General features: G+C 40.2%; 2 protein-coding genes and 1 pseudogene across 2 annotated transcripts; all 3 read left to right on the forward strand.

The window, feature by feature from the left end:
* Window positions 1-9,845: 9,845 nt before the first annotated feature.
* On the forward strand, window positions 9,846-81,951 carry LOC112586849 (mucin-2-like). Its single transcript, XM_045166552.1, has 8 exons — window positions 9,846-9,864; window positions 58,855-58,909; window positions 61,440-61,772; window positions 65,046-67,724; window positions 68,765-68,860; window positions 72,198-72,253; window positions 75,323-75,437; window positions 81,875-81,951. The coding sequence occupies exons 2-8, from the start codon at window positions 58,867-58,869 to the stop codon at window positions 81,877-81,879; spliced, it is 3,327 nt and encodes a 1,108-aa protein (XP_045022487.1). The 5' UTR covers window positions 9,846-9,864; window positions 58,855-58,866; the 3' UTR covers window positions 81,880-81,951.
* On the forward strand, window positions 10,475-27,842 carry LOC112586847 (hepatitis A virus cellular receptor 1). Its single transcript, XM_025292345.3, has 8 exons — window positions 10,475-10,529; window positions 12,543-12,875; window positions 16,213-16,581; window positions 17,619-17,714; window positions 20,827-20,882; window positions 24,166-24,280; window positions 25,124-25,160; window positions 27,520-27,842. Exons 1-8 carry the CDS (start codon window positions 10,487-10,489, stop codon window positions 27,620-27,622), a joined length of 1,152 nt encoding a protein of 383 aa, XP_025148130.3. The 5' UTR covers window positions 10,475-10,486; the 3' UTR covers window positions 27,623-27,842.
* Window positions 81,952-124,536: 42,585 nt separating the features above from the next.
* LOC123335266 lies at window positions 124,537-126,525 on the forward strand (annotated as a pseudogene).
* The last annotated feature ends 5,103 nt before the right edge of the window (window positions 126,526-131,628 follow it).

Raw genomic sequence — 131,628 nt, forward strand, 5'->3', positions numbered from 1 at the left:
GAGCAAGTATTTTCAGTGCTATTCTCCAAATGAGGAAATCAAGTAACAGAGCTGTGATCTGAACCTGTCTAGTCCAGACTCTGCTTCCTGAAACATTCTCCTGATATCACTCAATAAGATGTGGCCTGAGACATCCTGTAGAATGAATGGGTAAGCATAATTATTTGAATTTTTGCTGAATTCTTGTGGCTTCTAAAGAATGTTGCTCCCCACTTGGCTCTACCAAGATTGAATCTGTAGCCACAGCAGTAGCTAACTTTCAACACACCCTGAAAGGAGTTCAGGGCAGAGATCAGGAATGAGGCATTCTGTGCTCTGGGAAAACTGGCAGAACAGGCCTTCAGATGATATTTTTGAGAGAAAATTTTATGAATCCAAATTTCTTTCATCTTCCCATCCTTAGAAAAGCACTAAAGTCAGTTAACTGAGATGTCTGTTCCTTGTGACTAGCAACCTTCTACTGTGTGCCCTGACTGCAGTTTCAATATCACAGACATGCCGACATCCCCTCGCTCCACCCCACCTCTTTGGAGCAGTTCCTCAGAGTTCTCTGAGAGGCCATCTCCTTGTACTCAGTCAGTCTCCAAATAAAACAGAAACTCACAGGTACATTGTGCATTATTATTTCAGTTGACTGTTTTGGGAACTGTGAAGAGACACAGACCAGACTTGCCTTTGCTTGAACTTTATAAGGATCAAGAGCCCTTGGTACTTCAAAGACCAGCTGGGTCTCTTGTGTCTGCCTTCATTCTCGACGAGTCCAGATGAATTTGAGTAGACCTTTCTTGGTTCTCACGTCTCCTAATTATTGACTGATGATCCTGAGTTTTATTTGGCAGTGTATAATTGATAACTGCTCCCTTCTCCCCCACCTCCCCAAAGTTGGAAGACACTGGGAGGTTGGTTAAAAGAGACGGGAGAAATCTGGATTGGGTGATTAGGTGGGAAGTTGGACGTGTTCCTCCTAGGAGAAGTTTGCATTTCTCTCCTGGTGCCTTGAGACGTGAAGACTTTACCAGTGCTCTCAGGAACTAGTATCTAGACCATCTCTAGATGGTCTAGAGACTAAGAAAAAAAAAGAAGAAACCTTTTTAAAATTCAAACAAGTAAACAACTTATTCCAACTGTTATTTAAAATACTAGGGTATTGTAATACCTGATTCATGACTAAGTTTTAAAAATGAAGCTATGAAATCTCTGGTTGTATCTGTCTATATGTCTGTGTGAGCCTTATAGATATGATATGTCTGCCTCTGGAGAACATTACCAAAATTAACTTGTAAATGAACTCTATTTACTTGACTTACAGAAAATTAAATACTTACATAGATTCTCAAAAATATAAAAGAAATTAACCCAAATGAATTTTACATTCATGTGAACTAAGGAATATTCAGTATTAAATTAGTATTTGAAGTAAAAGTAAAAATTTGTTGGTTTAATTAATATAGACATGTTTTTAGGGCCATCAATATTAAATGTAATACTTTTATTATACCTAGATTTACTACAATAAGATCCTGTCAGCATGAAAAATAACTTGGTATCATGAAATTTTTTATAAAATATCAAGCTGTTAAATGTAAACGAGATAAGAGGTTTTAGGTAAATTCTTTAGATATAATCATGTTTTAGCAATGTCTACTTATAACTAGTCTCTCTAAATATTTGGTAACTTGAAACTTTAGGATTTTCCTACATTAAGTTGAATGATGAAAGTTTATTAAATATCAAGTTCCCTTCCAAATAAAACAAGGTAGCTGAAACATTAATTACTGAATGTAGATATCATTTTGCAGAGAACCTAAAGATTCAGGACTATTAATAAATACATTTGGTGCCACATTGCAACATTTTCTCTATGAAAGCACACGCATTTTAGAAATTATGTTGTTTAATCTCTAAGTCTAGTCCAACTCTTTGCGACCCCATGACTTCAGGACACCATGCTTCCCTGTCCTTCACTATCTCCCGGAGTTTGCTAAAATTCATGTCCATTGACTTGGTGATGCTATCTAACCATCTCATCCTCTGCTGCCTTCTTCTTTTGTCTTCAATCTTTCCCAGCATCAGGATCTTTCCAATGAGTCAGCTCTTCACAAACAGGTGGCCAAAGTATTGGAGATTCAGCTTCAGCATCAGTCCTTCAATGAATATTCAAGGTCAATTTCCTTTAGGTTTGACTGGTTTGATCTTCCTGCAGTCCAGGGGACTCTCCAGAGTCTTCTCCAGCACCACAATTTGAAAGCATCAGTTCTTCAGTGTTCAGCCTTCTTTATGGTCCAACTCTCACAGGACTACTGGGGAAACCACAGCTTTGACTATATGGACCTTTGGCAGCAAAGGGATGTCTCTACTTTTTAATACACTGTCTAGTTTGGTCATAGCTTTTCTTCCAAAGAGCAAGTGTCTTAATATCATGGCTGCAGTCACTGTCCACAATGATTTTGATACTCAAGAAAAGAAAATCTACCACTGCTTCCACTTTGCCCCCTTCTATTTGCCATAAAGTGATGGGACTGGATGCCACAATCTTTGATTCAGTCTCTCAGTTGTATCTGACTCTTTGTAACCCCACAGACTGCAGCACACCAGGCTTCGCTGTCCATCAGCAATTCCCAAAGTTTGCTCAAATGTGTGTCCATCGATTCTATGATGCCATCCAAACATCTCATCCTCTGTTGTCCCCTTCTCCTCCAGTCCTCAATCTTTCCCATCATCAGTCTTTTCTATTGAGTCAGTTCTTTACACCAGGTGGTCAAAGTATTGGAGCTTCAGCTTCAGCATGTGTCCTTCGATTGAATATTTAGGACTGAATATTCATTTCCTTAGGATGGACTGGTTGGACCTCCTTGAAGTTCAAGGGACTCTCAAGTGTCTTCTCCAACACTACAGTTCAAAAGCATCAATTCTTCGGCGCTCAACTTTCTTTATGGCCTAAGTCTCACATTCATACGTGACTACTGGAAAAACCATCCATAGCTTTGACTAGATGGACCTTTGTTGGCAAAGTAATGTCTCTGTTTTTTAATATGCTGTCTAGGTTGGTTATAGCTTTTCCTCCAAGGAACAAGTGTCTTATAATTTCATGGCTGCAGTCACCATCTGCAGTGATTTTGGAGCCTAAGAAAATAAAGTCTGTCACTGTTTCCATTGTTTCCCCAACTATTTGCCATGAAGTGGTTGGACTGGATGCCATAATCTTCATTTTTTGAACACTGAGTTTTAAGCCAGCTTTTTCACTCTCCTCTTTCACTTTCATCAAGAGACTCATTAGTTTCTCTTCACTTTCTGCCATAAGGGTAGTGTTGTCTGCATTTCTGAGGTTATTGATATTTTTCCCGGCAATCTTGATTCCAGCTAGTGCTTCATCCAGACCAGCATTTCACATGATGTACTCTGCATATAAGTTAAATAAGCAGGGTGACAATATACAGCCTTGATGTTCTCCTTTCCCAATTTTGAATGGTCTTAGTTTTTTCATGTTGAGTTTTTATAAATAGTATTTCAAGTTTGCCAATCTATGGGATGCTAATGTAAAAGGCAGTATGTAATTGCTTGCTTCTCAGTTTTCACTAGAAATTAAGTTTTTTGAAATTTGATAATTCAGGACTTCTCTGGCGGTTCAGTGATTAAGACTGTGGTTTCAATGCAGGGGCCTGGGTTTGATCCCTGGTCTGGGGACTAGACCCCATACGCCTAAATTAAGAGTTTGCATGTTGCAACTAAAGATCCTGCATGCCCCAATGAAGACCCAATGCAGTCAAATAAATATTTTTTAAAAATTGATAATTCTAAGTAATTAGCCTATAAAGCTAATATGAAAAACATCTTTGTATGCATGTAAGAAGAAGAGGGGCTTCCCTGGTGGCTCAGATAGTAAAGCATCTGCCTGTAATACAGGAGACCTGGGTTCAATCCCTGGGTTGGGAAGATCCCCTGGAGAAGGAAATGGCAACGCACTCCAGTACTCTTGCCTGGAAAATTCCATGGACGGAGGAGCCTGGTAGGCTACAGTCCATGGGGTTGCAGAGAGTCGGACACAACTGAGTGACTTCACAAGAAGAAGATATAAGAAATAAAAATGCATTTTATTAAGGAAAAAGAAAATAATTTTGTTCTGATGCTAGTTATTTCTAATTAGGAAAGAAGAGACAGATTATTGTAAGTATAGAAAACTGCAGGTTTGAGAGGAAAAAAGAAACTTTAGAAAGGATTCTATGTTTGGGCAGAACTAAGGTTAGAATTAATTTAATTGGGCAAATGAATTTCAATATTAAAGATAAAATAGTACAAAACCTGAATTTTGTTTCTCTGTATTAAGAGGGGAGAGTTTTCTTAAGAATATTGATCTGATTTTTGTAACAGATTGTGAATTTTCTTTGTATTTTAAGTAATTTTTTATAACTTTCTGTATTTGCCTTTGAAATATTTTATTGTTTCTTAGGTAAGTATAAGTATTGTTTCACAGTGACTTGTAATGCCACCTGACCAAGTGTTTTTTTAAAGCCTTTTGATATTTCTGGCAAACTTGCCAGGGATCAAATTCTACTTGAAGTTCATTTGACCTTTAGCTTACTTTGAGATTTTCCAAAAGGTCCTGAAACATCTAAGGGAGTTGTTTTCTCTCTTTATCAAAGATAAAAATTTTAAACTAACTAGGCTTATAAAGTATGTTAAACTGCATGGGAAGCATTTCAAAGGGATGGTGATAAACATCCTTACGATATATTGTTAGGGGAGATATTTTAGATACTCTAGAAATTATTGGAATTCCTAAGACTCTGATATGTCATAGTAAAATGTTATCAGACTTTATTCTGATTATTATCTTAAAATGTTCTGTCACAGCAGTAGTTTCTTTGTCAATTGCATCACAATCGGATCTTTAACCATGTCTTTAAAAATATTTGTTGTTCATAGACAGTTATTGTTTGATACTGAAGCCTTTGCAAAAATGCTTCATTTTCAAGAAAATTCACCGAAAGAATTTTTGACAAGTGGGACTGGAGTCGGACACGACTGAGCGACTTCACTTTTACTTTTCACTCTTATGCATTGGAGAAGGAAATGGCAACCCACTCCAGTGTTCTTGCCTGGAGAATCCCAGGGACGGTGGAGTCTGGTGGGCTGCCGTCTATGGGGTCGCAGAGTCGGACACGACTGAAGTGACTTAGCAGCAGCAGCAGCAGGCTTTTAAAAGCTTTATAAAACTGTTAACAAAAGATCAAGAATTAGTTATGTAGGACTGAGTGAACTGATGAACATGGTTATAGATTTTATGGTTTTTCTGGTCTGAAATATTACTGCTTTTTAATCTGTTTTCCAGATGTAAGGAAACCTTTCCCCTTAAACTAATTATAACTTATAGCAATTTGGTTGTGATACTTTGTAAGCAAAACTGAAACATGTATCTTTTCTTTCTACCTGATCCCTCCAAAATTGTAAACCCTTACTCCTTGGAAGGAAAGTTATGACCAACCTAGATAGCATATTCAAAAGCAGAGACATTACTTTGTCAACAAAAGTTCGTCTAGTCAAGGCTATGGTTTTTCCTGTGGTCACGTATGGTGTGAGAGTTGGACTATGAAGAAGGCTGAGCACCGAAGAATTGATGCTTTTGAACTGTGGTGTTGGAGAAGACTCTTGAGAGTCCCTTGGACTGCAAAGAGATACAACCAGTCCGTTCAGAAGGAGATCAGCCCTGGGATTTCTTTGGAAGGAATGATGCTAAAGCTGAAATTCCAGTACTTTGGCCACCTCATGCAAAGAGTTGACTCACTGGAAAAGACTCTGATGCTGGGAGGGATTGGGGTCAAGAGGAGAAGGGGACGACAGAGGATGAGATGGCTGGATGGCATCACTGACTCGATGGACGTGAGTCTGAGTGAACTCTGGGAGTTGGTGATGGACAGGGAGGCCTGGCGTGCTGCGATTCATGGAGGCGCAAAGAGTCAGACATGACTGAGAGGCTGATCTGATCTGATCTGATCTGAGGCTGCTAGCAGACTTATCAAGTAAATAAGAAAGTCCACCTCCTGACAGTTGCAGGAATCTGAAGACACTTTGGAACTCTGAGAAGAGAGAAATTAATTCAGATCTTTAGGTATCACACGTGGGATCTGATGGCATTCCCTTGGGATGACTTTTCTCACCTTGAGAAAGAAGCCTTTTAAAAATTCAATCTGAGATTCTTTATAAAAAGTTCCACCTAAACCAATTTTTAAAAGGATTGTATGTTCAGTTATATAAGTAATCAGGCCAAGTTTACTGAAAGCAGACTTATTTTTGCAAACAAATTACTCTTTATTTGATTATATTTGATAGAAGTCACATAATTTTAGAGAGAAAAATTACATATACAGATATTAAATTCTAGTATTGTTCATTTAGGTCTGTATTTACTGCCTAAGACTCACTTCTGAGATAGACCCCTGTTGTTAGGTTACATTATTGTAAAGTTTAATTGAATTATTAAAAGGACACTCTAAGTTTGTCTCTGAAGCCTATCACTGTAATCTATCTTTGGATGAATATCAGGTGCCCCATGGCCTATTACCAGAAGACTATGCATTTTGGAAAGGCATCATTTAAGGACTGTCTCCAACCTACATGAAAGGACACTTGTCAGACTTGCTTGATTAGCTCTTGCACAAAACAAACGAAAGAAATTGACTTTTGGATTTGTATTTTCCACTTAGAAAGAGTTCTTGCAATGGAGCCCTTCAGTTCAGTTCAGTTCAGTTGCTCAGTCGTGTCTGACTCTTTGCGACCCCATGAATTGCAGCACGCCAGGCCTCCCTGTCCATCACCAACTCCCAGAGTTCACTCAGACTCACGTCCATCGAGTCAGTGATGCCATCCAGCCATCTCATCCTCTGTCGTCCCCTTCTCCTCCTGCCCTCTCTTCCTCTCCGCATCAGAGTCTTTTCCAATGAGTCAACTCTTTGCATGAGGTGGCCAAAGTACTGGAGTTTCAGCTTTAGCATCATTCCTTCCAAAGAACACCCAGGACTGATCTCCTTTAGAATGAACTGGTTGGATCTCCTTGCAGTCCAAGGGACTCTCAAGAGTATTCTCGAACACCACAGTTCAAGAGCATAAATTCTTCAGTGCTCAGCCTTCTTCACAGTCCAACTCTCACATCCATACATGACTACTGGAAAAACCATAGCCTTGACTAGATGAACCTTTGTTGGCAAAGTAATATCTCTGCTTTTGAATATGCTATCTAGCTTGGTCATAACTTTCCTTCCAAGGAGTAAGCGTCTTTTAATTTCTTGGTGGCAATCACTTAAACTCACCTTAAAACAAAGTTTAAACAGAGGAGAAACTACACTCCCATCAAGACAATGAGAAGACAACATCAGATTCCCAATCTGACCTGTATGATTAGTTATAGTACTTTCAGCATAATAGTTTCATTAGATAATAATATCATATTATATAATTATAGAAATATGGATGTAATTATATATTATAATTATTTTTGATACTTTCTTGGACTTTTTCATAAGTCCATGTTTTTTTTTTTTTATCATGGTGTAAGTCTTACACAGAGTTTAAAAATTAATCTAATTGTTAGGCTTATGATCAGTTACCTACATCTAGTACTTCTGGGTTACCTTGGTGGATTTCTCCTCTCCACTCGTCTAATTGGATGACTCTTAGGAAATTTATTCCAGAAGAAAGCTATAATTCTGTTTGAGCAGATATTGATATTACTAGATTAGACTCCCTCACTTGGCCAGTCAATAGTGCTTTCTCTATAATATGAATTTTCTTTTAATTGTACTTAAGCTCAAAAATAACAAACTAAATTCCAGTCAGCAAATATAACTTCCTGATTATTAGGAGGGATCCTTCTTCAGCTACAGGGTGGATTTATATGACTCCACCAGATTATTTAAATCATTTAAGTTTAAAAGTTCCCTTACATTGGGAACAGTTAAATTAAGGATTATCAGCTTAATAACACTAAGGAATTAGGCCGGATGCCTTGTGAACAATACAAGTATTTCATTGCCTTTAAGATAGGGATTGTACAGGACAGATTAAGTCAGATGAGCTGGTAATGTACTGGATCACACTTAACTGAAACTCTTGGCTTAAATATTTACTTATGACCCTATTAATGCTACTAGCTATGTTACTCAGAGAAGGCAATGGCACCCCAATCCAGTACTCTTGCCTGGAAAATCCCATGGATGGAGGAGCCTGGTGGGCTGCAGTCCATGGGGTCGCTAAGAGTTGGACACGACTGAGCGACTTCACTTTCACTTTTTCACTTTCATACATTGGAGAAGGAAATGGCAACCCACTCCAGTGTTCTTGCCTGGAGAATCCCAGGGGCAGGAGAGCCTGGTGGACTGACGTCTATAGGGTCATACAGAGTTGGACACCACTGAAGCGACTTAGCAGCAGTAGCAACAGCAGCTATGTTACTTGTATTTGGCCTATTTTACAAGATTGTGATTTCTTGCATTACTAAATGTGTGACTAAACCTCTGATAAAAATGATGACTAGGCAACTTGAACATATATATTTATTTAAGAGGTATACATGTATATATTTATTTATGAACTCAAGACTCTAATAGTGTAGCTCTAAATATGGGAAGAAGCAACACAGGGTATTTTGCTCAGACCAAAACAGATTTGAAAGACATGTGGTCCAAAGACTTTTGGCTACTATTAAGCATTGCCTAGTCCAGTAAGAGCACACTGAAGATCATCAAAATACTGGCCTCACTGAGAAAAAGGTATAAGTTATGACCAACCTAGATAGCATATTCAAAAGCAGAGATATTACTTTGCCAAAAAAGGTCCATCTAGTCAAGGTTATGGTTTTTCCAGTGGTCATGTATGGGTGTGAGAGTTGGATTGTGAAGAAAGCTGAGCGCCAAAGAATTGATGCTTTTGAACTGTGGTGTTGGAGAAGACTCTTGAGAGTCCCTTGGACTGCAAGGAGATCCAACCAGTCCATTCTAAGGAAATCAGCCCGGGAGGTTGTTTGGAAGGAATGATGCTAAAGCTGAAACTCCAGTACTTTGGCCACTTCATGGGAAGAGTTGACTCATTGGAAAAGACTCTGATGCTGGGAGGGATTGGGGGCAGGAAGAGAAGTGGACGAAAGAGGATGACATGGCTGGATGGCATCACTGACTCGATGGATGTGAGTTTGAGTGAACTCCGGGAGTTGGTGATGGACAGGGAGGCCTGGCGGGCTGCAATTCATGGGGTCGCAAAGAGTCAGACATGACTGAGTGACTGAACTGAACTGAACTGCACTATGAGATAAAGTGGTCATGAATTGCCTCCTAAATCATGATTGAATTTATAACCATGAGGGGGCACTGCCAGTTAAGGAGTGTCCATAGCCATCTGGTTCTGTAAGAATTAAGTCACTAGCCATTGTAGTCACTGATACTCAATATACCCTGAAAGGAATTTAGTGCAGTGATCCAAAATGAAGTACTCTGTGCTCTGGGAAAACTGGTAAAACAGCCTTCAGATAGTTAGATGTTTACAGGAGAAAATTTTATGAATCCAAGTTTCATCTTCTGTACTTAGAAAATGCTAAAGGCATTAATTGAGGTATTTGTTTCTTTTACCTAGTGGTGACCTTCTACTGAGATGTTTGATTATACTTCTCCAAAATCACATATAAGCTTATCTCTCCACCCTTCTTGGGCGTGGTCCCTCAGAGCTATCTGAGAGGCAGTCTCCTGAGCCAGTCTCACTTATGTGAAACTCACAACTCTCAGTTCTTAGCTCAGTGGACATTTGATAATTTGACTAAGGCTGGGGACTAGCCATTGTGACCACAAAGGAAGAAGTACCCTCTTCTCACCAGAAAGCCAGGTGACTCATCTTCAAGGCTAAGGGTAAGTGTATATTTGCCATGGGAAATCTGGTCTTTGCTCTGGCTTTCCCTGCTAAGCCTTCCTCTCATTTCCTTCGTGTTTGCTCTCTTATCTCCTCTGTCAGCACCTAGACTCCTATTTGACTCTAGGTGTAGGAAAGGAGCTGGGTAAGTAGGCACTGTTTCAGAGGACAGCTTTGCCTGTCTGTTGTAAGGGGCAGAGCTCTCAGTCACCTGGAGCAGACAGACAGCGGAAGCATTTTCAAGTGTGCTCCTGCTTCCTGGGTAAAGCATCTGCCTGCAATGCAGGAGACCCAAGTTCGATCCCTGGGTTGGGAAAATCCCCTGGAGAAGGAAATGGCAGCCCACTCCAGTATTCTTGCCTGGAAAATCGCATGGACGGCAGAGTCTGGTAGGCTATTGTCCATGGGGTCGCAAAGAGTCAGACATGACTGATCGACTTCACTTCAGTTCCTACTTCCTGCAGGCAGGCTTATGTGATTCACCCTGTAAGGGTGAAAGGAGAAGTTGCAATCTGAGAATTAAGACTTGTTCTGATACCATCTGATTGAGGGCCACACCAAGCAGTCTGCTTTCTCTTTCCTTCAGGCCAATAGCGTCATGCATCCTTGGGTAGCCATCCTGGGCCTCCTACTCCTGCCAGGTAAGTGAATAGGTGGATTGTGCTTTGGAACCCCAAGGATGTAGGGGGTGTGTAGGCATGATGGAGGGGGATTTTGTTGAAGGTAATGGGATCAAGCTTAAGTTCTAAGAATTAAAAAATCTATGGGTAGGTGAATAAGGCATGCTGCAGTACAGTACAGCTTATGCTGCTTTTTGTGTTTAAATTAAAAAAAAAAAAAGTAGTAGGTAGATGGTTGTGTATACATGAACTACTCAAGTATATGAGTAAGAAAGAGTAACCGTGGACGAGGGTGGGAAGAAGCAATGGTGATGGGTGGGAAGGAGACGAGTCCTTTATTGTACTATTTTGTACTTTTTGATTTTTTTTAACCATGGGTAACTGTTTCTTTTAAAAAGAAAGTATTTTAACTTCCCTGGTTTTCCAGTGGTTAAAACTTTGTGTTTCCAATGTAGGAAGCATGAGTTCTATCCCTGGTTGGGGAACTAAGATCCCACATGTGGTGCCAAGTGGCCAAGATTTTTTTTTAATCAATAATCAAAACATTTAATTTTTAATAAACAAAATAATTTATCTCATATTTTAACATTCTATGAGTTAGGGGAAATTTTTAGGAATAGACATAATCCTAAATTAAAAAAATCTCTAGAGGTAGGAATATGAGGAAAAGTATATTTTTAAATTGTATTCTGTAATAAACTTCTATAATCAGCATAAATTACCTTTATAATTCAAAAATGATATTAAGAAAAATTAAATATAATCAGAATTTTGGTAATAAAAACTAGACTTATTTTATATAACAATGAGTGTTTTATTCCCACAGCATTTCCCAGATTTACAGCCCAGTTCTAATTATGACTGGTTGTTGAATCTCAGATTCTTTTAAGGACTACTCAGACTCATTTGGCAATAACAGTTTTTTAAACCACTGCTGCAGGAGAGAGTTTTCCTGCCTGTTTGTTTTTAAGAGGTAAAGTTTAATATTTGATTGAATATTGTCCAATTTTTTGGTTTCACCTGGCCAACTGGACAGTGCTCCATTGCAGGACAGTCATCAACTCACAAGAAGGGATCCCTGCTTGAAGTTTTTTTAATCGATCCTAAATCCCATGATGGGCTTCCCAGGTGGCTCAGTGGTAAAGAATCCACCTACCAACGCAGGAGACATGGGTTTGATCCCAGAGTCAGGAAGATCCCCTGGAGAAGGAAATGGCAACTCACTCCAGAATTCTTGCCTGGGAAATTCCATGAACAGAGGAGTCTGGTGGGCTACAGTCCATGGGGTGGAAAGAGTCCAATACAACTAAGCAACTAAACAAAACAACAAAGCCCATTATAAGCCTCAGTTCCTTCTGAGAGTATTATAAACCCTTTTTTCCAAAAACTGATTTCTAAAGAGTTTATTAGCCTCTGCCTTCTTGCCAATGATGCTGTAAGTAGGCTATTAGCTGTTTTTTCTTTAACTTAGATTTGTGAGGTGAAGTTTTTTGCATAGCTATTTAAAAAATTGCAATAAAATTGAAAATCAAAAATTTTAAATGCAACTCTGTTTTAAAATCAGATTTCAACTGAGACAGTGACTGAATCCAGGGGAGAGGAAAAGCCACCTGTATGTATTAACATTTAGTAAGCAGATACCTGTCAAACACAGGATAAAATGCACACCACACTGATGCATTACTGGAGTGATGTTTGTTTCAAACCTTTTGGAGAGGGATTTGAATCATATTCACCAAAAGACTGAACATATTTCTACCCTTTGTCCTGATACTTTCTCTCATAAACCTGTCCTATTAGGAAGTAATCCTGAATACAGAAAGACATTTATATGATGTTTCATCCTCAAATATATCTGGTTAATAATAATACTGCTAAAGAATATGTTTACCAGAAAAATGCATATATTAAATTTACAAACTCAAGATACAGTTAGATAATTTCAAACAGCACAAACTATATAAAGAACAAAATGAAAATAAAATTAAAGTTAAAATTTTGAGACCTCATGCTCTGGTTTCTCTTTATTTACAGATGGTGTAACCTCTTACCATCGAGTGACTGGAGTGGCGGGTCAGAGTGTCACTCTACCCTGCTACTATAATGGAGAAGTCACAAGCATGTGTTGGGGCCGAGGGGCATGTCCTTGGGTGAACTGTGGAACTAACATCATCTGGACTGATGGATACAGAGTCACCTATTGGAGGGATGGACGTTATCAGCTAAATGGCAATATTCGTGGAAGGGATGTGTCTTTGACCATAAACAATGCTGCCGTGTCTGACAGTGGCTTGTATTGTTGCCGAATTGAGGTGAGAGGGTGGTTCAATGACATAAAAACCACCCTAGAGTTGAGGATCAATCCAGGTGAGCTTACCTTCCTACTTCTTTGATCACTTCCTGTGGGTTCTCAGAGATGAGTTTTCTGTTTGATATTAACTTTGTTTTCCTTTAGTAGGGAGAGAAAAGTTTCCTATGATTTTGTTTTCTAATAACTCTTCAACTGAATATCTTGTATTTGTGTAGACGGAAGTGTTAAGACTAACCTTGATTCAAGACCATAGGCTAGAGGATCTTCCTAGTCAGCAAACTGTCTCCTGAAGCAGTGCTTCAGGAACACTAGTTGGTTCATGAAAAAGCATTCACTGTTCCACACTGAAATATAATGAGTATTTTTTTGGAGCTGAATTTCTTCTTCTTGAAAATATGACCTTTCCTCTGAGGTCATTTCTTTGGAGAATTTTCAAATGTTCTTTCTTAACATTTTAAGACTCATAGAAAGTTTCACACAAATAAAACAGGTAACATAAGGTCCTGTCAAATAGATGTATTATTTGGTTTTGACAACTGTCAACTCAATTTTGTAGCATATACATTGAAAGAGTCTAGATAGTTTCATCCCCTCCCTCTACCCTTGGATTTTTTGAAGCACAATTCACACCATATCATGGCTCAGCTGGTAAAGAATCAGCCTGCAATGTGGGAGACCTGGGTTCTATCCCTGAATTGCGAAGATTCCCTAGAGAAGGGAATGGCTACCCAGTCCAGTATTATGGCCTGGAGAATCCCATGAACTCTATAGTCCATGGCGTCTCAAAGAGTTGCACACAACTGAGTGACTTTCACTTTCACTCACATCATATCACTAAATTGCTTGTTTAAAAGTTAAAATGGCTTTCTTATCCATTCGACTGCTGGTGGACATCTAGGTTGCTTCCATGTCCTGGCTATTATAAACAGTGCTGCAATGAATATTGGGGTACACGTGTCTCTTTCAATTCTGGTTTCCTCAGTGTGTATGCCCAGCAGTGGGATTGCTGGGTCATATGGTAGTTCTATTTGTAGTTTTTTAAGGAATCTCCACACTGTCCTCCATAGTGACTGTACTAGTTTGCATTCCCTCCAACAGTGGAAGAGGGTTCCCTTTTCTCCACACCCTCTCCAGCATTTATTGCTTTGTAGACTTTTGGATAGCAGCCATTCTGACTGGTGTGAAATGGTACCTCATTGTGGTTTTGATTTGCATTTCTCTGATAATGAGTGATGTTGAGCATCTTTTCATGTGTTTGTTAGCCATCTGTATGTCTTCTTTGGAGAAATGTCTGTTTAGTTCTTCGGCCCATTTTTTGGTTGGGTCGTTTATTTTCCTGGAATTGAGCTGCAGGAGTTGCTTGCATATTTTTGAGATTCATTCTTTGTCAGTTGTTTCGTTTGCTATTATTTTCTCCCATTCTGAAGGCTGTCTTTTCACCTTGCTTATAGTTTCCTTTGTAGTGCAGAAGCTTTTGATTTTAATTAGGTCCCATTTGTTTATTTTTGCTTTTATTTCCATGGGGGTTGATTCCAAGAATGTCTCCTCCAGTGGATAGCTGAAACTGCACAGAGTACCAAACCTTGTGCATGTTTTTTCCTGTGCTTGTCAGTTCAGTCGCTCAGTCATATATGACTCGTTGCTAATATACCAACGATAAATTTTAACTTAGAAATTAGGCACAGTAAGAGATTAAGGAAAGCTAATAATAAAATAGAACAATTATAACAACAAAAAAGAAAAAATAATTAAAATCACCTTATTGCAATATGAGAACATTTTCGTCTCAATAACTGTTCACTTTTGGCTTTTAAGAATTTCGTGAAATCCAAAGGACTGGGAAGTTTATGTTTTTCTATCTTGATGTAGACATTTTAATTTTTCTTACCACTTGGTGAAAGGAGCAGGTTCTAAAGGATTTCCTGGTTTCTGGTGCTCTTTCATAGTAAGTATTTTCCCACTAAAGTTTCTAATGAAAACAGAGCCCAATATTCAGAGCCTTTATAAGCTAGGTCTCTTTTAGTTTAAATGAACTTGATATTTCAATTTCATAACTTTTCCTAACTTCATCAAAGACACTTAGCTTATTTGATGAAGGCAAGTCAGATCAGGTCAATTGTGATGCAGAAAATAGCTGACTCAGGGAAAACATCTAGGAGGCAATTTAAGAAAGCCAAAAGATGCTGGTGCTATACAAATGTGGCAGGAGGCTGTGTGTGGAGAAGAGATTATTTTTGGAGTTGTGAAATTATATGATTGGTTTGGAGGAAGAAAGAAATTAATAGGGGACATTTGTAGTGCTTATAAATTCTTTAATAGATGAGTATTTGCAAAGTCACTGCTCTGTCCAGTGGGAAACGGGTTCATAACTGAGCCAAAGTGACTCTCTGCCTCCAACCCAATACTTTACTTGAGTTTTCTTGCACTTTTCACAGAAAGAGCTTACTTTCAACCTCTCTTAGGGCTCTTCCTCAGCAGCTTTTCCTAGCCTTAGTGTCCTAGCTTCTTCCTTAGGAAATATTTAGTCCTGAGCAAGACACATTAGTGGAACAAGCTGATTAAATTTCGTCCTTGTTATACTCCTTTGATCAGATGTTTTTCTACTTCCTCTTTTTCTTAAGTTTCATTTCAAACTGAAAGGTGGGGATTGAGACTGCACTGTTCTTCAAAATCTTTAACTATACTGTTAGACCCAGGCCAGCAAACTGTAGCCATAGGACCAGATCAGATTCTAAAATAAGCTCACCAACAGTTTTTTTTTTTTTTTTTTAATGAATAAAGGTATTAGAACACAGCCCCATCCATTCATGTATATACTATCTATGACTGTTGTCAGGGCTTCCCAGGTGGCATATGGCATCTGTGTTATGCAGCATATGTTAATGATGTGAATTAATCCACGTTTAGGATGCAGATATGTTGGGAGGGTACCCTTAGAACTGACAGAAGCGAATGCTATTTGTTTGGTCAATAGTCTGGTTCTTGGGAACTACTATTTGGATTCTAGTCATGTACTGCTGAGAGGACAAAGACAGCTTCAGGCTCTAGACACTTTCCCCTCCTTCACAGATGCTTATGAAGATATGTAAATCTGATATGTATGACTAGTCTGTACAAAGTGCTTCAACACAAATCCCATGTGTCATTTTTTAATGGCAACACCTCCCGAAATATCATCCTTTAAATGCCGTTGTTGCCTTGTTGTGACCATGTCTTCACTCCCTCCTCAGTCACAGATTCTAGTTGACCCATGACAAGAACTTGGAGTTCATGGGAGATAAGTGCTGAGTTCTGCCTGGGGACAGTGTGCTTGGTTGTGTTGGTGCACAGGCCCAGCACGAGTCTCTTGTTTCCTGCTGCTTGATGAATCCCTGCTTTCATGTTGATTTCTAGCTCCACCTACAACGACAACGACCACCACCACTACAACAACTACCAGCACTACTCCAACAACCACCACCACTACTCCAAGAACAACCACCACTACAAGAAAGACAACCATTACTACTACTCCAACAGCAACTACCACTATTACAACAACCACCACTACTACCCCCCAAACAACCACCACAACTCCAACAACCACCACCACCACTACTCCAACCACAATGGTCACCACTGCTCCAACAACCACCACCACTGCTGTGCCAACAACAATCAACACCACTACTCCAACCATGACAGTCACCACTGCTCCAGTGACAGTGAGGTCCTCTACTTCTGCTCCTCCAATGCCAGCACCCACAAAGGACCTCCAGCCAGGTAAGCAAAAGTACTTCTAAGTGCAGAAGTTTTTAAAGTAAGGATACACACCATCCAGGGCACTGTGTTAAGGCATATGGACAATCTAGGGTAGGGATTCTTAACAGGTTCCCAAACCTGGCTTCACAGAATCTGTGAACCATTGCACCCTCTTATATACATCTTTTGTATCTTTAAGCATTTTCAGAGTGAGAGGGACGTATGGTTTTTACTAGATTATCAAAGGAATCATTAATAGCAAGAAAAAAAAAAAAAAGCCAGACCACTGGTCATGGACATCTAAGAAGGATGGTGCATTCAGCCCTGTTTAACATAGAATTATGAGGAAAAAATAAGAGTGCCAGAAAAGGGCCAAATGAATGAGATTCTGTCTTACAAGGAGCTCTGAATAGAGATCATTTAATCCATTTTGAAGCCAAACCCAACACTTGAGGATACGATTTCGGTGAAGTTAATGCTTACTCTGTTTCCTGTTTCAGGAAACATGCTAACTACTTTATAATTTTAAGCCCCTTAATTCTTATGACAACCCCAGGACTGATGCTAAAGCTGAAACTCCAATGCTTTGGCCATCTTATGCAAACAGCTGACTCATTGGAAAAGACCCTGCTGCTGGGAAAGATTGAAGGCAAAAGGAGAAGAGGGTGGCAGCGAATGAGATGGGTAGACAGTATTGCTGACTCAATGGACATGAGTTTGAGCAAACTCCAGGAGACAGAGAAGGACAGGGAAGCATGGCATGCTGCAGTCATGGTGTTGCAAAGAGTCAGACACGACTTAGCAACTGAACAACAAAAGAAGTATAAAAAGTGAAATAATTCTATTGTTAAGCTCTCAGATCATTATCTTGATCAGATTTATTCATGAAAATGAAATGCTTACATAGCAGGTAACTACCATAAGGACATCTATTAATATATTTCTAAGAAACAGTCAAAGGGTAATTTCTGATTTAGTTTTGTTTGTTCTTTCTGCTGGGGGTGTAAATTTTCCTCCACTAATTGAACACTACTTTTCCATTCTTGTCATTCCTATAGCTTCTTTATCTTCTCCAACTCAGACAGCAGAAAGCCAGCCTACTACCCTGTATGAAAGAAACATAACCAGCTCACCATGGCACTCTTGTTCAACAGGTAACTTCAGTTTCTTTCCTGAACACCTGGGAACATTCAAATTTTGATAATATTAGCACATTGTTCAGAGCACATATTCTGAAATAAGACAAGCATGACTTGAATCCCAACAATGGCTATTCCATTTAGCTATGCAACTTGAACAAATGTCTTATTACTCTCTTTGAATCTGTGTTTATCCTTTGGAAAATGGAGGAAATATTACTTATTTTTACAAGCGTTCTTTGAGATAAAGATCTGGGGACACAGTTACAAGGTAAGCGATGGACTGGGAACTATGACCGTTACTTAGAATGTCCAGAAATACGTACATTTGAGTGACACAGGCAGCTTGTATGACTTGGGATCATCCACATACATATCCACATTTTGCTAAATAAAATGAATCAGCCTTGTCTTTAAACTTATTTCTAGGCATACTTCCCTGGGCAGAGCCTTAAAACAATTAAATCCAAACTGGTCCAGACTGAACTGGTCACCTGTTTATGCTTCCTCTAAGCCCCAGAAATTACACAGAGCCAGGAGGCTCCCCTGCTGCCTTGTCGAGCTTTCATTTCACATGGACACTTTGAGTTGGATTGAGGACATGGGCACCAGAGCCAAAGAGGCAGGTCCCACTAGGATTGTGCTATTCCATTCCAAAAGTCTCCCAGTTCTCCCTAGTTTGGGAAACTCCATATTCTTTTGAGATGTAAGATTAGTTTGTTTTTCCTATAATGGAGAAAGATGATATTGAATTGTCATCTTTCTGAGCTAACTCTGTTACCCATGGTAGTATATTTGGAGAGTGCCACGTGTGAACCCCTTTGTAATGCAGATCTGGCTTATTTGTCCATGTGCCTGTGAAGCATCCAAACAAGGTCTGATTTTGTAAGATTTTATAAGACTTGTGCATATGATTCATCATGCTCAGGAGTTGCTATTCTGTAGCAAACACCCAGGGTAGCCTACTTTGCCAATCATTCAAGGAAGCTCTTAATTGAAAACAGACATGCAGCAGGACTCAGATAGGGACCAATTTAATTGAAATTAGCTAATAGTGACATTTGGTTTTGAAACTGGAATCCTTGGTGTGAAGTGTTTCTTGGCACAGAAACAAGGAGAAAGCAGATAAAAATACAGGTAAGAGCAGTTGGGGCAACTACACCCCACACTTTTAGTCTAAGAGGAAGAACAAAGTAGAAAATGGGAAATTGTTCTCTAAAATATGTCACTAAAACCTGGTCAAGTAGACTTGGCAGCATGGAACAGGCATTGCAGCAGCTGTGTCCCCACGACTTCTGTGACTGCTGCCGTCTTGGCAGCATCTCTGAGGCCCTTAAGCCAAATCCTCACAGTGCCCGAGTCACACTTCAATGGGTTAAAGCCTCACAAAGTCAAGAATGTTAGTCCAGGAGGAATTTTGGTTTTCATAGGGCCTGCACCTATCTTTTCAGATGCACGTGCCAGCAAATTGTTGTGCAGTATCTCATTTAATTCTTTCAGGGCAGGTTTATTTCTTGCCATTGCCAGACTGAGGAGGACATTTAGTTCTACTTTGGAGACAAACAGCTTCCAATTCAACTGCCTGCCAATGGCAGTTTCAAGCTGCACACCCATGGGCAAGTTGTTTCATTCCTCACTACATGTTTGTAAGGAATGAAGGATAGGATATTTGGAAAATCCATTGCATGGTGTCCCTTCCCCTTTGCTCCTATTGTTATATAGCAACATAATTGTGACACCTGATATTTGTTTAATATGGTGTTAAGCACCTTACATGCATCATCTAATGTGATAACTTTATGAGATGGGTGCTATCAACAGCTTGTAGTTCAAGGTTACCCCAGCTAGAAATATAAATACATATATTTACATGCATATGTATGTAATGTGTATGTAAAGGACATTTGTCAAGGTCATATTGGTAAGTGACATGTCAGCACTGAAGTCAAGTTTCATATAACTCAAGTCCATGCTATTTTTTTGTAACATCACTCATTCTATAGCTTAAGGATTTAAGGTTATAACATAAATTATACAGAGACTAGACTGTAGACAGTGTCTGTCTCTTGAAGAAGTAGTGTCAGAATGTTTAAATTGTAGATAGAGTAATGTAAACTGTGAAAATTTAGGCGGATGTGGTTATTTTCACTACCATTAGAACATGATGGTTTTATAGCTCTGTCAGTAGTATGGGAATCTCTGAGACCTGCAGAATTTACATTGGATGGGAACATAGTGTGTGCGGTGGTTATGAGCTGAGGATCTTGTCCTTTAGTAGAGTTGGAAACTTCCACCATTTCAGCACCTCATCTAAAATTTCGGATTAAGAAAATGGGTATAAGGATGTAAAGTGATTGTATATAATAGATACTAAGTAAAGAGAGAATCCTGTATTTGACCTATATTTGCTTAGAAGGGCCAACAGTATATGTTCTGTGGGACAAAAGAGATTTTTCAAAACATTTAAATTTGGACATTGAAAACTTTAACACAATGTATCATTTTATATTGGGAATTTAGGTAGTATAAGGTATACTGGCCTTAGGAGTGTTGTAACATTTTTTCTAAAGCACATTTGGATCAGTGTCTGGGCACACTGGCATATAATGTAGGAGTTGGATGCCACCTGTTTGAGTATCTTAGTGCATTTCACTCACATTTTGAATGTAAAACCAATGTAATGTTCATTTTGAACAGAGTGGTTCTGCTCGTTGGATGTGTAATGACTTCTGAGCACTCATTGCAAGTTTCTGAGCTGCCATGAAAATACTGATTATTTATCTGTAAGTGGTAATTTTTAACCTAGTTCTGAGAATGGGTCACTCTGACTTGTCTAAAATTGTCAGTATATTTTCTGTGAGCATGCATTTTTTTCCCGCGCCATACGGAGAAAAAAAAGGGTCATTGTCAAAGTGTCCATGACAAAATGGTTAAGAAACACAACCTTACTACTTAAATTAATAAATTTTATTAACTTGGTGTTATTCCTGGGATGCCTACAGCATTAGGCCATATGATTATTCAACGTTCCATTCATTACCAGAATGCAGTGTGAATATATTTGGTGATTGCAGGAAAGTTCAATATCATTTTGTAATTATTATTAATTTTCTTTCTTGTTGAGCAGATGGAAATGGCACTGTGACCCAGTCTCCAGATCCTCATTGGCATAACAATCAAACTGTAAGCATATTCCTTCCTATTTTATTAGCCTGATTCACTTATATGTCTCTTCTGGAATCAAGTTACATTTAGAGATTATTATTGTCAGACTAGTCCACAGATTGATTCTTTCTAATTTAAAAAAATAAAGGAAGAAACAATTTGACTCTTAAATAGGGATAGTTTAATTAATTTTAAGTCTATATAGCTGCACTCCTTTGTTAGAAATACCTGAAAAGTGATATTTTTCTCTAGCACACATATACAGCCAAGACAGAATTTCTCCTGACTATAAGACAAGAAAAAAAGAGTGAATTAATTCAGGCATAGTAACTTAACATCATATAACAAGAAAGACTTAGATCATTGTTAGAGAAATAACATGCCTTGAATTGATGTAGTGGAATGGGGGCCATCCCCACCAAAAATATTATGTCAATGAAAGTGTGGTTCCTTAAACATAGGCCCCCTAATATCCTTTTCCAATCCAATTTTCCTCCTATAGAGAAATTCTGAGGCCACTGCTGAGTCTTTCTATATATAATCCTCCCCATATGATGACATATTAAGGTCCTAAGGTCTTCAAACTCTTTGATTCTGTAATTTGTTCTTGTATTTTCCCCACAATTAGCTTGGGAAAAATCCAAGGGACTATAGTCTTATGATGTTCATCAAAGCCTTATCTTTGTGTGTAAGTTAGAAGAATTTATCAGTGAGATTTTTACTTTTGGCTCCCTTGGGTGAAACAACTTTCCTTTCACTATGTGCAATTAACTCTTAGAAGCAAAAAACATGAACAGACTCAGGTATGAGAGCAATCTTGATTGCAAGTGGTGAGAAATTGCAGCATGGACATTGTAAGAGAAATTCAAGTTCAAGCAAAGTGGGGTTAATGTGACGTCAAATGGCCTTATGTTGCATAACTTAAGTGACAATGAGAACACTACCACGTAGGAATGATATGAAAGATTTTAATCACTCTGATGATATGGGTACTGATTGATCTGATGGATATGGGCTAAATTTGTGGTGCTTGTTAAATAGCAGAACTGCCACCATGTAAATGTCATGTCAGTCAGACTTATGCTAGTTTTAAAAGAAGAAACACTCTGAATGAGAAGATTGTTTTTGACCTCAGTTACCTGCAAGACAGGTATATTCAGTAGCAATTAATCTCTTCTATATAATGTAAGCAATACAGAAGCAAGTTCACAATAGGTGGTAGCACAATCGTGGGATTTTTGTGTCTTGACCGTGAAGATATCAAGTGTCTCCCAAGTATCTTGAAACCAAGCAGCATATATATCCACCCAGTAGGTCAACTTCTTGAGCTGCATCTTAAGAGGAGAATGAACATATACATGAAGATATATAAAACAAGATATACATTGCTGCTGTTTATAATCATGAAAATGTTATAAACAACCTAAAAGTTCAATAATAAGAGATTAATAACTTATCAATTAAACATGCCCACTTATTGCCACTAAAAATGTTGTCACTTCAGTGTACTTACTGCCATGAGAAGACAGTGTCAATTGTTAAACGAAAAAACTAACTTTTCAGATAGCATTGGGACCTCCCTGACAGTCCAATCATTAAGACTTCAAGCCTCCAATGAAGTAAGTACAGGTTCGATGGCTGATTAGGGAACTAAGATTCCACATGCCAAGTAGCATTGCCAAAAATGAAAAAATATATATATTATATATAGGTTATAGATACAAGATAAAATGATGTGTACACTGTAGTATACATTGGATAGGGTAACTGTGTCTGTTAAGAAAACTACTAGAAAGATAAAATTCTAAAAGAGTATATAATGAAAAATGGTAATAGTAACTATTTCTGGATGTTGAAATTATGGTTGATTTTTGTTTTCCTTTCTTTATCCTGAGCTGCACACTCAAAAATGAACTTCCAGTTTTTATGTAACATAATATTTTTTAAAAAGCAAACAAAGACTGCTTTCTGTAACCCTGTGTTCCATCTAACTGCTTTCCCTCCCACAAGTAAGGTGATAACACAGCTTTTCCCCCCCAAAGCACTATTTTCCATTTAGGCAAGGACACCTCAGAGGCTAGATCACCCTCCTCTGTATTCCTCAGAGTGTTTATCAGGAGGTACCTGAAGTGCCTTTCCCAAGAACCCTATTTAATCTGCATTTGACAGCAAAAGAGGTTTAGAGAGGCTAAATAACTTGCTAGGGTTACAGAGCAACTAAATAAAAGTTAGTCTGGGATTCTGACTCCAGAGATTAAACTCTTATGCAGGAGAAGACTTGAGACTTAATCTTTTTCTCTGATTTTCACTTCCTTTCTGTTAAAATACCTAGATGGTGGGACATCTTTAGAATTAGAATTAAGCTGTGTAATGGAGGCAAGCATGATGGCCTGGTATATTTTGGGTTTACTCTAGGAGGTGATGATCTGTCACACTAGGAATTTTTTTCCCAATTGCACAGCATTTTAGTTGTTAAGCAGAGCCATGAATCTGAGCAGCTACTTTCATGCCCATTTATAAAGATATAGAATCTTGAATTCTAGTTCAAAAAAGTGTTTTAATTAATGGCCAGTTTCAGGAACTGATCACATTCAAATAGCACCTCCATGGCAACTTATATAGGAACAAAATTGTTTTTGATTAGTATCATGCTGCTAAGTGACTTCAGTCGTGTCCGACTCTGTGTGACCCCATAGACAGCAGCCCACCAGGCTCCCCCGTCCCTGGGATTTTCCAGGCAAGAACACTGGAGTGGGTTGCCATTTCCTTCTCCAATGCATGAAAGTGAAAAATGAAAGTGAAGTTGCTCAGTTGTTTCCGACCCTCAGCGACCCCATGGACTGCAGCCTTCCAGGCTCCTCCGTCCATGGGATTTTCCAGGCAAGAGTACTGGAGTGGGATGCCATTGCCTTCTCTGGATTAGTATCATAAGAGGATTATTTATGAAAAGAGCTTATTATTTTAAAAATATATATAAATTATAATAATAAAGTACACTCTTTTGAAGCATACAGTTTGAGCTTTAACATATCTGTACCCTTCTCTAAATACCACTGCAAGTAAGATGTAAACATTTCCACCACCCTGAAATATATTTTGAATTTTGTGTTGTCTTAGAATTTCATCATAAAGCTATAACTTTACATCATTTGGTCTTACCCCTCATGATCCAGAACTAGCCAGGGGCCAATAAACAATAATTTGTCTGGGTATATTATTTTCTGAAATGTTTTCTGCCTATAATGCTAACAAGATCGCTTTATTTTTCTGTTTTGTGTTTGATCTGCTGATGTTTCTGTAGATTGTAGCGCTGGCACAAGAAACATGGATGAGCACCAACAAGGGAGTCTACATTGGAATCTCGGTTACTATTTTGGCATTGTTGGTCATGTTTGTGGTATTCTGGATTAGGAGAAGTAAGTTACCTCAGGACTGAAATATTCAGAAATATTCTTGAGCCCACAGGAGTATTCTTGAATCAACTGCATGTAGCTGTACATTCCATAAGATATCCATTTCATGTAACTTCTTTGGTTCTTACCTTGTTCTTTTTTTATTTTTTATTTATCTTAAATTTATTGTTCCATAAACATGAAGAAATAAGCACTGGTTGTGTAAAGTTGAGATTTGTAAGTCAAAAGCGACTGTAATATACAACATTTGTTCCCTCCCATTTTGTTCTTTTCCCGTTCCCTCTATAACAATTTTTTATCCCTATTGGGAGTAAAACTGTTGATGGTTTTATAACACCCACTTAATAGAAGAAGCACAAGAGACATTAGAAGGGTACATGATTTCAGAGCTAGGAGAAGAACAAAGTGTTTCACATAACAGTCATCCATGCCTCCTGGTCTCCTTCCACCAGTTGTGTGTGTATATGTGTGTAAAATCTGTCTTCTATGGGAGAAGCGCAATATTCAGGGTTTTTTCAGTGAAATATAATGGCATTAAAGTAAGCTAGGGCATGTAGGTCAATACACTATGAAGCACAAGATATTCTATACCAAGGGGCTTACTTGGCTCCTAGAGATTCAAGAGAAGTTACCTGGAGTTATCAGGTTAGGGTCCAGATTGATTTTTTTTCTCCTTCTTTTTAAAAATATTCTTTCTTTGAAATTAATTTTCTTTTGGACTCAGAGCTGTACTGATTTTGCTCATATTAAAGTAATAATCTTAATAATATACTGGTTTGGAAAAAAAATCTCATGAACTCTTTGGCTTGCATGTTTAATTTTCTCTTCACTTCCCCCTCAATTTAGGATATTTTTGCATGGGGAGCAAGGTGGAGCTACTACGGTAAGTTTGAAATGGTTTGTGTTAATAATGCCTTTGATGTTCTTACTCTAGTAAACCTAAGAAAAATGTCTCTGTCCCTCTCCTCTTTTCCTTCTGAGTTCTCCATTTTATACTCTGGATCCTGGAAAATCTACTATATAGAGCACCTCCATTGCTGTTCAACCTTGCAGTGATGATTTTAGCATCTCTATGCTGCTGCTTCTAAGTTGCTTCAGTCGTGTCTGACTCTGTGCAACCCCATAGATGGCAGCCCACCAGGCTCCTCCTTCCCTGGGATTCTCCAGGCAAGAATACTGGAGTGGGTTGCTATTTCCTTCTCCAAGCATCTCTATATTTCTCTGGAATTGTGTCATAACTGCTAAAGAAATAACACCTCAAACCTTATCTCTTAGAGCAAGAGAACTAAATTGCAGATATTGTTTCAGGGGTCATTTGAATGGGTTGTTTAGTTTGTTATTTGATTTCATTCAGTGCTTTGTTTATTGCATGTCTATTGAATCTCTATTATATTCCGAAAAGATGAGCAGAACAGACAGAAAACATATAAATGAATAAGCGGGGCCTTATAGAACTTCCAGAGAAATACCATGGAGAATACTGAATCAGGGCAGTAGGCTATGTGAGTGAGCCCCAAAGAAGCAGAAGGCAGCTCTGCAAAAATCTGCAGGAAGACACCTCCAGGCTGAAGACCTGCAAAGGCAGGGGATAGGGACATGCCTCCAGCTCCCCATGGTTCCCACCATCCCCTATTATTCCATACCCAGACTGCTGTGTTCATTTACATTAGTTGTCTGGCCTCACAGGCATTTCAATTTACAGTTTTTGCAAATTTACCCTTTCACCCAATAAAAAATTAAATCTTCTTTGTATGCATCCCTGCAGTCATTTTCCCAAGCATCTGTAAAGGTCAGAAACCAGTACCTACTTCCAGCAAAACAAACTGCTTCATCTAGTCCAGCTTGGGCTTTAAGCCAAGTCTTTCTTTGTTCCAAATTTGTCCCTCTTTAACTGCCATCCATTATTCTTAGTTCTCTTTCATTGGATGTTTGTACCCAATCTTTCCTACATCTGAGTTAATCACATGAGCCAGTCCACAAAATACGCCTTGAATAATCTCCAGCATATTGCAAGTGTTCCATAGATGCTGGATTTTATTATTGCAAACATGACCTTCCCAGCAATAAACCTGTGAGACAGGCAGTAGTATTATTCTCAGTTTACTAATTAGAAAACAGGTTTAGAAATGTTAAGTGACGTCCAAGGTCACACCACACAGGAGGTCTCTTTAGAGTCCATAACCAGAATTTTAGGAGTTTTTGACTGTCAGCTTCCAAGAGTGGAAAAAAAAAAAGTACTCCCTACAGACAGAAAAGCATGAATGATAACATCTTTTAGTTTATTTTTGTTCTTTCAATGTTTACTTCTTTAAAGTTTCAGTTTTCAATCACTTAATTAGAAAAGAAAATATTTGTTGTAGAAGATGCTGTATAATATAGGGAAGCAAACAAAACAAAAACAAAAAGGTGTATTTCCTCATGATGTTATTTTTGGAGGCAGCTATATCACATTGACTCATTTTGAGCTCTGATACCTAACCTGTTTCCACACATGTATGACTAATCTACTTAAAGATCAGAGCAGAGTGATGATTCATTGCATTTCATTTCATTTCTGGGCAGGCTTGGGTAACAAAAATAGTGTCTACGGACAACTTCTACAAAAGCATTGATATCAAAACCCCACAAATGACCTTTGTGTACACTTGATGTGTGAGCATTCATGTTATAAAACTCATCTAACCCATGGCTTTCTAATTTTGACTGTTAAGGCAGGGTGTGATTTTTGACTCTGTGATCTAGAACACTCTTAGGTGATGCAATTGTATTTTACTACATCTGATATGCTCTGATATTTTGTATACTTATATATATTTATCTTAAATACAGGATACATACCACTAAATAACATCGCTAAAGGGTCACAGTTCTCTGGTAGAAAAACACCAGCCAAACCATTTTCTGGCCATCTTTGAGACTGTGCATCCTGGTTTAATACTTCAATTTGATGTGTGGTATTTGTCTTCTTAGATTATAAATTTTTGTGTTCTATTGCATGAGTGTCTTGAAAGAGACCAGTGTGAGTTTTTTGAAACCAAAAGGTGTGACTTTCTACCTCCTTATCAAAAATAATTTCCTGTAACTTCATATTCACAATTCTGGAAGCTTCTATTCATTTCATAGGATGTTTGAATGGGGCTCTGAGAAATGCAAATACCCAGGCTTGAATGAATATAAACAAATATGCTGCTCATACCTGAGAATTGATCCTCTTTTTCTTACTCGTGTTATTGTTTCTACAGTGTGATTCCATTGAAAGATTCTCGCATTGGAGCTTTGAAAAATGCAGCTCTGAAGCCTATCCAAGCAGAAGACAATATCTGCATTATTGATGACTCTCACTAAGTCCTGGATCCAGATTCTAAAGTGCTATGCCTTGACTATAGCAGACAGTGACCAGACACCGTGTCAGAGTCCTCTGAATCAGCTGCAGAATTTTTCAGTCAGTTTCCCATGGCATTCCTCTGAGTAAGGGACACTGGATAGAGGGATGCTAGCTCAACTGTGTAAAGTCAACCTCTGTCACAGAGTCCTAATTTTTTATATTAAATTGGTTCAAACTTTCTGATCATTGCAAAGGTCTCTTCAAAACATGAAACATACTTCTTAGAATTGTACATTTTCTTTAGACCTCATGAATCCTGTTTTCCATCAAGAATTCTCATTGGGAAGATAGAAAAAAAACATTTCTACCTCAGTTACCAAGGCTGTCAAGAATACCTGAATACAACAGAATCAGGACATCTAATCTGGGACTTTAAGGACTTAACATACAAGCACTTCATGATTGTCCTATCAACTGACTCCAAATGTGATATTGCTTAGGGTCCCCAAGGTTTCAAATCATGGTGTGTACAGGTTTTTATTCACCCAATGGAAAAATGGCAGTGAGCAGTCAGAATGGCTGCGATCCAAAAGTCTACAAGCAATAAATGCTGGAGAGGGTGTGGAGAAAAGGGAACCCTCTTACACTGTTGGTGGGAATGCAAACTAGTACAGCCACTATGAAGAACAGTGTGGAGATTCCTTAAAAAACTGGAAATAGAACTGCTTTATGACCCAGCAATCCCACTGCTGGCCATACACACTGAGGAAACCAGAATTGAAAGAGACACGTGTACCCTAGTGTTCATCGCAGCACTGTTTATAATATCCAGGACATGGAAGCAACCTAGATGTCCATCGGCAGATGAATGGATAAGAAAGCTGTGGTACATATACACAATAGAGTATTACTCAGCCATTAAAAAGAGTACATTTGAATCAGTTCTAATGAGGTGGATGAAACTGGAGCCTATTATACAGAGTGAAGTAAGCCAGAAAGAAAAACACCAATACAGTGTACTAATGCATATATATATGGAATTTAGAAAGATTGTAACAATAACCCTGTATACGAGACAGCAAAAGAGACACTGATGTACAGAACAGTCTTTTACTCTGTAGGAGAGGGCGAGGGTGGGATGATTTGCGAGAATGGCATTGAAACATGTATAATATATATGAAATGAGTTTCCAGTCCAGGTTCGATGCACGATACTGGATGCTTGGGGCTGGTGCACTGGGACGACCCAGAGGGATGGTAAGGGGAGGGAGGAGGGAGAAGGGTTCAGGATGGGGAACAGTGTATACCTGTAGCGGATTCATGTTGATAAATGGCAAAACCAATACAATATTGTAAAGTTAAAAAAAAATGAAAAAAAAAAAAAAGAAAAATGGCAGTGAGTGTAATTTTGCCATTATAGACAAATTTGGTTTCTCAGGGTTCTGGAAATACAAGGCATTGAATGCTTTCTTTGGGAGGAGGATGGTATTGTAGCAGTTAGCAGAAGCAATGGTATTGAGTAGACCATGAAGACACCAGGAGAAGAAAATCAATTGCCATATAATTTATGATATTTTTGCTACATCAGTGCCACAGTTCTTGGTGCTTATGTTGACAACTGGAAGGCTCTGATTTTTAGAACCAGGCAGGGCAGAAATAAAAAAAATACAAGGAAAAAAGAGATGGAAGGAGTAGCAAAGAGGCTTTCTGTTTTAGAAAATAGAGTTTGCAAAAAAAAAAAAAAGAAAATAGAGTTTGCAAATATAATAGTATTGTTTGATAGTGTTACCAGTTTCTACAAAATGCTAAATTGTCCTCAAACCACTTTGATTTTTAAAATTGTTTTGGAAGGATAAAAGGTCTTTTTCATATTGAATCAATACCTGTGTTATATTTCTTTTTCACAAGTCAATTAAATTTTGGTTTTCCCAGAAGAATTAGACAAAGGCTAAATGTAAGGATAATTTTAATCATTTAGAATAATTTCTACATGAACAGCTAAAAGGCTGGAGATTAATTTCACTTTGAGTAAACCCTGAAATAACTCATGCTTGAGTAATTTGGGGGAAATTCAGAGGTACTCACACCAAAGTGGTCCATGAGGGCTGGATGCTTGTTTTTTTTTTTTTTAATATAAATTTATTTATTTTAATTGGAGGCTTATTACTTCACAATATTGTAGTGGTTTTGCCATACATTGGCATGAATCTGCCATGGGTGTACATGTGCTCCCCATCTTGACCCCCCTCCCACCTTCCTCCCCATCCCATCCCTCTGGGTCATCCCAGCACCAGCCCCGAGCATCCTGTATCATGCATCGAATCTGCACTGGCGATTCATTTCACATAAGATAATATACATAGTTCATTGCCATTCTCCCAAATCATCCCACCCTCACCCTCTCCCACAGAGTCCAAAAGACTGTTCTATACATCTGTGCCTCTTTTGCTGTCTTGCATATAGGGTTATTGTTACCATCTTTCTAAATTCCATATATATATGCATTAGTATACTGTATTGGTGTTTCCTGCATCTTCTCAATCCTTGTCTCCAGGCTATTTATCTGTGATTCCATTTTGTTTTCAAGATTTTGGATCATTTTCATTATCATTATTTGGAATTCTTTATCAGGTAGATTCCCTATCTCTTCCTCTTTTGTTTAGTTTGATGGGGATTTATCCTGTTCCTTTACCTGCTGAGTATTTCTCTGCCTTTCATCTTGTTTATATTGGTGTGTTTGGGGTGGCCTTTCCATGTTCTGGCAGTTTGTGGTTCCTCTTTATTGTGGAGGTTCCTCACTGTGGGTGGGGTTTGATGGGTGGCTTGTCAAGGTTTCCTGGTTAGGGAAGCTTGTGTCAGTGTTCTGGTGGGTGGAGCTGGATTTCTTCTCTCTGGAGTGCAATAAAGTGTCCAGTAGTGAGTTATGCGATGTCAGTGGGTTTGGAGTGACTTTGGGCAGCCTGTATATTGAAGCTCAGGGCTATGTTCCTGTGTTGCTGGAGAATTTGTGTGGTATGTCTTTCTCTGGAGCTTCTTGGCCCTTGGGTGGTGCTTGGTTTCTGTGTAGTATGGAGGCTTTTGATGAGCTCTTATTTATTAATGCTCCCTGGAGTCAGAATGTCTTTGGTGTTTTCAGGATTTTGACTTAAGCCTCCTGCCTCTGGTTTTCAGTCTTATTCTTACAGTAGCCTGAAGACTTCTCCATCTATACAGCACCAATGATAAAACATCTAGGTTAATGATGAAAAGTTTCTCCATAGTGAGGGTCACCCAGAGAGGTTCACAGAGTTACATGGAGAAGAGAAGAGGGAGGAGGGGGATAGAGGTGACCAGGAGGAGAAGAGGTGGAATCAAAAGGGGAGAGAGCAAGCTAGCCGGTAATCACTTCCTATGTGCTCTCCACAGTCTGGATCCCTCAGAGATGTTCATGGAGTTACACAGAGAAGAGAAGAGGGAGGTAGGAGACAGAGGTGGCCAGGAGGATAATAGGGGGAATCAAAAGGAGAGAGACAGATCCAGTCAGTAATCAGTTCCCTAATTAAGTGTTCTCCACAGGCCAGAACACACAAAGAGATTCACAGAGTTGGGTAGAGAAGAGAAGGGGAAGGGAGGAGATAGAGGTAACCTGGTGGAAAAAAAGGAGAGCCTAAAGTGGCGAGAGAGCAATGAGGCCAATAATCTCACTCCGAAGTAAAAATGGGTACTGAAGATTGGGTTCTTAAAGGTACAAAATTGATAACAAATACCAAAAAGCAAAGATTAAAAATCTAGTGTAGAGGTTAGATTCTCAAAAATACAATATTAAAAAAAAAACAAAGTCACAAAATTATAAAATATATATATATGAAGTTTGCTTTAAAAATAGGGTCTTTTTTTTTTTTTGCAAGGTAATAGTAGGTAATAAAAATGAAAATTAAATGAGTAATAGAGGAGTTAAAAATTTTTAAAAGTTTAAGAAAATTTATAAAATTATAATAGTAAAAAACATATCTAGGACTTTCTCTGGAGCTGTTGCATACAGTTTGGGGCAGTTCATTTTCAGATAGTTCCTTGGTCTGGCTTATACTTCTTCAAGATCTATAGGCCCCTTCTTATGTAGTTGGTGCTAACTACAGGGTTTTAATCTATTGCACCTCTCACTTCCAAAGCAGTTCCCTCTGTTTATTTTAGCTTCTTCTGTTTGCTGGTCTCTTCAGTGTCTAATTTCCACCCTGACACAAGGGGCAGGTGGAGGTCACTTTTCTTAGGCTCACTTGTTCAGTCGTGCTGTGGGGAGGGAGGAACACTGCAAACAAATATTACTGGCATGTGTGGGGAGTGCTTGCAGTGTCTCGGCCACACTGGGTTTGCCCCTGCTCACAGCACGTGTGCTTTCCCAGTCTACGCTGCTCAGGCTCTAGGTTGCTCTGCCGGGAACTGTCTGTGGCAGGCCCTGGGTTGCAAGCACTTTCCAGGTCTAAGCCGCTCAGGTTCAGGTTCTCGGGTAGTCCACCAAGGCCCAGACTAGGTTGGGCCTGCGTTTTGTGCCCTTCCCAGGTCCAAGCAGCTCAGGTGACCAGGTGTTTGGTGAGCGCAGTCCCTGCCCCCCGACCGTTGGAGGCTGCGTCTTATCGCCTCCCCGTCCTCCGCTCAGTTTTCTGGGTGTACAGCGGCCGCACCTTCTCAGGTGAGCCGTGTGTCTCTTCTGGGAAGCTGATCTCTGGTTGTGATCCTCCCAGTGGATTGACCATCCAAAATCCCAAGAAGTCTTGGTTAGCAGTGAAGCCTTCTTGCAGTTTGGTAGAGGATGCCTCTCTGGGGTCGCAATTGCCCCCTTCCGGCTCTGGCTGCCCTCCCCTGCTTGTCTCCGGTGGGGGATGGGCCGGTCCGCAGCTGGCTAATTCTGCTCAGTCCTTTGTTCTGTGAGCGGGCCTGGTGATGTCTTAGGTTAAGGCTTTTTGCAGGATAGCTATCCCACAGAATGGGAAGCTATCTCAAGTTAGTTCCCTCAGATTGCCCTCGGGGCATTCAGGCCCAGTCCTTACCCGAAGCAATGCAGCCTGCGCCTCCCTGTCCAGCCCCTGCTTGCTCATGGCTTATAGAGCATCTGGGTTGCTTCTCTGCTGGGACTTGCAGTTAGGCACATAATCTCCTTTTGAAGAAAATGGGCTGCCTTTCTGGGTGCCTGATGTCCTATGCCAGGATTTAGAAGTTTTGTGGAATTTGCTCAGCATTCAAATGTTCTTTTGATGAATTTGTGGGGAAGAAAGTGGTTTCCCCATCCTATTCTTCTGACATCTTAGACCAAATAGAACATCTAATCATCATGGCTCTATATGATCTATAACCAGTATTTATTAGAGCTAAAACCTGAAATGTTGTAATATCAATAGGTAATATTTACATTTACGTGTACTACTAGTTCATTCTTTATGAAATTTTGGGTTAATGTTTTATCTCTACCTATAAATGTAAATTCCATAGAAAATCAGGAACTTATCAGCGCATTAACAACTGTATCCCCTAGTGCACACCTGATTCTTCGTACACACTTCATAAATATTTGAGGATTGAATGGATAAATGTTCCTTACAGCAGCCCTGTGAGAGAAGAGTACTTATTCCTATTGTATAGATGAGGACCCTAACACCCTAAGTTTACTAATATACAGCTTCCAGGAGCTTTTTGTGTTTTGTTCACTGTTGTACCTCTTGATGCATGGGCTCAGTGTGTAACACACTAAATAGTTCTTGAATAAATAAATGGAAAAGGCCCCAACTTAGCCTAGATCATATGGATGGTAAGCAACAGAGGTAGAATTCAAACTCAAGTCTCATTGGATCCATAACACATTCCTTTTACTTTTTGGAATTGTTTAAAACCCACATAATAATGGAAATAACAGTGCAGTTAGAGCATGTTATTTGATATTTTGTCACATATACTTTGTTTCTCTCTTTACGTATACAATTTTTTTTTTTTTCTGAACCATTTGTACAGGTGTTTCAGACATCTTGACACTACACATAAACACTTTAGTCTGCACTTCCTCAGAATAAGTATATTCTCTTAGATAACACAATTCCACTTTTATACCTAAGAAATTTCAGATTAATTTGAATTTGTACAGAATATTCCCCAGATTATTTCATTGTTATTTTATGTTTTCCCTTCCTATTCAGAACCTGATCAAGTATCATATACTGCCTTGGTTGCTAACTCTTCAGCAAAGCCCGTTCTCTCAATTCTATTACATGTTGTCCAGAAAGTGCTTAACTCAACTACAATACTTTATTTCCACAGTCTCATCACTTTGGCCAACCTTTCTCCTTCAGGGTTGGCAAATACAGCAACAGAGGGGATGCACCCAGAGGAAAACATCTGTATCATTGAGGAAAATGTATATGAAGTGGAGGATCCATAAGAGTGTGACTGCTCCGTCAACAGTGGGCAGCAATCCTAACAACCTCTGGGCTGCTGTCACCTTTCAACGCCACCAGATTCAACCACTTCATTTAGGGGCTTGGTGTTGTCTTCTTTGAAGACATGAGATGGCTCAGCTGACTGATTTGAGACATTCTGCCCTTGGCCACTGAGCAGAGTTTTTCCATATTTTAAAGATAACTAGCTCACTTGAGGATTGAACTGGGACCTGTGTGGTAATACACAGGCACTACATTGCCTCTGTGTTCCATCCACCCAACTCAGAGACTGCTAATTGGGACATTAGAGCTCCAGTGGGCTTTTACAGAGAGTAAGAATCCTTAATATGGGATCTCTGGAATTCTAGATATTCAATTACCTGGTGTGTCCATGAAACTCCTGAAAATACAGGGGAAATTACATGCTGAGATATATGTGTGTCTTTTTCAATACAGGAAGTCTAAAGCGACCACTGATTCTCAAAGACCTCTGCGATCCATAGAAGGGGTTAGGAAACTACTGGAGTAGGACTAGGTGGTCTTGATGCCCTCAAAGCCTCAAGGTTTATACTTCTTTGAATGTTGACTCTGCAACAGTAAGTGCCAATGCACAGCTCTTCTTGGCCTCAGTTAAGAAGATGGCCCAGCAAGGCCTGCGATGTGGCAGATGCTCCTGGAGAAAAAGGAAGTACACTCAGGGTGTATTGACCAGTTTTGCTTGGGTTGTACTCAAAGGGAAAGATCTCTAACCGACTTCTCCATTCATGGAGAGAAATGGAGCAGTGTTTTTCATAAAAGAAGGAGCAGGAGTGGGACACAAATTCTGTTCCCTGGTGGAAAGTAGGTGAAGGTGTCTAGCTGTCTTTATTTGTCAGAGTCAGATCCCTTCGTGCTTTGACAATGGTCCTTAAGCTTCAGTGCCAAGATGGTGGAGAGTAGGTTCATCTTGCCTGTTCTTTTCCTCCCCAGTTATGGCACAACTCTGACACATAATAGAGATTTACTTAATATCTTTGGAGTGAAAAAATTAAATAAGTAGAAAGGTAAATTTCTGGAAAAACTTTTCCATTGGAGAGTTCAGATAGAGCTCTGTACCTTCACTTGTGGGGAACTCAAAAATACTCTTAAGCTCCTGTTTCTGGTCTTGTCCAGCTCTTAGTTTCTCAGCATCATCTTCCAGCTCAGGCCCTGGAAGTCTATTACTCTCCTGTTTTCTTTCTCTTTTCTGCTGGATGAATCAACAGTAGAGGCCTGCCTGAAAATGGCCTTCTCAGGGTGATGACTAAATGCTACTGTGTTGCATGCAGGAGCTGTTGGTCACCAAGGATGCAGGCTTCCTGTTTGTTACAGTGTTCAGGCTGCATCTAGATAGGTTTCGGAAGCATTCGTTTTCTACTGGAGATTTGAAAGGGAAATCATTTTGCAAAGTTCCAGGCAGTGGCTTTTAAACAAGCTGAATAATTAATCTTAAGTGTTTTTAGTTTATGAAATTCTAGAGGGAAGAGGTTTCAGAACACATTTAAACCAGGTCAATGATTGCCCCACAAAAGAGATTCTTATCCTAAAAAAATCTTTAAACAAGGATATATATATATATAAGAACAACTATTGCAACAGTGTTTGTGAGAGACTTTTTCCATGAATTGGGAAATAGCTGGTTATTGTGGTATTGTCAACACACTGGAACAGTTAAAACAAAAATTAGGTGGTTTCATCATTGAGTTGTTTCGCTAGTTCAACAGCTACTAAGTGCTTACCTTGTGCCAGGTACTCTGGTGCTGGGGTCACAGAGACCGAATAGACACATCCCTGACCCCATGGAACTTCTGACTGATCTGACAGGAAGGAAGATCTCATTCATTCACTCAGTGAACATTTTTTAGCATCTACTTTGTGCCAGACAGTGATTTAGTTCCTAGAAATATAGCAGTGAAGGAAACAGACAAAATCCCTAGTTTCACAGAGCTTGTGTTACTTCTCAAAGGAGAAATCTATATTGCTAATAAAAAGAAAAAGGTTCTAGAATAGTATAATTTTATTCTTTTACTGTAAAGTATTCCAGAATCATATTCTAAATATGTTTATTTCAGAGGGACAAATAGTCAAAAGAGTTTCACTTTTTCCTTTTATGTGTTTCTATAACTGTTTGAATCATTTTCTCCATTTTTTTGTAATAAAAAAATTTGATTTAAGTATGATGGCAATGTTTTACTGTCCACTCTCCTCCTCATAGAAAGAAATGAGGACTTTGGATAAGCTCAGGTCACAGCCAGCGGTAGTGTGTAGCATCACTCTAGACATGTCAAGAGTGGTTCCAGCAGGGATTGGGAGACTGGTTTTCAGGGTAGGATCAACTCTGTATCAGTGATTTATAATGAGGAAGATGGCAGAAAGATAACAAACTATCAAGGAACCCCAAAATGGTCTGGGTGATGACAAGTGTTAACTTGATTAACAACAACATAAAAAGACTAAATGTGTAGTTTTTCTCTTAGGAGTGCCTTAGAAATTTTTCTCCTAGATCTCTGCCATAGACACCCACAGGGCCCGAAGAGGCTCCCTGATCTTTTAATATCTTGCCATGTTTTATCTGCCAATCACTTTTAGTGTTATAATTCCCAAGGCAGAAATTCCAAGTGGTTTGACTTGTCATTCATTTATTTGGGAACATCCCCTCATGTTTATTTCTATTTAAATTTAATTTTCACATAAGTTTGAATTTTTTTTTAACTGAATAAAAATTAATTTTGTCTCCAGATTTCTACTGAGAAAGTCTTTCCAGAGGTAAGTAGAGATGCCCTAGTATTAGTCGCTCAGTCGTGTCCGACTTTTTGTGACCCCATGGACTGTAGCCTGCCAGGCTCCTCTGTCCATGGGATTCTCTAGGCAAAAATACTGGAATGGGTCGCCATTTTCTCCTGCAGGGGACCTTCCCAACTGTACATAAAGGAGACTTCATTAATGTGCATTAGAGGATATGAGAAGGAAATGGCAACCCACTCCAGTGGTCTTGTCTGGAGAATCCCAGGGACGGGGGAGCCTGTTGGGCTGCTGTCTATGGGGTCGCACAGAGTTGGACACGACTGAAGCAACTTAGCAGCAGCAGCAGATGATACCCCAGGTTAACCTATTATAGAAAACTGTCTCTTGAGCCTTTAAATTCTATACCAATTTTAAACCTCTGGTTGGCCGATTGCTTCTTTCTTTATTTAGGTTTTAAGGTGAATGACCTGGGGCTATTTGCTTCCATCAACCTGATTGCGAATCTAAAGGCACAATTGAAATGTCTATTTTTCATGCTATCCTCAGAAGAGATTGCTGCAGATCTATTCTATGATTCTCATTCTTTTCAGCTTACAATACATATAGCTTATTTTTTGCAACCTATGTCTTATAGTAAAGCAGTGCTGAAAAATTAAATAAAGTTCAGTTGCCATATAGGTTCGATGCCCTAGATCTGTAATTTTAAAGATTTTCATCATTCTTTTCTGGAACTCAGCTGGAAAGAGGGGAAAAGGAGAGAGGCAGCTGGGACACTTGGTTGGAGAGTTCTCAACCTTAAGGAGAGCTCAGATTTTAACCAGTTTTCAGTGGAAAAGCTATGCAGTAGAGAATGCATCAGAAATGTGACTTTCAAGATTCTAGATCCTCTACATCTTTTTTTCAGTTGTATTGCCTGTAATTATAAAGGTCACTCATTTACATAGTAGCAATTTTCTTTTTTTTTTTAATCACTTCACTGCATTTTTTTTTTCTTTACAATATTGTATTGGTTCTGCCACACATCAACATGAATCTGCCACAGGTGTATGTGTGTTCCCCATCCTGAACCCCCCTCCCATCTCCCTCCCCATACCATCCCTCCAGGTCATCCCAGTGCACCAGCCCCAAGCCTCCTGTATCAAACCTGGACTGGCAATTCATTTCTTAAATGATATTATACATATTTCAGTGTCATTCCCCCAAATCGTCCCACCATCTCCCTCTTAAAAATTGCAACATATGGAGGCTGAACAACACGCTGCTGAATAACCAACAAATCACAGAAGAAATTAAAAAAAGAAATCAAAATATGCATAGAAACGAATGAAAATGAAAACACAACAACCCAAAACCTGTGAGATACTGTAAAACTGTGCTAAGGGGAAGGTTCATAGCAATACAGGCATACCTCAAGAAACAAGAAAAAAGTCAAATTAATAACCTAACTCTACACCTAAAACAACTAGAAAAGAAAGAAATGAATAACCCCAGGGTTAGTAGAAGGAAAGAAATCTTAAAAATTAGGGCAGAAATAAATGCAAAAGAAACAAAAGAGACCATAGCAAAAATCAACAAAGTCAAAAGCTGGTTCTTTGAAAGGATACATAAACTTGACAAACCATTAGCCAGACGCATCAAGAAACAAAGGGAGAAAAATCAACTCAATAAAATTAGAAATGGAAATGGAGAGATCACAACAGACAACACAGAAATACAAAGGATCATAAGAGACTACTATCAGCAACTACATGCCAATAAAATGGACAGCTTGGAAGAAATGGACAAATTCTTAGAAAAGTACAACTTTCCAAAACTGAGCCGGGAAGAAATAGAAAATCTTAACAGATCCATCACAAGCACGGAAATTGAAACTGTAATCAGAAATCTTCCAGCAAACAAATGTCCAGGGCCAGATGGCTTCACAGCTGAATTCTACCAAAAATTTAGAGAAGAGCTAACACCTATCCTACTCAAACTCTTCCAGAAAATTGCACAGGAAGGTAAACTTCCAAACTCATTCTATGAGGCCACCATCACCCTAATATCAAAACCTGACAAAGATGCAAAAACAAAAACAAAAACACTCTACAGGCCAATATCACCGATGAACATAGATGCAAAACTCCTTAACAAAATTCTAGTAATCAGAATCCAACAACACATTAAAAAGATCATACACCATGACCAAGTGGGCTTTATCCCTGGGATGCAAAGATGCTTCAATAGTAGCAGTTTTCTTTCGTAAATTCTTAGTCAAGCTCCTTCTTCTTATGGTGTAACTCTTTTTCCAGAGAAAGTAGTGATCTTTAAAAAACAATTATTTAAACTATGAGGGTGTGGTTATGGTGGTAGAATGTCTGTTTAAATACCCACGTTATTTTTAATATACTTGTTTTGTGGTTGGGTCACCTTTGGAAAATATTTTGTTACAGCTTTATAGTCTATACTTAACAACATGCCTTATGACAATCTGACATGTCGTCCTTTGTAATTTCTACATTTCATGCCTTTTAAACCTACTTCATGTAAAATAAAAGTATTTTACACTCCAGTGCAGTGTTTAAATTTATCTTCATTTGGCCAGTTCTGAAATAACCATGTATCTATGTATCTATATCAAATCTGTTTTTAATTTTGTTATCCAGTTTTACCTGTCATTCCTACTCATTTGTATGCTGAGTTCTTTTTGTGTGTGTGTGCATAAGAAGGCTTAATATATTTAAGAAAACTGAAATGATACAGAATTTAGTCTTTGATCAGTAGTGAAATTGACTTAGAAAATCAATAGCAAAAAGAGAGTTTAGTTCTTGTTCTGAATACTTTTAAGTAAAAAGTAACACCTGTATAAATATAGGTGAAGGTTGTTATACTAATAATATTAATTTTTGATTCATTTTTTTAATCTCAAAGTTCACGATGAGATCTTAGCAAAAACCTCTTGACCTTTATGTTGGTTTAGTCTGAGGGATGAAGCAAGGAGCTGATGAGGGAGCAAGGAGCAAGTGAAGGGGCTTTGAAAACTTCTAGCTGCCCAGGCCTCAGTGAAGTCCTTGGAGAGGTGGCAGCTTTCCTCTTCTCGGAGCAAGCCTCCTACTCCAGCAAAAATTCCTGGTACCTAAGCAGCAGCCAGGCAGCTTCTAATCACCAAGGGAGAAGGGAGTTTTCTGAATTGATGGAATTTCAGGTGGGAGCTAAGGAATATGATATTTAGTAATCTTAGCTGCCTTGTTTCAAGCAAATGTGTTTACAAGGAGCTGTGGGTAGGTGAGTTACTTTACAGTAAGTACTTTGAGACTCCAAGTAAGAATCTCTAAGCAGAAGATACATCTTGTTAGAGTGCTTGTTTCCCTCATTGTTGTTTTTTTTAGGTTTTTATTTTGAAATAATTTGAGATTTGCAGAAAAATTGCAATGATAGTGTAGAGTTCCTGTGTTCAGCAGATTTTTGTTTTTTTGGTTAACAGCTTACATAGCCATGGTAGCATTTGTCAAAACTAAGAAATTAAGACAGATGCATAATATTAACTAAACGATGAATTTTGCTTGGATTCCTACTCTGATTTTTAAAATTTTAAATTAAGTACTTTCTGAAAAATAATTAAAAGTGGAAATCCCTATTCCCTGTCCTCTTCATCAAAAATTTCCCCAGTCCCACTCCCCAGGGACAGTCCTAGGTCAGCACTGTCTAGTAGAAATGCAGTGTTTTTGTTTTTCTTTATATTGTTTTTCTTCACTGTAAGTCTTCACAGTTCAGTGAGTATTTTCCATTTAGAGGACATCTCCATTCTGACTAGTCACTTTTTAATTGCTCAATAGCCACATGTGGCTAGTGGCTCTAGAGTTAGCAAAGTTCTGGGCTATTCTCTTATTTTCTCTCTCTCTCTTTCACTCATACACACACACGGTAACCTAATTTTTTCCACTACATACAGTAGCTCATCATTCCCTGTGAGAATGGGACTACCACCTTTACTTAGACAGCTATGTAGTATTAACTATAACAAATGTACTTAATCTATTAAATCACTTCCCCACACATAGATATTTAGTTGTTTTTTTTTTCCCATTTCAAATATACAAAAACCTATGTGCATTTGGATACTTCCAATATTTATGATTGTGGACATGGAATTGTTGTGTCAAAGGATATGATTGTATTTGAAGTATCGTGACAGTAAAACAATAGTATATTTTTAAAGAAATATACCATTCAGTGTATTACTAAATGTATATTTTTTCTCAAGGCAGTCATTTTAGAAAGCAATTTATTTCAATAGTGTTCCTTTCACTTGATATAATTCATTTTTGATTTTTGATGTTTGGAGTTTTAAAATTTTAAAATGTGGACATTCTTTAGCAACATAGCAGGTTAATAAACAGGGTTCTGATGTCAGTGTGGTAAGTCCCAATGCTCACTACAAATGCAGTGCCTTGACAAAACTTTTGACAAAGCTCAGCATACATTTTGAATAACTTCTACTAGCACAGGAATTCAACTGGTGCCCAAGTCTTGCAGTTCACTTAGTTTGGAAGAGTACTGAGTCCTTCAGAAGATTCCCTTAACCTTATCTGATGAAAGCCAAGTGCTATCATGTTTTTTTTTTTTTTTTTTTTTTTTCTGATCCAGTCATCTTCCCTCAAATGGATGCAGAGGAAATGACTTACAATCATGTGACAATGCAGCAAGGCACATAGCTAGAAGTGAAAGTTTTCATCCCCAAACAAATCTCTGATGTCAGTGTTTTTAAGTAGAAAACATTGTTTTGGTTTTGGGGACGAAGGAAAAGGATCCATCATCTCATAATTTGGGGAGATGTTCTGTTTTACACTAAGCAGTGCCCTCTAGCTGTGTGAACAGGAGCTCACTTAGCTCACATTCCATTTTCTGACATCCTCTCACTCACAGCTTCAAAACCTGGGACATCAATGGACATGGTATTATATGTGAGAGAGGTATATAAATTATATTGGGGCACAGTATAAGTCAACTCCTTTATTTTAAATTGAAGTACAGTTGATTTACAGTATTATGTTAGTTTTAGGTTTATAGCAAAGTGATTCACATGTGTGTGTATGTGGATGTATTTCAGATTATTTTCCATTATAGTTTATTGCAAGATAATGAATATAGTTCCCTATAGTGTGAAATGTAAGTCATTGAGTCTTGTCTGTCTCTTTGCAGCTCCATGGACTGTGGCCTAACAGGCTCTGCTGTCCATGTGAAGAATACTGAAAGTGGGTAGCCATTCCCTTCTCCAGGGAATCTTCCCAAAGCAGGGATCTGCCCTGGCTCTCTTGCTTGCAGGCAAATTCTTTACCATCTGAGTCACCAGTTTCCTACACTATACAGTAAATCTTTGTTGCTTGTCTATTTTATGTATAGTAGTGTGTATCTGTTAACTGTTTACTCCTACTTTATCTCCCACCTTCCCCTTTGGTAACCATAAGCTTGTTTCCTATGATGACTTCATTCATACTGAAAGTGGTGGCTTGTTTTCCTAAACTTTCAAAGGTGGAGATTGTGGGTTTGCTTTATCTACTTAAAATGTTGCATTGCTTAGTATGGGATGCTTGATGAATATTTCGTGAAATAAATGGGAATTCGCTGGCAGTCCACTGGTTAAGACTCTGAACTTTGATTGCAGAGGCTGTGGGTTTATATCCCTGGTTGAGGAACTAAGATCCCACAAGCTGAGTGTTGTGAACAATAACAACAAAAAACATTGGTGAAATAATATTTGTTGAGGAAGAGGAACAGTGGAATAGGGGTAGGTGAACCTGGCTTTCACTTCTGCATTGGTCCCGAGTGACTTCTGTGGGTCCTCTTGTCTATTTCTTTCTGGTCCTCAGTTTATTCACATACAAATCAAGAGGTTTGGCCCCAGGTAGTTAAAGTTCCTTTTTGTATAAAGAGTCTCAAAATTCATATGACTCTTCAGGCCCAAAATCTGACCCTAAATCAAGACCTATCCTGAATCTTTTTAAAACAGCCTACCTCAAAAAGAATACAATTCCTGGAATAAAACTGCCTAAGGAGGTGAGAGACCTGTACTTGGAAAACTACGGAAGATAATACAGATGGAAAGTTATACCATGTTTTTGGATTGGAACAATTAATATTGTTAAAATGATCATACTACCCAAGGCAATTTATAGACTCAATACAATCCCTACAAAAATACCAATGGTATCTTTCAAAGAACTAGGAACAATTTTAAATTTATGTGGAAATACAAAAGACCCCAGAAGGCCAAAACAATATTGAGAAAGAGAACAGAGGTGGAGAAATCCCACTTCCCAACTTCAGACTATATTACAAAGCTACGGTAATCAAAACATTACAGTACTGGCTCAATAGACACACAGATCAATGGAAGAGGATGGAGAATTCAGAATCATATACTTTTGGTCAATTAATCAATGACAAAGAGGCAAGAATAGACAATGGAGAAAAGACAGTCTTCAAAAGGCGGTGCTGGGAAAACTGGACAGCTACAGGTAGAAGAGTGAAATTAGAACATCTTTAATATAAAATACAAAAATAAAATGGGTTAAAGACATATATAGACCAGAAACCATAGAACTCCCAGAGGAAAACATGGGCAGAGCACTTTTTGGTATAAAAAGTAGCAGTGTTCCTGGTCAAGAACCATGACCACCTGGACCAGCTCAGTGGCAACTGAGGCAGCAAGACAGTCTTCGAGAACTTCCTGATGTGGCTTCTGGCTGTCAATGGCATGCTACAGAAGTTCGTGGATGCCCTCTTCCAAACCATCTTCAGCATGCACTGGGGCTCAGCCCTGCTGCTGGCCATCGAGTACATGTTTGATTTCCTGGACGAGCAGGCCAATTGGTACCAGGTACATGATGCAGATATGCATCACACCTGGAAGAAAAACTGTCTGCTCCTGTGCTCCTGGTTGAACATGATCAAGAACCAATAGGTCCTATTCAACATCTACAAGAGCAGCAGCACTGACGCCTGGCTTTCAGTGGTGGCCTAGGCCTTCATGGACTCCTGCTCCACATCTGAGCACAAGCTGGGCAAGGACTTGCCCTCCAAGAAACTGCTCTACATCAAGGATATCCTTAACTACAAGAGCTAGGTGGAGATTTACTACGCCTACATCACCAAGATGGCCTGCCATCAGCTACCAGGACACAAGTGCATATTTCATGTTGGACCTGAATCAATTCAATAGCATGAGTGTCCTGCATGAGATCTACTCTTACATCACCAAGTACAAGGGCAAGACCCCAACACAGCCCTGGAGAAGGATAAGCAGACCTGGTGGCAGCTGCTTTGGAGCAAGCTAGAGCGAGTAGTACACACCAAACCCCTAAGTAGCTGAGTCATTGACCTATGACCATCTGACCAGGGGGACTTGAGTGAATTTGGGGCTGGCCCTTATCTAGCAGCCAGAGCTGAGAGATCTGTAGAAGAGGCCTGGTCCCAACTGTGCCAGGCGCCCTGTGCTGGGGGCCATGTGTCCAGTCCTGGTCCCCTTGACACTAACCTTCTCCTTGGAGCCTGCCAGGGTCCCAGTTCTTAATTGGTGTGGATGAGATGATGCCTGAGCCCTCCATGCCCAGAATTGCTTGCCATGGGGTTGGGGAACCCAGGTGTGACCAGGGTTCTTCTTGGGACAATAAGGTGACTGCTAAGGCCCTGGAGGTGAGGCTGGACCCTCTGGAAGGGAGAGACCAGGTTGCCAAGGACTATGCCCAGGGGCTGGGAGGGTTCAGCTGTGCCTGGCTTCCTGGGCAGAGTCTGAGGATGGGGCCTGGCTGGTGGCCCAGGTGGGGAGAGTGAATGCCCAGGGCTTGGTCATGATGAGCTAAAGTCTGTCTGGGCCATCACCCTCCACCTACAATGTTTCAGCACCCCTATGCTCACCACTACACACCCACAACCACCATCCTCTTGATTCACCACATGCTGTCCATGGCTGAGGTTGGAGTGACACATCGACCTCACCCAGAGAGAGGCCCTGGGTCCATCCTGTGGAGGGGTTGCAGGATGGCTCCACCCAGGGCCCAAGTGACTTCCTGCTCTGTCCTCTGGGCTGTGCCTCTGGGAGCTATTGGGGCCTGGGGCTCCTGGTCATGAGTGTAAGTTTATCTCATTTATTCTCCCTCACCATGCCCACCATCCCCCACACCCTGCCTCAGGCTGAGCTCTCAGCTGTAGAGGTCTAGGAGTAGTCATGACCACACACCTCCCCACTCCCTGACCCACCACCAACCTTTCAGAGGCTTCAGTCTGGCTCCCCAACAGCATGCTGGCCCCTTGCAGCAAGGGGACATCTGGGGGCCATTGTTCATTTTTTAGGAACAATGGACTCCTGCTTACTTTGTTCAGGCACCTGGCAGCGTCGAGGTCTCAGGTCACACCCAATGGCCTGGTTGGTAGCAGGATGTAGTGACCAGAGGGTTGGAAGTTGGGTTTTCCCATGTTGCAGTCAGCCAGCAAGAGAATACATGTTGAGTTATAAAACCTGTACATTAAAAAAAAAAAAAAAAAGTAGCTATGTTTTCTGGCATCTGCTCCTTTTAAAGCAAGAGAAATAAAAACAAAAATAAATGGGAACTAATTAAACTTAAAAGCTTTTGCACAACAAAGGAAAACATCACAAAACAAAAAGGCAACATAATGAAAGGTAGAAGTTATTTGCAAATGATATTACTAATAAAAGGCTAATATCCAAAATATACAAATAGTTCATACAACTCAATGTCAAAAAAACAACCATGTTACAAGATGGACAGAAGACCTGGGTAGACATTTTTCCAAAGGGGTCATGCGGATGGCCAACAGGCACATGTTTGGCATTGTTTCTCTTCAGGGAAATGCAAATGAAAACGTCAAAACCACGATGAGGTATCACCTCACAGCTGTCAGAATGGCCTTCATAAAAAAAAACACAAAACCAAATGTTGGCAAGGGTATGGAGAAAAGAGAACCCTTGTACACTGTTGGTGGGAATTTGATTTAGTGCAGCCTTAGTGGAAAACAGTATGGAGGTTCATAAGAAAACTAAGAATGGGACTATGGTATGACTCAGCAATTCACCTCGTGGTTATATATAGCCTCCGAAAAAAAGCAATAATTCAAAAAGATATATGCACCCCAATATTCATAGAAGCCTTATTTACAGTTGCCAAGATAGGAAAGCAACCTAATTGTCCATAAACAGGAATGGATAAAGAAGTTACAGTGTGTATATATACATACACAATATTGCCATTTGCAATAGCTTGGGTGGATCTGGAGGGTATTATGCTTAGTGAAATAAGTCGGAGAAAGCCAAATACTGTATTACTGAAATCACTTAAATGGAATCTAAAAGATAAAACAGACTAGTCAATATAATTGATGAGGAAATAGACTCACAAATATAGAGAAAAAGCTAGTGATTACCAGTGGGAGAGGGAATGGGGGAAAGGAAACAATGGTAGGGGGTTAAAAGGTATTAACCACTAGGTATAAAATAAGCTACAAGGATATACTGCACAACACATATTGTACAACAGCCAAACTTTATAATAGCTGTAAATGGAGCATAACCTTAAAAATTGTGAATCACTACATTATACACCTGTAACTTCTATAATATTGTACATCCACTCTACTTCAATTAAAAAATAAAAGCAGCCTAACAGAGAGCAAATTCTATTCCAGCTCACTAAAATCTCCCGGTAATCTATTTAGGTACTGGATCAAATCCAGCAAAAAGACTGGCAGACTAGAGAACTTTAAAGAGACACAGATGTATAGAACAGTCTTTTGGACTCTGTGGGAGAGGGAGAGGGTGGGATGATTTGGGAGAATGTCATTGAAACATGTATAATATCATATAAGAAATGAATCACCAGTCCAGGTTTGATGCAGGATACAAAATGCTTGGGGCTGGTGCACTGGGATGACCCAGAGGGATGGTACGGGGAGGGAGATTGGAGGGGGGTTCAGGATGGGGAACACGTGTACACCGTGGCGGATTCATGTTGATGTATGGCAAAACCAATATTGTAAAGTAATTAGCCTTCAATTAAAATAAATAAATTTAAATTAAAAAAATAATAAAAATACTTCCCAACATTCTCTGGAAAGGTGTGGCAAAGAGATAAGGACTAGAATTCCATCTTTATCCATAAAGAGAAAAGAGAATCAGTGACAGACCACCAGAGAAGCTGGAAAACTACCTCCTAACTCACCTGTAAGTACAATCCTCTGGAAAGCACTGTACTTCTCTTCAGCTCAGCAAAGGGATGTACTGACTCTAAGTCACACAGCTTTTGTTTGTTTTTTTGGTCCCCCTGCATGGCTTGTGGGATTTCCCAATCACTGATTGAATCGAAGTACATCAATGGATGTACTTACATCCACCTGTAAGTACAATCTTGTCTTATGTTGAAGAGAAAACTGGAACTTTGCTGCTTGAACTTTCTCAGTAAAATATGGAATCTTAATACAATGATGAATGAACCAATAGAAATTGGGTCATTTATATAAAATGGATTTGTATCTCTTGAGAGAGGAATCTTCATTTAAATAGAATCATGGACTTACACATTGGAATTGTTTAAGCTTTTCCTGGGTAACCTCAGTGAGGGAAAGAGGGGAAAAGAAACCTGAGCAGAATTGTGTGGTACCTACTTCCCTGGTGGCTCAGATGATAAAGCATCTGTCTATACTGCGGGAGACCTGGGTTCAGTCCCTGGGTTGGAATATCCCCCGGAGAAGGAAATGGTAATCTACTCCAGTACTATTCTGGGAAATCCCATGGACAGAGGAGCCTGGTAGGCTACAGTTCATGGGGTTGCAAAGAGTCAGACAGGACTGAGAGACTTCACTTTCACTTTTGTAGGAATACTCATTGAGGCTCACTTGAAAGCTGTGTGGGAAATTCAGTGGTAGGAGTCAGAGCTTCCACTGCAGAGGGCATGGATTCTATCTGTGATTGGGAAATGAAAATCCCACAAGGCATGCAAGGGGAACAAACAAACAAAAGCTGTGTGACTTAGAGTCAATACATCCCTTTGCTGAGTCTCTCCTTATCTGTCAGATGGGTGTTATATAGTATCAAGGAAATGAGAATAGGAGTATGTGTATCTCTGTGAACAATTTTGTTCATCAATGTCTGTGGTTTGTAAAGTTAAAATATTTGTAAAATGTAAAGGAGGAGCCTGATATTTGCTTCTGACTTTTGCAGGTTTGATAGTTTTCTTGTATGTGTTAGAAAGTTGATCTTGTAAAGATTAGCAAGTACAAGTTTTGGCTTGGACTTCTGTTAGGCTTGGGATAGAAGGAAGGGTGTGGCTAGCTTGGGAAGTCTCTTCTGGGCAGCTTTTATAGTTTCAACTTTGGTCTTAGGAAATGCCTGAATGCTTTAAGATGGGGAATATAATTGATGGGATTATTTAAATACTGGAGAAGATTTAAGAAATAGCTATCCTCTGACCACCTGATCTGCCTCTTGAGAAATTTGTATGCAGGTCAGGAAGCAACAGTTAGAACTGGACATGGAACAACACACGGGTTCCAAATACGAAAAGGAGTACATCAAGGCTGTATATTGTCACCCTGTTTATTTAACTTATATGCAGAGTACATCATGAGAAACGCTGGACTGGAAGAAACACAAGCTGAAATCAAGGTTGCTGGGAGAAATATCAATAACCTCAGATATGCAGATGACACCACCTTTATGGCAGAAAGTGAAGAGGAACTAAAAAGCTTCTTGATGAAGGTGAAAGTGGAGAGTGAAAAAGTTGGCTTAAAGCTCGACATTCAGAAAATGAAGATCATGGCATCCGGTCCCATCACTTCATGGGAAATAGATGGGGAAACTGTGGAAACAGTGTCAGACTTTATTTTTCTGGGCTCCAAAATCACTGCAGATGGTGACTGCAGCCATGGAATTAAAAGACACTTACTCCTTGGAAGGAAAGTTATGACCAAGCTAGATAGCATATTCAAAAGCAGAGACATTACCTTGCCATCAAAAGTTCGTCTAGTCAAGGCTATGGTTTTTCCTGTGGTCATGTATGGATGTGAGAGTTGGACTGTGAAGAAGGCTGAGCGCCGAAGAATTGATGCTTTTGAACTGTGGTGTTGGAGAAGACTCTTGAGAGTCCCTTGGACTGCAAGGAGATCCAAGCAGTCCATTCTGAAGGAGATCAGCCCTGGGATTTCTTTGGAAGGAATGATGCTAAAGCTGAAACTCCAGTACTTTGGCCACCTCATGCGAAGAGTTGACTCATTGGAAAAGACTCTGATGCTGGGAGGGATTGGGGGCAAGAGGAGAAGGGGACAACAGAGGATGAGATGGCTGGATGGCATCACTGACTCGATGGACATGAGTCTGTGTGAACTCCGGGAGTTGATGATGGACAGGGAGGCCTGGCATGCTGAGATTCATGGGGTCGCAAACGACTGAGCGACTGATCTGATCTGATCTATCTGATGTGGATTCTTCCTCATAGTTGGCAATCGCAGATAGCTGGAGAGCATTGGCCTCCTGGGCTTTGCTTTCATGACCCCTTGCTTTCCAGAGGCACCTCCTGGGCTGATCTTGCTTTCATGACCCCTTGGTTTCCAGTGGCTCCTCAGCATTTCCAAGTGGTCATGTTTGAATCCCTTGTCCATTTGCTCTTGAAGATGTGCTATCCCCAGTCATGTCTCAGTAGCATCCCCTAATTGGACAGTGGATTCTGTCCCTCTATTGCTCCATGCATTTTTTCCTTGCCCAAATCAATTCTTCTACTCAGGCATCTCCAGATCATACAAACATGCTGTTATTTTTATCATCTTTCTCTTAACCCTACTTCCAAACTCCCCCTTCTTTTTATTTTTTGTCACAAAATTCCTTGAAAGAGTTCCCTGACTTCAATTTTTAATTCTCTTTTGATTTTCCCTTTCCTTGTAAACCCTTTTCTTGAGATGTAACATAGATTAGGAAAGTGAACAGTCATTCAACTATTCTTTACTGAAACTGCTTTTATTAAGGTCATTAATGATCTGCAGGTTGCTCTGTCCTATAGGCAAATCTCATTCCTTGCCTTTGCAGCATTTGATTCATGATCATTGCCTCTTTGTTAATGCATTTGTTTTACTTGGCTGCAGTAGGATCCCATTTACTTTTACCTTTCCTCCTGCTTCATTGGCTTGTTTCCATGTATGATGATGTGTCTTCCACCTCCTACTTTTGCACAAGGCCTCAAGACCTACTCTCTAAGCCAAGGACATCCCCTGAGCATCAACTCTGGTTCATGGCTTTAAAATCCCATTTCTAGGCTGATGTCTCTCAGATAAGTATTTTCAGTCCAAATCCCCTCTCCTGAACAGTTTTTACTTGGGTGTCTGAGAAATCTGAAACTCAACATGTCTGAAGTCCACAATATTTCCTCCCAAACTGTTACACACAGCTACCACTGTCTCAGTTGGTGGCACCTCCAGTCTTTCCAGTTCCTCAGGCCACATTTCTTGCAGTCATCTTTAGGCTGTTACTCCACACTCTGCAAGAAGTCCTGCTGGTCCTGTGTTAAAACAACCAGGGCCTGAGCTGCTCTCCCTCCTCTCTTCTGTTAAAGACATATAATCATACCTCTTGGTTTTATGGACGGGTTGATTTTTAGAAAATAGTTCAGGGCACAGCATGTGTGAAGGCCCAGCAACAGGAGGGAGCTTGTGTTCAAGTAGGTTGAGGAAGCTTTAAGACTTGGGCCTCCTCCAACCAAGGCCTTCTTCAGACTGAAGCACCTCCAGATAGAAATATTGCAGTAGCTTCCTGACAGGTCCTCATGCTTCTCACCATAGTGGCCCCTGCATTCCTTCTCAAAGGTGAGTCTGATCCTCTCATTCTCTGTGCCTGCACTGGGGCTTCATTTCCTGTGGAGTAAGCAGCTGGAAAGTCATGTTTGCTGCCTGAACTTTATCCCTCAACTGGGATGTATCTTCAAGGGGTCACAAAGTTGATTCTAGAGTAGCAGCTGTCGAATAGCTCAAATTGAAAGAATCCATTGTTCTGTTTGGGAGCCTTGAGGACATAGTGAGGGCTCCCGTGGGAGACAGCTTGTCCGAAAATTCAGTCCTATGGAATCGTACACTTACTGCACATCACAGAGCCTTGGTTCTATGTCCCTGTTTTGGCTTTTACTCATCATTTCTCCCACTTAAACCACCCTTTGCCTATTTCCCATTCTCCAGTTGTGAAGCTCATATGTCACATTTTGAAGAGACTTCCCCCCATCCAAAATCCCAGCCCCTCAGTCAATGAACAGTCTCTCTCTGTGCCTTTGTGCTTTCATACTTTATTCAGTCAATACCTATCAGATCCCTAACAAGTTTTCAGGGATAGAGAATGAAAGGGGGAGGCCTACCTTGAAGGTGTTTATTTATAGTCTATGTCGAGTGCCATCCAACACAGTAGCCATGTTTGGCTATTTAAACTTATATATCAGTCAGTTCAGTTCAGTTTAGTCACTCAGTCGTGTCTTACTCTTTGTGACCCCATGAATCGCAGCACACCAGGCCTCCCAGTCCATCACCAACTCCCGGAGTTCACTCAAACTCATGTCCATTGAGTCGGTGATGCCATATAGCCATCTCATCTTCTGTTGTCCCCTTCTCCTCCTGCCCCCAATCCCTCCCAGCATCACAGTCTTTTCCAATGAGTCAACTCTTCGCATGAGGTGGCCAAAGTATCAGAGATTCAGCTTCAGCATCAGTCCTTCAGTGAATATTCAGGGTCGATTTCCTTTAGGTTTGACTGGTTTGATCTTCCTGCAGTCCAGGGGACTCTCCAGAGTCTTCTCCAGCACTGCAATTTGAAAGCATCAGTTCTTCAGTGTTCAGCCTTCTTTATGGTCCAACTCTCACATGACTACTGGAAAAACCACAGCTTTCACTCTATGGACCTTTGGCAGCAAAGGGATGTTTCTGCTTTTTAATACATTGTCTAGGTTGGTCAAAGCTTTTCTTCCAAAGAGCAAGTGTCTTTTAATTTCATGGCTGCAGTCACTGTCCACAATGATTTTGGTACTCAAGAAAAGAAAATCTACCACTGCTTCCACTTTGCCCCCTTCTATTTGCCATAAAATGATGGGACTGGATGCCACGATCTTTGGTTCAGTCTCTTAGTTGTATTTGACTCCTTGCAACCCCATGGACTGCATCATACCAGGCTTCCCTGTCCATTACCAATTCCCAAAGCTTGCTCAAATGCATGTCCATTGAGTCTGTGATTCCATCCAACCATCTCATCATCTTTTGTCCCCTTCTCCTCCAGTCCTCAATCTTTCCCATCATCAGTCTTTTCTGTTGAGTCAGTTCTTTACATCAAATGGCCAAAGTATTGGAGCTTCAGCTTCAGCATGAGTCCCTTGATTGAATATTCAGGACTGAATATTCATTCCTTTAGGATGGACTGGTTGGATCTCCTTGAAGTTCAAGGGATTCTCAAGTGTCTTCTCCAACACTACAGTTCAGAAGCATCAATTCTTCAGCACTCAACTTTCTTAATGGCCCAAGTCTCACATCCATACTTGACTACTGGAAAAACCATAGCTTTGACTAGATGGTCCTTTGTTGGCAAAGTAATGTCTCTGTTTTTTAATATGTTGTCTAGGTTGGTTATAGCTTTTCTTCCAAGGAACCAGTGTCTTATAATTTCATGGCTGCAGTCACCATCTGCAGTGATCTTGGAGCCTAAGAAAATAAAGTCTGTCACTGTTTCCATTGTTTCCCCAACTATTTGCCATGAAGTGATTGGACTGGATGCCATGATCTTCATTTTTTGAACATTCAGTTTTAAGCCAGCTTTTTCACTCTTCTCTTTCACTTTCATCAAGAGGTTCTTTAGTTTCTCTTTGCTTTCTGCCATAAGGGTGGTGTCACCTGCATATCTGAGGTTATTGATATTTCTCCCAGCAATCTTGATTCCAGCTTATGCTTCATCCGGCCCAGGATTTCACATGATGTACTCTGCATGCAAGTTAATTAAGCAGGGTGACAATATACAGCCTTGATGTACTTTGAGTTTTTATAAATAGTATTTCAGGTTTGCCAATCTATGGGATGCTAATGTAAAAGACAGTATGTAATGCTTGCTTCTTAGTTTTCACTAGAGATTAAGGTTTTTGAAAGTTGATAATTCAGGACTTCTCTGGTGGTTCAGTGATTAAGACTCTGTGGTTTCAATGCAGGGGCCTGGGTTTGATCCCTGGTCAGGGAACTAGACCCCATGTGCCCCAACTAAGAGTTTGCCTGCTGGAACTAAAGATCCTGCATGCCCCAATGAAGACCCAGTGCAGTCAAATAAATAAATATTTTTAAAAATTTGATAATTCCAATATAGTATACTAACACATATATATGGAATTTAGAAAGATGGTAACAATAACCCTGTATATGAGACAGCAACAGAGACACTGATGTATAGGACAGTCTTTTGGACTCTGTGGGAGAGGGAGAAGGTGGGATGATTTGGGAGAATGGCATTGAAACATGTATAATATCATATATGAAATGAGTCACCAGTCCAGGTTCAATGCACGATACTGGATGCTTGGGGCTATTGCACTGGGATGACCCAGGGGGATGGTACGGGGAGGGAAGAGGGAGGATGGTTCAGGATGGGGAACACATGTATACCTGTGGTGGATTCATGTTGATATATGGCAAAACCAATACAGTATTGTAAAGTTAAAAATAAAATAAAATTAAAAAAAATTTGATAATTCTAAGTAGTTAGACTATAAAGTTACTATGGAAAATATATTTGTATGCAAGTAAGAAGAAGATATAAGAAATAAAATTAAGATATAAGAAATAAAAATGTATTTTTCCTTAATGGAAAAAGAAAATAATTTTGTTCCGATGCAAGTTATTTCTACATATGAAAGAAAAGTGAAAGTATGAAAGTGAAGTAGCTCAGTCGTGTCCAACTCTTTGCGACCCCATGGACTGTAGCCTACTAGGCTCCTCTCTCCAAGGGATTCTCCAGGCAAGAATACTGGAGTGGGTTGCCATTTCCTTCTCCATGGGAGCTTCCCAACCCAGGGATCGAACCTGGGTCTCCCGCATTGCTGGCAGACACTTTAACCTCTGAGCCACCAGGGAAACCCTAAATATGAAAGAAGAGATAGATTATTATAAGTATAGAAAACTGTAGGTTTGAGAGGAAAAAATATCTTTAGAAAGGATTTTATGTTTGGGCAGAACTAAGGTTAGAATTAATTTAATTGGGCAAATGAATTTCAATATTGAAGTAAAATGGTACAAAACCTGAATTTTGTTTCTCTCTATTAAGAGGGGAGAGTTTTCTTAAGAATATTGATCTACTTTTGTAACAGATTGTTGATTTTTTTTGTATTTTATGTAATTTTTTATAACTTTCTGTATTTGCCTTTGAAATATTTTATTGTTTCTTGGTTAAATGAATAAGTATTGTTTCAGTGACCTGTGATGCCACCTGACCAAGTGTTTTTTTAAAGTCTTTTGATATTTTTGGCAAACTTGCCAGAGATCAAATTCTACTTGAAGTTTATTTGACCTTTAGCTTACTTTGAGATTTTCCAAAAGGTCCTGAAACACCTAAGGGAATCATTTTCTCTCTTTATCAAAGATAAAAATGTTAAACTAACTAGGCTTATATCATATGTTAAACTGCATGGGAAGCATTTCAAAGGGATGGTGATAAACATCCTTAGGCTATATCGTTTTAGATACTCTATAAATTATTGGAATTCCTAAGAATCTGGTATGTCATAGTAAAATGTTATCAGTCTTAATTCTGATTATCTTAAAATGTTCTGTCACAGCAGTAAAGAAGTTTCTTTGTCAATTGCATCAGAATCGGATCTTTAACCATGTCTTTAAAAATCTTTGTTGTTCATAGACAGTTATTGTTTGATATTGATGCCTTTGCAAAAATGCTTCATTTTCAAGAAGTTTCACAGAAAGGATTTTTGACAAATGCAGGCTTTTAAAAGCTTTATAGAACTGTTAACAAAAGATCAAGGATTAGCTACATAGGAATGAGTGAACTGATAAACATGGTTATAGATTTTATGGTTTTTCTGGTCTGAAATATTACTGCTTTTTAATCTGTTTTCCAGATATAAGGAAACCTTTCCCCTTAAACTAATTATGACTTACAGCAATTTGGTTAGTGATACCTTTGTAAGCAAAACTGAAACATGTATCTTTTGTTTCTACCTGATCCCTCCAAAATTGTAAACCCTTAGGTTGCTAGCAGACTTAAGTAAATAAGAAAGTCCATTTCCTGACAGTTGCAGGAATCTGAAGACACCTCGGAACACTGAGAAGAGAGACATTAATCCAGATCTTTAGGTATCACAGGTGGAATCTGTTGGCATGCCCTTGGGATGACTTTTCTCGCTTTGAGAAAGAAGCCTTTTAAAAATTCAATCTGAGATTCTTTATAAAAAGGTCTACCTAAACCAATTTTTAAAAGGATTGTATGTTCAGTTACACTTATATGAGTAATCAGGCCAAGTTTACTGAAAGCAGACTTATTTTTGCAAACAAATTACTCTTAATTTGACTATATTAATAGAAGTCAGCATAATTTTAGAGAGAAAAATTACGTATATGGATATTAAATTCTAGTATTGTTAATTTAGGTCTGTATTTACTGCTCAAGACTCACTTCTGAGATAGACCCCTGTTGTTAAGTTATATTATTGTAAAGTTTAATTGAATTATTAAAAGGACACTATGTTTGTTTCTGAAGCTTATTTCTGTATATTTGATGCCCCATGACCTATAACCAGAAGGTTATGCATTTTGGAAAGGCATAATTTAAAGAATTGTCTCCAACCTACATCAAAGGACACTTGTCAGATAATCTTGATTAGCTCGTGCACAGAACAAACAAAAGAAATTGACTTTTGGATTTGTATTTTCCACTTAGAAAGAGTTCTTGCACTGGAGCCCTTAGCCTCACCTTAAAACAAAGTTCAAACAGAGGAGAAACTACACTCCCACCAAGACAAAGAGAAGACAACATCAGAAGTGGACAGCTATCCCTAGATTCTCGATGTGACCTGTATGATTAGTTATACTACTTTCAGCATAATAGTTACATTAGATAATAATGTCATATTATATAATTATAATTATAGAAATATGGATATAATTATATATTATAATTATTTTGATAATTTCTTGGACTTTTTCATAAATCCATGTTTTTCTATCATGGGATAAATCTTACATGGAGTTTAAAAATTAATCCAATTGTTAGGCATATGATCAGTTACCTACATCTAGTACTTCTGGGTTACCTTGGTGGATTTCTCCTCTCCACAGGTCTAATTGGATGACCCTTAGGAAATTTATTCCAGAAGAAAGCTATAGTTCTGCTTGAGCAACTATTGATATTATTAGATTGGACTCCCTCACTTGGCCAATTAATGGTGATTTCTCTGCCCATGGCTATAGTATAAATATTCTTTTAAAGTTACTCAAGCTCAATAATAAACAAAATTTCAGTCAGAAAATATAACTTCCTGATTATTAGGAGGGACCCTCCTTCAGTCACAGGGTGGATTTATATGACTCCCACCAGATTATTTAAATCATTTAAGTTTAAAAGCTCCCTTACATTGGGAACAGTTAAACTAAGGATTATCAGCCTAATAACACTAGGGAATTAGGCTGGATGCCTTGTGAACAATACAAGTATTTCATTACCTTTAAGATAGTGATTGGTACAGGTAAGTTTGAGTCAGATAAGCTGGTAATATATTGGATCACACCTAATTGAAACTCTTGGCCTAAATATTTACTTATGACCCTATTAATGCTACATGCTATGTCACTTGCATTTGCCCTATTTTACAAGATTGTGATTTCTTGCATTACTAAATGTGTGACTAAGCCTCTGATAAAAATGATGACTAGGCAACTTGAACATATATATTTATTTAAGAGCTGTACATGTATATATTTATTTATGAACTCAAGATTGTAATAGTGTAGCTCTACATATGGGAAGAAGCAACATAGGGTATTTCACTTGGACTAAAACAGATTTGAAAGACATGTGGGCCAAAGACTTTTGGCTACTATTAGCAGTGCCTAGGACATGGAACAACAGACTGGTTCCAAATAGGAAAAGGAGTACATCAAGGCTGTATATTGTCACCCTGCTTATTTAACTTATATGCAGAGTACATCATGAGAAACGCTGGACTGGAAGAAGCACAAGCTGGAATCAGGATTGCCGGGAGAAATTTCAATAACCTCAGACATGCAGATGACACCACTCTTATGGCAGAAAGTGAAGAGGAACTAAAAAGCCTCTTGATGAAAGTGAAAGAGGAGAGTGAAAAAGTTGGCTTAAAGCTCAACATTCAGAAAATGAAGATCATGGCATCCAGTTTCATCACTTTATGGGAAATAGATGGGGAAACAGTGGAAACAGTGTCAGGCTTTTTTTGGCTCCAAAATCACTGCAGATGGTGACTGCAGGCATGAAATTAAAAGACGCTTACACCTTGGAAGGAAAGTTATGACCAACCTAGATAATGTATTGAAAAGCAGAGATATTACTTTTCCAACAAAAGTCCATCTAGTCAAGGCTATGGTTTTTCCAGTGGTCATGTATGGATGTGAGAGTTGGACTGTGAAGAAAGATGAGCGCCGAAGAATTGATGCTTTTGAACTGTGGTGTTGAAGACTCTTGAGAGTCCCTTAGACTGCAAGGAGATCCAATCAGTCCATCCCTAAGGAGATCAGCCCTGGGATTTCTTTGGAAGGAATGATGCTAAAGCTGAAACTCCAGTACTTTGGCCACCTTATGCGAAGAGTTGACTCATTGGAAAAGACTCTGATGCTGGGAAGGATTGGGGGCAGGAGGAGAAGAGGAGACAGAGGATGAGATGGCTGGATGGCATCACCGAGTCGATGGACGTGAGTTTGAGTGAACTCTGGGAGTTAATGATGGACAGGGAGGCCTGGCGTGCTGCGATTCATGGGGTTGCAAAGAGTCGGACACGACTCAGCAACTGAACTGAACTGAGTCCAGTAAGAGCACACTGAAGATCATCAAAATACTGGCCTGACTGAGAAAAAGGTATTCTCTGCAGTATGGAATAAAGTGGCCATGAACTGCCTCCTAAATGGTGATTGAATTTGTAACCATGAGGGGGCACTGCCAGCTAAGGAGTGTCCCTTGCTATTTGTTCTGTAAGAATTCAGTCGCTAGCTACTGTAGTCACTTCTACTCAATATACCCTGAAAGGAATTCAGTGCAGTGATCCAAATGAAGTACTCTGTGCTCTGGGAAAACTGGTAAAACAAGCCTTCAGGTAGATGTTTACAGGAGAAAATTTTATGAATCCAAGTTTCATCTTCTTGTACTTAGAAAAACGCTAAAGGCATTAATTGAGCTATTTGTTTCTTGTACCTAGTGGCAAACTTCTTCTGAGATATTTGATTGTACTTCTCCAAAATCACATTTAAGCTTATCTCTCCAACCCTCTTGGGTGTGGTTCATCAGAGCTATCTGAGAGGCAGTCTCCTGAGCCATAAGTAAAACTCACAACTCTCAGTTCTTAGTTCAGTGAACATTTGATAATTTGACTAAGGTTGGGGACTAGCCATTCTGACCACAAAGGAAGAAGTACCTTCTTCTCACCAGAAAGCCAGGTGACTCATCTTCAAGGCTAAGGATAAGTGTACCTTTGCCATGGGAAGTCTGGCCTTTGCTCTGGCTTTCCCTGCTAAGCCTTCCTCTCATTTCCTTTGTGTTTGCTCCCTCATCTCCTCTGTCAGCACCTAGAGTCAGTTTGGACTCTAGGTGTAGGAAAGGAGCTGGGTAAGTAGGCACTGTTTCAGAGGACAGCTTTGCCTGTCTGTTGGAAGGGGCAGAGCTCTCAGTCACCTGGAGTAGACAGACAGCGGAAGCATTTTCAAGTGTGCTCCTGCTTCCTGCAGGCAGGCTTATGTGATTCACCCTGTAAGGGTGAAAGGAGAAGTTGCAATCTGAGAATTAAGACTTGTTCTGATGCCATCTGATTGAGGGCCGCACCAAGCAGTCTGCTTTCTCTTTCCTTCAGGCCAATAGCATCATGCATCCTTGGGTAGCCATCCTGGGCCTCCTACTCCTGCCAGGTAAGTGAATAGGTGGATTGTGCTTTGGAACCCCAAGGATGTAGGGGGTGTGTAGGGGGTGTGTGGGCATGGTGGAGGGGGGCTTTGTCAAAGGTAATGGGATCAAGCTCAAGTTCTAAGAATTAAAAAATCTATGGGTAGGTGAATAAGGCATGCTGTAGTGCAGTACATCTTAAGCTGCCATTTGTGTTTAAATTAAAAAAAAATAGTAGGTATATGGATGTGTATGCATGAACTACTCAAGTGTATGTAAGAGAGTAACCGTGGTTGAGGGTGGGAAGAAGAAATGGGGATGGGTGGGAAGGAGACAAGTCCTTTATTGTGCCATTTTGTACTTTTTGATTTTTTTAACCATGTGTAACTGTTTCTTTTAAGAAGAAAATATTTTAACTTCCCTGGTTTTCCAGTGGTTAAACTTTGTGTTTCCAACGCAGGAAGCACAAATTCTATCCCTGGTTGGGGAAATAAGATCCCACATGTGGTGCCATGTGGCCATAATTTTTTTTTTAATCAATAAACAAAAATTTTAATTTTTAATAAACAAAATTAATTTATCTCATTTTTTAACATTCTATGAGATAGGGGAAATTTTTAGGAATAAACATGATCCTAAATTAAAAAAAAAATCTCTAAAAGTAGGAATATGAGGAAAAGTACATTTTTTATATTATATTCTAACAAATTTCTTACAGCATAAATTACCTTTATAATTCAAAAATAATATTAAGCAAAATTAAATATAATCAGAATTTCGGTAATAAAAACTAGACTTATTTTATATAACAATGAGTGTTATATTCCCAGAGCATTTCCCAGATTTACAGCCCAGTTCTAACTATGACTTGTTGTTGAATCTCAGATTTTTTTTTTAAGGACCACTCAGATTTCATTGGAGAAGGCAATGGCACCCTACTCCAGTACTCTTGCCTGGAAAATCCCATGGACGGAGGAGTCTGGTAGGCTGCAGTCCTGGGGGTCGAGAAGAGTTGGACACGACTGAGCGACTTCACTTTCACTTTTCACTTTCATGCATTGGAGAAGGAAATGGCAACCGACTCCAGTGTTCTTGCCTGGAGAATCCCAGGGATGGGGGAGCCTGGTGGGCTGCCGTCTATGGGGTCGCACAGAGTCGGACACGACTGAAGTGACTTAGCATAGCATAGCAGACTTCATTTGGCAATACAGTTTTTTAAACCGCTGCTGCAGGAGACAGTTTTCCTGCCTGTTTGTTTTTAAGAGGTAAAGTTTAATATTTGATTGAATATTGTCCAATTTTTTGGTTTCACCTGGCCAAATGGACAGTGCTCCATTGCAGGACAGTCATCAACTCACAAGAAGAGATCCCTGCTTGAATTTTTTTTAATTGATCCTAAATCCCATGATGGGCTTCCCAGGTGGCTCAGTGGTAAAGAATCCACCTACCAGTGCAGGAGACATGGGTTTGATCCCAGAGTCGGGAAGATCCCTTGGAGAAGGAAATGGCAACCCACTCCAGAATTCTTGCCTGGGAAATTCCATGAACAGAGGAGTCTGGCGGGCTACAGTCCATGGGGTGGCGAAGAGTCCAATACAACTAAGCAACTAAACAAAAACAACAAAGCCCATTATAAGCCTCAGTTCCTTCTGCTGCTGCTGCTGCCGCTAAGTCACTTCAGTTGTGTCCAACTCTGTGCGACCCCATAGACGGCAGCCCACCAGGCTCCCCCATCCCTGGGATTCTCCAGGCAAGAACACTGGAGTCGGTTGCCATGTCCTTCTCCAATGCATGAAAGTGAAAAGTGAAAGTGAAGTCGCTCAGTCGTGCCCGACTCTTAGCGACCCCATGGACTGCAGCCTACCAGGCTTCTCCATGAGAGTACTATAAACCCTTTTTTCTGAAAACTGATTTGTAAAGAGTTTACTAGGCTTCTGCCTTCTAGCCAACGATGCTGAAAGTAGGCTATTAGCTGTTTTTTCTTTAACCTAGAGAAGATTTGTGAGGTGAAATTTTTTGCATAGCCATTTAAAAAATTGCAATAAAATTGAAAATCAAAATTTTAAATGCAACAGTTTTAAAATCAGATTTCAACTGAGACAGTGACTGAATCTAGGGGAGAGGAAAAGCCACCTGTATGTATCAACATTTAGTAAGCAGATACCTGTCAAACACAGGATAAAATGCACACACACTGATGCATTGCTGGAGTGTCATTTGTTTCAAACCTTTTGGAGAGGAATTTGAATCATATTCACCAAAAGACTGAACATATTTCTGCCCTTTATCCTGATACTTTCTCTTATAAATCTGTCCTATTAGGAAGTAATCCTGAATACAGAAAGACATTTATATGATGTTTCATCCTCAAATATATCTGGTTGATAATAATACTGCTAAAGAATATGTTTACCAAAATAATGCATATATTAAATTTACAAACTCAAGATATAGTTAGATAATTTCAAACAGCATAAGCTATATAAAGAACAAAATGAAAATAAAATTAAAGTTAAAAGTTTGAGACCTCATGCTCTGGTTTCTCTTTATTTACAGATGGTGTAACCTCTTACCATCGAGTGACTGGAGTGGCGGGTCAGAGTGTCACTCTACCCTGCTACTATAATGGAGAAGTCACAAGCATGTGTTGGGGCCGAGGGGCATGTCCTTGGTTGAACTGTGGAACTAGCATCATCTGGACTGATGGATACAGAGTCACCTATCGGAGGGATGGACGTTATCAGCTAAATGGCAATATTCGTGGAAGGGATGTGTCTTTGACCATAAACAATGCTGCCGTGTCTGACAGTGGCTTGTATTGTTGCCGAATTGAGGTGAGAGGGTGGTTCAATGACATAAAAACCACCCTAGAGTTGAGGATCAATCCAGGTGAGCTTACCTTCCTACTTCTTTGATCACTTCCTGTGGGTTCCCAGAGATAAGAGTTTTCTGTTTGATATTAACTTTCTTTTCCTTTAGAAGGGAAAGAAAAGTTTCCTATGATCTTGTTTTCTAATAACTCTTCAACTGAATATCTTGTATTTGTGTAGCTGCTGCTGCTGTTGCTCTAAGTCGCTTCAGTAGTGTCCAATTCTGTGCGACCCCACTGACGGCAGCCCACCAGGCTCCCCTGTCCCTGGGATTCTCCAGCAAAGAACACTGGAGTGATTGCCATTTCCTTCTCCAATGCATGAAAGTGAAAAGTGAAAGTGAAGTCGCTCAGTCGTGTCCGACTCTTAGCGACCCCATGCACTGTAGCCCACCAGGTTCCTCTGTCCATGGGATTTTCCAGGCAAGAGTACTGGAGTGGGGTGCCATTGCCTTCTCTATGTTTTTGTGTAGAGTTAAGTGCTAAGACTAACCTTGATTCAAGACCATAGGCTAGAGGATCTTCCCAGTCAGCAAAATGTCTCCTGAAGCAGTGCTTCAGGAACACTAGTTGGATCATGAAAAAGCAGTCACTGTTCCACACTGAGATATAGTGAGTATTTTTATGGAGCTGAATTTCTTCTTGAAAATCTGACCTTTTCTCTGAGGTCAGTTCTTTGGAGAATTTTCAAATGTTCTTTAGTAACATTTTAAACTCATAGAGAGTTTCACACGTATAAAACAGGTAATATAAGGTCCTGTCTACTGCTGCTACTGCTAAGTCACTTCAGTCGTGTCCGACTCTGTGTGACCCCATGACAGCAGCCCATCAGGCTCCACTGTCTTAGGGATTCTCCAGGCAAGAACACTGGAGCAGGTTGCCATTTCCTTCTCCAATGCATGAAAGTGAAAAGTGAAAGAGAAGTCGCTCAGTCATGTCCGACCCTCAGCAACCCCATGTACTGCAGCCTACCAGGCTCCTCCATCCATGGGATTTTCCAGGAAAGAGTACTGGAGTGGGGTGCCATTGCCTTCTCCGAAGGTCCTGTCAAATAGATGTATTATTTGGTTTTGACAATTGTCAACTCAATTTTGTTGCATATACATTGAAAGAGTCTATATAGTTTCATCCCCTCCCTCTACCCTTGGATTTTTTGAAGCAGAATTCACAGCATATCATGGCTCAGCTGGTAAAGAATCAGCCTGCAATGCGGGAGACCTGGCTTTGATCCCTGAGTTGGAAAGATCCCCTGGAGAAGGGAATGGCTACCCAGTCCAGTATTATGGCCTGGAGAATCCCATGAACTCTATAGTCCATGGAGTCACAAAGAGTAGCATACAACTGAGTGACTTTCACTTTCACTCACATCATATCACTAAATTGCTTGTTTAAAAATTAAAATCGCCCTATTGCAATATGAGAACATTTTAATCTCAGTAACTGTTCACTTTTGGCTTTTAAGAATTTTGTGAAATCTAAAATTCTGGGAAGTTTATGTTTTCCTATCTTGATATAGACACTTTAATTTTTCTTACCATTTGGTGAAAGGAGCAGGTTCTAAAGGATTTTTTGGTTTCTAATGCTCTTTCATAGTAAATACTCTCCCACTAAAGTTTCTAATGAAAACAGAACCCCAATCAGAGCCTTTATAAGCTAGATCTCTTTTTTAGTTTAAATGAACTTGATATTTCAATTTCATAACTTTTCCTAACTTCCTCAAAGACACTGAGTTTATTTGATGAAGGCAAGTAAAATCAGGTCAATTGTGATGCAGAAAATAGCTGACTCTGGGAAAACATCTAGGAGGCAATTTAAGAAAGCTGGTGCTATACACATGTGGCAGGAGGCTGTGTGTGGAGAAGAGATTATTTTTGGAGCTGTGAAATTATATGATTGGTCCAGAGGAAGAAAGAAATTAATAGGGGACATTTATAGTGCTTATAAATTCTTTAATAGATGAATATTTGCAAAGTCACAGCTCTGTCCAGTGGGAAACGAGTTCATAACTGAGCCAAAGTGACTCTCTACCTCCAACCCAATACTTTACTTAAGTTTTCTTGCACTTTTCAGAGATTGAGCTTACTTTCAACGTCTCTTAGGGCTCTTTCTTGGCAGCTTTTCATAGCCTTAGTGTCCTAGCTTCTTCCTTAGGAAATATTTACTCCTGCTACTGCTAAGTCACTTCAATCGTGTCCAACTCTGTGCGACCTCACAGACCGCAGCCCACCAGGCTCCCCCTTCCCTGGGATTCTCCAGGCAAGAACACTGGAGTGGGTTGCTGTTTCCTTCTCCAATGCATGAAAGTGAAGTCACTCAGTCATGTCTGACCCTCAGGACGCCATGGACTGCCGCCTACCAGGCTCCTCCATCCATAGGATTTTCCAGGCAGTACTGGAGTGGGGTGCCATTGCCTTCTCCGATTTACTCCTGAGCAAGACACATTAGTGAAACAAGATGATTAAATTTCCTCTTTGTTATACTCCTTTGATCAGATGTTTTTCTTGCTTCCTCTTTTTCTTAGGTTTCGTTTCAAACTGAAGGGAGGGGATTGAGACTACACTGTTCTTCAAAATCTTTAACTACACTGTTAGACCCAGGTCAGCAAACTGTAGCCATAGGACCAGATCAGATTCTAAAATAAGCTCACCAACAGTTTTTTTTTTTTTTTAATGAATAAAGGTTTATTAGAACACAGCCCCATCCATTCATGTATATACTATCTATGACTGTTTTCAGGGCTTCCCTGGTGGCATATGGCATCTGTATTATGCAGCATATGTTAATGATGTGAATTAATCCACATTTAGGATGCAGATATGTTGGGAGGGTACCCTTAGAACTGACAGAAGCGAATGCTATTTGTTTGGTTAATAGTCTGGTTCTTGGGAACTACTATTTGGGTTCTAGTCATGTACTGCTGAGAGGACAAAGACAGCTTCAGGCTCTAGACACTTTCCCCTCCTTCACGGATGCTTATGAAGATATGTAAATCTGATATTTATGACTAGTCTTTACAAACTGCTTCAACACAAATCCCTTGTGTCATTTTTTAATGGCAACACCTCCCGAAATATCATCCTTTAAATGCCGCTGTTGCCTTGTTGTGACCATGTCTTCACTCCCTCCTCAGTCACAGATTCTAGTTGACCCATGACAAGAACTTGGAGTTCATGGGAGATAAGTGCTGAGTTCTGCCTGGGGACAGTGTGCTTGGTTGTGTTGGTGCACAGGCCCAGCACGAGTCTCTTGTTTCCTGCTGCTTGATGAATCCCTGCTTTCATGTTGATTTCTAGCTCCACCTACAACGACAACGACCACCACCACTACAACAACAACTACCAGCACTACTCCTACAACCACCACCACTACTCCAAGAACAACCACCACTACAAGAAGGACTACTACCACCACTACTCCAAGAACAACCACTACAAGAATGACAACTCCCACCACTACTCAGAGAACAACCACTACAAGAAAGACAACTCCCACCACTGCTCCAAGAAGAAACACTACAAGAAAGACAACTACCACCACTACTCCAAGAAGAACCACTACAATCAAGACAACAATTACTACTACTCCAAGAACCACTACCACCACCAGCACTACTCCAAGAACAACCACCACTATGAGAAAGACACCCATTACTACTACTCCAAGAACCACTACCACCACCAGCACTACTCCAAGAACAACCACCACTACAAGAAGGACAACTACTACCACTACTCCAAGAACAACCACTACAAGAAAGATACCTCCCACCACTACTCCAAGAAGAACCACTACAAGCAAGACAACCATTACTACTACTTCAAGAACCACTACCACCACCACCACTACTCCAAGAACAACCACCACTATGAGAAAGACACCCATTACTACTACTCCAAGAACCACTACCACCACCAGCACTACTCCAAGAACAACCACCACTACAAGAAAGACAATCATTACTACTACTCCAAGAACGACTACCACTACTCCAACAACCACCACTACTACTCCCAAAACAATAACCACCATGACTCCAACAACTACCATGACTCCAGCAACCACCACCACCACCTCCACTACTCCAAGAACAACCACCACTATGAGAAAGACAACCATTACTACTACTCCAAGAACCACAACCACCACCAGCACTACTCCAAGAACAACCACCACCTCAAAAAAGACAACCATTACTACTACTCAAAGAACCACTACCACCACCAGCACTACTCCAAGAACAACCACCACTACAAGAAAGACAACCATTACTACTACTCCAAGAACCACTACCACTATTCCAACAACCGCCACTACTACCCCCAAAACAATAACCACCATGACTCCAACAACCACCACCACCATCTCAACTACTCCAAGAACAACCACCTCTAAAAGAAAGACAACTGTTACTACTATTCCAAGAATGACTACCACTACTCCAACAACCACCACTACTACTCCCAGAACAATAACCACCACAACTCCAACAACAACCATGACTCCAACAACCACCACCACCACCTCCACTACTCCAAGAACAACCACCACTACAAGAAAGACAACCATTACTACTACCTCAAGAACGACTACCACTACTCCAACAACCACCTCTACTACCCCCAAAACAACAACCACCATGACTCCAACAACCCCCACCATCACTACTCCAAGAACAACCACCACTACAAGGACAACCACTACCACTACTCCAAGAAAAACCACCACTACAAGAAAGACAACCATTACTACTACCTCAAGAATGACTACCTCTACTCCAACAACTGCCACTACTACCCTCAAAACAACAACAACCACGACTCCAACAACTACCACCACCACCTCCACTACTCCAAGAACAACCACCACTACAAGAAAGACAACCATTACTACTATTCCAAGAACAACGACCACTACTCCAACAACCACCTCTACTACCCCCAAAAGAACAACCACCATGACTCCAACAACCACTGCAACCACCTCCACTACTCCAAGAAAAACCACCACTACAAGAAAGACAACCATTACTACTACCTCAAGAATGGCTACCTCTACTCCAACAACCGCCACTACTACCCTCAAAACAACAACCATGACTCCAACAACTACCACCACCACCTCCACTACTCCAAGAACAACCACCACTACAAGAAAGACAACCATTACTACTATTCCAAGAACAACTACCACTACTCCATCAACGGCCACTACTACCCTCAAAACAACAACCACCACGACTCCAACCACCACCACCACCATTACTCCAAGAACAACCACCACTACAAGAAAGACAACCATTACTACTATTCCAAGAACAACTACCACTACTCCAACAACCACCTCTACTACCCCCAAAAGAACAACCACCATGACTCCAACAACAACTGCAACCACCTCCACTACTCCAAGAAAAACCACCACTACAAGAAAGACAACCATTACTACTACCTCAAGAATGACTACCTCTATTCCAACAAGCAGCACTACTACCCCCAAAACAACAACCACCATGACTCCATCAACCCCCACCATCACTACTCCAAGAACAACCACCACTACAAGGACAACCATTACCACTACTCCAGCAATGACTACCACTATTCCAACAACCACCATTACTACCCCAAAAACAACCACCATGACTCCAACAACCATAACCACCACCACCACTACTCCAAGAACAACCAAAACTACAAGAAAGACAACCATTACTACTACTTCAGCAATGACTACCACTATTTCAAGAACCACTGCTACTACCCGAAAAACAACACCCACCACCAGTCCAACCACCACCACCACCACTACTCCAACCACAATGGTCACCACTGCTCCAACAACCACCACCACTGCTGTGCCAACAACCATCAACACCACTACTTCAACCATGACAGTCACCACTGCTCCAGTGACAGTGAGGTCCTCTACTTCTGCTCTTCCAATGCCAGCACCCACAGAGGACCTCCAGCCAGGTAAGCAAAAGTACTTCTAAGTGCAGAAGTTTTTAAAGTAAGGATACGCACCATCCAGAGCATGGTGTTAAGGCAGATGTACAATCTAGGGTAGGGATTCTTAACAGGTTTCCAAACCTGGCTTCACAGAATCTGTGAACAACTTGTACCCTCTTATATTCATCTTTTGTATCTTTAAGCATTTTCAGAGTGAGAGGGACCTAGGGTTTTTACTAGATTCTCAAAGGAATCATTAATAGCAAAAAAAAAAAAAAAAAAGCCAGACCACTGCTTGTGGACATCTAAGAAGGATGATGCATTCGGCCCTGTTTAACATAGAATTATGAGGAAAAAATAAGAGTGCCAGAACAGGGCCAAGTGAATGAGACTCTGTCTTACAAGGAGCTCTGAATAGAGATCATTTAATCCATTTTGAAGCCTAACCCAACACTTGAGGATAAGGTTTCAGTGAAGTTAATGCTTACTCTGTTTCCTCTGTCAGGAAACATGCTAACTGCTTTATAAGTATTAAGCCCCTTAATTCTTATGACAACCCCAGGACTGATGCTAAAGCTGAAGCTCCAATGCTTTGGCCACCTTATGCAAACAGCTGACTCATTGGAAAAGATCCTGCTGCTGGGAAAGATGGAAGGCAAAAGGAGAAGAGGGTGGCAGCGAATGAGATGGGTAGACAGTATTGCTAACTCAATGGACATGAGTTTGAGCAAACTCCAGGAGACAGAGAAGGACAGGGAAGCATGGCATGCTGCAGTCATGGGGCTGGAAAGAGTTGGACACGACTTAGCAGCTGAACAACAAAAGAAGTATAAAAAGTGAAATATTTCTGCTGTTAGGCTCTCAGATCATTATCAAGATCAGATTTATTCATGATAATGAAATGCTTACGTAGCAGGGTAATACCTCAAGGACATCTATTAATATATTTCTAAGAAACAGTCAAAGGGTAATTTCTGATTTAGTTTTGTTTGTTCTTTCTGCTGGGGGTGTAAATTTTCCTCCACTAATTGAACACTACTTTTCCGTTCTTGTCATTCCTATAGCTTCTTTATCTTCTCCAACTCAGACAGCAGAAAGCCAGCCTACTACCCTGTATGAAAGAAACATAACCAGCTCACCATGGCACTCTTGTTCAACAGGTAACTTCAGTTTCTTTCCTGAACACCTGGGAACATTCAAATTTTGATAATATTAGCACATTGTTCAGAGCACATATTCTGAAATAAGACAAGCATGACTTGAATGCCAACAATGGCTATTCCACTCAGCTATGCAACTTGAACAAATGTCTTATTACCCTCTTTGAATCTGTTTTTATCCTTTGGAAAATGGGGGAAATATTACTTATTCTTACAAGCGTTATATGAGATAAAGATCTGGGGACACAGTTACAAGGTAAATGATAGAGTGGCAACTATGACTGTTACTTAGAATATCCAGAAATACGTACATTTGAATGACACAGGCAGCTTGTATGATTTGGGATCATCCACATACATATCCACATTTTTCTAAATAAAATGAATCAGCCTTGTTTTTAAACTTATTTCTAGGCATACTTCCCTGGACAGAGCCTTAAAACAATTAAATCCAAACTGGTCCAGACCAAACCGGTTGCCTGTTTATGCTTCCTCTAAGTCCCAGAAACTACACAGAGCCAGGAGGTTCCCCTGCTGCCTTGTCGAGCTTTCATTTCACATGGACACTTTGAGTTGGGTTGAGGACATGGGCACCAGAGCCAAAGAGGCAGGTCCCACTAGGATTGTACTATTCCACTCCCAAAGACTCCAGTTCTCCGTAGTTTTGGAAAGTCCACATTCTTTTGAGATGTAAGATAAGTCTGTTTTTCCTATAATGGAGAAAGATATTGAATTGTCATCTTTCCCAACTAATTCTGTTACCCATGGTGATAAATTTGGAGAGTGCCACATGTGAACCCCTTTGTAATGCAGAACTGGCTTATTTGTCCATGTGCCTGTGAAGCATCCAACAAGGTCAGATTTTGTAAGATTTTGTAAGACTTGTGCATATGATTCATCATGCTCAGGAGTTGCTATAGGAGACCCCCAGGGTAGCCTACTTTGCCAATCATTCAAGGAAGCTCTTAATTGAAAATGAACATGCAGCAGGACTCAGAGAGGGACCAGTTTGATTGAAATTAGCTAATAGTGACATTTGGTTTTGAAAGTGAAATCCTTGGTGTGAAGTGTTTCTTGGCACAGAAACAGAAAGCAGATAAAAATACAGGTAAGAGCAGTTGGGGCAACTGCACCCCACACTTTTAGGCTAAGAGGAAGAACAAAGTAGAAAATGGGAAATTATTCTCTGAAATATGTCACTAAAACCTGGTCAAGTAGACTTGGCAGCATGGAACAGGCATTGCAGCAGCTGTGTCCCCACGACTTCTGTGACTGCTGCCGTCTTGGCAGCATCTCTGAGGCCCTTCAGCCAAATCCTCACAGTGCCCGAGTCACACTTCACTGGGTTAAAGCCTCACAAAGCCAAGAATGTTAGTCCAGGAGGAATTTTGGTTTTCTTAGGGCCTGCACCTACCTTTTCAGATGCATGTGCCAGCAAATTGTTGTGCATTATTTCATTTAATTCTTTCAGGGCAGGTTTATTTCTTGCCATTGCCAGACTGAGGAGGACGTTTAGTTCTACTTTAGACAAACATCTTCCAATTCAACTGCCCGCCAATGGCAGTTTCAAGCTGCACGCCCATGGGCAAGTTGTTTCATTCCTCACTACATGTTTGTAAGGAATGAAGGATAGGATATTTGGAAAATCCATTGCATGGTATTCCTTCCCCATTGCTCCTATTGTTATATAGCAACATAATTGTGATACCTGATATTTGTTTAATATGGTGTTAAGCACCTTACTTGTATTATCTAATGTTATAACTTTATGAGACGGGTGCTATCAACAGCTTGTAGTTCAAGGTTACCCCAGCTAGAAATATAAATACATACATTTACATGCATATGTATGTAATATGTATGTAAAGGACATTGATCGAGGTCACATTGGTAAGTGACATGTCAGCACTGAAGTCAAGTTTCATCTAACTCAAGTCCTTTTTATTTTTTTAAAAACATCACTCACTCCATAGCTTAAGCATTTAAGGTTATAACGTAAGTCATACACAGAGACTAGACTGTAGACACTGTCTGTCTCTGGAAGAAGTAGTGTCGGGATGTTTAAATTGTAGATACAGTTCTGTAAACTGTTAAAATTTCGGGGGATATGGTTAGTTCATTTTCACTACCATTAGAACATGATGGTTTTATAGCTCTGTCAGTAGTACGGGAATCTCTGAGACCTGCAGAATTTACATTGGATGGGAACATAGTGTGTGCGGTGGTTATAAGCTGAGGCTGTTGTCTTTTAGTAGAGTTGGAAACTTCAACCATTTCAGCACCTCATCTAAAATTTCGGATTCAGAAAATGGGTATAAGGATGTAAAGTGCTTGTATATAATAGATACTCAGTAAAGAGAAAATCCTGTATTTGACCTATAGTTGCTTAGACGGGCCAACTGTATATGTTCTGTGGAACAAAAGAGATATTTCAAAACATTATTAAAATTTGGGCATTCAAAACTTTAAGGCATAGTATCCTTTTATATTGGGATTTTAGGTAGTATAAGGTATACTGGTCTTGGGAGTGACGTAATATATTTCCTAAAGCACATTTGGATCAGTGTCTGGGCACACTGGCATATAATGTAGGAGTTGGATGCCACCTGTTTGAGGTATCTTAGTGCATTTCACTCACATTTTGAATGTAAAACCAATGTAATGTTCATTTTGAACAGAGTGGTTCTGCTCTTTGGATGTGTAATGACCTCTGAGCACTCACTGGAAGTTTCTGAGCTGCCATGAAAATACTGATTATTTATCTGTAAGTGGTAATTTTTAACCTAGTTCTGACAATGGGCCACTCTGACTTGTCTAAAGTTGTCAGTAAATTTTCTGTGAGCATGCATTTTTTTTTCCCAATAGGGAGAAAAAAAGGGTTCATTTTCAAAGGGTCCATGACAAAATGGTTAAAAAGCACAACCTTACTAGTTAAATTAATAAATGTTAGGACGGAGGAGCCTGGTAGGCTGCAGTCCATGGGGTCTCGAAGAGTCGGACACCACAGCGACTTCACTTTCACTTTTCATTTTCATGCATTGGAGAAGGAAATGGCAACCCACTCCAGTGTTCTTGCCTGGAGAATCCCAGGGACGGGGGAGCCTGGTGGGCTGCCGTCTATGGGGTCGCACAGAGTCGGACATGACTGAAGCGACTTAGCAGCAGCAGCAGCAGCAGCAGCAGTAACTTGGTATTATTTTGGGGATGCCTATAGCATTAGGCCATATAATTATTCAACTTTCCCTTCATTACCAGAAGGCAGTGTGAATATATTTGGTGTTCACAGGAAAGTTCAATATCTTTGTAATTCTCATTAATTTTCTTTCTTGTTGAGCAGATGGAAATGGCACTGTGACCCAGTCTCCAGATCCTCATTGGCATAACAATCAAACTGTAAGCATATTCCTTCCTATTTTATTAGCTTGATTCACTTATATGTCTCTTCTGGAATCAAGTTACATTTAGAGATTATTATTGTCAGACTAGTCCACTGATTGATTCTTTCTAATTTAAAAAAATAAAGGAAGAAACACTTTGACTCTTAAATAGGGATAGTTTAATTAATTTTAAAAGTCTATATAAATACACTACCTTGTTAGAAATAGCTGAAAAGTTATATTTTACTTTTGTATTGTAGATGGACGCTTTACTGTCTGAGCCAACAGGGAAGTCATATTTTACTTTAGACACACATATACACCCAGGACAGAATTTCTCCTGACCAGAAAATAAGAAAAAGAGAGTGAATTAATTCAGGCATAGTGACTTAACATTACATAACAAGAAAGACTTAGATCATTGTTAGAGAAATAACATGCCTTGAATTGATGTAGTGGAATGGGGGCCATCCCCACCAAAAATATTATGTCAGTGAAAGTGTGATTCCTTAAACATAGGCCCCCTAATATCCTTTTCCAATCCAATTTTCCTCCTATAGAGAAATTTTGAGGCCACTGCTGAGTCTTTCTATATATAATCCTCCCCATATGATGACACATTAAGGTCCTAAGGTCTTCAAACTCTTTGATTCTGTAATTTGTTCTTGCATTTCCCCCACAATTAGCTTGGGAAAAATCCAAGGGACTACAGTCTCATGATGTTCATCAAAGCCTCATCTTTGTGTGTAAGTTAGAAGAATTTATCAGTGAGATTTTTCACTTTTGGCTCCTTTGGATGAAACAACTTTCCTTTCACTATGTGCAAATAACTCTTAGAAGAAAAAAAACATGAACAGATTCAGGTATGAGAGTAATCTTGATTGCAAGTGGTGAGAAATTGCAGCATGGACATTATAAGAGAAATTCAAGTTTAAGCAAAGTGGGGTTAATGTGACGTCAAATGGCCTTATGTTGCATAACTTAGTGACAATGAGAACACTACCACGTAGGAATGATATGAAAGATTTAGTCACTCTGATGATATGGGTACTGATTGATCTGCTGGATATGGGCTGAATTTGTTGTGCTTGTTAAATAGCAGAACTGCCACCATGTAAATGTCATGTTAGTCAGACTTATGCTAGTTTAAAAAAAAAGAAACAAACACTGTGAATGAGAAGATTGTTTTTGACCTCAGTTACCTGCAGGACAGGTATATTCAGTAGCAATTAATCTCTTCTATATAATGTAAGCAATACAGAAGCAAGTTCACAATAGGTGGTAGCATAATTGTGGGCTTTTTGTGTCTTGACCGTGAAGATATCAAGTGTCTCCCAAGTATCTTGAAACCAAGCAGCATATATTTCCACCCAGCAGGTCAACTTCTTGAGATGCATCTTGAGGAGAGAATGAACATATACATAAAGATGTATAAAACAAGATATACATTGCTGCTGTTTATAATCATGAAAATGTTATAAACAACCTAAAAGTTCAATAATAAGAGATTAATAACTTATCAATTAAGCATGCCCATTTATTGCCACTGAAAATGTTGTCACTTCAGTGTACTTACTGCCATGAGAAGAGAGTGTCAATTGTTAAATGAAAAAACTAACTTTTCAGGTAGCATTTGGACTTCCCTGACAGTCCAGTGGTTAAGACTTCATGCCTCCAATGAAGTACGTAGAGGTTCGATGGCTGATTAGGGAACTAAGATCCCACAAGCCATGTAGCATTGCCAAAAATGAAAAAAAAAATTATTATATATAGGTTTTAGATACAAAATAAAATGATGTATATACTGTAGTATACATTGGATACGGTAACTGTGTCTGTTAAGAAAACTACTAGAAAGATAAAATTCTAAAAGGGTATGTAATGAAAAATGGTAATAGTAACTATTTCTGGATGTTGAAATTATGGTTGATTTTTGTTTTCCTTTCTTTATCCTGAGCTGCACACTCAAATATGAACTTCCAGTTTTTATGTAACATAATATTTTTTAAAAAGCCAGCAAAGACTGCTTCCTGTAACCCTGTGTTCCATCTAACTGCTTTCCCTCCCACAAGTAAGGTGATAACACAGCTTTTCCCTCTCAAGGCACTGACTGTTTTCCATTTAGGCAAGGACACCCTCAGAGGCTAGGTCACCCTCCTGTGTATTCCTCATAGTATTTATCAGGAGGTACCTGAAGTACCTTTCCCAAGAACCCTATTTAATCTGCATTTGACAGAAAAAGAGGTTTGGAGAGGCTAAATAACTTGCTAGGGTTACAGAGCAACTAAATAAAAGTTAGTCTGGGATTCTGACTCCAGAGATTAAACTCTTATGCAGGAGGAGACTTGAGACTTAATCTTTTTCTCTGCTTTTCACTTCCTTTCTGTAAAAATACCTACCTGGTAGGACATCTTTAGAATTAGAATTAAGCTATGTAAAGAAGGCAAGCATGATGATGACCTGGTATATTTTGGATTTACTTTAGGAAGTGAAGATCTCTCACACTAGGAATTTTTTTCCCAATTGCACAGCATTTTAATTTTTAAGCGGAGCCATGAAGCTGAGCAGCTACTTTCATGCCCATTTATAAAGACATAGAATCTTGAATTCTAGTTCAAAAAAGTGTTTAAATTAATGGCTAGTTTCAGTAACTGAACACATTCAAATAGAACCACCATGGCAACTTACATAGGAACCAGAATTGTTTTTTATTAGTCTCATAAGAGGATTATTTATGAAAAGAGATTTTTTTAATAAAATATATAAATTAATAAAGCACAGTCATTTGAAACATACAGTTTGAGTTTTAACAAGTCTGTACCCTTCTCTAAATATCACTGCAAGTAAGATGTAAACATTTCCACCACTCCCAAACACATTTTGAATTTTGAGTTGTCTTAGAATTTCATCATAAGGCTATAACTTTACATCATTTGGTCTTACCCTTCATGATCCAGAACTAGCAAGGGGCCAATAAACAATAATGTGACTGGGTATATTATTTTCTGAAATGTTTTCTGCCTGTAACTCTAACAAGATTGTTTTATTTTTCTGTTTTGTGTTTGATCTGCTGATGTTTCTGTAGATTGCGGTGCTGGCACAAGAAACATGGATGAGCACCAACAAGGGAGTCTACATTGGAATCTCGGTTACTGTTTTGGCATTGTTGGTCATGTTTGTGGTATTCTGGATTAGGAGAAGTAAGTTACCTCAGGACTGAAATATTCAGAAATATTCTTGAGCCCACAGGAGTATTCTTGAGCAACATGTTTTCTGTTTCATATAACTTTCTTGGTTCTTACCTTGTTCTTTTTTTTAAAATTTATCTCAAATTTATTGTTCCACAAACATTGAACAAACATTCTCAGAATTTAAATATGGAGAAATAAGCACTGGTTGTGTAAAGTTGAGATTTGGAAGTCAAAAGCCAAGGTTATATACAAGATTTGTTCCCTCCCATTTTGTTCTTTTCGCATTCCCTCAATAACAATATTTTATTCCTATCGGGAGTAAAACTGTTGATGGTTTTATAACACCCACTTAATAGAAGAAGCACAAGAGACATTAGGTGGGTACATGATTTCAGAGCTAGGAGAAGAACAAAGGGTTTCACATGACAGTCATCCAGCACCTCGTGGTCTCCTTCCACCAGTTGTGTGTGTATGTGTGTGTAAAACGTATCTTCTATGGGAGAAGTGCAATATTCAGGGTTTTTTTCAGTGAAATATAATGGCATTAAAGTAAGCTAGGGCATGTAGGTCAATACACTAAACCTATGAATCAGAAGATATCCTATACAAAGGGGCTTACTTGGCTCCTAGAGATTCAAGAGAAGTTACCTGGAGTTATCAGGTTAGGGTCCAGATTGATTTTTTTCTCCTTTTTAAAAAATATTTTTTCTTCTAAATTGATTTTTTTTAAGACTCTGAGAGCTGTACTGATTTTGCACATATTAAAGTAATAATCGCAATAATATACTTTGGAAAAAAATCTCAAAAACTCTTTGGCTTATATGTTTTATTTTCTCTTCATGTTTTCCTCAATTTAGGATATTTTTGCCAGGGTAGCAAGGCGGAGCTACTACGGTATGTTTGAAATGGTTTGTGTAAATAATGCCGTTTGATGTTCTTACTCTAGTAAACATAAGGAAAATTTCTCTGTCCCTCTCCTCTTTTCCTTCCGAGTTCTCTATTTTATACTCAGATCCTGCAAAATCTAGTATATACGGCACCTCCATTGTTGTTCAACCTTCCAGTGATGATTTTAGCATCTTTATGCTGCTGCTGCTGCTGCTAAGTTGCTTCAGTCGTGTCTGACTCTGTGCGACCCCATAGAAGGCAGCCCACCAGGCTCCTCCTTCCCTGGGATTCTCCAGGCAAGAATACTGGAGTGGGTTTCCATTTCCATCTCCAAGCATTTGTATATTTCTCTGGAATTGTGTCATAACTGCTACAGAAACAACACCTCAAACCTTATCTCTTAGAGCAAGAGAATTAAATTGCAGATATTGTTTCAGTGGTCATTTGAATGGGTTGTTTAGTTTATTTGATTTCATTCAGTGCTTTATTTATTGCATGTCTTTTGGATTTCTATTATATTCTGAAAAGATGAGTAGAACAGACAGAAAACGTATATATGAATAAACAGGACCTTATAGAACTTTCAGAGAAATACCATGGGGAATACTGGAGCAGGGCAGTAGGCTATGTGAGTGAGCCCCAAAGAAGCAGAAGGCAGCTCTGCAAAAATCTTCAGGAAGACACCTCCAGGCTGAAGACCCGCAAAGGCAGGGGATAGGGACATGCCTCCAGCTCCCCACGGTTCCCACCATCCCCTGTTATTCCATACCCAGCCTGCTCTTTTCATTTGCATTAGTTGTCTGGCCTCACAGGCATTTCAATTTACAGTTTTTGCAAATGTACCCCTTCACCCAGTAAAAAATTAAATCTTCTTTGTATGCATCCCTGCAGTCATTTTCCCAAGCATCTGTAAAGGTAGGAAACCAGTGCCTACTTCCAACAAAATAAACTTCTTCATCTGGTCCAGCTTGGGTTTTAAGCAAAGTCTTTCTTTGTTCTGAATTCGTCCCTCTTTAACTGCCATCCATTGTTCTTAGTTCTCTTTCATTGGATGTTTGTACCCAGTCTTTCCTACATCTGAGTTAATCACATGAGCCAGTCCACAAAATACGCCTTGAATAATCTCCAGCATATTGCAAGTGTTCCATAGATGCTGGATTTTATTATTGCAGACATGCAGTAAACCTGTGAGACAGGCAGTAGTATTATTCTCAGTTTACAAATTATAAACATGTTTAGAGATGTTAAGTGCCAATCCATGGTCACATCACACAGCAGGTCTCTTAGAGTCCAAAACTCAGGCCTTTAGGAGTTTTTGACTGTCAGCTTCCAAGAGTGGAAAAAAAATAAGTGCTCCCTACAGACAGAAAAACATGAATGATAACATCCTTTTAGTTCACTTTTGTTCTTTCAATGTTTACTTCTTTAAAGTTTCAGTTTTCAATCACCTAATTAGAAAGAAAATATTTATTGTAGAAGATGTTGTATAATATAGAAAAGCAAACAAAACAAAAACAAAAAGGTGTATTTTCCCATGTTATTTTGGGGGCAGCTATATCACATTGACTCATTTTGAGCTGCTGAACAACGAACCTGTTTCCATGCAATATGACTAATCTGTTTAAAGATCAGAGCTGATGAAGACTCAGTGCATTTCATATCATTTCTGGGCAGGCTTAGGTAATAAAAATAGTGCCTACAGACAACTTCTAAAAAAGCATTGATATCAAAACTCCACAAATGACCTTTGTGTAAACTTGATTTGTGAGCATTCATGTTATAAAACTCATCTAACCCATTGCTTTCTAATTTTGACTGTTAAGGCAGGGTGTGATTTTTGACTCTGTGATCTAGAACATGCTTAATGAAGCAATACTATTTTACTGCCTCTGATATGCTCTGATATTTTTTATCAGTTCAGTTCAGTCGCTCAGTCCTGTCTGGCTATTTGCAACCCATGAACAACAGCACGCCAGGCCTCCCTGTCCATCACCAACTCCCGGAGTCCACCCAAACCCATGTCCATTGAGTCGATGACGCCATCCAACCATAACATCCTCTGTTGTCCCCTTCTCCTCCTGCCCTCAATCTTTCCCAGCATCACAGTCTTTTCCAATGAATCAGCTCTTCGCATGAGGTGGCCAAAGTATTGGAGTTTTAGCTTCAGTGTCAGTCCTTCCAATGAACACCCAGGACTGATCTCCGTTAGGATGGACTGTTTGGATCTCCTTGCAGTCCAAGAGACTCTCAAGAGTCTTCTCCAACACCATAGTTCAAAAGCATCAATTCTTCCACACTCAGCTTTCTTCACAGTCCAGCTCTCACATCCATACATGACCACTGGAAAAAGCATAGCCTTGACTAGACAGACCTTTCTTGACAAAGTGAAGTCTCTGCTTTTCAATATGCTATCTAGGTTGGTCATAACTTTCCTTCTAAGGAGTAATTGTCTTTTAATTTCATGGCTGCAATCACCATCTGCAGTGATTTTGGGGGCTCCAAAAATAAAGTCTGACACTGTTTCCACTGCTTCCCCATCTATTTGCCATGAAGTGATGGGACCAGACGCCATGATCTTAGTTTTCTGAATGTTGAGCTTTAAGCCAACTTTTTCACTCTCCTCTTTCACTTTCATCAAGAGGCTCTTTGGTTCTTCTTCACTTTCTGCCAGAAAGGTGGAGTCATCTGCATATCTGAGGTTATTGATATTTCTCCCAACAATCTTGATTCCAGCTTGTGCTTCCTCCAGCCCAGCATTTCTCATGATGTACTCTGCATATAAGTTAAATACACAGGGCGACAATATACAGCCTTTATGTACTCCTTTTCCTATTTGGAACCAATTTGTTGTTTCATGTCCAATTCTACTGTTGCCTCCTGACCTGCATACCGGTTTCTCAAGAGGCAGGTCAGGTGGTCTGGTATGCCCATCTCTTTCAGAATTTTCCACAGTTTATTGTGATCCACACAGTCAAAGGCTTTGGCACAGTCAATACAGCAGAAATAGATGTTTTTCTGGAACTCTCACTTTTTCGATGATCCATCGGATGTTGGCATTGATCTCTTGTTCCTTTGCCTTTTCTAACACCAGCTTGAACATCTGGAAGTCTACGGTTCATGTGTTGCTGAAGCCTGGCTTAGAGAATTTTAAGCATTACTTTACTAGTGTCTAAAATGAGTGCAATTGTGCGGTGGTTTGAGCATTCTTTGGCATTGCGTTTCTTTGGGATTGGCATGAAAACTGACCTTTTCCAGTCCTGTGGCCACTGCTGAGTTTTCCATATTTGCTGGCATATTGAGTGCAGCACTTTCACAGCATCATGTTTCAGGATTTGAAATAGCTCAACTGGAATTCCATCACCTCCACTAGCTTTGTTCGTAGTGATGCTTCCTAAGGCCCACTTGACTTCACTTTCCAGGCTGTCTGGCTCTAGGTGAGTGATCATACCATTGTGATTATCTGGGTCGTGAAGATCCTTTTTGTACAGTTCTTCTGTGTATTCTTGCCACCTCTTCTTAATATCTTCTGCTTCTGTTAGGTCCATACCATTTCTGTCCTTTATGGAGCCCATCTTTGCCTGAAGTGTTCCCTTGGTATCTCTGATTTTCTTGAAGAGATCTCTAGTCTTTCTTATTCTATTGTTTTCCCCTATTTCTTTGCATTGATCACTGAGGGATGCGTTCTTACTCTCCTTGCTATTCTTTGGAACTCTGCATTCAACTGGGTGTATCTTTCCTTTTCTCCTTTGCTTTTCACTTCCTGTCTTTTCACAGCTATTTGTAAGGCCTCCTCACACAGCCATTTTTTTTTTGAATACTTATATATATTTATCTTAAATACAGGATCAGTTAAGTTCAGTTCAGTCGCTCAGTCATGTCCGACTCTTTGTGACTCCATGAATTGCAGCTCACCAGGCCTCCCTGTCCATCACCAACCCCAGGAGTTCACCCAAATTCATGTCCATTGAGTTGGTGACGCCATCCAGCCATCTCATCCTCTGTTGTCCCCTTCTCCTCCTGTCCCCAACCCTCCCAGCATCAGAGTCTTTTCCAATGAGTCAACTCTTCACATGAGGTGGCCAAAGTACTGGAGTTTCAGCTTTAGCATCATTCCTTCCAAAGAAATCCTAGGACTGATCTCCTTTAGGATGGACTGTTTGGATCTCCTTGCAATCCAAGGGACTCTCAAGAGTCTTCTCCTACACCACAGTTCAAAAGCATCAATTCTTCGGTGCTCAATTTTCTTCACAGTCCAACTCTCACATCCATACATGACCACTGGAAAAACCATAGCCTTGAGTAGACGGACCTTTGTTGGCAAAGTAATGTCTCTGCTTTTGAATATGCTATCTAGGTTGGTCATAACTTTCCTTCCAAGGAATAAGTGTTTTTTAATTTCATGGCTGCAATAACCATCTGCAGTGATTTTGGAGCCCCCCAAAATAAAATCTGAATCTGTTTCCACTGTTTCCCCATCTATTTCCCATGAAGTGATTTGACCGGATGCCATGATCTTTGTTTTCTGAATGTTGAGCTTTAAGCCAACTTTTTCACTCTCCACTTTCATCAAGAGGCTTTTTAGTTCCTCTTCACTTTTTGCCATAAGGGTGGTGTCATTTGCATATCTGAGGTTATTGATATTTCTCCCGGCAATCTTGATTCCAGCTTGTGTTTCTTCCAGTCCAGTGTTTCTCATGATGTACTCTGCATACAAGTTAAATAAGCAGGGTGACAATATACAGCCTTGACAGACTCCTTTTCCTATTTGGAACCAGTCTGTTTTTCCATGTCCAGTTCTAACTGTTGCTTCCTGACCTGCATACAGGTTTCTCAAGAGGCAGGTCAGGTGGTCTGGTATTCCCATCTCTTTCAGAATTTTCCACAGTTTATTGTGATCCACACAGTCAAAGGGTTTGGCATAGTCAATAAAGCAGAAATAGATGTTTTTCTGGAACTCTCATTTTTTCGATGATCCAGCGGATGTTGGCAATTTGATCTCTGGTTCCTCTGCCTTTTCTAAAACCAGCTTGAACATCAGGAAGTTCACAGTTCACATATTGCTGAAGCCTGGCTTGGATAATTTTGAGCATTATTTTACTAGCATGTGAGATGAGTACAATTGTGTGGTAGTTTGAACATTCTTTGGCATTGCCTTTCTTTGGGATTGGAATGAAAACTGAAAGGGTCACAGTCCTCAGCTACAAAACACCAGCCAAACCATTTCCTGGCCATCTTTGAGACTGTGCCTCCTGGTTTAGTACTTCAATTTGGTGTGTGGTATTTGTCTTCTTACATTATAAATTTTTGTGTTCTATTGCATGAGTGTCTTGAAAGAGACCAGTGTGAGTTTTTTGAAACTAAAAGGTGTGATTTTTTACCTCCTTATTAAAAATAATTTCCTGTAACTTCATATTCACAATTCTAGAAGCTTCTATTCATTTCATAGGATGTTTGAATGGGATTCTGAGAAATGCAAATACCCAGGCTTGAATGAACATAAATATGCTGCTCATATTTGAGAAGTGATCTCCTTTTCTCTTACTCATGTTATTCTACAGTGTGATTCCATTGAAAGAGTCTCACATTGGAGCTTTGAAAAATGCAGCTCCGAAGCCTATCCAAGAAGAAGACAATGTCTACATTACTGAAGACTAAGTCCTGGATCCAGATTCTAAAGTGTTATGCCCTTGACTGTAGAAGACAGTGACCAGATACTGTGTCAGAGTGCTTTCAATCAGCTGCACAATTTTTCAGTCAGTTTCCCATGGCATTCCTATGATTCAGGGCCACTGGGTAGAGCGATGCTAGCTCAACTGTGTAAAGTCAACCTCTGTCACAGAGTCCTAATTTTGTATACTAAATTGGCTCAAACTTTCTGATCATTGCAGCTGCTGCTGCTAAGTCACTTCAGTCGTGTCCGACTCTGTGCGACCCCATAGACGACAGCCCACCAGGCTCCCCCGTCCCTCGGATTCACCAGGCAAGAACACTGGAGTGGGTTTCCATTTCCTTCTCAATGCATGAAAGTGAAAAGTGAAACTGAAGTTGCTCAGTATGTCCGAGTCTTAGCGACCCCATGGACTGCAGCCCACCAGGCTCCTCCGTCCATGGGATTTTCCAGGCAAGAGTAGTGGAGTGGGGTGCCATTGCCGGAACATTGCAGAGGTCTCTTCAAAACATGAAACATACTTCTTAGAATTGTACATTCTCTTTAGACCTCACGAATCCTGTTTTCCATCAAGAATTCTCATTGACGAGATAGAAAAAAACACTTCTACCTCAGTTACCAAGGCTATCGAGAATACCTGAAAACAACTTAGAATTAGGACATCTAGTCTGGGACTTAGAGGACTTAACATGGAAGCATTTCATAATTGTCCCTGCCCCCCCCCCCCTTTTTTTTAAATAAAGTGTCTCCAAATGTGATATTGCATAGGGTCCTCAAGGTTTCAAATCATGGTGTGTACTGGCTTTTATTTATCCAATAGAAAAATGGAGGTGAGTGTGATTTTTCCATTATAGACAAATTTGGTTTCTCAGCGTTCTGGAAATACAAGGCATTAAATGCTTTCTTTGGGAGGAGGATGGTATTTTAGCAGTTAGAAGAAGCAATGGTATTGAGTAGACTATGAAGGCACCAGAAGAAAATCAATAGCCATATAATTTATGATATTTTTGCTACCTCAGTGCCACAGTTCTAGGTACTTATATTGACAACTGGGAGACTCTGATTTTTAGGATGAGTCAGGGCAGAAATAAATACAAGGAAAAAAGAGAAGGAGGGAGTAGCAAAAGAGGCTTTCTGTTTTAGAAAATAGAGTTTGCAAATATAATAGTATTGTTTGAGAGTGTTACCAGTTTCTACAAAATGCTAAATTGTCCTCAAACCATTTTGATTTTTAGAATTGTTTTGGAAGGATAAAAGGTCTTTTTCATATTGAATCAATACTTGTGTTATATTTCTTTTTCACAACTCAATTAAATTTTGGTTTTCCCAGAAGAATTAGACAAAGGCTAAATGTAAGGATAATTTTAATCATTTAGAAGCATTTCTACATGAACAGTTAAAAGACTGGAGATTAATTTCACTTTGAGTAAACCCTGAAATAACTCATGCTTGAGTAATTTGGGGGACATTCAGAGCTATTCACACCAAAGTGGTCCATGAGGGCTGGATGCTTGTTTTTGAAGGCAATGTTTTTGACACTTTTGTTAAATTCTTGGCAATTAAAATGGGACCTCTGAATAAAGGTTATATGGTCAAAGAAGATTGCTAAACATTGTTTACTAGTTTTCACCGATGGGGCCAGATTAATCTAACTTAAAAAAATTATGTTCCAACTACAATGTATTTTTTTTTAAAAATCCAAGACAACATGTATAAACATGCAGATTTCAAATTAAAGCCCAGATTTGTAACTTGTCAGGAAAGCCCCAACAATGTTGGGCGGCATCCCTGTGCAGTCAGGGCTCCACTAGATGGCACCACATCCCTCAGCCCTTGCCTTGCCTGCAACCTCATGTTGTTCCCTGTTTTGTGTCTCGTGGGCCTTTGAATTTATGATTTATGCTCTATTTTCCCTTTCCTTCCTGAAGTTTTGTGATGGAACATTACAGGTTCTGGGAACCTGCTTAACTTTGTTTAATTGAGCATTTTCAAAATGTTTGGAAACCCCTGAGCACAATGACTACTGGCATACCCAGTAGCATTCTGTGAAACAAGACATGCAGCTTAGTAGAAAGCAGGTGGTACACAGAATTAGAGACTGTCCCCGAGCTCTAATTCTAAGTTTTACCAGGAATGTTGGATGACATTAGAGTGCTGCTGCTGCTGCTGCTAAGTCGCTTCAGTTGTGTCCGACTCTGTGCTACCCCATAGATGGCAGCCCACCAGGCTCCCCCCATCCCTGGGATTCTCCAAGCAAGAACACTGGAGTGGGTTGCCATTTCCTTCTCCAATACATGAAAGTGAAAAGTGAAAGTGAGGTCGCTCAGTTGTGTCCGACTCTTCACGACCCCATGGACATTAGAGTAGGTCATTCTTTATGCCTAATTTTTTAATATATTTTTAAATGAAGTATAGTTGATTTACAATGTTGTCCTGATTTTTTTTACACCTATTAGAAATATTTCCACAGATACATTGGTGTAGTAGTAATTCCAGTGACATGTTATTTGGGAGAAAAATAGAAGGAAAAAAAAAGAAAAAAGAAAAACACTACAGAAATTCAGATTGTGTCTGTGTGTGTGTGTAGTTTGTAGTGATAGGAGATCTATCATCAGGGGTCAGTATATAATTTCTGTGGTATTGCATTCAGAGGCCTCTTGCTATATGGTCCCTTATTATTTTTCTGAAAAAATGTATCTGTTTTAGAAAAGTTGATAATGGGTAATTTGGCTATCATAGTGCAGAAAATTTTTTTTGATAACTGAGGGGAAGAATGGGCTTTTCAGGTGGTGTTAGTGGTAAAGAATCTGCCTGCCAATGCATGAGACTCAAGAGACACAGGTTCGGTCCCTGGGTTGTGAAGATCCCCTGTAGTAGGAAATGGCAACCTGCTCCAGTATTCTTGCCTGGGAAATCCCATGGACAAAGGAGCCTGGTGGGCTACAGTCCATGGGGTTGCAAAGAGTTGAACACAACTCACTGACTGAGGACACACATGCAAGGGGAAGAATGGGTTAGAAGGAAGGAAGGCAAGGTGTTTAGTTAATATTAAATTATTTTCTGTGGATGCCAATAATATAGAATGTATTGACCTTCGTTTTTGTCTTTTGAGATTATCGGGATTACATTTCTACAATCTGCTTATGACATTAGGATCCTGGTATAATTAAAACCAGGGCTATCCTGGTGGCTCAGTAGTAAAAGAATCCATCTGCCAGTGGAAGAAATGTGTGTTCGATCCCTGAGTTGGGAAGATCCTCTGGAGAAGGAAATGGCACCCACTTTAGTATTCTTGCCTGAGAAATCCCATGGACAGGAGCCTAGGGGGTTACAGTTCCTGGGGTCACAAAAGAGTCAGACACAACCTAGTGAGTAAGCAACAACAACAACATAATTAAAACCATATATTTGGACTTAGAAATTTTGCACATTTTTAAAAGTAGAGGAACCAATCTTTCACTGATGGCTATAAAGATAATTTTGTGAGTAAATGAAAGCATGAAGAACTCCCAATCATGGGTTTCATTTGTATGCACACTCATTAATTGAACACATTTTTGTTTTCATTTTCTAAAGTGACATATTTTCTTATCCTCATCATTTACTTGAGGTCGGTCGTCCTCAACTTGCTGTGGGCTCTCAGGACAAGGATAAATGGGACCAGATTTGAGAGTCAAGGTGCCTGGCACTCCTCTAGGTGCTGAGGTGAAGCGGAGAACAACCGTGAACTCCAGTTCCCGAGGAACTCTATTCAGTAGGAAAGAAACCCCGACACCATCAGTTCTGGTGCTGATGATGAGAAGCAAAAAACATAACACACTGATAGAGCTAAACTTCTCAAACATGGCATTTGGGTCCAGATAATGCATTGTAGGAGGGGACTGTACTATGCATCATAGGATTGTTTATCAGCATACCTGGCCTCTATTCGATAGAACGCACTTGTTTCCCCCTACCCCACCCCCAGCCCTAGGTAGTGACAACTGCAAAAGTCTGTAGACATTACCAAAGTCTCCCTTAGAGGAAATGTCACCCTTGGTTAAAAACTGCTGTGATAGAGGATGCCTGGAGGGCATGGGGATGTGGAGAATTGGTGTAGCTTTAGCTGGGTTGGTTAGGAGCTGCCTCTGGGAAAGTGGGGAGTTTGAGTTGAAACTCAAGGAATGTGTAGATGGCAGACATGTGGAAGAAATCCAGCAAGTGCAAAGGTACTGAGGTAGGAAGAGCTTGTATATTAAAGGGAGAAAGTAAGGTATGTTCTAGTGTGGCTGAGGCAGAGTGACTGAGAAAGAATAAAAAGAAATGAAGCTGGAGAATCATGTACCATTTCAGATGCTGATGCAAAGGGCTGTATGAATGTATCTGTTTGAGGAGAATCCCATTCTTGGAATAGAAAGCACTTTTGCTATCAAGGGTTAAACCTGCAGAGTATATTTTAACATTTATTGACATGCTTTAGGTGATATTGTCCTAAGTTCAGAAGTAAAAATCCAGTTTGATTGGCATGACAGGAGAGGGTACATGGGGAAAGACAGGGTAGTGTCCTGGAAGTGTGGGGCTTTCCATAGGAGTGTGTGAGGATGCCCAGGCCTAGGAAGGTGGGTCCTGGAATAAGAGGGCCAAAGTTTGAATCATGTGGACCTGGAAGCAGCTGACCCAGTCTTCCCAAACGTACAGCTTTGAATCAGTAGAGTGGAGCAGGTGCTGCCCTCAGCTAGTTCATGATGGATTTTTAAAATAGTTATTGTTTTAAAATGCAATTAAAATTACAATGCATTAAAACTATGATTTAATGGATATTATTTAGAATGACTACAATTTTAGTTAACCTAAAACAACTTGAGTGAATAATGGCAAAAGGACAATGTGAGTTTGGCAAAGGTTATGCCGATGCCTGAAGCCTAGGAGACAATGAGTTAGATTGGGATCCCCAACCTCTGGACCTTGCCCTGGCACCAGTAGGAGTCCTCTTAGGAAACTGGCCACCCAGCAGGAGGTGATTGGCAGCAAGGTTCATTTGCTGCTCCCTATTGCTCCCCATGAATTGTATTGCCACCTAAACCATTGCTTTCATTACTGCCTAAACCATCCCCTGCCCCTCCTTCACAGAAAAATTGTCTTCCAGGAAACTGGTCCCTGGTGCCAAAGGTTGGGGATTCTTGAGTTAGATCAACTGGGAACTCATTAGAATACAGATTCCTGAGGTCTGCTCCTGGAGATTCTGATTCAGTAATAAAGGTGGCATCTGGGAATTTATTTCTTATTTGTTTAAATTATAGAAGATAACTTAAAGTAATAATTTAACAGCAAAGAGTCTGAAAGAATAAGCTTTCTTTAGCAGTGCAGCTCCAGAAGTTTCACTTCTTCCTCTTCCTTTTCTCTTTCCTAGCTAGAAATCTCTTAAAATACTTGGACCCTGTTGAAAAGACCTTTTATATTAGAGTGGGGGTAGATCTATTGACAGGGAAAGAGCCAGTTCAGTAACCATCCACAATGACAATGATAAAAATTTAGTCCACTTCTTCTGTCAGAGTCCATTCTCAAATTGTCTCTGTGCTGTCATAGGCACTAAACTTACTCTTTTTGAGTTCTCACAAAGAATAACTCTTCTCAAAGCCTCTTTGCTAGAAAAACCAATAGAATAGGAAAATCATTCAGTTCAGTTCAGTTCAGTCTCTCAGTCATGTCCAACTCTTTGCAACCCCATGGACTACAGTATGCCAGGCCTCCCTGTCCATCACCAATGCCAGGAGTTTACGCAAACTCATGTCCATTGAGTCCGTGATGCCATCCAACCATCTCATGCTCTGTCATCCCCTTCCCCTCCTACCTTCAATCTTTCCCAGTATCAAGGTCTTTTCAAATGAGTCAGCTCTTCACATCAGGTGGCCAAAGTATTGGAGTTTCCGCTTCAGCATCAGTCCTTCCAATGAATATTCAGGACTGATCTCCTTTAGGATGGACTGGTTGGATCTCCTTGCAGTCCAAGGGACTCTCAAGAGTCTTGTCCAACACCACAGTTCAAAAGCAGCAATTCTTCAGCACTCAGCTTTCTCAATAGTCCAACTTTCACATCTATATATGACTACTGGAAAAACCATAGCCTTGACTAGATGGACCTTTTTTGACAAAGTGATGTCTCTGCTTTTTAATATGCTATCTAGGTTTGTCATAACTTTCCTTCAAAGGGGGGCAAGCATCTTTTAATTTCATGGCTGCAATCACCATCTGCAGTGATTTTGGACGCTCAAAAATAAAGTCTGCCACTGTTTCCCCATCTATCTGCCATGAAGTGATGGGACTGGATGCCATGATCTTAGTTTTCTGAATGTTGAGCTTTAAGCCAACTTTTTCACTCTCCTTTTTCACTTTTATCAAGAGGCTCTTTAGTTCTTCTTCACTTTCTGCCATAAGGGTGGTGTCATCTGCATATCTGAGGTTATTGATATTTCTCCCAGCAATTTTGATTCCAGCTTGTGCTTCCTCCAGCCCAGCATTTCTCATGATTTATCTGCATATAAGTTAAATAAACACGGTGACAATATACAGCCTTGATGTACTCCTTTTCCTATTTGGAACCAATCTGTTGTTGCATGTCCAGTTCTAACTGTTGCTTCCTGACCTGCATACAGATTTCTCAAGAAGCAGGTCAGGTGGTCTGGAATTCCCATCTCATAAAGAATTTTCCACAGTTTATTGTGATCCACACAGTCAAAGGCTTTGGCATAGTCAATAAAGCAGAAATAGATGTTTTTCTGGAACTGTCTTGCTTTTTCGATGATCCAGCAGATGTTGGCAATTTGAACTCTGGTTCCTCTGCCTTTTCTAAAACCAGCTTGAACATCTGGAATTTCACGGTTCACATATTGCTGAAGGCTGGCTTGGAGAATTTTGAGCATTACTTTACTAGTGTGTGAGATGAGTGCAATTATGCAGTAGTCTGAGCATTGTTTAGCATTGCCTTTCTTTGGGATTGGAATGAAAACTGACCTTTTCCAGTCCTGTGGCCACTGCTGAGTTCTCCAAATTTTCTGACATATTGAGTGCAGCACTTTCACAGCATCATCTTTTAGGATTTAAAATAGCTCAACTGGCATTCCATCATGTCCACTAGGCTTTAATAGATCATTATTAAGGATTTCAGTTCAATGAAGTATTCAATGGAAAAGGCTGGCAGAGATAATGGAGCAAAAGGAATTACTGTAATGTTCAGAGATCACATTACACACGCACACACTTTGAGAGAGAGAAAAGGAACAAGTAGAATAATGGGCAAAGATAAGTCAATTCACTGAAGGGAAAACATAAGTTTAATATGTTCACTTATGTTACCAATAAGTGAAGAGATGATTAAAGTCAACAGTAGTCAGAGAAAGGGAACACAGTAGCACATTGCATCTGTCAGCATAGCAAAAATTCTAGAGGGATCATATTGTTAGCAAGGTTGTAGGGAAACAGAACTCTGAAGCACAGCAGGTAGGAGTAAAACTGTGCAGTTGTTCTGGAGAGAGCTTAAGTACCTGTGGAAGTTAAGTGTGTGACTAGCCTATCGTTTAACAGTCCCTTGTCTGGATACCTGCCCCTAAGAAACTTTCTCAAGTCCATGTTTGGACATATATGAGGTTCTTTATTGCAACTTTTTTCTTTTTTGTATTAGTAGTGAGTTGGAGGTAAACTAGGTGTTCATTGTTAAGAGAATCGATGACTATAATATGGAATATGCCTACAGTCAGTCAGTCAGTTCAGTTGCTCAGTCGTGTCTGACTCTTTGTGACCCCATGAACAGGGAAGCACGCCAGACCTCCCTGTCCATCACCAACTGCTGGAGTCTACCCAAACTCATGTCCATTGAGTCGGTTATGCCATCCAACCATCTCATTCTCTGTCATCCTCTTCACTTCCTGCCCTCAGTCTTTCCCAGCATCAGGATCTTTTCCAATGAGTCAGTTCTGCGTATCAGGTGGACAAAATATTGGAGTTTCAGCTTCAACATCAGTCCTTCCAATGAATATTCAGGACTGATCCCCTTTAGGATGGACTGGTTTGATCTCCTTGCAGTCCAAGGGACTCTCAAGAGTCTTGTCCAATACCACAGTTCAAAAGCATCAATTCTTCAGCACTCAGCTTTCTTTATGGTCCAACTCTCACATCCATACATGACTACTGGAAAAACCAGAGCTCTGACTAGATGGACTTTTGTCAACAAAGTAATGTCTCTGCTTTTTAATATGCTGTCTAGGTTGGTCATAGCTTTTCTTCCAAGGAGCAAGTGTCTTTTAATTTCATGGCTGCAATCACCATCTGCAGTGATTTTGGAGCCCAAGAAAATAAAGTCTGTCACCGTTTCCATTGTTTCCCCATCTATTAGCCATGAAGTGATGGAACTGGATGCCATGATCTTAGTTGTTTGAATGTTGAGTTTTAAGATGGTTTTTTTGACTCTCCTCTTTCACTTCAGTGATATATTAATATTATGCAGCAGTTAGGGGCTATAAGATAAATGTACACATGGTACCACAGTTACAGTTCAAGAACATTGGGTTGAGTAACAAGGAAGCAGCATGAGATCAATAGAAAAACATTTTGTGAGTTTGAAACATAGTATACAAAGCAATACCCTGAATTTTCTAAGGATGTTTGTATATCCAATGGCATTTACATGATACACTAAAGAAAAATTGAGACAGGTGTGGAGATATAAAGAAAAATCTGAGAAGGCTTAACAGATCTGAGATGATATTGTTCCTTAAAGCGGGGGTCCCCCAACCTGCTGGGACCAGACAGTACAGCAGGAGGTGATTGACGGGCTTGTGAGCAAAGATTCATCTGTATTTACAACTGGTCTCCATCGCTTGCATTACCACCTGAGGTCTGCCTCCTGCCAGATTAGCGGTGGCATAATAAATGCAGTGCATTTGAATCATCTTGAAACTACCATCTGTGTAAAAAATGTCTCTCAAAACCACTCACAGCTACAAAAAAGGTTGGGAACTGCTGCCTTCAACTTGACGATGAACTCAACTGTGGAGATGTGAAAAAATACACTCATTTACTCACACAGAGATAATTTGTTCATCCAACAAATACTTATTGAGCACTTGCTTGAAGACAAAAAAATATCACCCAAACCTTCCACACAGAAGTAGCTATTTTTGGCATTGTGTACACCTGTACTCGGAGAAGGCAATGGCACCCCACTCCAGTACTCTTGCCTGGAAAATCCCATGGATGGAGGAGCCTAGTAGGCTGCGGTCCATAGGGTCACTAAGAGTCAGACACGACTGAGCGACTTCACTTTCACTTTTCACTTTCATGCATTGGAGAAGGAAATGGCAACCCACTCCAGTGTTCTTGCCTGGAGAATCCCAGGGATGGGGGAGCCTGGTGGGCTGCCGTCTATGGGGTCGCACAGAGTCGGACATGACTGAAGTGACTTAGCACACCTGTACTGTTTTCTCTACCTCCTTCTCGTACTTTTGTATCTTTGGCTAATAAAAATTAAACTTTTCTGCAGAACACATTTCCCCTTTTGATTAATTTTATTCCCAGTGCTACAAAACTGACTTTTTTCCCCATGCCTGATACGACCCATTCTCTTGATCATCATCATCTCCCTTTCTATTTCTCGTTTCAAGACGACATCTTTAAATAACTTACTTTCATATTCACTTCTCAACTTCGAATGGTTGTCATTTCTTCCAAGCTTCCATGAAAGTTGTTTTCTATGAGACTGCCAATGATTTCTTAAATTTAATCAGGTGGTATTTTCTCTGCTTAAATAAGCATTTATTGTGTATATACCTTGATATATAGGATGATGCCAAGATCTAGGTGCTGGGCCTACAGGAAGACTTTAGTACAGTCCCTGTGTTCTGGGAGATTACATTCTGTTTGAAAAGTAGATGTGGAAATGGATACTTTAATGTGATGTTCTAATTAGAGATCGGATGTAACCAGGTTGCTATTGGAGCCCAAGGGGGAACTTTGAATTCAGGAGGACATTTTGGAGAAGATTCAGACTGAGGGCTGAAGGGTGAACCAGTTAAATAACATTAAGCAACTGCAGACAAGTAGCTCTCAAAGCCAACTGCACATCTGGCATAAAAAGTACTAATGCCTAGGCCCTGCCCAAGACCAGTGAAATCACAATGTCCAAGGTAGAAGCTGGGCAAGTATTTGAGGTTCCCCTGGTGATTCGAAGATGCGGACCCGAGAGCCACAGATCTGGGCTGATGGACGAATGAGAGCAAGGATAAAGGGTGAAGAGTAGGAGGACTTCTGGTTCAGAAGTGTCAGAGCCTCCACTCCTGGACTGCCTTACTTCAAGAAATGTTTCTAACCCCTTTTGCTGCTGCTTCCATGTGACTGCGGTGGCATTAGGACACGTGACATTATGCTGCAGGGACCCAGTTTAATGGTTTAGAACAATACAGCTTTGTTTGTGTTTCTGTTTGCTTCCATGGGAGGGCCATGAGGGAGGGGTTCTGGCTTGATGTCATTCTTACCCTGGAATCTAGGCTTGTGGAGCTCCCACTGTTTGGAGCCGGTTGTTCTAACAGGGGAGGGAGAATAGTGACTTGCATACGAATGCTTATAGGCTTCTGCCTGCAGGTGACTCATGACAGTTCTGGCCACATGCACAGGCCTTATCAAGCCTGGTGGCCATATCTAATGTCATGGAGTGGGGCATGCTCCATCACCCTGTGCTAGGTTAAATATTTGTAAAAAACAACTGTCACTAAGTCTCTGAAATTGAACTGAGCTCAACTGTCACAGGCAGAGAGCTATACTCATATGCGGTTGGTTCCAGTGTTATATAACCTGAAAGTAGTGATTATATTATATTTGGGCCAAGTAGGATATCCCCAGGGGAGCTGAATGGTGTACTTTTTTTTTTATCTCTTATGTCTAATGCTTCTATTTTCAATTTCTTAACCCAAGTCTTGGACTTGCCAAAAGATTATGAGTTTCCAATATTATAGCACTTCCTAAATAATTCAAATGGAAACTCTTTGGGGTAAAATCTTCAGAGGGTAAAATTAATTTAACAGTCACTTCTTGAGCCAATCAGAATATGTATCCCAAGCTCTATTTCTCCTTGTCATTTTGTGGAGCCCCTCCATCCCTGGGAAAGATGATCTTTAAGGCCTTTTGACCCATGCCAGTTCCCTCCTGTGTTTGCTTCCATTGCTTGTAAATTGAAACAGTATTTCCTAATTTTTTGGTTTCAAAGAATTACCTGTATGTAGTTTCATTTATGGAGAAGGCAATGGCAACCCACTCCAGTACTCTTGCCTGGAAAATCCCATGGACAGAGGAGCCTGGTAGGCTGCAGTCCATGGGATCGCTTGGAGTTGGACATGACTGAGTGACTTCACTTTCACTTTTCACTTTCATGCATTGGAGAAGGAAATGGCAACCCACTCCAGTGTTCTTGTCTGGAGAATCCCAGGGACGGGGGAGCCTGGTGGGCTGCCATCTATGAGGTCGCACAGAGTCGGACACGACTCAAGTGACTTAGCAGCAGCAGCAGCAGAAGTTTCATTTAATCCCCAAATTATGGCAAATGGATTATTCAGTCTTATTTTATAAAGAAATTGAGGTTCAAAGAGACAAGACAAGATATCACATATATTTCTGAAAATTTGTATCTCATAACTGTCACTCTTGTCTTCTTTCAACTTGGTATTAGTTTTTGTGTTTCAAGAGTGAGAATATTCATTCATTTATTCATCTACTCATTCACTCAATAAGAAGTTGTTGCTGTTGGAAGCACTGGACCAGCTATAGGGTGCATTTTCAGGATCTCTTTTCTTAGAGGTGTGCTCTGTTAAAGAAGGTGCTCTTTGTTGCTCAGCTAACAGCCTTTCCTTCTCCTAATACAACTGTAGTACTTTCTCATGAGACCAGCATGTTCCATCCCTTGATGTCAGAGACCCTAAGTCCCAACCCCACACTCAGGGGATGTCCCTGCTCTGCTCATCCTAAACCAGTCATAGACATATAGTTTGGATTTGAGAATTGACTGGTAGCCGTGCTCCAGATTATAAGAGGGAGTCTCCGTAGAGGGTCTTCCCTTCCTCAGTGAAAGTCATAGAACACGATGTGAAAGTGCTCTGACTCTCCCTTTCCTTTCCTAAAGATGAACTTGACATCCAGAAATAATGTCAGCCCTACAGTGACCATGTTGTGACAACTCAATAGGGAGGAACAGAAAGAAAAGAGCCTGGGTCCTTGACATTTTTGAATATGTGGGTTGCCTACATCCAGATGTCTTGTTATGAGAGGGAAAACCAGCTCTTTATGTGTTTAGGCTTCTGTGAAATGGATTCTCTGTTACTATTGACTGGATTCAACTGACTATTTTGGGGAAAACATAAACAAATCTTATTTGTGTTAGAGTTTTGGGCCATTTCTCATTCACCCCAGCCACTTCTGAGGGACTGTGTCCCATTCATTGCCCTCATTCCTCAAGTTTCAAATGAAATGATGTATTCTGCGTGGTCCTTTTCCTCATGATCCTGGGGTGCCAGTCGCAGACCTGCTAGCGAACTACAACCTGAAGTCTGCCATGGGAAATGAGAACTGGAGGGACTGGAGTCCTCTTTCAAGGCCAATGAACTCATAAATGAGAGGATGAGTCAGTGAGCTCAGAGAGATGAGTTGAGGGTCATAGAGAGGACTTGGGACTGGGTTGTATAAAGTGGACCAGGAACTAGCTGAACTCATGAGGAACCTGGTCACAGAGAGAGGTTCAGGACAAGCAGAGAGAGACACCTGAGAGGAGAGCAAAGCAAGTGATGCCTTGGAGGTTCCTGATGGTGTAGTGATTCCTGACCATGAGTGTCCTTGTCAGGAATTAGTTCTTCCCAGGGGTAATATGAGTGACTCTCGGTCCCATAAAAACTCTAGCTAATATACTAGACAACAAAAGTTATATTGGGAGTTAAAATTTTGACACTTGCAATTCCTCTTTCTTTGCATATATCATGTGAAATGTTAATTCTTCTTTACAGGTTTGCAGTTGGGAATATATGTACACAACATAGTAGTTGGCACATAAGTGAGTGAATGATACTAATACTTCCTTTCCATTTTCCTAACATTAGGGCTGTACAGAGCTAGAAAGGACAACTTGAAAGAAAGACACAAACAGAGGCTTGACACCATGTATCAAGCTTTGGATAGATGGATAATTTTCCCATCTTTCTTCTTCTTTCTTTTCCAGGTGTCATGATTCTCCATGTCTCTGAACTAGACTCTCCCAGTAAACCATATATTGTTTTTGTCTTGTACCAGTTCCTATGAAGGAATAGGTTAAAATGATTGGTTGCACCCACTGACTCAGATGCTGGACTGGATTCACACAGATTGAGGGAGAAAGGGTTCCACAAAAGAAGGGATGTTGAGCAGGCAGTAACAAAATGCACACTGCAACAGGTCACTCTCTCTTCTATGCTCCTCCAACACTACCTGAATAGCAGCTACCTGAATGATAAGTGACTTTTATTGGTTGCTTACTATTTGCCTGCTGCTGCTGCTGAGTACTTGGCTAAACGCTTTCCATGGATCATGTCATTTAGTAGTTACAGCAATTCAAGATGTAGGTATGATTATCTCCAATTTACAGAGGGGTAATTGTGCACAGAGAGGTTAAGGAAATTGCTCATAGCCACACAGCTCATATGTGGTCAAGATAGAATCCAGGCAGTCTGAATTCCCATTCCACAGGAAATCACAGAAAGTATGGAAGCTGATGCTTACGTTGTAGATGATAGGAGGCTTGCTGAGTGGATCCTCATGGTTAGTAATAAGCAGGAAAAGTGATTGAGCCCATAAAAGGAGCCTCTTTCTCAGGTTAAAGTTATTTCCAGATCTCAAGAGTCATACAGTACAAGGTAGAGGAGATTTTTGTGATCTTACAGCTAGTCCTTGAAAATGCTTCCAATCGTGAAATTCTTATTCTTTTAAATAAATTTTGCCTTAAAGTTCAATGATCATGCATGAAAAATATAAATCAACTATATTTCAGTTAAAAAAGAAAAAGAGTTCCTCTTTACTCTCATGAAAGTACCCATGCTTCTTCATATGTCTTTTCAGGCCCTTGGTGATCTGACCCCAGACTGTGTTCCAGGCACCTCAGTTTACACTTCCACTTCATTCTCCTGACTTCAAGTCCAGCCATAGTGAAACACTCACACACACACAAATGCACACACACACATGAACACATCAGTCATAATCCTTGGGTCACTACATGGCCTCATTGTTAGTCTACACATAGCCTTGTTTTATTTCTTAAGGTTTCTTTTCTTTTTTTTTTGAGAGAGAGAGTGTTAAATTCTACTTTTACTTTTTTTTTAGTTTGAGAATTGATTTCTTTTTAAAAGTTATTTGTTTTTTAATTGAAGGATAATTGCTTTACAAAATTTTGTGTTTTCTGTCAAACCTCTACTTTTACTTTTAAATACTACCATATACATCTTTAAATAATTTAAATAATATATAGACGCCTGAAAACCTGAAATTCAGTTATCCTGGAGACTTAGAGATTGACCTTGACTCTCTCCTTCCACCTGTAAGACTGGGCTAGGTCTTTTGTAACACTCCCATAGTGTTCTGTTCTTTTCCTGTCACATCTTATCACAGTGTGCTCTGTTGTCTATTAACTTGCTTGTCTCACACTAGGAAGCACTAGCCTGTGAGCTTATTGAGGCCAACAATGGCTGGGCAAACACTGAAGCTTGACACAAAGCAAGAACTCAATATATATGTTTTGCAGATTGACAATTCTTTAGTGTTAAAACAAGATTGTAAACATTTTTGGCTGTGTTGACCATACTGTATCTGTCGCATTTACTCAACTCTGACATTGCACTATGAAAGCAGCCATAGACAATAAATAAACACATGGGCATGGTTGTGTTGCAATAAAACTTTATTTACAAAGCTAGATGATGGGCTGGATCTGGTCCATGGGCCACAGTTTGCTGACCCCCACCCCCACTATAACTGATGAAGAAATGATCAAATAAAAATTATTGAGTAGGATTACATTTAATCAGAAAGGAATTATTGGCTACCACAAACAGCCCTTCATCAGAAAACTTGGATTCTGTTTTCTGGTATTTAAAAAACTTATTCTCTGTGGCCTCAAGGGCCTTATCTTTAAAATGGGAGTTGATAGTACCATGTCTTCTTAAAGATTTGAAACTACCAGGTCCTTAATGATAAAATCTATGTCTTATTTGTCTTTACTCCCAGAGCCCAGAGCCTAAGAGAATTCCTGTATGCCTAAAGTATAAGTGACAAATACTAGCTGGGGCAAAGCATGTGATTGGTGAAGCAGGTAGTTCAACTAGATAATAGTGTAAACTCTTAAGACTGGGAAAACTTTAGTCATCCAGCCAGATTATCACTCTGTAGTGTTCCTTCTAGGTTTAGACTTAGGGTCTTTTGATTCCAAATGATGGAAGACTCAGCAGAAATGCCTGAAACACCAAAGGGAATTTACTGGCACATTGATGTGCCTTGTTTCAGTGGCTCAAATCTTGTCAGAGATCCAGGGTTTCTCTATGTCTCCATTTGCCTTCTGCTTGATTGGTTCTCTTATCAGGCAGACTTCACCCATTGGTGGTATAATGACTAATATTGGCCTCAGAATCATGTCCTCATAGCTCAAAGCCAGTAAAAAACAGGAAAGATCCTATTTCTCAAAAAGTCCAGTAAACATGAGAAGACTGTGTATCCTTACTTTTATTTGGGTCATCTCTTCATCCTTGAGCCAATCACCACAAATGAAATCAATGACAACTGAACTTTGTTGATAGAGAAAGAGGGATAGCTGGTTATCCAGAGGCAACCTACATACACAGAGAGAAGGTGGCAAACACATGAAGAATCTAGGAATTCTATGGCCTCTCTCCCAAGAATACTAACATTAACCATGCAATATTAGGATGTTTGTGCATTTCCTGAAGCCTGTCCACTGCTCTTAAGAAGAGGAGACAACCAAGCTTAGTCCATCTTTCCAGTGTGTGACCCCTTCCAGATACCAAATCACTATTAACATTTTCATTTCTAAAATAAAGGTATATGTTTGTTGTAGTTGTTCAGTTGCTAAGTCATGTCTGACTCTTTGTGACCCCATGGACTGCAGCACATCTGGCTCCTCTGTTCTCTAATACCTCCTGGAGTTTGCTCAAATTCATGTCCATTTTGTTAGTGATGCTATCTAACCATCTCATCCTCTGCTACCCACTTCTCCTTTTGCCTTCAATTCTTCCCATCATCAGGGTCTTTCCCAAGATACAGGTACTTCTTTAAAAATACATTTTTTTTAGAACAACTGGAAGAGGGGAGTTTTGTTTCACCCCCTTGAGGAGGGAGTATCTACATCAATTATTCAGAATTCTTCTGTGATGATTTATCTCTTCTCTACCACGTATATATTGATTCAATTATTTATTATATCCGTATGGACTCAAAATTCTCCAAGCCAGGCTTCAATAGTACTTAAACCGTAAACTTCCAGATATTCAAGCTGGTTTTAGAAAAGGCAGAGGAACCGGAGATCAAATTGCCAACATCTACTGGATCATCGATAAAGCAAGTGAGTTCCAGAAAAACATCTACTTCTGCTTTATTGATTATGCCAAAGCCTTTGACTGTGTGGATCACAATTAACTGTGGAAAATTCTGAAAGAGATGGGAATACCAGACCACCTGACCTGCCTCTTCAGAAACCTGTTTGCAGGTCAGGAAGCAACAGTTAGAACTGGACATAGAACAACAGACTGGTTCCAAATAGGAAAAGGAGTCTGTCAAGGCTGTATATTGTCACCCTGCTTATTTAACTTAGATGCAGAGTACATCATGAGAAACTGGGCTGGAAGAATCACAAGCTGGAAACCCCACCATTATGGCAGAAAGCAAAGAGAAACTAAACAGCCTCTTGATGAAAGTGAAGGTGGACAGTGAAAACTAAGATCAAGGCATCTGGTCCCATCACTTCATAGCAAATAGATGGGGAAACAGTGGCTGACTTTATTTTTTTGGCTCCAAAATCACTGCAGATGGTGACTGCAGCCATGAAATTAAAAGACCCTTGCTCCTTGGAAGAAAAGCTATGACCAACCTAGAGAGCATATTAAAAAGCAGAGACATTACTTTGCCAACAAAGGTCCATCTAGTTAAGCTATGGTTTTTCCAGTAGTCATGTATGGATGTGAGAGTTGGACTATAAAGAAAGCTGAACACAGAAGAATTAATGCTTTTGAACTGTGGTGCTGGAGAAGACTCTTGTGAGTCCCTTGGACTTCAAGGAGATCCAACCAGTCCATCCTAAAGGAGATCAGTCTTGGGTGTTCATTGGAAGGACTGATGTTGAAGTTGAAACTCCAATACCTGGCCACCTCATGTGACGAGCTGACTCACTGGAAAAGATCCTGATGCTGGGAAAGATTGAGGGCAGGAGCAGAAGGGGACACAGAGGATGAGATGGTTGGATGGCATCACCGACTCAATGGACATGAGTTTGAGTGGACTCCGGGAGTTGGTGATGGACAGGGAAGCCTGGCATGCTGCAGTCCATGGGGGTCACAAAGAGTCCGACATGACTGAGCGACTGAACTGATGGACTCATAGGTATTCCTTATCTACCTTGGGCTATAATTCAGTAATGCTATATTCAAATTCTGAAATTCTGGTTCAAATTGGGAAAGGAATACATCAAGGCTGTATATTATCACCCAGCTTATTTTAACTTATATGCAGAGTACATTATGCGAAATGACAAACTGGATGAAGCACAAGCTGGAATCAAGATTGCCAGGAGAAATATCCATAACTTCAAATATGCAGATGCCATCACCCTTATGGCAGAAAGCAAAGAGGAACTAAAGAGCCTCTTGATGAAGGTGAAAGAGGAGAGTGAAAAAGCTGGCTTAAAACTTAACATTCAAAAAATGAAGATCATGACATATTGTCCCATCACTTCATGGCAAATAGATGGGGAAAGAGTGGAAAGGTGAGAGACTTTATTTTCTTGGGTTCTAAAACCATTCCTGATGATGACTGCAGCCATGAAATTAAAAGATGCTTACTCCTTGGAAGAAAAGCTATGACCAACTTAGACAGCATATTAAAAGTAGAGACATCACTTTGCCAACAAAGGTCCGTATAGTTAAAGCTATGGTTTTACAGTAGTCATGTATGGATGTGAGAGTTGGACCATAAAGAAGGTTGAATCCTGAAGAATTGATGCTTTTGAACTGTGGTGTTAGAGAAGACTCTTTAGAGTCCCTTGGGCAAAAAGGAGATCCAACCAGTCAAAAGGAAATCAGTCCTGTATATTTATTGGAAGGAGTGATGCTGAAGCTGAAACTCCAATACTTTGGCCACCTGATGTGAAGAGCTGACTCATTAGAAAATTCCCTGTTGCTGGAAAAGATTGAAGACAAGAGAGAAGGGGATGACAGAGAACAGGATGGTTGGAGGGCATCACCAACTCGATGGACATGAGTTTGAGCAAGCTCTGGGAGATGCTGAAGAACAGGGAATCCTGGCGTGCTGCAGTCCATGGGGTCTCAAAGAGTAGGATATAATTGAGTGACTGAACAACAACTCCTATATTATGTGGTTCAGATTGTTTCGGCTCTGGTTATATTTCCTGCCTCAACTCTGGAATCAGCCATTTTGCCCGGTGCTCTAGTTCCTTTTGTTATAGAGCAGTGTTGGAAACTAAGATCTGGGTGCTAGGTGTGCTCACTATGTACATTTTTAAAAACCTAAATGTATTCTAAACAACATAAATTGTTCTAAAGGTCTAGAGTAATCTAGTTATTTAGAAGGCTAATCACTAAAAATAAAATAAATTCCTTTTCTATTAATTTCCATAAAATTTTAACTTTGGGATTTCTTTCTTCTGTTTTTTATCTCCATATTAGTAATAATATGCTTACTCTGATATTGTTTAGTCAATTCGGACATCAACTATTGACGTCCTGTAAGGGCAAATAAGGTTTGACTCTCTGGCACCAGCATCCTGCTTTCTGTCTGCCCATTTTCCCAATGTCATCAGATTGCAATTTTGTACTAAACCAGTAGTCAGTTTCTTTTATTATGAGCATCATTTTCCCCTGTGAGTTTTGAAAACATTCCTGCATTTCTTCTAGCTTGGCTATTTAGAAGACCAATGAGATTCCAATTCTGAATCCCTCCTTTTTATTTGTTTTCCCTCTGGAGTCTTTTAATATCTTCTACTATGTCTAATATTCTTTTCTTAAAGATTTATTTATTTATTAATTTATTTGTTTTTTGATGCACTGGGTCTTCATTGCTATGCACAGTGGGCTTTCTCTCCTTGTAGGGAGAGGCTGCTGCTTCTGCTAAATCACTTCAGTCGTGGCCTACTCTGTGTGATCTCATAGACCGCAGCCCGCCATGCTCCCCTGTCCCTGGGATTCTCCAGGCAAGAACACTGGAGTGGGTTGCCATTTCCTTCTCCAATGCGTAAAAGTGAAAAGTGAAAGTGAAGTTGCTCAGTCTTGTCCGACCCTCAGCGACCCCATGGACTGCAGCCTACCAGGCTCCTCCATCCATGGGATTTTCCAGGCAGGAGTACTGGATTGGGTTGCCACTGCCTTCTCCGTGTAGGGAGAGGGCCTACTCTTATTGTGATGTGTGGGCTCTCATTGTGGTGGCGTCTCTTGTTCCAGAACACTGGTTTCCGAGTGCAGCCTCAGTATTTGTGGCACACAGGCATAGTTGCCTTCTTGGTTCCTTGGTAGCATGTGTAAGCTTCCCAGACAGGAATCAAATCCCTCTTTACTGCATTGGCAGGTGGATTCTTAACCACTGCACCACCAGGGAATTCCTCATATTCTTATATTTCATGATAACAGTATTTTTCTGGGATATTTTTTATTCATTGTGTGTAATATTAGTTTGAGCCCCCCAGTCTGGAGACTCATGTCTTTTGGATATGAGAATAAAGAAAATGATTTTTTTAACCATTTCCTCCTCTCTATTTTATGTTTTATTATTCTGAAACACTCCTAGCCATTTGACTTTGCAGATTGGCTTTATAGTTTCTCTGTTCCTTCTCTTTTTTGGGGGGATGATACTGGTTTTGGTTATTTGTTTGTTTGCTTGCTTGTTTTGTTCTGGTCTCTGTCATGTTTTTGTATCCTTTTCATACTGAGGACTTTCCTGAAATGTCTGGAGATCCTCATTTTGCTATTCATATTTTAAATTGATGTTCTAAAAAGTAATTAGGAGAGGTGCATGCATGACCGAGACTCACGCTCTGATGACTTTATTGAAGGGAGATTGGGTGACGTTGTTGGAAGCACGCAAATCTCAGTATTATTGAGTGTTTTATTTGGACCATTCCATTTATTCAGAGATTACGTCTTCCAGGTTCCTAGGAATGGGATTGGAAAAGAATTCCACAGTTTAGTGAACACTGAGTGGAAAGATTTTCTCTGAATCCCTCTATTTCCATCCTTTTCTCTCTGTTTTAGTTTGAGTCCAGTGCCTCACCCAAGATTTGTACTTTCAATAATATCTCAGTGTGAGAAATTTGAAGATTTAAGGCTCATTTGGTTGGTTACAATCAAATAAGATTTTTAAAAAAAATTCTAGAATATTTGTGCATCCTTAAATTCCCTCTCTGGGGCTAGATAGGCACTAGCCACTGATGCTTGGTCTCATGGTGTATTGCCCTAAGGGTCACAGATCAAAGGAGTGTGTAGTGATTAAGATCTGGGCTTTGAGGTCAGAAAGTCTTGGCTTCAGTTCTGTTTCTACAATATTTTTTGCTGTGAATGTCAATCACTTAGCTCCCTTAAGCTTCTCCGGTAGCTTAGCTGGTAAAGAATCCGTCTGCAATGCAGGAGACCATGGTTTGATTCCTGGGTTGAAGAGATCCCCTAGAGAAGGGATAGGCTATCCACTTCAGTATTTCTGAGCTTCCCTGGTGCTCACATGGTAAAGAATGCAGGAGACCTGGGTTTGATCCTGGCTTGGGAAGATCCCCTAGAGAAGGGCACGGCTGCCCACTCCAATATTCTTGCCTGGAGAATTCCATGGACAGAAGAGTCCATGAGGTTGCAAAGAGTCGGAAACGACTGAGCTACTTCACTTTCACTTAAGTCTCAGTTTCCTAATCTGCTACATAGGAAATGGTAGTATCTATTTATTAGGGCTGTGAAAATTAAATAATACATCTATCTATCTATAGCAGAGTGCCTAGCATATAATATGTATCAGAGTGCCTGGCATATAATTAAGCATTCAATAACTAATGATGAGATAAATCTGTTTTATAAAACACATTTGGTTGTTGAGCATTGATTTGATTTCTCTTCTAACTGATTCTGTGGTTCAGAATATATCATTGAATCCAGAGTCCAGAAGGGTCATAAATATCAGGAGATTTAAGCCCTGAAATCTGGTTCGTGTGCTCTTCAATATCAAGTTGTTTCTTTAACAAGTGTTGGAATTGGGCCCAGACATTGGCTTCTTTCTACCCGAGCCTGTCTGGTAACAATCAGCATACATTTCCTCTGTTGAACCTCTTCTTTCCTTGCCCAGTAAACTCTAATGGGGATTTTGGCTTATGGGATGGTTGATGGCAGCCCTGCTTTTATTTCTCTTATCAGGGCAAGGGGGCCAAGGAGTTGGATGAGGGAGAACCCAGAATAGGAGCAGAGCAAAATTCCCATCTAACTTCCCTTTGGGTCCATGAGGAGTCTGTGTGTGAAACACTGCCAGTAGGAGGAGAGTTATTTGTATTCGAGTGTGAGCTGCACAGTAGCCAGAAGGACCATGGCTGATGCATAGTTTATAAGCATGCATACACACAGCATAGGTGTTCATGTACATGCTGGAAAACCCTCTACATGAGTGGACAAGGGAGTACAAGCACACCCACAGCACCATTCCACATGTCTGCATACACACTAATGGCAGGAGAAAAGTGCTCCACACATTTGATCGTACATCCCAGATTGAGGGAGGCCATTCAGGAGAAGGAAAAAGAAAATTATGATGCAAAAGAGAAATGAAACCTCAAGTCCTGCTCTGTCAGCATTAATTAGAGTGTAAGAAATGGAATTTGGACAGACTGACTCCCGTGGCCTACCAACAGCCGAAATGTCCAAAGGCCTCTGATTCTCTGGCTGGTGATTGAACTTGGGCAGCTTTGTCTGAGTAAGTGTTCTCAGTCCTTCCATCCAGGAGTCCCTGTGATGGATTTCCATGGCTGATCTGTAAAGCAGAAGCCCATTTCATTCCTGCATCCACTCAACTTCTCTTCCTGGAAGGTCTTTCCCCCTATTTGTGACACAGGGTTTATCCTGAGATTGGTTTGGATGTTTTAGGGTGGGGGTATTTATGTTAATACTAGAGCTGGTAAGTTAAGAAAAGACATAGAGATGAGAGATCAGATAACATGTGGAAAAGAAACATCCTTTGTAGGTTTTATTCAGTTAGAGCCAGGGGAATTTGTTCTGCTAAGAGCTCTGAATATATTTTTTATTATTCTCTTTATTTTTATGACTTTTGTTTGCTTTTGATTTGTTTTATTTTGGTGGGGGTCAGGCATCAAGGTGAGATTTACCTTTTCCACACATCATTTTCAGATTTTGGATGATGCAAAAGTATACACTCAGTGTGGACCAGTGTAGACCTTCACATCCTGATTTTATAGGGTGAGATGCTCTGTGCTGAGCTTAAGTCATCTTGGTTACTATCCTTTCACACTGGCAACTATGGCCCTTCCAGGTAAGAAAGGCAGGACCTGGATAAGACCGGTTTTAACAATCCACGACTCTAGGAGAAAAGAATACCTAATGTTCTTTGCAGTTTAAACAGTTCATAGTTTCTGCACATGAATCTTTCAAATGTGCTGCATGAGAAAACACCTACATTCCAAGAAAAACAAGCCTTTGTTATACTGTTCTTTGTTCCTTTCTTTCATCTGTAATTCCATGCATCCTCAGGGCTTCATGTAAGTCAGGCTTTTCCTGACCACCTGTAGCCTCCTAACTGGTTGAATTATTTCCACCAAAATTTCCTCTCTTCCTTGGAGTTTGCCAATTAGAGAACTTGTCACCCTGTAATAACTGCTCTTTTAACCACCTCTCTCCCCAGATACCCTGTGCGAGTTAATGGAATGAAAGTATTTCCTGTCACTTCCTTTATTATTGTTTTTTCCTGGTCTTATCTTGTCCTGTGGACTGGAAGTGTGGAGGGTTTGATGATGCTGATTGTTGCTAATGCCACCTTTCTGGCTATAGGCTGAACACTGATTGAGTGAGCCTCTCCAATCCTACTTGAAGAAAGCAAGTTACTTTTTTTAAAATGACCATTTTAGAAGACAGTGACCACTCAGACCATCAAGGATCAGAGCTGAATGTGCTCTTCAAAGATGCCAAATCAGTCTGTCCCAGGGACTGAGGATTCTCCAGCTCTTTTCTTAACTGGATGGCATCTTGGAAGGCAGGTCTCACTATGTGTAATAATCTCTTCAGGTGACTCTCATGTGTTCTAAACTTTGAGGAGAACAGATGTGGATGCTTTTAATTAGAGAACTTTCATAAGCATTAGTATATTTTTCTTTCAAAGCAACTTTGTGAGATAGAAAGTGTTATTCCTATTTGTTGAAGATAAACAATGCCAATCCAAGTCTTCGCTTTTCAAGCCTGATATAACCAGCTGTTCATATTATTTTGTAAAGTACTGGTTCACCTCAGTATTATATGAGGTCATTTCTAAATTCACTTGAAAATGATGTCTTTCTCATCCATTAAAGTTCATGGAATTTTGGCCTATTTGAGAGAGGGTGGTATGTGTTGAATAACTGTTACTAATGAGCCCAAATTCAGATGCTTAGGAGGTGAGTTTTCACCCTATGTCACACTTTTTGGAGCTGCTTTTTTGATTTTGATTTTGATTGTGGCAAAAATATCTAGCATGTTTCTACCCTGTTCAAGCATTTTGAAGTGTATGATGTACTATTGTTAATTATGAATACAGTGTGTGCAGCAAAATCCATCTTGCACTCCCTTTGGATGGCCTTGTTCATTTATTCATTCATGCCATGTTTTGAGAATACCTACCATGAACCAGATGCTGTAGTAGGTATTAGTTTTATAGCAGAGAACAAAATAATTACCAGCTTTTCCCTCATGGAGCCAACAGGATGCTAGCAGAAGTAGTCAGTACATAATAATTTCTTATTTTCAAAGATTATTTTAGCCAGTGTATGAAGTACAGGTTGTAAAGGCCAAGACTAGAGTTAATAATCCCAATTATTGTGGGCATTTTAATGGTCCAGACTTGTGGACCAGATAAGGCAACAGAAACACAGAGAAGTAGACAGATGCCAGCTATATCTGGGGTGTTTCCTTCTTCCTCTGTCTCCACTTAGTACCAGACATATCTTCAGTTGATTACAGCCCCCACAAATACATGCTCAACAATCACTTAACACCCAATCACCACCACCACCACCACCACCTCTGGCATGAGGACACCCGACCCACAGCTGTGCTTCCATCAACAGTCGTGACTACATCTGACCTCACATCCACACCACCACTTCAGATGAGAACCCCTGTTGAACTCAGGACCATGCCCTTTATGCGCTCTCTAACAACCCTGAGCTCCCTTCCTGAGGAAGACACCATACTACTGACCCTTGAGCCTTCCACCAAAGGGCCCATCCTCACTGTAGGTACCTGATTCAATCGGCCAGTCTTTCTCTTCTGCTGCTGAGATGTACTTTTGATCCCTTGACCCTAGTGACTTGTTCTAGGGTTTATGTATGTGTGTATGTGTATGAGTTTGCAGGGCTATATAACAAATAGCACAGACTGGGGAGCTTAAACAACAAAAGTTTACTTTCTCACAATTCTGGAGGCTAGAAGTCTGGAGACCAAGGGGTCAGCAGTGTTGGTTTCTTCTGAGGCCTTTCTCCTGGATCACCTTCTCCCTGAATCATCACATGACATTTCTCCTGTGTATCTGTGTTCAAATCTCCTCTTTCTGTAAGAACACCAATCATATTCAAGTAGGGCTCATCCATATAGCATCAATTTTATCTTAATTACCTCTTTACAGGCACTATTTCTGAATATAGTCACGTTTGAACTACTAGGGGTTAGGGCTTCAACATATGAATTTGCAGGTGGGGACTACATATTCATCCTATAACACTGTGTGTGTATGTGTGTATAGATTCATTAAATTGTTCCTTTTGTAGTTTCATGATTTCCTTTTTTATTTTATTTTTTCCTTTGTGCTATGGAAAGGTCAGCTTATTTGGTTTTCCAGTTGACTTGCCACGGGTCTTGGAGACAATTAGTAAAAGACCAGGAAATTTCACCCTGGATCAGACATCAGTTCTATCCTGCCAAGGCTGCAGTCAGTACTTTAATAGAGATTGATTGAGGAAAGGCCTCTATATTACCTTAAAATATCCCTTGATGTATTGGCTTCTTTATTTCTCTCTTTTTCTTTCCTTTTTCTTTCCCTCTTACTTTTTCTTCTTCCTCCTCCTTCCTTCCTTCCCTGCTTTCTTCCTTCCTCTCTCCTTTCCTCCTTCCTGCATCCTACTTGATCCTATGTCTTGGAACTGTCACTGAGTTCCTAGCTCCATTAATTATGGGGGCTTATTGAATCTCCTGACACTGTTTCCACTGGTTCACCATCTATTTCCCATGAAGTGATGGGACCAGATGCCATGATCTTCATTTTCTGAATGTTGAGCTTTAAGCCAACTTTTTCACTCTCCACTTTCACTTTCATCAAGAGCTTTTTAGTTCCTCTTCACTTTCTGCCATAAGGGTAGTATTATCTGCATATCTGAGGTTATTGATATTTCTCTCAGCAATCTTGATTCCAGCTTGTGTTTCTTCCAGTCCAGCGTTTCTCATGATGTACTCTGAATATAAGTTAAATAAGCAGGGTGACAATATACAGCCTTGATGAACTCCTTTTCCTGTTTGGAACCAGTCTGTTGTTCCATGTCCAGTTCTAACTGTTGCTTCCTGACCTGCATACAAATTTCTCAAGAGGCAGATCAGGAGGTCTGGTATTCCCATCTCTTTCAGAATTTTCCAGTTTATTGTGATCCACACAGTCAAAGGCTTTTGCATAGTCAATAAAGCAGAAATAGATGTTTTTCTGGAACTCTCTTGCTTTTTCCATGATCCAGCGGATGTTGGCAATTTGATCTCTGGTTCCTCTGCCTTTTTGAAAACCAGCTTGAACATTAGGAAATTCACGGTTCACTTATTGCTGAAGCCTGGCTTGGAGAATGTTGAGCATTACTTTACCAGCGTGTGAGATGAGTGCAATTGTGTGGTAGTTTGAACATTCTTTGGCATTGCCTTTTTTTGGTATTAGAATGAAAACTGACCTTTTCCAGTCCTGTGACCACTGCTGAGTTTTCCAAATATGGTGGCATATTGAGTGCAGCACTTTCACAGCATCATCTTTCAGGGTTTGGAATAGCTCAACTGGAATTCCATCACCTCCACTAGCTTTGTTCGTAGTGATGCTTTCTAAGGCCCACTTGACTTCATATTCCAGGATGTCTGGCTCTAGGTCAGTGATTGCACCATCGTGATTATCTGGTTCGTGAAGACCTTTTTCATGGGAAATAGATGGGTAAACAGTGGAAACAGTGTCAGATTTTATTTTGCTGGGCTCCAAAATCACTGCAGATGGTGACTGCAGCTATGACATTAAAAGGCTCTTATTCCTTGGAAGGAAAGTTATGACCAACCTAGATAGCATATTCAAAAGCAGAGACATTACTTTGCCAACTAAGTTTCGTCTAGTCAAGGCTATGGTTTTTCCAGTGGTCATGTATGGATGTGAGAGTTGGACTGTGAGGAAGGCTGAGCACCGAAGAATTGATGCTTTTGAACTGTGGTGTAGGAGAAGACTCTTGAGAGTCCCTTGGACTGCAAGGAGATCCAACCAGTCCATTCTGAAGGAGATCAGCCCTGGGATTTCTTTGGAAGGAATGATGCTAAAGCTGAAACTCCAGTACTTTGGCCACCTCATGCGAAGAGTTGACTCATTGGAAAAGACTCTGATGCTGGGAGGGATTGGGGGCAGGAGGAGAAGGGGATGGCAGAGGATGAGATGGCTGGATGGCATCACTGACTGGATGGACGTGAGTCTGAGTGAATTCCGGGAGTTGGTGATGGACAGGGAGCCCTGGTGTGCTGCAATTCATGGGGTCGCAAAGAGTCGGACACGACTGAGCAACTGATCTGATTTGATCTGATTGAATCTCCTACCATGTTTCAACCTCTGATTCACAGGTAAGAATATTTCAAAAAATATCATTTCTTAAAGCTTAGGCATTTTGGCTGCCTCAATAAGACCTGGATTAATATAAACAACTTTACAGCATTCAATTGGCTAATTTCATTATATTCTGTATAGTCACCTAAGGTCCATGAATTCTAAGTCAATTTTTATAATTATGTTCTAGTCTTTTGGCCTTTAAAATAATCATCTTAGAATACAAATTTGTGGTTTTCCCCCTGGGTTCTGAAAATTACTGTCAGTTCAGTTCAGTCGCTTAGTCGTGTTTGACTCTTTGCGACCCCATGAATTGCAGCACACTAGGCCTCCCTGTATATTGCCAACTACCAGAGTTCACCCAAACTCATGTCCATCCAGTCAGTGATGCCATAGAGCCATCTCATCCTCTATTGTCTCTTTCTCCTCCTGCCCCCAATCCCTCCCAGCATCAGAGTCTTTTCCAATGAGTCAACTCTTCGCATGAGGTGGCCAAAGTACTGGAGTTTCAGCTTTAACATCAGTTCTTCCAAAGAACACCCAGGACTGATCTCCTTTAGAATGGACTGGTTGGATCTCCTTGCAGTCCAAGGGACTCTCAAGAGTCTTCTCCAACACCACAGTTCAAAAGTGTCAATTCTTTGGCGCTCAGCTTTCTTCACAGTCCAACTCTCACATCCATACATGACCACTGGAAAAACCATAGCCTTGACTAGATGGATCTTTGTTGGCAAAGTAATGTTTCTGCTTTTGAATATGCTATCTAGGTTGGTCATAACTTTCCTTCCAAGGAGTAAGCGTCTTTTAACTTCATGGCTGCAATCACCACCTGCAGTTATTTTGGAGCCCCCCCAAATAAAGTCTGACACTGTTTCCACTGTTTCCCCATCTATTTCCCATGAAGTGATGGGACCAGATGCCATGATCTTAGTTTTCTGATTATTGAGCTTTACGCCAACTTTTTCACTCTCCTCTTTCACTTTTATCAAGAGGTTTTTTAGTTCCTCTTCACTTTCTGCCATAAGGATGGTGTCATCTACTTATCTGAGGTTATTGATATTTCTCCCGGCAATCTTGATTCCAGCTTGTGCTTCTTCCAGCCCAGCGTTTCTCATCATGTACTCTGCATATAAGTTAAATAAGCAGGGTGACAATATACAGCCTTGACCTACACTTTTTCCTATTTCGAACCAGTCTGTTGTTCCATGTCCAGTTCTATTTCAAGTCTAGCCATAGTGGAATACACACACACACACACACACACACACACACACACACATCACTCAAAATCCTTGGGTTGCTACATTGTCTCATTGTTAGCCCTGTTTTTTAAAGTTATTTTTGGAGAGAATATTTTTATTTTTCTATATGATGATATACACATTTAAAGAGTTTAAATAATACAAAAAAACACATGCAAACCTGAAATTCTTGTTAATCCAAAGTGTCTTGCAGCTGTCATCACTGATAATTTCCTCTGCATGAAATTCTTTCTATCCCACCCCAATCCTCTCCAATGTTCCTTAGTTGTAGAATTAGAAAGTGACCTTGAATCTCTCCTTCTGCCTTTAAGACAGAGCTAGGATTCTTTCCTACCACCCCCATGTTCTGTCTTTTCCCTGTCACATCTTATCACAATGTGCTCTGTCCTCTGTTAACTTGCTTGTCTCCTACTAGGAAGCACTAGCCGGTGAGCTTATTGAAGACAAGAACATTTGGGTAACTCTGCAGCCTGGCACACAGCAATATATAGTTCAGAGGTTGACAATTCTTTACTGTTAAAACTGGATAGTAACCATTTTTGGCTGTGTGGATCATACTGTATACGGATGATATATCTGTATACAGATACATACAGATCACATCTGTCACATTTATTCAACTCTGCCATTGCAGTTTGAAAGCAGTCACAGACAATAGATAAACACACGGGCATGGTTGTGTTGCAGTAAAGCTGTGTTGCAGCTTTATTTATAAAGCTGGATGTGGTCCATGGTCCACAGTTTGCCGACCCTCACTATAACTGACGAAGAAACAAACAAATAAAAATGAATGAGTGGGATTACATTTAACCAGAGAGAAATTACTGGCTACCAGAAAGAGCCATTTATCCAAAAACTTGGATTCTATTTTCTCCTATTACTTAAAAGACTTGTATGTCTATGTCCTTCAGCATCTTATCATTAAAATGGGACCTGATAATACTGCCTCTGCTTAAAGTTTTGAAACTTTCAGGTCCTTAAGTGTAAAAAATCTGTCTTTACTCCCAGTGCCCAGAATCTAGAAGAATTCCCACATGCCTAAAGTGAAATAGGTGACAGTAGTTGGTGCAAGTCAGGTGTTGAGTGAGGGGATTCCCAGGTGGCTCAATGGTAAAGAATCTGCCTGCCAGTGAAGGAGATATGGGTTCAATCCTTGGATCAGGAAGATACCCTGGAGAATGAAATGGCAACCTCCTCCAGTATTCTTTCCTGGGAAATCTCATGGACAGAGGAACCTGGTGGGCTACAGTCCATGGGGTTACAAAAGAGTCCCTCACTACTTAGCAACTAAACCAACAAGCAAGGCATTTAGTGAAGCAGGTTATTGGACCAGATAATAGTTAAATTCTTAAGATTGGGAAAAGTTTAGTCATCCAGCCAAATCATCACATGTAGATGTCCTTCTAGGTTTAGACCTGGGGTCTTTTGATTCCAAATGATGGAAGACTCAAAACAATGCTGAACCTGGAAGGGATTGTATTGGCACAATTAGTAGACCTTGTTGCAGGGGCTCAAACCATGTCAGAGAACCGGGGTTTCTCTATGTCTCCACTTGCCTTCTGCCTGAATGGCTCTCTTGTAGGCATACTTCACCCACTGGCAGCACAATGAGCAACACTGGTTTCAGGCTCATGTCCATACCGTTCAAAGCCCAGTGATAAACAGGGAAAGTCCCTGTTTCTCAACTGTGCCTGTAAATGTGAGAAGACTGTGTATCCTTGCCTTTGTTTAGGTTACCTCTCCATCCTTGAGCCAATCACCACAAATGAAATCAATGCCAGCTGAACTTTGTTGACCGAGAAGGAGGGAGAATTGGTTCTCTAGAAGCAAACTGCATGCACAGAGAGAAGGTGGCAAACACACGAAGTGTCTAGGACTACTATGGCCCCTCCCCAGAATAGTAGACTTTTATACAATGATATGAATTAACCATCCAGTATTAGGATATTTGTGAATTCCCTGAAGTCTGCCCACTGACCTTATCTTCGGAAGAGAAGACAACCAAGTTTAGTCCATGTTTCCAGTGTGTGACCCCTTCCAGATACCACATTACTATGAACATTTTCATGTCTAAAACAAAGGTATATGTACTTATTTAAAAGTAAACAATGTATTTTACAACAGCTTGAGGTTCACAGAAAACTTCTGAAGAGTGTGCAGGGAGTTCCCATATAGCCAATACCTAGTTTCCCCTATTGTTAATATCTTCCACAAGTGTGGTTATTTGTGACAAATATTGAACGAACATTGATAATTATTATTACCCAAAGTCAAAAAATTTCCTTAGTTTTTACCTAATGGCCTTTTCCTCTTCCAGGATTCCATTCAGAATACCACATTGCATTCAGTCATCATATTTTCATAGGTTCCTCTTAGGTATAAGTTCTTTAGACCTTCCTTATTTTTGATGACATTGACAGAACTTTTGTAGAGCACCCCTCAATTTGGTTGTGTCTGATGGTTTCCTTGTATCTAGACTTAGGTTGTGGGTTCTGGAAGGAGGCTGCAGAGTTAAAGCTCCATTTACCTCCCATCTCTCAAGCTATCACCATGACTTATCTCTGTTGACATTGATCTTGACCGCCTGCCTCAAGCAGTGTTTGCCAGGTTTCTCCACTGCAAAGTTAGTCTTTTTCTCTCCCTCTCCATTCTGTACTTTTAGGGAAGAAAATTACTGTGTCCTGCCCACACATGAGGAGGGGAGTTTTGCTTCACCTCCTTGGGGAGGGAGTATCTACATCAATTATTTGGAATTCTGTGAAGATTTGTCTCTTCTCCCCAACGTATGTATTGATTCAATTATTTATTGTGTCAGTATGGAATCATAGGATTTATTGTCTACTTTGTGTAATAATCCAGTACTACATTATTTTTTATTGTTCAAATTGTTCTTCCTCTGGTCACTGGGAGCTTTTTCTGTTGTCTCCTCTGTCCCTTTAATAATCCTACTGTTAAATACGGATTTTCCCCAACATTCTGTACTTCCTAGCATTGCAAGATGTTCCAAACTCATCTCAAGTATTTGCCTCAGTCCCAGAATCAGCCATTTTTCCAAGGTGCTCTATTTCTTTTTGTTGGAGGGCAGTGTTGGAAACTAAGATCTAGGTGCTAAGTATGCTCAATATTTCCATTTAAAAATGTGTTAAAAATAACATAAATAACTTACTCTAAATTTTTTAAGGCTTACTAATAAAAAATATAATAAATTGTTTTCCTATTTCTTTTCATAAAATTTTAAATCCTTAGGTTTATCCCTATGTTTTTTACCTCGATTTTAGTAATAATGTGCTTATATTGGTATTCTTTAGTCAATTTGGACATTAACTAGTGGCATCCTATAACTGCAAATAGGATTTGACTCTCTCCCTCCACCACCCTACTTTCTGTCTGCCCATTTTCCCAATGTCATCAAATTACAAGTTTGTATTAAACCTGTAGTCAGAGTTTTTATTTTAATGACCATCATTTCCCCATGAATTCTGAAAGCAAACCTGCATTATTTTCTACCTTATCTATTTAGAAGACCAATGCCGTTCTGACTGTATGTCCTTTCAGTGAGTATCTTTTTGTTCATTTTCACTCTGGAGTCTTTTAATATCTTTCCTTATGTCTAATATTCTTATATTTCATGATAATGTACTATTTCTTGTGGGGATCTTTTTATTCATGAAGTTTAGCATTTGGTTGGTCCTCCCAGTCTGGAGACTCATTTTTTTTTTTTTTTTTGAGCATAAGAATTAATAATTTCTTCCTCTCTATTTTCTGTTTTAATATTCTGAAACACACTCAGCCATTTGACTTTGTAGATAGATTGTATTTTCTAGAAAATTTCCTCAATGTTATTTTTCAAAGCCTGTCGTAAAATTTTGGAGTAAGTATAATCTTAACTATTAACAGCTCTTGTTTTTCTCTGACTTTTCTCTTTAATAGTTTTTCTGTTTCCTCTTTTTTTTCCTGGGTGATATGCATTTGGGTTTTTTTTTTGTTTGTTTGTTTATTTTCTTGTTTGCTTATTTTCTTCTACTCTCATAGAATGAGAAAGACTAGAGATCTCTTCAAGAAATTTAGAGATACCAAGGGAACATTTCATGCAAAGATGGGCTCAATAAAGGACAGAAATGGTATGGACCTAACAGAAGCAGAAGAAGAGATGGCAAGAATACACAGAAGAACTGTACAAAAAAGATCTTCACAACACAGATAATCATGATGCTGTGATCACTCACACTCACCTAGAGCCAGACATCCTGGGATGTGAAGTCAAGTGGATCTTAAGAAGCATGACTACAAACAAAGCTAATGGAGGTGATGGAATTCCAGTAGAGCTATTTCAAATCCTAAAAGATGATACTGTGAAAGTGCTGCACTCAATATGTCAGCAAATTTGGAAAACTCAGCAGTGGCCACAGGACTGGAAAAGGTCAGTTTTCATTCTAATCCCAAAGAAAGGCAATGTCAAAGAATGCTCAAACTACTGCACAATTGCACTCATTTCACACACTAGTAAAGTAATGCTCAAAATTTTCCAAGCCAGGCTTCAGCAATACATGAATCATGAAATTCCAGATGTTCAAGCTGGTTTTAGGAAAGGCAGAGGAACCAGAGATCAAATTGCCAACATCTGATGGATCATGGAAAAAGCAAGAGAGTTCCAGAAAAACATCTATTTCTGCTTTATTGACTATGCCAAAGCCTTTGACTGTGTGGATCACAACAACTGTGGAATTATTAATGAGATGGGAATACCAGAACACCAGACCTGCCTCTTGAGAAACCTGTATGCAGGTCAGGAAGCAACAGTTAGAACTGGACATGGAACAACAGACTGGTTCCAAATTGGAAAAGGAGTACATCAAGGCTGTATATTGTCACCCTGCTTATTTAACTTATATGCAGATAAATCATGAGAAATGTTGCGCTGGATGAAGCACAAGCTGGAATCAAGATGGCCAGGAGAAATATCAATAACCTCAGATATACAGATGACGCCACCCTTATGGCAGAAAGAGAAAAAGAACTAAAGAGCGTCTTGATGAAAATGAAAGAGGAGAGTGAAAAAGTTGGCTTAAAGCTCAACATTCAGAAACTAAGATCATGGCATCTGGTCTCATCACTTAATGTCAAATCAATGGGGAAATAGTGGAAACAGTGGCTGACTTTATTTTTTGGGGGGCTCCAAAACCACTGCATATGGTGATTGCAGCCATGAAGTTAAAAGATGCTTACTCCTTGGAAGGAAAGTTATGACCAACCTAGACAGCATATTAAGAAACAGAGCCATTAGTTTGTCAACAAAGGTCCATCTAGTCAAGGCTACGGTTTTTCCAGTAGTCATGTATGGATGTACGAGTTGGACTATAAAGAAAGCTAAGCACCAAAGAATTGATGCTTTTGAACTGTAGTGTTGGAGAAGACTCTTGAGAGTCCCTTGGACTGCAAGGAGATCCAACCAGTCCTTTCTGAAGGAGATCAGCCCTGGGATTTCTTTGGAAGGAATGATGCTAAAGCTGAAACTCCAGTACTTTGGCCACCTGATGTGAAGAGCTGACTCATTGGAATAGACCCTGATGCTGGGAAAGATTGAGGACAGAAGGAGAAGGGGATGACAGAGAATGAGATGGTTGGATGGCATCACTGACTTAGTGGATATGGGTTTGGGTGGATTCCAGCTGTTGGTAATGGACAGGGAGGCCCGGCCTTCTAGGTTCATGGGGTCGGTAAGAGTTGGACATGACTGAGTGACTGAACTGAACTGACTGAACTTCTACTCTCTCTCATTTTTCTATCATTTTCATGTGGAAGACTTTCCTGAAATGTTTGCAATCCTTTGTTGTCTATTTATATCTTGAAAACTAATTGGGAGAGGTACTGAGAATCATTCTCTGATGACTTTATTGAAGGGGTGGTGGTTTAGTTGTTATGTTGTGTCAGGCTCTTGGACTCCTGGGCTCTTGTGACCTGATTGACTGTAGCCTGCCAGGCTCAGCTGTCCATGGAATTCTCTAGCAAGACTACTGGAGTGCGTTGCCATTTCCTTCTCCAGGGGATCTTCCTGACCCAGGAATCGAACCTGGGTCTCCTGAATTGCAGGCAGATTCTTTATCAACTGAGCTATGAGGGAAGCCCATTTGGTTGATATTGTCGAAAGTGTGTCAGTTGCTCAGTCATGTTAGCCATTCCCTTTTCCAGAGGATCTTCCAGACCCAGAGATTGAACCCAGGTCTCTTGCATTGCAGATGAGTTCTTTACCATCTGAACCACCAGGGAAGCCCTCTAGTTACTCAGTCATGTTTGACTCTTTGTGACCCCATGGACTGTAGCCCATAGGCTCCTCTGTCCATGGAATTCTCCAGGCAAAAATACTTGAATGGGTAGCCATTTCCTTCTCTAGGGAATCTTCCCCCAGGAACTGAACTCAGGTCTTCTGCATTGCAGGCAGATTGTTCACCATCTGAACCATGGAAGCCTGATGTTGTTGGGGGACATGCAAAAGGGAATATAATGACACATAAATGTTTTAGAATATTTTCTAAAAATCTCATTTAATTATAACCAACCGAATAAGCCTTAAACCTCATATTTCTCACATTGAAATACTGTTGAAAGTACAAATCTTCGGTGAGGCACAGGACTCAGAGATGCAAGAGCAGAGGGGGAAAGTGATGAAAATAGAGGGATTCAGAGGAAGTATTTCCACTGCTCACTCAACTTTGGAGTCCTTTCCCACCTCATTCCCAGGAACCTGGAAAATGTAATCTCTGAATAAACTGAATGGTCCAAATAAAACACTGAATGATACTGAGATTTAATTTTTGCTTTAACTGATTTGTGTGCTCAGTATCTTTGAGTGTTTATTCAGAGATTACATTCAGTTTATTATTCTCTTTATTTTTTAGGAGGTTTTTTTTTGGTTCTTGGTTTATTTTATTTTGCTGGAGTTCAGGTGTCAACGAAATGGAGCAGGACCATACGGTTCTTGTCACCCTCCTCCCCACCCCCCAACCATATTCTCTGCCTGCCTTTTGCCTGTGGAAAATTTTATTCAAAGGATCAGTTTAATCAGAGAAGTGAGAAATGCTGAAAGAAAGGAAAACAGTGTCAGTTCAGTTCAATCACTCAGTCGTGTCAGACTCTTTGCAACCCCATGGACTGCAGCATGCCAGGCTTCTCTGTTCATCACCAACTCCCGGAGCTTGCTCAAATTCATGTCCATTGAGTTGGTGATACCATCCAACCATCTCATCCTCTGCCATCCCCTTCTCCTCCTGTCTTCAATCTTTCCCAGAATTAGGGTCTTTTCCAATGAGTCAGTTCTTCACATCAGGTGGCCAAAGTATTGGAGTTTCAGCTTCAACATCAGTCCTTCCAATGAATATTCAGAACTGATTTCCTTTAGGATGGACTGGTTGGATCTCCTTGTAATCCAAGGGACTCTCAAGAATCTTAAAACACTAAATAGAGACTAAATAATAATACTGTAGTTATTAAGCATAATCAAGGACCTTTAGTTATTTCTCAAGGGCTATAGATAATATTCTGAGCCATATCCTGTGAGCTGTCATATAGATACCAAAACACCAGGTGGAGAAGTTAACTACATGATGACCAGAGTGTACCCAGGACTTGAGCTGCCACAATTTCAAGAATTGACCTCAAAGAAATGGGAACAAGTGCACCCTGGAACTGAAGATTAACTCTACCTAAAACAACCAAGATGATGCAAGTCAGATCACTGATGACCCGTTTGAAGATGACTGTTAGAGATGACTGCTGTTTCTGAATGTAACCCCCCACCCCACCATTCTGTCTATAAAGCTCTAACCCGCTGCTTGTCAGGGTGGAGAGTCATCCTTTGAACAGATGTCTGCCACCCTCCCCACACTTGCTGGCATCTGAAATAAAGCAAACTTTCCTTTCCACCAACCTAGCCTGTTTACTGGCTTTTCAGCTGTATACAGCTGGACATAACCTTTCGGCAACATCAAGGTGAAGTTTACCTTTTCTGAAAATTGTTTCCAGGTTTTGGATGATGCAAATGTGTATACTTAGTGTGGACCAGTATAGACCTTCACATCCTGATGGTATAGAGAAGGATGCTCTGGGCTGAGGTGAAGTTGCGTTTTGGTTATTATCCTTTGACACTGATGACTATGGCCCTTCCAGATAAGAAAGGAGAAACCTGGAAAAAACAGTTTTAAAAATCTATGACAGTATCTAATGTCCCGTGAGGTTTTAATAATTCAGTTTCTGCACATGAATCTTGCAAAAATGCTGCATGAGAAAATATCTGTATTCCAGGGAAAACAAGCCCTTGTCCTGCTGCTCTTTGTTCCTTTCTTTCCTCTATAACTCCATGCATCCTCAGGTCTCCATCTAGGTCAGGCTTTTCCTGTCCACCTATGCTGCCAAACTGGTTTAATTGTTTCCACTATTATTTCCTCTCCTCCCTGGAGTCTGCCCGCATTGTAAGCAGACACTTTACTATCTGAGCCAACAGGGAAGTCAAAGAACTTGTCACCCTGTAGTAATTATTCGGAGAAGGCAATGGCAACCCACTCCAGTACTCTTGCCTGGAAAATCCCATGTGTGGAGGAGCCTGGTAGGCTGCAGTCCATGGGGTCGCTAAGAGTTGGGCACAACTGAACGACTTCACTTTCCCTTTTCACTTTCATGCATTGGAGAAGGAAATGGCAACCCACTCCAGTATTCTTGCCTGGAGAATCCCAGGGACGGGGGAGCCTGGTGGGCTGCCGTGTATGGGGTCGCACAGTCAGACACGACTGAAGCGACTTAGCAGCAGCCGCAGTAATTATTCATCTAACCACCTCTCCCCCCAGATAGCCTGTGGGAGTTAATGCAATGCAAGCAATTCCTGTCACTGTCTTTATCACTGTTTTTTCCTGGTCTTATCTTTCCTGTGGACTCCAGGTGTGGAGGCTTTGGTGATGCTGATAGTTGCTAATACCTCGTTTCCGGCTTCAACCCTACTTGAAGAAGGCAAGTGACTTTTTCAAAATGACCATTTTAGAAGACAGTGAGTGTTTTCTTACTGTCACTCAGTGGTCACTCAGACAATGACCACTCAGACTCATCAAGGATCAGAGCTGAAAGTTCTCTTAAATGATAAATGGTGCCATATCAGTCTGCACCAAGGACTGAGGATTCTTGGGCTCTGTTCCCTAACTGTACCAGCATTTCAGAAGGCAGGGTTTCACCAGCCATATGCATAAAAATTTTCTTAGGGGATTCTCATGTACTCTAAAATTTGAGAAGAATTATTGTGGATGCTCCTAATTAGAGAACTTTTACAAGCATTAGTGTATTTTTTTCTCCCAGAGCAACTTTATGAGACAGAAGGTATTATTTGGATTTGTGGAAAATAAATGATGCCAATCCAAATCTTTGTTCTTCAAGCCTGGTATAACCAGCTATTGATATTATTTATAAAATACAGGTTGATCTTAATACTCTATGAGATCATTTACGTTTACTTGAAATTAAACATAATTCATAATGTCTTTCTGGTCCATTAGAGTCAATGGAAATTTGGAATATTTATGAGAGGATGGTATGTGTAGAATAACTGTTGCAAATGAATCCAAATTCCGATGTTTAAGGAATGAGTGATTTGGGCACGACCCAATCTTTAATCTGAAAGAGTATATTTTCACCTTATGTTATGATCTTTGAACTGTTTTTTAGTTTTAGATTTTTATTGTGGAAACAACACCTAGAATGTCTTCTGCCCACTTTACGCTTTTTCAAGCGTAAAATGTACTTTAGTTAACTGTGTTTACAATGTGTGCAGCTCATTTCTAGAACTTATTCATTTTATTTGACTGAAATGTTTGAACATACTTTTTATGGGATGGTTTTGTATCACTGAGCATAGACACAGCACCTACTACGTACAGGACACTGTGGTAGGTATTAGATTTGTAGCAGAAAACAGCATAAATTCCAGCTTTTCCCTCATGGAGGTAAGAGTGTACTAGAAGAAGCAGACATTACATAATAATTTCTCATTTTCAAAGATTACTCTAGCTACTGTGTGATGTATGGGTTAGAAAGGCCAAGACTAGAGTTAATAAACCCAGTTTTCATGAGCATTTTAATGATCCTGGTTAGGTGAGGCAGCAGAAACACAGAGAAATGGACATATGCTGGCTATTCCTGTGGTGTTTTCATCTTCCTCTATCTCCATTTGGTACCAGACGTATCTTCTATTGGTTACAGCCCCCACAACTACACACTCAACAACCATCTGCCACTCAGCCAATACCACCACCACCAATCCCACTGCCGTGACAACACCCACAACTGTACTTCCATCAACAGTCATGACTACACCTGACTTCACAACCACACCTCTCCTCCAGATGAGAAACACTGATGTTACAAAAACCATGGCCTCCATGTGCTTTCTGACAACACCAAGCTTGCTTCCTGAGGAAGACATGACAGTTCTGACCCTTGAGCCTTCCACTGAAGGGTCCATCCTCACTGCAGGTACCTGGCTCACCTGGCCATTCTTTCCCTTCTGCTGCTCAGGTGTGCCTTGGATCCCTTGGCAGAGGGTTCTCCTACTGAATGGGGCAGCCCAGAAACTTGCTCTAGGGTCTATATATACGTGTGTGTGTGTGTGTGTGTGTGTGGTCTTTGCCAAGGCTGTCATAACAGACACCACAGACTGGGTAGCTTAAACAACAAAAGTTAATTTTCTCACAATTCTGGAGGCTAGAAGTCTGAGATCAAGGTTTCATCAGGGTTGGTTTCTTCCAAGCCCTTTTTCCTTAACTTGTATAACACTCTTCTCTCTATGCTCTAAGGTGGTCTTCCTCTGTGTGTTTGTATTCTAATGTTGTCTTTTTGTAAGAGCACCAGTCATATTCAATTAGGGCCCATTCATACAACATCACTTTACTTTAAATACCTCTTTATTAAGGTACCTCCAAATACAGTCACATTCAAGCTACTAGGTGTTAGAGCTTCAACAAATGAATTTATGGGTAGGAATAACAAGGGGTTGTTATGGATACCCAGTGCATTCCATAATTCAGTATACACACTCACACAGAATTATATATATATATATATATAGTTTCAATAATTTTTTTCTTTTCATTGTTTTATGATTTACTTTTTTGTTGCTATCTTTTTTTTCCTCTGTGCTTCTGAAAAGTCAGCATTTTTGCTTTTCCAGTCGACATCCCATGAGTCTTGGAGACACTTAAAGAACCAGAAAATGTCCCCCTGGGTCAGACACTTGTACCATCCTGACAGGGCTCAAGCCTGTGTTTAGGCATAAAAGACTGAGGAAAGTTTTCCAGATGCCTTTAATGACCCTTGATGAACAACTTCTACTTTTAATTCTCTCTCTCTTCCTTTCTTCCTTCCTTTTTTCCCTCCCTCCCTTGCTGCTGAATCTTTCTTGGAACTCTCACTGAATTACTAACTCCATTAATTATGGAGGTTTATCAAAGCTCCCACCATGTTTAAACCTCTGCTTCTCTGGTAAGAATATTAGAAAAGATGCATAGATAATTTTAAGGCTTAGCAATTCAGCTGCCTCAATAAGGTCTGGATTAATATAAACAACCTTACAGTATTGAATTGGCTAATTCCATTATACTCTATAGATCTGATAGAGTGCCTGATGAACTATGGAATGAGGTTCGTGACATTGTACAGGAGACAGGGATCAAGACCATCCCCAGGGAAAAGAAATGCAAAAAAGCAAAATGGCTGTCTGAGGAGGCCTTACAAATACCTGTGAAAAGAAGAGAAGTGAAAAGCAAAGGAGCAAAGGAAAGATATAAGATTCTGAATGCAGAGTTCCAAAGAATAGCAAGGAGAGATAAGAAAGCCTTCCTCAGTGATCAATGCAAAGAAATAGAGGAAAACAACAGAATGGGAAAGACTAGAGATCTCTTCAAGAAAATTAGAGATACCAAGGGGACATTTCATGCAAAGATGGGCTAGGACAGAAATGGTATGGACCTAACAGAAGCAGAAGATATCAGGAAGAGGTGGTAAGAATACACAGAAGAAATGTACAAAAAAGATCTTCATGACCCAGATAATCACGATGGTGTGATCACTGACCTAGAGCCAGACATCCTGGAATGTGAAGTCAAGTGGGCCTTAGAAAGCATCACTATGAACAAAGCTAGTGGAAATGATAGAATTCCAGTTGAGCTATTTCAAATCCTGAAAGATGATGCTGTGAAAGTGCTGCACTCAATATGCCAGCAAATTTGGAAAACTCAGCAGTGGCCACAGGACTGGAAAAGGTCAGTTTTCATTCCAATCCCAAAGAAAGGCAATGCCAAAGAATGCTCAAACTACCGCACAATTGCACTCATCCCACATGCTAGTAAAGTAATGCTCAAAATTCTCCAAGCCAGGCTTCAGCAATATGTAAACCATGAACTTCTTGATGTTCAAGCTGGTTTTAGAAAAGGCAGAGGAACCAGAGATCAAATTGCCAACATCTGATGGATCATGGAAAAAGCAAGAGAGTTCCAGAAAAACATCTATTTCTGCTTTATTGACTATGCCAAAGTCTTTGACTGTGTGGATCACAATAAACTGTGGAAAATTCTGAAAGACATGGGAATACCAGACCACCTGACCTGCCTCTTGAGAAATCTGTATGCCGGTCAGGAAGCAACAGTTAGAACTGGACATGGAACAACAGACTGGTTCCAAATAGGAAAAGGAGTACATCAAGACTGTATCTTGTAACCCTGCTCATTGAACTTATATGCAGAGTACATCATGAGAAACGCTGGACTGAAAGAAACACAAGCTGGAATCAAGCTTGCTGGGAGAAATATCAATAACCTCAGATATGCAGATGACACCACCCTTATGGCAGAAAGTGAAGAGGAACTAAAAAGCCTCTTGATGAAAGTGAAAGTAGAGAGTGAAAAAGTTGGTTTAAAGCTCAACATTCAGAAAACGAAGATAATGGCATCCAGTCCCATCACTTCATGGGAAATAGATGGGGAAACAGTGGAAACAGTGTCAGACTTTATTTTTCTGGGCTCCAAAATCACTGCAGATGGTGACTGCAGCCATGAAATTAAAAGACGCTTACTCCTTGGAAGGAAAGTCATGACCAACCTAGATAGCATATTCAAAAGCAGAGACATTACTTTGCCAACAAAGGTTCATCTAGTCAAGGCTATGGTTTTTCCAGTGGTCATGTATGGATATGAGAGTTGGATTGTGAATAAAGCTGAGCACTGAAGAATTGATGCTTCTGAGTTGTGGTGTTGGAGAAGACTCTTGAGAGTCCCTTGGACTGCAAGGAGATCCAACCAGTCCATTCTGAAGGAGATCAGCCCTGGGATTTCTTTGGAAGGAATGATGCTAAAGCTGAAACTCCAGTACTTTGGCAACTTCATGCGAAGAGTTGACTCATTGGAAAAGATTCTGATGCTGGGAGGGATTGGGGGCAGGAGGAGAAGGGGACAACAGAGGATGAGATGGCTGGATGGCATCACTGACTCGATGCATGTGAGTTTGAGTGAACTCCAGGAGTTGGTGATGGACAGGGAGGCCTGGCATGCTGTGATTCATGGGGTCACAAAGACTTGGACACGACTGAACGACTGATGTAATTGAGTGTGTATCTGTTAACTGTATACTCCTACTTCATCTCCCACCTTCCCCTTTGGTTTCCTATAATGATTTCATTGATACTGAAAGTGGTGTCATGTTTTCCTTAACTTTCAAAGGTGGGGATTGTGGGTTTGTTTTATCTACTTAAAATGTTGCATTGCTTAGTATGGGATGCTTGATGAATATTTGGTGAAATAAATGGGAATTCCCTGGCACTCCACTGGTTAGGACTCTGAGCTTTGATTGCAGAGGCTGTGGGTTTATATCCCTGGTTGGGGAACTAAGATCCCACAAGCTGAGTGTTGCGAAGAACAACAAAAACATTGGTGAAATAATGTTTGTTGATGAAGAGGAACAGTGGAATAGGGGTAGGTGAACCTGGCTTTCACTTCTGCATTAGTCCCGAGTGACTTCTGTGGGTCCTCTTGTCTATTTCTCTCTGGTCCTCAGTTTATTCACATACATATCAAGAGGATTGGCCCAGGTAGTTAAAGTCCCTTCTTGTATAAACAGTCTCAAAGTTCATATGACTTTTCAGGCCTAAATTCTGACCCTAAATCAAGACCTGTACTAAATTTTTAAAAACAGCCTACCTCAGAAAGAATAAAATTCCTAGAATAAAACTGCCTAAGGGGGTGAAAGAACTGTACTTGGAAAACTACTGAAGATAATATGGATGGAAAATTATACCATGTTCTTGCATTGGAAGAATTAATATTGTTAAAATGATTATTAAAATAATTAATATTGGTAATTATAAGTATAATATTTATTAATATTATATAAAATTTATATTTTAAAATTTATATAAATACATAAACTCATATATTTTATATATCATATATAATATACATATAATTATATACAATGTACTATATATTATATATCATAAATTTATATTAACAAATTATTATTAATGAAAATATTTTATTAATATTTAACAATAATTAATAATGTTAGAATAATATTGTTAAAATTACCCAAGGCAACTTATTGATTCAATACAATCCCTACCAAAATACCAATAGTATCTTTCAAAAACTAGGAACAATTTTAAAATTTATGTGGAAATACAAAGACCCAAAAGGCCAAAACAATATTGAGAAAGAGAACTGAGGTGGAGAAATCCCACTCCTCAACTTCAGACTATATTACAAAAGCTATGGTAATCAAAATTTGTTCAATAGACACACAGATCAATGGAATAGGATGGAGAATTCAGAATCATATACTTTTGGTCAATTAATCAATGACAAAAGAGGCAAGAATAGACAATGGAGAAAAGACAGTCTTCAAAAAGCGGTACTGGGAAAACTGGACAGTTACAGGTAGAAGAATGACAGCTCAGCTGGTAAAGAATCCACCTGCAATGCGGGAGACCTGGGTTCGATCCCTGAATTGGGAAGATCCCCTAGAGAAGGGAGATTCTACCCACTCCAGTATTCTGGCTTGGAGAATTCCATGGACTGTATAGTCTATGGAGTTGCAAAGAGTCAGACACGACTGAGTGACTTTGAATCACTCACTCATTCAATATCACATACAAAAATGGGTTAAAGACATAAATAGACCAGAAACCATAGAACTGCCAGAGGAAAACATGGGCAGAGCACTCTTCATATAAAAAGTAGCAGTGTTCTTGTTCAAGAACCATGACCACCTGGAACAGCTCAGTGGTGACTGAGGCAGCAAGACAGTCTACGAGAAGTTCCTGATGCAGCTTCTGCCATCAAGGGCATGCTACGGAAGTTCGTGAATGCCCTCTTCCAAACCATCTTCAGCATGCACTGGGGCTCAGCTCTGCTGCTGGCCATCGAGTACATGTTTGATTTCCTGGACGAGCAGGCCGATCGGCACCAGGTACATGATGCAGATATGCATCACACCTGGAATAAAAACTGCCTGTTCCCATGCTCCTGGTTGAACATGATCAAGAACGGACAGGTCCTATTTAACATCTACAAGAGCAGCAGCGCTCACGCCTGGCTTTCAGTGGTGGCCTAGGCCTTCATGGACTCCTGCTCCACATCTGAGCACAAGCTGGGCAAGGACTTTTCCTCCCGGAAGCTGCTCTACACCAAGGACATCCTTAGCTACAAGAGCTAGGTGGAGATTAACTATGCCTACATCACCAAGATGGCCTGCCATGAGCTACCACACAAATGCATATCTCACATTGGACCCGAGTCAATTCAATAGCACGAGTGTCCTGCATGAGATCTACTCTTACATCACCAAGTACAAGGGCAAGACCCCAACACAGCCCTGGAGAAGGATAAGCAGACCTGGTGGCAGCTGCTTTGGAGCAAGCTGGAGCGAGTAGTACACACCAAACCCCTGAGTAGCTGAGTCATGGGCCTATGACCATCTGACCAGGGGGACTTGAGTGAATTTGGGGCTGGCCCTTATCTAGCAGCCAGAGCTGGGAGATCTCTAGAAGAGGTCTGGTCCCAACTGTGCCAGGTGCCCTGTGCTGGGGGCCATGTGTCCAGTCCTGGTCCCCTTGGCACTAACCTTTCCCTTGGAGCCTGCCAGGGTCCCAGTTCTTAATTGGTGTGGATGAGACGATGCCTGAAGCACCCTCCATGCCCAGAATTGCTTGCTATGGGGTTGGGGAACCCAGGTGTGACCAGGGTCCTTCTTGGGACAATAAGGTGACTTCACTGGTGGCTCAGACGATAAAGTGTCTGTCTAAAACGTGGGAGACCCGGGTTCGATCCCTGGGTTGGAAAGATCCCCTGGAGGAGGAAATGGCAGTCCACTCCAGTACTATTGTCTAGAAAATCCCATGGACAGAGGAGCCTGGTAGGCTACATTCCATGGGGTTGCAAAGATCAGACACGACCGAGTGACTTCACTTCACTTAAGGGCCTGGAGGTGAGGCTGGACCTCCTGAGAGGGGGAGACCAGGTTGCCAAGGCCAGGACTAGGCCCAGCGGCTGGGAGGGTTCAACTGTGCCTGGCTTCCTGGGCAGAGTCTGAGGACGGGGGCCTGGCTGGTAGCCCAGGTGGGGAGAGTGAATGCCCAGGGCTTGGTCATGATGAGCTGAAGTCTGTCTGGGCCATCATCCCCCACCTGCTATGTTTCAGCACCCCTATGCTCACTACTACACACCCACAACCACCATCCTCTAGATTCACCATATGCTGTCCATGGCTGAGGTTGGAGTGACACATCAGTCTCACCCAGAGAGAGGCCCTGGGTCCATCCTATGGAGGGGTTGCAGGATGGCTCCACCCAGGGCCCAAGTGACTTCCTGCTCTGTCCTCAGGGCTGTGCCTCTGGGAGCTATTGGGGCCTGGGGCTCCTGGTCATGAGTGTAAGTTTATCTCATTTATTCCCCCTCACCATGCCCACCATCCCCCACACCCTGCCTCAGGCTGAGCTCTGAGCTCTAGAAGTCCAGGAGTAGTCATGACCACACACCTCCCCACTCCCTGACCCGCCACCAACCTTTCAGAGGCTTCAGTCTGGCTCCCCAACAGCATGTTGGCCCCTTGCAGTAAGGGGACATCTGGGGGCCATTGTTCATTTTTTAGGGGAACAATGGACTCCTGCTTACTTTGTTCAGGCACCTGGCAGTGTCGAGGTCTCAGGTCACACCCAGTGGCCTGGTTGGCAGCAGGATACAGGGACCAGAGGTTCTGGAGTTTGGGCCATGTTGCAGTCAGCCAGCAAGAGAATACATGATGATTTATAAAACCAGTACATTAAAAAAAAAAAAAGTAGCTATGTTTTCTTGCATCTGTTCCTTTTAAAGCAAGAGAAATAAAAACAAAAATAAATTGGAATTAATTAAACTTAAAAGCTTTTGCACAACAAAGGAAACCATCACAAAACAAAAAGGCAACATAATGAAAGGTATAAATTATTTGTAAATGATATGACTAATAAAAGGCTAATATCCAAAATATACAAATAGCTCATACAACTCAATGTCAAAAAAACAACCATGTTACAAGATGGACAGAAGACATGAGTAGACATTTTTCCAAAGGGGTCATGCAGATGGCCAACAGGCACATGTTTGACATTGCTTCTCTTCATAGAAATGCAAATTAAAAAGTCAAAACCACAATGAGGTATCACCTCACACCTGTCAGAATGGCTTTCATAAGAAAGAACACAAAACCAAATGTTGGCAAGGATACGGGGAAAAGAGAATCCTTGTAAACTGTTGTTAGGAATTTGATTTAGTGCAGCCTTAGTGGAGAACACTATGGAGGTTTATAAGAAAACTAAGAATGGGACTATGGTATGACTCAGCAATTCACCTCCTGGTTATATATACCCCCCAAAAAAGCAAAAATTCAAAAAGATATATGCACCCCAATATTCATAGCAGCCTTATTTACAATTGCTAAGATATGGAAGCAACTTAATTGTCCATAAACATGAATGGAAAAAAAAGTCACAGTGTGTGTATATACATGCACAATGTTGCCATTTGCAACAGCCTGGGTGGATTTGGAGGGTATAATCCCAAAGAAAGGCAATGCCAAAGAATGCTCAAACTACCACACAATTGCACCCATCTCACACGCTAGTAAAGTAATGCTCAAAATTCTTCAAGTCAGGCATCAGCAATACGTGAACCGTGAACTTCCAGATGTTCCAGCTGGTTTTAGAAAAGGCAGAGGAACCAGAAATCAAATTGCCAACATCCGCTGGATCATGGAAAAAGCAAGAGAGTTCCAGAAAAACATCTATTTCTGCTTTATTAACTATGCCAAAGCCTTTGCCTGTGTGGATCACAATAAAGTGTGGAAAATTCTGAAAGAGATGGGAATACCAGACCACCTGACCTGCCTCTTGTGAAACCTATATGCAGGTCAGGAAGCAAGAGTTAGAACTGGACATGGAACAACAGACTGGTTCCAAATAGGAAAAGGAGTACATCAAGGCTGTATATTGTCACCATGCTTATTGAAGTTCTATGCAGAGTACATCATGAGAAACGCTGGGCTGGAAGAAGCACAAGCTGGAATCAAGCTTGCTGGGAGAAATCTCAATAACCTCAGATATGCAGATGACACCACCTTTATGGCAGAAAGTGAAGAGGAACTAAAAAGCCTCTTGATGAAAGTGAAAGTGGAGAGTGAAAAAGTTGGCTTAAGGCTCAACATTCAGAAAACTAAGATCATGGCATCTGGTCCCATCACTTGATGAGAGATAGATGGGGAAACAGTGGAAACAGTGTCAGACTTTATTTTTTTGGGCTCCAAAATCACTGTAGACAGCAATTGCAGCCATGAAATTAAAAGACACTGACTGCTTGGAAGGAAAGTTGTGATCAACCTAGATAGCATATTCAAAAGCAGAGACATTACTTTGCCAACCAAAGTCCGTCTAGTCAAGGCTATGGTTTTTCCATTGGTCATGTATTTGATGTGAGAGTTGGACTGTGAAGAAAGCCGAGCACCGAAGAATTGATGCTTTTGAACTGTGGTATTGGAGAAGAGTCTTGAGAGTCCCTTGGACTGCAAGGAGATTCAACCAGTCCATTCTAAAGGAGATCAGTCCTGGTATTTCTTTGGAAGGAATGATGCTAAAGCTGAAACTCCAGTACTTTGGCCACCTCATGCGAAGAGTTGACTCATTGGAAAAGACTCTGATGCTGGGAGGGATTGGGGGCAGGAGGAGAAGGGGACGACAGAGGATGAGATGGCTGGATGGCATCACTGACTCGATGGACGTGTGTTTGCGTGAACTCCAGGAGTTGGTGATGGACAGGGAGGTCTGGCATGCTGTGATTCATGGGGTCGCAAAGAGTCGGACACGACTAAGTGACTGAACTGAACTTAACTGAACTGATGCTTAGTGAAATAAGTCAGAGAAAGACAAATACTGTATTATTGAAATCATTTATATGTGGAATCTAAAAGATGAAACAAACTAGTCAATTTAATTGAAGAGGAAGCAGGCTCACAAATATAGAGAACAAGCAAGTGATTACCAGTGGAAGAGGGAATGGGGTAGGAAACACCGGTAGGGGGTTAAAAGACATTAACCCCAACGTATAAAATAAGCTACAAGGATAGACTGCACAACACATATTGTACAACAGCCAATACTTTATAATAGCTGTAAATGGAGCATAACCTTTAAAAATTGTGAATCTCTACATTATACACCTGTAACTTATATAATATTGTACATCCACTCTACTTCAATTAAAAAATAAAAGCAGTCGTACTCTTGCCTGGAAAATCCATGGATGGAGGAGCCTGGTGGGCTGCAGTTCATGGGGTTGCTAAGAGTCGGACATGACTGAATGACTTCACTTTCACTTTTTACTTTCATGCATTGGAGAAGGAAATGGCAACCCACTCCAGTGTTCTTGCCTGGAGAATCCCAGGGACGGGGAAGCCTGGTGGGCTGCCATCTATGGGGTCACACAGAGTTGGATACGACTGAAGCAACTTAGCAGCAGCAGCAGCAGCAAAGAGCAAATTCTATTCCAGCTCACTAAAATCTCCTGGTAATCTATTTAGTGACTCGATCAAATCCAGCAAAAAGACTGGCAGACTAGAGAAGTTTAACTTCTAAAGATACCTGCCAACATTCTCTGGAAAGGTGTGGCAAAGAGATGAGGACTACAATTTCATCTTTATCCATAAAGAGAAAAGAGACAGAATCAGTGACAGACCGCCAGAGAAGCTGGAAAACTACCTCCTAACTCACTTGTATGTACAATTCTCTGTAAAGCATTGTACTTCTTTTTAGCTCAGTAAAGGGATGTATTGTCTCTAAGTCACACAGCTTTTGTTTGTTTTTTTGGTCCCCTTGAATGGCTTGTGGGATTTCCCAATCACAGATCGAATTCAAGTACATCGATGGGTGTACTTACATCCACCTGTAAATACAATTCTGTCTTATGCTGAAGAGAAAACTGGAACATTGCTGCTTGAACTTTCTCAGTAAAATATGAAATCTTAATACAATGATGAATGAACCAATAGAAATTGAGTAATTCATGTAAAATGGATTTGTATCTCTTGAGAGAGAAATCCTCATTTAAATAGAATAATGGACTTACACATTAGAATTGTTTAAGCTTTTCCTGGGTAACATCAGTGAGGGAAAGAGAGAGGAAAAGAAACCTGAGCAGAATTGTGTGGGATCTTTGGAGGAAGGAATACTCACTGAGGCTCACTTGAAAGTTGTGTGGGAAATTCCATGACAGTTCAGTGGTAGGACTCAGAGCTTGCACTGCAGGGGGCATGGATTCAATCTGTGATTGGGAAACTAAAAACCCACAAGGCATGCAAGGGGAACAAACAAACAAAAGCTGTGTAACTTAGAGTCAATACATCCCTTTGGTGAGTCTTTCCTTATCTGTTAGATGGGTGTAATATGTGTATCTCTGTGAACAATTTTGGTCATCAATGTCTGTGGTTTGTAAAGTTTAAATATTTGTAAAAT

This window comes from Bubalus bubalis, chromosome 9, assembly GCF_019923935.1.
Source record: "Bubalus bubalis isolate 160015118507 breed Murrah chromosome 9, NDDB_SH_1, whole genome shotgun sequence".
Classification (NCBI taxonomy): domain Eukaryota; kingdom Metazoa; phylum Chordata; class Mammalia; order Artiodactyla; family Bovidae; genus Bubalus; species Bubalus bubalis.

Excerpts from the sequence above, each read along its gene's own strand:
- LOC112586847 (XM_025292345.3), top strand. The coding sequence starts at position 10,487 with ATGCATCCTTGGGTAGCCATCCTGGGCCTCCTACTCCTGCCAG. Across the intron at positions 24,281-25,123 it reads GGTATTCTGGATTAGGAGAA|GATATTTTTGCATGGGGAGC; the intron begins GTAAGTTACCTC and ends CCCTCAATTTAG. Across the intron at positions 25,161-27,519 it reads AGCAAGGTGGAGCTACTACG|TGTGATTCCATTGAAAGATT; the intron begins GTAAGTTTGAAA and ends TTGTTTCTACAG.
- LOC112586849 (XM_045166552.1), top strand. The coding sequence starts at position 58,867 with ATGCATCCTTGGGTAGCCATCCTGGGCCTCCTACTCCTGCCAG. Across the intron at positions 67,725-68,764 it reads CACAGAGGACCTCCAGCCAG|CTTCTTTATCTTCTCCAACT; the intron begins GTAAGCAAAAGT and ends TCATTCCTATAG. Across the intron at positions 72,254-75,322 it reads ATTGGCATAACAATCAAACT|ATTGCGGTGCTGGCACAAGA; the intron begins GTAAGCATATTC and ends ATGTTTCTGTAG.